The sequence below is a fragment of the Artemia franciscana genome, chromosome 10, assembly GCF_032884065.1.
Source record: "Artemia franciscana chromosome 10, ASM3288406v1, whole genome shotgun sequence".
Taxonomy (NCBI): domain Eukaryota; kingdom Metazoa; phylum Arthropoda; class Branchiopoda; order Anostraca; family Artemiidae; genus Artemia; species Artemia franciscana.
This window is the reverse complement of record NC_088872.1, coordinates 19,723,405-19,867,583: the sequence shown is the minus strand read 5'-3', so window position 1 is coordinate 19,867,583 and position 144,179 is coordinate 19,723,405. Positions and strand designations below refer to the sequence as shown.

The window sequence follows — 144,179 nt, the reverse complement described above, 5'->3', positions numbered from 1 at the left end:
GAAAAAGAATGAGATATGTAATCGGGCTTCATTAGAAACTGAGAACCAACACTTATTACTAATATTTAATTTTACAAATCACGGCAAGTAAATTAATTTACTTGCGTATTTTACTTAAGAATTTTTAACTTAAGAACGGGTGACCAGATCTTAATGAAATTTGATATATAGAAGGAACTCATGTCTCAGAGCTCTTATTTCAAATCCCGACCAGATTTGTTGACATTGGAGAAGGGTTGGAGGGGGAAACCGGAAATCTTGGAAAACGCTTATAAATGTCGTAGACACGTGATTGACATAACCGGACTGGATCCGCTCTCTTTGGAGGAGTTAGGGGGTAGGGTTCAGTTCTTTGGCGAGTTTGGTGCTTCTGGACGTACTATGACGATGAAAATTGGTAGGCGCATTAGGGAGCTGCACAAATTGACTTGATAAAGTCGTTTTCCCTGATTCGACCATCTAAGGGTCTGAAGAGAGAGGAAAAATTAGAAAAAATTGAGGTATTTTTAACTTACGAGTGGGTGATCGGATCTTAATGAATTTTGATATTTAGAAGGACATCTTAACTCAGAGCTCTTATTTTAAATCCCGAACGGCATTAAGCCTCTGATTTTCCTTTTAAAGCAATCTATTGATTCTTAGAATTTTGCTAGAGCTCATACCATATGAGCTCTTGGCTCTTGGCTCTTCCGACTTCGTCACAAGTGCCAAATGAGCTCTTAGCTCTTGTTTTATGTTTTTTGATGGTTTTTTTAATGTTTTTTTTTTCTTAATGTTTTCCGATTTCGCAGGAGGGAATCAAACTTTGATTATTTTTTAATGAGTTTTTGTTATGCTCCTTTTTTTTTAATGTTTTTCAATTTCGCGGGAGGGAATCAATCTTTGATTTTCTTATGAATTTCTTTTCTAATCTTTTCCTTCGGTATGTATAGCAAACTGTTCCCGTTTTTCTCGAGTCTACGGCAAGTGGCGTATCATTTGGTTCCGATACTTCGAGCCGTTTTGGTGGATCTGATGTTTTAGTGTTAGTAGATCTCAAAGATTTAGAAACTTAATATTTGAAAACTAAGATTACATTTGGTTAGATATATATGCCTTGGGCTGTTTTTGGGGTTCAATTGCAGTAATTTTTTTGGGGGAGGGAGAGGGGTCATTCCAAGATGCAAGTTGTGGGTCACTTAGCTAAATTACAAGGGATGGTTTGCGGGCCTTTTGACTATTGTGTGATTTATGTTGATAGGGGATACAAAAAAGTTTATTTATATATATTTTAACTTGAATGTCCGAAATCTGGTCAATGTCAACATTCACCAGTGAATGTCCGAATTTCATTTTTCGCTCCTTTGATTCAATTAGGTTTGTGAGTTGTCAGCAAAGAATAATTACAGATACATAAGCTGAACTCATGTTTAGCTTTCGCTTCATTAAAAAGTAAGCGATGATCGAACAATCAATAGTCGTAATGTTTTCTGCTTCAAAGTAGCTGGACAAATTAGTGACAAAATAAATTTAGCGGGCACATCCATCACAGACCCCGACAAAGCTGTTGAAGAACGCCATGCACATCCTCTAAATTATGGGATCTCTTGTAACCTAATGGATCTCTTGGAAGAAATATTGCTTGACACAAACAACTGTGCCAAAGGTTAGAGGAAATTGCGAGAAGTAGAGGATGATGTAAATCAACCTGCTGATTCACTGGGACAACAGCCTTGGTTAGAAGACAATGAGAATCATTATGTAAATGCCTGCCGTGTAGCCATGAAGGGGACCGTCAGCGAAGCTGCATATATATATATATATATATATATATATATATATATATATATATATATATATATATATATATATATATATATATATATATATATAGTTTCTTCCACGATTCGACCATCGGGGGGGGGGGGGGGGGAAGCGAGCGAACAAGATAGTCGAGAAGAATTTTATTTGCCGATAAAACAAATGATTGTTCTTCTCAAGTATGGCTTGTGGTCTAGGGGTATGATTTTAGCTTGCGAGGGGTCTCAGGCTCGAATCCCGGACCACCCCAATTTTTACATGAAGAAGATCTGAAACTAGATACGTGATCAGTATAGTGATCGCTGAAAGTTTGCAGGCGTATCAGGGACTCGACAGATTAAATTATTAATAGTCGTTTCCCCGATTCGACCATCTGGGGGGGGGGGGGTGGTAGGACGGTTATTTCGGAAAAATTAGAAAAAAAGAGGTACTTTTAAGTTACGAACGCGTTATCGGATCTTAATGAAATTTGATATTTAGAAGGACCTCGTGTTTTTTTCCCGACCGGATCCGGTTACATTGGGGGGGGGGGGGGGCTGGAGGGGAAAACCGGAAATCTTGGAAAACGCTTAGAATAGAGATTGTAATGAAACTTGGTGGGAAGAAGCTCTTGGCTCTTTCGACCAAGAGAAGAATAATATAGACAGCCAGTAGACAACATGTATAAGCCTTGTGTAGTTTGTAACGGCGAATAGACGAAGTTTTTTTCTTTTTCTTTTTTTTTTTTCTCTTAAAAATCTACATTTCAGCAATAAACCTCATGAATGTGGTTAGCAACAGCCAAAGAACTCTTTTTTTGTGGCTTTCATAAACCTGTATTACCCTCTTGTAGTTAGTAACAGCTTTTGCTTTCTTAATAATCCGCATTTCGGCACATTCAGATTTGGAAAAAAATCAGGTGGAAAACTATAAACTTTTTTAATGATTTACGAAAAAGTTTATAAAATATATTTTTTGTGTAAATGGAAGAGATGAAATATGCTAAAGTTGAGCGTTCGATTCGCTTGTTTGTTTTCTTAGAAGCAAATTCTGGTGAAACTTTGTTTATTTGTCTCACAAAAATATCTAATGATTTTTTCCTCAGATTGTAAGGTTTAATGGAGAATTTTAAATACCAAAGCTAGATACCCTATAGATAGAAGCACTTTTTGTTTCCATTTTTAAGCATATTGGTTTTTTAGGTTATTTTTTGTTTATCACTATTAGATTTTACTTTACATTTACACGCTTGCGTAAAAGCTTACAAAATGCGTATATTCAATTGTCTAAAAACAGAAGTTTTTTTTAATCTTCCAGAAGTTAATATAGGCGATTGGTAAGCAACGGGTAGTTAATAATAGCCAAAAACCCTAAAAACTTTTTATTTTTCGGTTTCCTAAAAATTTGTATCTTGCTACAGTCAAATTTGAAAAATATATCAGCCTGATAACTTAGAAAATTTGTGTTTTTTCTTTTCATTTTTCAAGCATATTAAAGGGCATATGGTTACGGTTGTTATGCTATTACATTTTATTTTGCGTAAGAACACTCGCTGAAAAGCTTATTCAATATATATTTTCATTTTTTAGCTGATGAGATGAAAGACAAGCGTTCCAATCGCTTGTTTGTTGTCTTGAAACAGATTCCGGTGGAACCTTTTTTTTTTTTACTTTTGTCTCTCAGAAATGTGTTTAAAGGATGTTTCTTTCTAGGTTCTTGTTTTATTTTAACTGCCTTTTAGTCAAAGATGTGGCTAATTTTTTGATGAAAGCTTGAATATATCTAAGCAAGATAATCTAAATTTTGTATCTATTTATCTTAATATATATATATATATATATCATGAAAAGAGAAATCACCAATGCTACAGCACAAACACAAAAAAAAAAAAAAAAAAAAAAAAAAAAAAAAGAGACAGAAGGCGGCTTGGTGCTGTTGTGACTTATAAGTAGTAGTAGTAGTTAGTTGCAATATCCAACTCAACATTTCAATTCAGAACAACAGATGCGCGCTCAGTAAAAATATTTTAACGCTGCCGTTGAACTGTTTTGACGCATAAACTTGCAGTAAAATGGAAAAAATTTGAAGGATCACTCAAAATACCGGTTTTGAGTGAATTCGCATCAGTGGGAACTCGGTGTTATTTTGGACATAAATATGCAGAGGGACGTCACCAATTTACTTAAGAAAGTACAAGCAATTTAAAACGAACAGTGTCTTGTCATATGTTGTTTGAAATCTTCGTGAAAACTGGTCATCAGACAAATGTGTCTTTTTCGAAACCCCAGCCAAAAAGTGCATGATAGAGAGTTTTAAGTACCCTATCTACGAATTGTTAAAAAAAGGTCGGGCATCTGGGTGCCTTTTGGCGATAAATAATGACCTTACTGGGTACTAAAAGCCTGAGAAACAAGCAGAAACACCAAATTGATTGGTACCAAGAGATTGTCTCAGTTGGACGCCTGTATTGCATACATTTCGTGTGTGGTCGAAACAAATGTCTGCATGAAAAGCTAGCTGCAATCTAACAACAGGATTGCCGTAATTTTACAGATGTCTCTATTGTTAGGAATAAGCAGAAATTTGAGATCAAAGATGAAAAGATTATTAATTTTATTGACAGGGTAGAAAACAACATTTTATGACTCACTTAATATCTGTTTCAATCTCCAGCAATTTATTTCAGTGTTTGTTTACCCAGGAATTAATATCATTAAGATTTATTCATGAAAATATCAAAGTTTTTTTTCACTTGTTTGCAGATGAATGCTAGTCAAGGTCTAGCCTATCCTTCTGTTTTGAACTGTTTATTATTTTGGGAACTTTAGCCTATGTGGTATCATTTAGTAGGCCTATTTTTTAGAAAGAACCATAAAATAGGCCCAATAGAGATTTTTAAGTGATTTAGGTCTAAGAAAATGAGCTTGCTGCTTGGCTCCTATTTATTCAATCTAGGGATAAAACCTCAATAGCCTATGGCTTAAAAATCTACTGAAGTTGGTATAAGTTAAGCTTTCCCACCCCCTAGGAAGGAAACATTACCTAATTTACAAAAACTAGTGTGCAAATTTAGTGTGTAGGTTGTATGAAATAGCCTATTGTGAATTGACAGAGATAAGGTCTACAATGGTTACTTTTGATTCGTTTTTGTATTCTCTTTTAAATTAGTTGTAAATTTATTTTCAAATGGACCCTCTTGACAGTCCAATTTATAGTCCTAGGAACAGACTTATTTAAAACTTAATTTGGACTTCCCATGGCTAGAAGGTCATATGGAATTGTTCAATAGCTTGTCCTTATCTGGGCATTCATTGCTATCAATCCAGCTAGATAAGTTGGAGTTGAACCTCCTGTAGAAATCTTGCTTATGGTTTTCTAGGTCATGATCTGATATCCCAGTTTAGCCTGGGATATAGTCTTGACCAACTTAGCCTGGGATAATCAGCATTGATAAAGTCTTGACCAACTCATTTCTTGAAGGCTTTTAGGGTTTAAGGTTAGACAATGGCCTTGCTGTATGGTCCTGCTGTATTTGTCCTGTAGCCATTTAACATCTCTTTATCTTAGTCCCTTTTTCTTTCAAGGGAATCATTAGCATGTCAAGCTTTTCAAATAGAAATTATTTTGCTGTATCTCAGATTCTTCAAAATGTTTCTTGTTACTGCATCATTGCAATAGTATTTTTTTAAACTTGTATTTTAAAATTATTTATAACTATAATATTTAGAAATATGCATGATTTTTGTTCATTAATGATTCTTTGATAAAAATTTGTCCATATTTTCTGAGCTTGAATGAAGTATTCTCTCTGTATTGTGTTACCAAGCTCCCTTTTGTACTACCATAGCTTAATTAAGTTATGATTTTTCTAGTTGCTCTATCTTTCCCTCTCCTTCTTGTATAACTATTGCTTTTTTTAATTGTTTGACAAACATCTAATGCAAACTTGCAAATTCCATTGATTCCCTGATGAATATGGATTCCTTGTAAAATTTGAGCATTTGCTTGTATATGAATTTGGTTGATTTCTAACTGGATTGTTTTTATTTGATAAGCAAAGTATAACTTACACTTGCTTGTGACTTGTAACAAGCAAAAAGCTATATTTTTTTTCAAATCTACCCCCAAGTTTTAAATTTGATATTGTTATTGGCATCTGTATTCAAAAGTTTTCAATTTTGTATGATTTTATATGGTTTATTGATGGATCAACAAATATTTGCTAGAATGCAAGTGTCATTTTATATGTGCACCAAATATCAATCAAACCACCTTGAAACCTACCAATTGTATACTAACAAGCAGTAGGCCAATATGTAGTGAATAACAAATAGTTGATATCAGACAAAACTGCAACAGAATAAGATTATCATTAATAACAACAATTTACATACAAGAGTAAAACAATCTCCATACAAGAGGATATTTTGTACAAAGGATTTAATCTGTTGTAAAACTTCCAAAATGGATTATTAAAAGAAAACAGTGCAATGGTATCAAGTACAAGAAAGCCAAGAAAGATACTATAGGCCAGCCTGTACCAATATGGTTCTTCACACTATTTTCTGCACTTTCTAGGCAGTTCATAATTCTTTTGAATTTTGTGCAAATTGTGAATATTGGTAAATGAGTTGCTCTATGGTTGTTAGGTAATTGGTTTTAATTCATATAATTTTTGGATTCTATTGAATTTTATTCATCTTTTAATTGTTTGTTTTTTTCACATTTACTTTACATGTTTGTTTTTGTTGGTTTTTTCTTCAGCACTTTCCTTGAATATATTATTTCGTTTTATGCTGGAGAAGAGAGGCAATTGACCTCCCAAAATATTTGCTTTGTTTGTTTATTCAGTATTCTTGTTTGGTCTTAAAAACTCCATTTTTGATCATTTCTATTCTTTTACATTCTGGTTGGCCAATGTGGTCTAAGAAATTATCTTCAAAGAAGGAATTATTCCCTAAAAGTTCAGATTCCAAAACATTTTGATATCATTATTTGCACATGTATTATACAATGATCTTATTACAACATGACTACCATTAGCCAAGTTATACCTATGACATCAATTTCATCCCTGTAAAAATGTAATGGTTGAGGGGAATGAGGGATTGAATCATGCACAAAGATGGCAACTTCTTCTCCCTTTCTATTGGTTGATCTATCTTGTTGCACTCTCAGCCAGGAATTTTGATTTTCTTCAACTCATGAAAATTGGTCTCTTGTAGACAAATAATCACAATTTTAATTGGATAAAATTGTTAAGTTTATTTGAGTTGAGAGATACACAATTCCACTGAATTATCTTTTAAAGGGACAGAAATATCACTAGTTATTTTTTTTTACTGTGAGTTAAAGGAGAGCCTCAAATTGGTTGAGGATACTAATATTATCACAGTTGAGGATAATAATAATATCAAATTCTCTTCCTTCAAAAACGATTTCAAGAAATAATGTATAGCTTTTTCTCTCAGAATGGTGGACTTCAGGTACTGAGGAATGCTTGTTTTGAAAATAAGCGTGACTGAGATCAAGTATTGTATCAGCTTGGAGGATGAAGTATGACCTTTGGCAGATATTGTAGCAGTGGGAATTAAATGTGGTGAAAGTACAAAGTTCATTTCTTGAGCCTTTGAATAAGATTTACTAGTTTTGTAGCTTACTTCTGAAGGGGGGAAATTTGAATCAACCTGAAGAGATTTAGAGGTAGTCAATGGGCATTATCTTAAATACAGCTTGGAGCAATCTAATGATTTTTTCCTTGTAGAAACTCCAGTGTTGATAATACATGACACATAGTTGAATATGTGTGCTTGACTAGTGATTTGATGTTGCTGATTTGAGTACTTCCCAGTTATACTTCCATTCTTTTGTTGACCATTTGTTGTCGAGATGGGTCTTAAAGTTGTTTGTGGTTTAGGCAGCTATTGTATATGGTAGTAATTTGTTCCAGAGGTTGGCAACACAGTCGGTCAGAAAATGGGCATGTTGTTGCTTTGAGGGGAAATGCCTGGATAACTGCAAGTTATGTCCCCTTGTATGAGAGTTCTGAGATGCCAGAGGAAGAAGATCAGGGAGTGCCTTTGAATTAATAAGTTTACAAATCAGAACGGCATCACCCTGTCTTCTTCTATAAACCAGAGATGGGAGTTTCAGCTTGCATAGCCTTGTAGGGTAAGAGAGTTCATGTAGTCCACTCATCATCTTAGTGGCTCTTCTCTTGGCATCTTCAAGAATTTTAACATCATTTTCTTTAAAAGAGGGATGCAAGGACCATGCCTGTCTCCAGCCTTGGCCAAACAAGCCCTTTACACAAAAGGCTCAGAATTTTAGGAGAACAGGAAGAAATTGTTATTCTATTAGCCCCAGTGATGAGCTAGCTGATGCTGATGCTATCTTTAAGATCCCCATCAACAATTACTCCTAGCTCATGTTCTTCCAACACTAGAGAAAGGGACTGACCATAAAGAGAGTAAGTTGTATTGATATTCTTGAGTCCAAAGTGTAAAACATGGCATTTTGACACATTGAAAGTGAGTAGCCAAGATTTTGCCCACATGCTAAGGAGATCAAGGTCTTTCTGAAGCTGGGAAGTATCCTCAAGAGTGCTAGCTGGACCAATTACCTTGGAATATTGGGTATATGTCGTCATCTTGCTTTTAAGCGCTAGAGGATCATCATTTATGGAAATATTGAACATGGTGGGGCCAAGCACACTACCCTGTGGAACCCCAATGATAAGAAGCTGAGAGGAGGAGAGGATAGGATTGCCATCTGCATCAAATAGTCTTACATGCTGAACACAATTCCTAAAGAAATCCAGAATTCATTTAAGAATTTTTTCCACCAAACCAATAGATTGTAGCTTAAGCTCAAGTCTCCTATGACAGACTTTGTTAAATGCTTTTGAAAAATCAAGAAGGATCATGTCAACAGGGATTCCCAACTCTAGTAGTTTTGTATTATAGTCACATGAAACGAGGAGATTAGTATCGACTGATCTGTTGCTTCAGAAACCATGTTGAGAAGATAATTCTGATCAAGATGCTCAATAACTGCTTTATTGGCAATACGTTCATTGTTGACAAAAGTATGGCAGGTATGCGATACTGTTTGTAGAGGATCTTTGTTTTAGTGTACTTATAGTACTATTGTTCCATATCCTTGATGGAGTTTTAGTGCTATTTCTTAAAGTGGGAATGCTTTGCTTGAGAATAGTGCTGTATGATTTTGTAACTATTCCAAGTGACAGGTTTTCTTTACAGGCAATTTTCAACACTTGTTGTCTATCCAGGTATTTTGGACATGCTTTATGTCAAATGAATTACGATCTCCTTTGCAATTGGCACATTTAGGCTCAGAACTGCAGGATGGGTGTGAGTGCTCTTGAAGACAGACATTACATGGGGCTTTTGTTGGCTTTCAGTTTTGAAGACTTGACCTAGCTTAATGCATTTTGTGTATTGGATAGGCTTCTTTTGGTACAATTTAAAAGGTTTTGGTTGGCCAAATAGGAATATTTTTTCTCTGATATTTAACCAGGGAAAATAAACAGGACACTTACTCAGTATAAGTCCAGCTTCATTTGGCTTACCAAGTCGATGAGCCTCTAGTATAGGGGTTTCTTCACCTCTAGATTTCATTAGGCCTTCTTTAAGGTCTACTATTGAATTTCAAAGGGGACATTAGAAATCATAATTTCTTGTTGTCTTCCTGCTGGTAATGATGATTTTAGACTAGCTATAGCGCATATGTTATTGATGCAGGCGATTTGTAGTGCTTTTAAGGCATCTTTAGCATCCAGTAACAAAACATCTTGGACTTCATCTGTTGTAATATTTGCAATAAAATTACATTTTAATAATTTGTAAAGATGCATCCTAGTCTTCAAAATTTCTTTAGTAGTGAACAGTTGTGAATTGTTAGTAGGTATGAAGTGCATAAAGGGTTTCAGAAGGGGGGATATTGTAGCTGGTTTCAGGTTTGATCTTAGCCCTTCTGGCTTAGACTTCAGGTGGGGTATTGGAAAGTTTCTTTCTTTTTCTACTTTCAACTAGTTTGTAACCATCTTTGGGATCAGATTGCCTACTGGTACAAGGTGAAATAACACCAACAGCAATCATTGTAACTATGATATCATAATGGCTGGCTTCTTCATGATTGGAGGGATGTGCTATGTGTTACAGCCTCCTTTGACTGACCCCCTTCCAGAAAGGGGCCAGATGCATCTAGTTTTGACATCCATTCAAGCAAAGGAAAAATTGGTGGAAAATATATAAATGAAATAGCTACATATTTTTCAAATTCTAAGGTAGCATTGGCAAGAAAAGTGATTCTCTGGATGAATAACTTTAAAAGCCAAAAAAACATGAACGCAAAATTTAACCACTTGCCAATACCTACAAATAATAATAAACAATGGTTCTAAATCAGTTCTAAATAAGTGACAAAATTGGTAAAAAATTCTTTCATATTCTTGGTAAGTCAATGCAATTATGTCACCTCATGAAAAAAATAACTTCTCACATTGTTCAGTGTTAATCATGGCTTCTTTTGCACTAGGTCTTTTGATTTCGAGATTTTTTTTTACATTGTTTGTAGGGGAGACCAGCCAAAAACCAGCAAAGTTCTTGTGTCAGTCATTTTGTCTCAGTTATCATATGACCCTCCATAACTGGGACATTTATTCAATTAGATAAATTCAAAATGGAATAATAAGTTGTTTAATACACCAGTATATATCTGTTTTTTAAATATAGGATCACAGTTACATATTGTTTTAAATAGTCAACCCTCTCATGCTAATTCACGGTGGGTTGGGTTCAACCTGTTGGAGGTTCTCTCTCAGGTTAATTCACGGTCGAGGAAGGGGGAAGCAGTATATTGACAAATTTGGCAATCTATTTACAACTGATTACCCCACCAAAGAAATGAATATGAATGGAAATAAGAGTCCAATTCAAGGCCTACAAGGGCCTCCTGCAATCTGCCTCGACTCTGATGCAAGTGAACATGCAATTATAAGCCAAGGGATTTGGGCCAGAAACAAAAATTTAAACTGTCTGTAATTGACTACAAAAAGTGGATTTGAATTTGAAATTTAAAAAAAAGGGAATAGTTGTGGGAAAAGTCAAAGTCATGGCCAATTGTAGAAAAAAGCCAAGACAGATTGTTCAATTAAGTGGGCAGCCCAGTCAAGGGTTAATTTTATCCCTTGGCCAATTGTCATGGCCAATTGTAGAAAAAAGCCAAGACAGATCTCTCTCTCTCTCTCTCTCTCTCTCTCTCTCTCTCTCTCTCTCTCTCTCTCTCTCTCTCTCTCTCTCTCTCTCTCTCTCTCTCTCTCTCTCTAATAGATGTCTCAAAATTTTCATTTAACGGTTTTTGAGAAAAAAGGGACGTGTGAGTGGGGCTGGTTGCCCTCCAATTGTTTTGGTTACATAAAAAAACACATCCGTGATCTTTCATCTGACAAAAATTAAAAATTTTACATTTTTGCAGATAAGAGATTGAAACCTCTATAGAACAGGAAGTTGTTCGTGCTTATTAGGTATTTCAAATGCAAACAAGAAAATTAATTGAGTATCAATTATATATTATAAGTAAAAAGTAAAACCATTAAAAAATTCCCAGAGGATATAGCCCACCCTCCTTACTCCCTACCAACTTCAATCTTAGAAGACTACCGTGAAGACAACATTGATGACTAATATCATCAATCTTTTATCGATTTAACCTATCTAGTTATATTACAAATCTTGTTATGAAAAGCACCAAGTCCAATTTTCTTTTTTAATAACTTCTTTGTTTCATTCAGAAAATTATATTTAATGTATATCTACCTTCTTTTTTCCAATAACTCCATTTTTGATGTATTTGCTGATGAACAGGGTCTATTCATATCCAGTCCAATTTCAAAGGTTTTAAGGGAAAAAAAAAATCTAATTTGAAAGTGATAGATTATTGAGAAGAAAAAAAACCTAAACATGAAGAAAAAAGTTGACCGGAGCAAATGTTGTGAAATAGGAAATATAGAACATATTTGCAATTTCCCAATTAACTAGGTTCGTTTATGAAAAAAAAAAACTAAGAAAAAGAACTAAAAACATGAAGAATATAATAATTGAATATGGGAACACTGATAACTGAAATCCGAGGTTTTCATTAGATCTTAATCATCAGTGTTGTAATTTTGTTAAAATCCTGGAAGAGGGGGTGGGGGCGAAGTTGGAGCCAATTTTTTTCAAATCCAGTGAAACTGTCTGTAATTGACTACAAAAAGTGGATTTGAATTTGAAATTTAAAAAAAAGGGAATAGTTGTGGGAAATGTTAAGTCATGGCCAATTGTAGAAAAAAGCCAAGACAGATTGTTCAATTAAGTGGGCAGCCCAGTCAAGGGTTAATTTTATCCCTTGGCCAATTGTAGTTGGAGCCAATTTTTTTCAAATCCAGTGAAACTGTCTGTAATTGACTACAAAAAGTGGATTTGAATTTGAAATTTAAAAAAGAAAAATGAAAAAATGAAAGAAAAAATGAAAAAAGAAAAATGAGCTATAAAGTAGCCTATCATAAAGGCAAGGATATACTAAAGAAAACTGGCTTGTTTGTCTGGATGCTTGAATTATACAGGCTTATCTTAGTAATTACAAGATTTTTAGCTGAAAATAAATTTCAGCTGGGAATGGGGGCAAACTAGGATCTGGAGGAGGCAGTTCGCCCCCCCCCGGCCAATAGCAGGTTATGCCTCTGTTAACCATGTAATATCTTTTGAAACATTATGTTGCATGATTGTTGAATCTAAACTCCAGTTAGTTTTACCATTAAAATATGGAATAAGTGTATTGGGACACGTAGCTAACGTGGTTAAGTCATCTGGTATTGGATACCCCTTGGGTAACGCATAACATTTTTTCAAGCTTTGGAATAACACCATAAAGGCAATGATATACTAAAGAAATTTGACCTGATTCTCTGGATGCATGAATTATAGGCTTATCTTAGTCATTATAAGCTTATTAGTAGAAAATAAATTTCAGCTGGGAGGGGGGGCAAACTAGGGGCTGGAGGAGGCAGTTGCCCCCCCCCGCCCCCTTGCCCATAGTAAATTACGCCCCTGTTAAACATGTAATATTTTTTGAAACATTATTCAGAAAATTTTCACTATCAGACGAAATTTTGACTTAATAAATTACTTACTTGGAATTGACTTTTCTTCCTCGATATTGACTCAAAAGAGAATCTTAAAAAGATAAATATCAAATTTTAGTCGCGAACTAGAGCACTAATGTTTGTTTCTTTAAATAATTTAAAAATGACTTACTTGGAATCAGATTTTCTTCTTTCGTGCTGACTTAAAAGAGAATCTGAAAAAGAGAAACAGCAAATATTAGTCATAAGCTAAAGCACAATTGTTTTTATCTTTAAGTAATTGTGAATTACTAACGTGAAATTGAAGTTTCTTCTTCCGTATTCACTAAAAAAAAAAAAAAAAAAAAAAAAAAAAAAAAAAAAAAAAAAAAAAAAAAAAAAAAAAAAAAAAAAATGAGAAAGGGAAATATTGAATATTAAACCTAAGCCAAACGAAAAGTTTTTTTTTAATCTCACCGCGTTTCTACCGCCTCATTTTGTTCTATTTAAAGTCTTAGCATTTTATTGAAAACAATAAGGTCTAAGAATGCTGGAGATGGGGGTTTAAGAAGACTTCTATATACATCGCTTTATTGATGATTATCCTGCATTATGGAACTATCCCAGCTCTGGTTATTATCAAAAGTAACTTCCTTAGAATCCCAGAATGAAAAGGTCTTTCTTATTTGGAAAACGCTTGTTAAGTTTTTTGTGAAATTTGTCTTATTTCAGTTCAAAGAAATGCACCAAGTTAAGGCTTGGGATTTAGCTTAAAATGACATTGTTTGCTATGATTCAGAATAATTATTTCATTCTGCTACATTTTTTAACAGTAAAGTTTTAAATAAGTGCAAAGAGGACCATGGGATGAAAATTTCCAAACTTGAAGATTTGAACCTGGATTCAAAAAAGGATATTACTATAGGCCAACGGTCTGACGTCCAGTCTAACGCATTTAAATCTTAAATTATTTCTCTCTTTTGAACTTCTTTCTTGATTTTCTAGAGAAGACCATTTTGTATGCCCTCAGTTTCACTGCACATTCTCCAAAATCCAGATTTATTTACCGAGTAAATTTTCTAGGGTTTGTATTTCTTTTGAATTTGGATTATGAGTACTTAAGTTTATGTCCAATTCAAAATTTGGCATTGTTCTATTTTTTTTGCATTAGAAAAAATAGTTAATTTCTTATGATTTATAAAAAAAAATTAATATTTTGCTGCCTAGCATCTTGTTCTGTTTTTTTTCTTGGTGGGGGGGGATAAGAAGATGTAAACCTAAGCATAAAATATATATTTACCAAGTAGAAATTGCTGAAAGGTAGTTGGTACGTGCCGGACTTGCCTATTGTATTTCTCTGTAGGAGGAGGGATAATATGTTAACAAACTAATGGGGATTGGGTTAAAATTTTAGGAATCGTTAAAGAAGTATAAAAAATGATGCTGTAAGTATGAAGAAAGCATGAACTACTTTAATTTTCGTAGATTAGATAGATTTTTTTTTATCCTTAAGTTATTTGTTATTAACTTGGATATCATTTGTGAAATAGATATTCAGATCCTATGCTCACGAAACAAAAATATGTACTCTCTTATTTTTCTAATATTTTTCATAAAGCACTTGTAACGAGGCCGGAAGAGCCAAGAGCTCATATGGTACGGGCTCTTGCAAAATTCTAAGAATCAATAGATTGATTTAAAAGGAAAATCAGAAGCTTAATGCCGGTCGGGATTTAAAATAAGAGCTCTGAGTCACGAGGTCCTTCTAAATATAAAAAATTTATTAAGATCAGATCACCCACTTGTAAGTTATAAATATCTCGTTTTTTCTAATTTTTCTCTCCCTTCAGCACCCTTAAATGGTTGAATCGTGGAAAACGACTTTATCATTCAATTTTTGCAGCTCCCTGACACGCCTACCAATTTTCATTGTCCTAGCATGTCCAGAAGCACCAAACTCGCCAAAGCACTGAACCCCACCCCCTAACTTCCCCAAAGAGAGCGGATCCAGTACGGTTACGTCAATCACGTATCTACGACATTTGCTTATTATACCCACCAAGTTTCATCCCAATTTCTCCATTCTTAAGCGTTTTCCAAGATTTCCGGTTTCCCCCTCCAACTCCCCTCTCCTCAACTCCTCCAGTCACCCGTTCTTAAGATAAAAATACCTCAATTTTTCTAATTTTTCCAAATTAACACCATCCCACCTCCAACCCCTTATGTCCCCGGATCCGATTCGACTTGAAAATGGAGCATCTGAGACATAAGATCCTTCTATATATCAAGTTTCATTAAGATCCGATCACCCATTCGTAAGATAGCGATACCTCAATTTTCACGTTTTCCAAGAATTCCAGTTTCCCCCTCCAACTCCCCCCAATGTCACATGATTTGGTTGGTATTTAAAATAAGAGCTCTAATACACAAGATTCTTCTAAATATCAAATTTTATTAAGGTCTGATCACTCGTTCGTATGTTACAAATACTTCATTTTTTCTAATTTTACGTGGTATGTAATTACTAAACAAATGGGGCTCGGAAAATGGAATTTGAAGTTGGCTGCTCTCCACCATCAGGATCTGAAATTACAAATTATTGACTTTCCCCTATATGCATATCATGTTCAAATTTACAAGTTTAAATTCTATCATGCAATTCAGTTTTTTTCCCAAAACAAAAAAAAATCTTGAAAAAAATTCGTTTTGACATTATTTGACATTATGTGTAAACTGTTAAATATTTGTTTCATATTAATCATCATTTTAGGTCAAATACTTGTCAATTGGCTGTTGAGTGAATTGGATGAAGTAAATTATCAGACATTCTCTTGTTCAACTGAAAGTTCGACAGCCCATTATTACTTTCTTCACTATGCTTTTGCAGGCTGGGGTTATAAGACCTGTTGAGGATGGTAACATCAACTGGGTCGATATGGACTTCGAGGTATGGAGCTTACTGGTTTCTCATGACCCCGAAATATCTAGTATCTAAAGGTAGCTTGGTTTAATTTTACGTTAATTGCAAAAATAACGAAATATTATAATTGCATTTAATGTGAGTGGGTGTAAACTAGGTCTGGAGGAGTCAGTTGCCCCCCCCCCTGGTCCATAGCAAATTATGCCATTGTTAAACATGTAATATCTCTTGAAACATTATGTTGCATAATTATTGATTCTAAACTCAATACGTAAAACATTAATGTTGCATACTTATTCATTCTAAACTCAAACGGGAAAAGTGTAGCGGGACAAGTAGCTAACGTGGTTAAGTCATCAGGATATCAGTGTCATCTTCTATTGGGTGACACTTGACATTTTTCCAAGCTTTGGAAAATCTCAATAAAGGCAAGGATATACTAAAGGAAACTGACTTGTTTCTGTGGATGCATGAATTATGCAGGCTTATTTTAGTTATTACTAGATTATAAGTAGAAAGTAAATTTCAGCTGGGAGGAGGGGGCAAACTAGGGATGGAAGAGGCAGTTGCCCTCCCCCTGGCCCGTAGTAAATTACGCCCCTGTTAAACATTTAATATCTTTTGAAACATTATTCAGATAATTTTCACTATCACACGAAATTTTGACTTAATAAATTTCTTACTTGGAATTGACTTTTCTTCCTCGATATTGACTCAAAAGAGAATCTGTAAAAGAGAAATGTCAAATTTTAGTCGCGAACTTAAGCACTATTGCTTTTTTTTAAATAATTAAAAAATTACTTTCTTGAAATCAGATTTTCTTCCTTCATGCTGACTTAAAAGAAAACCTGAAAAGAGAAATTGCAAATATTAGTCATAAGCTAAAGCACAATAGTTTTTTCTTTGCATAATTGTAAATTGCTAACGTTAAATTGAATTTTCTTCCTCCGTGTTCGCTCAAAAAAAAAGTGAAAAAGAGAAATATTGAATATTAAACCTAAGCTAAACGAAAAGTTTTTTTTCAAAATCTCACCGCGTTTCTACCGCCTCATTTTGTTCTATTTTAAGTCTTAGCATTTTATTGAAAACAATAAGGCTTAAGATAGCTGGAGATGGTGGTTTAAGAAGGCTTCTATATACAGCGCTTTACTGATGATTATCCAGCATTATGGAACTATCCCAGCTCTGGTTGTTATCAAAAGTAACTTCCTTAGAAACCCAGAATGCTAAAGTCTTTCCTATTTGGAAAACACTTTTTAGGTTTTTTGTGAAATATGTCTTATTTTAGTTCAAAGAAATGTTGCAAGTTAAGGCTTGAGATTTAGGCTTGAGTTAGCTAAGATTCAGACTAATTATTTCATTCTGCTAAAGATTTTAACAGTAAAGTTTTGAATAAGTGCAAAGAGGACCTTCGGATGCAAATTTTCAAACTTCAAGATTGGAACCTGGATTTAAAAAAAGGATAGGATAGGTCAACGGTCTGACGTCCAGTCCGACATATTTAAATCATAAATTATTTGCTCTCTTTTCTGGAATAAGAAGATTCAAACCTAAGCATAAAAAAATGTGTTTACTAAGTAGCAATTGCTAAAAGATAGTCTGACGTACCACGTTACACCCGGACTTGCCTATTATATTCCTCTGTAAGAGGAGGGATAATAGGTTAAAACACTAATGGGGATTGAGTTAAAATTTTAGGCATCTGGAAATGGGTATAAAACATAATGCTGTAAGTATAAAGAAAGCATGAACTACTTTAAATTTCATAAATTAGATAGATTTTTTTTTTCTTAAGTTGTTTGATATTCACAAAATGTCAAGTGTCACCCAATAGAAGATGACACTGATATGATGACAAAACCCTCAGAGCGTTATCATCAAGATCATAAGCGAACCTAGTTAACTGCAAAATTTCAAATCAGTTCTATATTTCCTATTTCACAAGCTTTTCTCAGATTAATTTTTTTCTTTATGTTTAAGTTTTTATTCTCAAAAATCTATCACTTCCAAATTAGATTTTTTTTTTTTTTTAAACCTTTGAAAGCGGCCTGGATATGAATAGACACTCTACATCAGCAAATGGATTAGAAATGGAGTTATTGAAAAAAATAAAATAGCTACACATTAAATATAATTTTCAGAATGAAAAACAGAAGTTATAAAAAGAAAATTGGATTTGGTACTTTTCATGATAAGATTTGTAATATAACTAGATAGGTTAAATCGATAAAAGATTGATGACTGAAGTCGGTAGGGAGTAAGGGGGGTGGGCTATATCCTCGGGGAATTGTTTCATAGTTTACTTTTTACTTCTAATATCGAACCGATACTCAATTAATTCACCAAATTCTCTTGTTTGCAATTGAAATACCTAATAAGCACAAATCAATTCCTAGTCTATAGAGGTTTCAAGCTCTTATCTGCAAAAATGTAAAATTTTTAATTTTTTTACCAGAATAAAGATCACGGATGTGGTTTTTCTCAGGGATGACCGTACCGGACCAATAGTCATAAAACATCAGGAGAGGGCTCACTTGAACAGAAATTAAAGTTTATAGTGTTCATTTTTATGTGACCAAAATAATTGGAGGGAAACCAGCCCCACTCAAACGTCCCTTTTTTTTCAAAACCGTTCAATCAAAATTTTGAGATATCCACTTGTTCAGCATAGCTGAAAGGTTGCACATATAAGCAGTATCCCCCTTTACTCTTTTTCTATGGTTTTCAGTTTTAAAAAGCAGTACTAGAAGACCAAACTACAATTTGTGAGAGGAATCTCAGACATAAAATGACATTCAGTGTACCCGATTTTTCACTATGTAAGATATAGACCTCAGAGTGTTATCATCAAGATCATAAGCGAACCTAGTTAACTGCAAAATTATAAGACTTCGTTATGCTCACGAAACAAAAACATGCATTCTCTTATTTTTCTCTTATATTCTCTTGTTTATTTATAAAAAAAAAATTGCAGATGTCAGACAAAACTGAAAAGGAATATGGGCGTAATTTTTTATAGCATTTTACTTAGAAGGCAAAACAGCCCCCACTGAAGAGGATATTTTGTACAAAGGATTTAAGCTGTAGCAAAATGTCCAAAACGGAACACTACAAGTAAATTCTATTGCAAGCGGAATGCAAAATGCTATCAATGGCAAGAAAGCCACCGCATTGTTATTCTATGCTTCAAACCTTGAAAAAAATTATCTTTGTTTTAAAATAGATGGCGCTCTGATATATTATTTTATGAATCGATGCGAATAGCGTTTCTTTGTATGAATCGTTGTATTTTTTTTTTTGTTAATTATTTGTTTCTATTTTCAGTTCTCAGTAAAAAACAATAAAAAAAAACGAAATAAGGGGGAAACACTCCCTAAAAGCCATAGAATGTCACACCATCGCATTCAGCATATCAGAGAACCCTACCGTAGAAGTTTCAAGCTCCTATCTACAAAAATGTGGAACTTCGTATTTTTTGCCAGAAGATCTATCACGGGTGCGTGTTTATTTGTTTTTCCTTTTTGCTTTTTCTCAGGGGTGTTCTATCGACCCAGTGGTCCTAGCTTGTCGTGGGAGGTTTCATTATAACGAAAATTAAAAGTTCTAGTGCCCTTTTTAATTGACCGAAGAATCTGTGGGCACCTAGGCCCCCTCCCACCTTCATTTTCCCAAAGTCAACAGATTAAAATTTATAGTTATCCATTTTGTTCAAAATAGTCGAAAAATATGATAACTATGTTTTTGGGGATGACTTACTCCCCCATAGTCCCAGGGGGAGGGGCAGAAAATTACAAACTTTGACCAGTGTTTAAATACAGTAATGGTAATTGGGAAGTGCACAGACGTTTTCAGGGGCATTATTTTAGTTTTGGGGGTTGAGGGGAATTGGCTACGTGGGAGGATTTTCATTGGCGAAGAGAAATCCATGAAGGGGGCGCAGGGTTTTCTAGCATTATTTAAAAAAAAACAAGAGCTAAAGGCTCATATGGCACTTGTAACGAGGCAAGAAGAGCTAAGAGCCAAGAGCTCATATGGTATGAGCGCTATATGGCTCCCAGCGAAGTGCCAATGATCGTGTCAGATTCAACTCTACTTTCATCAATAGTTCAAGTGGAAGACTCTAAAATCGACGACGATCATTTACCAATCACGTGCCAACTATCTTGCTCCATGGCGACCTCTGTGCAACGTAACTCTTCCAAGTGGTTCTCAAAGTTAAATTGGGAAAATACCAATGTTTCACTTTATGTATTGACATTGTCCCAGTTATTATCATCGATTAAAGTGCCATTCCACTTATTGCAAACATCTGTATTTACAACTTCAACTCGGATAGATATCAACTCGTATTATCAGCAAATAGTGTTCTGTCTAAAGTCTGCCGCTAAAACAGCTGTACCCTCCGAGTGCGTGCGAACGGGTACTCGCAATCCCTTTTGGAAAGTTGATCCTAAAGTGAAGATAGCTAAACAAAAAGCTAAGTTCTGGCTCCGTATGTGGATAGCCTGTTATCGTCCTTCTGGTTCAGTACATCAAATAAAACAGAAAACCAAACGAGAGTACAAATATTCCCTGCGTAGAGCGAGACTGAATGCCTGGGATGGTCCTTATGACAGGAAATCCTGGGATCGTGTTATAAACAGTGTTAAGTGTTCACCTCCAATTAATTCGTCTCTTCGGCTATGTGACTTCGTTTCTCATTATAAAAATATTTTGCTTTCATTTAATATTAATCTCCAAAATCATTTTACAAAGCTTGTCAACTCAATCCTCCCAATTCGTATCAACCAATCTCAAGTGTTGTCTGTGGAATCTGGTGTTATACTCCGAGCTCTTATGCAAGTGAATAAGTCTGAGTCTCTCGATAGTGATGGTCTTTGCTTCAAGTTTTTTCCTTATGATTGTCCTGAACTGCTGAAGCATTTGCAGTTATTGTTTCAGATGTGTTTGGCACAGTCCGTTGTGCCAGATAGTTTTTTGTCCGGTTGTATATCTCCCATAGTCAAGAGGGGTAAGGACCCCAGTGCTTGCTCTAATTATCGTCCTATCTCTGTGTCTTGTTAGTAAGCTATTTGAATATGTACTGCTTCCGGCCATTAACTCCAAGTGCTATTTTTTCGTTTTAATGCAAATTGGAACATTATGTAATGGTCCCAACAGTGGATGCATCAGCGCCATCTATTTCAAAACATGGGTAACTTCAAAGTTTGAAGCATCGAAACACAATATGGTGTCTTTCTTGAGATTGATAGCATTGTGTCCATTGTTTCCATTCTAGGGATTTTCCCCCTACAATAGGGATTTTTGAGGTCTGTTAGGAGAAGGTTTTTTCATTTAGGGATTTTTGGATTTTTAAGATATTTCTAGGTATTTTTTAAATCCGGTGATTTTTTACGTTATTGCCCATAGATTCATTGTTCGAGCAAACAAATCACAAAGGAAACTAACTAATAGAAAAAAGAAGAGAAAATAAGTGGTCCATTCCGCCTCCCAATATGTGTCAAATTAGTATTTATGCAAATATACCGCCTTCGAAACTTCCGATTTCGCACTATATAAGATATAAACCTCAAAGCGTTATCATCAAGATCATAAGCGAACCTAGTTAATTGCAAAATTGCAAATATGTTCTATATTTCCTATTTCACAAGCTTTTCTCAGGTCAATTTTTATCTTTATGTTTGTTTTTTTCTTCTCAATCATCTATCACTTCCAAATTAGATTTTTTTTTTCTTGAAACCTTTGAAAGCGGACTGGATATTAATAGACACTCTACATCAGCAAATGGATCAGAAATTGAGTTATTGAAAAAAAGAAAATAGCTAAATATAATTTTCAGAATGAAAAAAAAAGTTATTGAAAAAGAAAATTGGACTTGGTACTTTTCATAATAAGATTTGTAATATAACTAGATAGGTTAAATCGATAAAAGATTGATGACTGAAGTCGGTAGGGAGTAAGAATGTAGACTAATGTGAGAAGTCAGAGTCAGTATCCAAGTTATGCCAAAAGTGAAAATGTTTGCATTGGATTTACTAACGCTCAATACTTAATTACTAACGCTGAAATACTTAATAAGCACGAATAACTTCCTATTCTATAGAGGTTTCAAGCTCTTACCTGCAAAAATGTAAAATTTTTAATTGTTTACCAGAAGAAAGATCACGGATGTGTTTTTTCTCAGGGATGACCGTGCAGGACTAATAGTCCTAAAACATCAGGAGAGGGCTCACTTGAACAGAAATTAAAGTTTATAGTGTTCTTTTTAATGTGACCAAAATAATTGGAGGGTAACCAGCCCCACTCAAACGTCCCTTTTCTTTCAAAAACCGTTCGATCAAAAGTTTGAGACATCCACTTGTTCAGCATAGCTGAAAGGTTACAAAACTGCATGCACATATAAACGGTATAACCCTATATTCTTTTTCTATGGTTTTCAGTTTTAATAAGCAGTACTAGGAGACCAAACTTCAATTTGTGAGAGGAATTTCAGACATAAAATAACATTCAGTGTAACCTAGATGCCTAGATGCCTAGTTAAATATTCTTCTGTATTCCCTAAATACTATGATGATGCTCGATGACGAGTTTATATACCCTTCAATTGACAGTTTTTGTCAGTTCCAAGGTTCCATGATATCTATCAAGGCATTTGTCAGAATATATATATATATATATATATATATATATATATATATATATATATTTGATTTAAATGACGGTCCTTTCTTTGTCTCATGACATTCTTGAAATAAATGCTTTATTTTTTCATATTTTCTCAGTTTCTTGTACCTACAGTTGACAATTGATTTTATCCCCTATTGGACCATTTCTACTGACAAATTTTGATATTAAGATACAAATATGTCTTTTTTGGTTTTTATGGGGATCTGAAAAATTACACAAAAGTTTTCTTCTGTATATCAGGGTGTTCGGGGTAATATTTTCGGGGGAGGGGGGGGGGGGGGTTACACTGAATGTTATTTTATGTCTGAAATTCCTCTATAGTATCTATGTATTTTATAGTATCTATGTATTTTATTTATCTATGTATTTTATGCTTGAAACCTCTATAGAATAGGAAGTTATTCGTGCTTATTAAGTATTTCAGCGTTAGTAATTAAGTATTGAGCGTTAGTAAATCCAATGCAAACATTTTCACTTTTGGCATAACTTGGATACTGACTCTGACTTCTCACATTAGTCTACATTCTTACTCCCTACCGACTTCAGTCATCAATCTTTTATCGATTTAACCTATCTAGTTATATTACAAATCTTATTATGAAAAGTACCAAGTCCAATTTTCTTTTTCAATAACTTTTTTTTTCATTCTGAAAATTATATTTAGCTATTTTCTTTTTTTCAATAACTCAATTTCTGATCCATTTGCTGATGTAGAGTGTCTATTAATATCCAGTCCGCTTTCAAAGGTTTCAAGAAAAAAAAAAATCTAATTTGGAAGTGATAGATGATTGAGAAGAAAAAAACAAACATAAAGATAAAAATTGACCTGAGAAAAGCTTGTGAAATAGGAAATATAGAACATATTTGCAATTTTGCAATTAACTAGGTTCGCTTATGATCTTGATGATAACGCTTTGAGGTTTATATCTTATATAGTGCGAAATCGGAAGTTTCGAAGGCGGTATATTTGCATAAATACTAATTTGACACATATTGGGAGGCGGAATGGACCACTTATTTTCTCTTCTTTTTTCTATTAGTTAGTTTCCTTTGTGATTTGTTTGCTCGAACAATGAATCTATGGGCAATAACGTAAAAAATCACCGGATTTAAAAAATACCTAGAAATATCTTAAAAATCCAAAAATCCCTAAATGAAAAAACCTTCTCCTAACAGACCTCAAAAATCCCTATTGTAGGGGGAAAATCCCTAGAATGGAAACAATGGACACAATGCTATCAATCTCAAGAAAGACACCATATTGTGTTTCGATGCTTCAAACTTTGAAGTTACCCATGTTTTGAAATAGATGGCGCTGATGCATCCACTGTTGGGACCATTACATAATGTTCCAATTTGCATTAAAACGAAAAAATATAATTCACTATGTATGCTACAATATTTTTCACCACAACTAATGAGATTTCAATATATTATTCTTATTTATAATAGATATGTTACTCTACATAAGTTATAACTCTTGCTCTAATACTCCTCCCAACGGCTTATTCCTTCGGATACGCTATAAATTTATGGGAAACCCCAAAATAACTCGGGGTTTTACTAGTCAAGTAAACTTTTTCTGTGTATATTTTACTTAGTTTGTAATTACTAAATAAATGGGGCTCGGGAAATGGAATTTGAAGTTGGCTGCTCTTCAAATCAGGATCTGAAATTACAAATTATTGACTTTCCCCTCTATGCATAGCATGTTCAAATTTACAAGTTTAAATTCTATGATGCAATTCAGTTTTTTTCTGAAACAAAAAAAATTCGTTCTCTCTTTTGAGAGGGTAATTCTTTGACAATATGTGTAAACTATTAAAATTTTGTTTCATATTAATCATCATTTTAGGTCAAATGCTTGTCAATTGTCTGTTCAGTGAATTGGGTGAAGTAAATTATCAAAGACATTCTCTTGTGCAACTGGACGTTCGACAGCCCATTATTAATGTCTACACTATGCTTTTGCATGCTGGGGTATATAAGGTCTTATACCTCAACAGGTATAAGACCTGTTGAGGATGGTAACATCAACGGGGTGGATATGGACTTCGAGGTATGGAGCTTACTGGTTTATCACGACCCCGAAATATCTAGTATCTAAAGGTAGCTTGGTTTAATTTTACGTTAATCACAAAAATAACTAAATGTTGTACTTGCATTTAATGTGAAAACTTCTTTTTCTTTTTTTTTAATTCATTTTTTTTTTAATTGACAGTGGAACAAGAAATTGAAATAAACCCCAAAATAAATAGAAAATTGGGCATGGGATCAGCTATGACCTGTTTTCAACAGTTGAAAAAATACCGACAAAATGGCGCCCTTAATAAACTAGCAATTACAATGCAAAATAGGCTCTTCAAAACTGCACAATGTCGCTAGACTTTGGCCACAGAATATTAAAACCGATTGATTCGTAGACAAAAAATAAAGCAGTTCGGTACAATGTATATATTAACCCATTTTTCTATTTCTAGAAAAAGAACTAAAAACATGAAGAATAAAATAATTGAATATGAGAACGCTGATAACTGAGATCCAGGTTCTTCATTAGATCTTAATCATCAGTGTTGTAATTTTGTCAAAATCCTGGGGGAGGGTGAGGGCAAGGTTGGAACCAATTTTTTCAAATCCCGTGAAAATGACAGCGTAAAAAGAAAAATGAGCCATAAAGTACCATAAAGGCAAGGATATACTAAAGAAAACTGACTTATTTCCTGGATGCTTGAATTATACAGGCATATCTTAGTTATTACACAATTTTCATAGAAAATAAAATTTCAGCTGGGAGTGCGGGTAAACTGGGATCTGGAGGAGGCAGTTGCCCCCCCCCCTGGTCCATAGCAAATTACGCCCCTGTTAAACATGTAATATCTTTTGAAACATTATGTTGCATACTTATTGATTCTAAACTCAAAGGGGATAAGTGTAGTGGGACAAGTAGCTAACGTGGTTAAGTCATCAGGATATCAGTGTCATGTTAGGCTTTTTGTGAAATCCTTCTTATTTTAGTTCAAAGAAATGTTGCAAGTTAAGGCTTGGGATTTAGCTTAAAATGACATAGTTTGATAAGATTCAGAATAATTATTTCATATATGCTAAATTTTTCAACTGTAAAGTTTTGAATAAGTTCAAAGAGGACCTTCGGATGAAAATTTCCAAACTACAAGATTTGAACCTGGATTTAAAAAAGGATAGGATAGGTCAACGGTATGACGTCCAGTCCGACACATTTAAATCATAAATTATTTGCTCTCTTTTGTGTAATAAGAAGATTGAAACCTTAAGAGATTTAAGAAGATTAAGTAAAAAAAAAATGTGTTTACTAAGTAGGAACTGCTGAATGATAGTCTGACGTGCCACGTTACACCCGGACTTGCCTATTGTATTCCTCTGTAAGAGGAGGGATAATATGATAAAACACTAATGGGGATTGAGTTAAAATTTTAGGTATCTGGAAAGGGGTATAAAACATGATGCTGTAAGTATGAAGAAAGCACGAACTACTTTAAATTTCATAGATTAGATAGATTTTTTTTATTCTTAAGTTGATTTTTACTAATTTGGATATCATTTGTGAAATAGGATTTAAACCTAATATAAACCTAAAATAAGATTCAAACCTAAGCATAAAAAAATGTTTTTACTAAGTAGCAATTGCTGAAAGATAGTCTGTCGTGCCACATTACACCCGGACTTGCCTATTCTATTCCTCTGTAAGAGGAGGGATGATATGTTAAAACACTAATGGGGATTGAGTTAAAATTTTAGGCATCTGGAAAGGGGTATCATGATGCTGTAAGTATGAAGAAGGCATGAACTACTTTAAATTTCAAAGATTAGATAGATTTTTTATTTATTCTTAAGTTGTTTGTTATTGACTTAGATATCGTTTGTGAAATAGATATTCAGATCGTATGTTCACGAAACAAAAATATGTATTCTCTTATTTTTCTCTTATATTCTCTTATTTACTAAAAAAAAAAAAAAAAAAAAAAAAATGCAGATGTCAGACAAAACTGAAACGGAATTTGGGCGTAATTTTTAGCAGCATTTTACTTAGAAAGCAAAACAACTCCCATTGAAGAGGATATATTATACAAAGGATTTAAGCTGTCTAGCAAAATGTCCAAAACGGAACACTACAAGTAAATTCTATTGCACGCGGAATGCAAAATGCTATAAATGGCAAGAAAGACATCACATTGTTATTCTATGCTTCAAATCTTGAAAAAGTTATCTTTGTTTTGAAATAGATGGCGCTCTTGTATTTGCCATGGTCTAACTTGTGTTAAAAGGAAAACATGTAACATGTTGGCTTCAAAATAAAAACTAAGTGAAACAAATTTATTTTTCACCACAACTAATGATTTTGAATAGATATATTATTTTATGAATAGATGCGAATAGCGTTTCTTTGTATGAATCGTTGTACTTTTTTTATTGATTACTTGTTTCTAATTTTCAGTTCTCTGTAGGAAAACAATAAATAAAAAAAATTGTAAAAAGGGGGAAACACTCCCTAAAAGCCATAGAATATCACACCATCGCATTCAGCGTATCAGAGAACCCTACTGTAGAAGTTTCAAGCTCCTATCTACAAAAATGTGGAACTTCGTATTTTTGGCCAGAAGATCTATCACGGGTGCGTGTTTATTTGTTTGTTTTTTCTTTTTGCTTTTTTTTTCTCATGGTTGTTCTATCGACCCAGTGGTCCTAGAATGTCGTGAGAGGGTTCATTATAACGAAAATTAAAAGTTCTAGTGCCCTTTTTAATTGACAAAAAAATTGGGGGGCACCTAGGCCCCCTCTCACGCTCAGTTTCCCCAAAGTCAACAGATCAAAATTTTGAGTTACTCATTTTGTTCAAAATAGTCGAAAAATATGATAACTATGATTTTGGGGATGACTTACTCCCTTACAGTCCCCGGGGGAGGTGCAGAAAATTAAAAACTTTGACCAGTGTTTATATACAGTAATGGTGATTGGGAAGTTTACAGACGTTTTCAGGGGGATCATTTTGGTTTGGGGGGTTGAGGGGAGTTGGCTACGTGGGAGGATTTTCATTGGGGAAAAGAAATTCCATGAAGGGGGCGCAGGGTTCTCTAGAATTATTTAAAAAAAAAACAATGAAAAAATACACACGGATAAGTTTTTTAAAACTGAAAGTAAAGAGCAGCATTAAAGCTTAAAATGAACAGAAATTATTTGGTCTCCTCCTAAATACCTCGCTCTTTACCCTAAAGCATTTTTAGTAATTTCAACTATTTATTCTATGGCCTTTTTGACTCAGGGGTCATTCTTAAAGAATTGACTCAAAATTTAAGCTTTAGTATAAACAGCGAGGTATTAACAAGGGGGCAAGCCCCATCATATACATAATAAAATATAAGAATATAGTAGGTCGTTGCGTAATTTAATTCGTAAGTTACGTATATTTTTTACTAAAAAAGCGTTCGTAAAAGTTAAAAGTTCTACTTATTCATTTCCTTGTCAACTCCCTCACGGAAATAATTTTATTTCAGGTGACGTGTAGTGTTTCTTTGCAAGTTAACAACGATTCCCAATAGATTATGTAACAATAGATTATGTAACAATAGATTATGTAACAAAACCTTCTAATACTTTCCTTTTGAGGCATAGTAGTAAATGATAGTATTAAATATACTAATATATACTAGTGGCCCCAAATGACAAACATCTAACAGATTGGTTGAATTTTTGTTAGTGCTGGAGCACTAAAAAAAAATGGAAACTAAAAAAAAATGGAAATGGTGAATAAAATGGAAACTATGAGAGATTAACAATACAAATTTTCGACATTTCGTAGAAATCCCAAGTTTCAACATAGTGTATGAATTAATTTGTGCTCATTTTAAGGTTTAATATTGCTCTTTATTATATAGATTTTTTTCAACGTAATTAGAAAAAGAAGACACGTATATGCGCAGAACCCTTTGGGGAGGAACGAGGGACATTTTTGGAGCGGGGGCGAAACATTGAGAAGGTGGACGAGGGTTGAGTGAAAGATATTAGAAATAATAGGACAACTCACTTAAATCTTGAGAGTTTAGAGTAGTGCCGGCACAGACCCGTATCCCTAGATGTGAGCCTGAAAGAAGACAACCCTTTGGATTCAAAGGTCAGCTTTTTTAAGTGATTAATTAAAAATTTGTTTTGAAAACAAAACCAAAAAAAGTAAAGAGCCATGTTAAAACCTAAAACAAGCAGATATAGTCCTTTAAAAATTCAAAACTAAAACGAACAGTACCTTCCTGTTGGAAAACGATAATCAGAACCGATAATCGTCATGCCATTAAAGTCATGGAAATTGAGGTAAGTCATCACCGTGTATGATTTTGCTTTCCCTTATGTCTTAAAGGGATTCTTTTTTACATTTTCACAATCCGTGGCTGATATGATAGGGACTTGCAAGTTGAACCATCCTTATATGAACAACTATCCTTGTATTACAGCTAATGGTGCCAATTCAATCAATTTAAATGTTGGGCTGATGGGACAAAATGTATTAAATCTGGGAGGGGGCGGGGGTAATTTTTCTATTTTTCGTGTTTTTTTACGAAGTACAAAAAAGGTGCTTTTTTTATTTTATTTTACATGTTAACATTTTAACATGTTTTTTTTCCTTCCATTTTAGAAAGTTTGCCCAGTTGTATCAAAACCATCAGTAACGTATTTTATTTTATATTAAAGGTCTATTCCTAATCTGATGCTGCTTAAATGTAGTATTTTCTTCCAGTGTTTAAAGAGTATAGAAAAGGACGAACCGGTTTTTCACAGACTGGCAGCATTTTCTTGGGAAACATTTTAAATTTGTTAAAGCAGAAGCTTTAAGAACAAAGATTGCTTTACAGAAGCATCAATTTCTTTAGGTGCTACAAAATTGCATAGAAAACTGTACCCTAGATTTCCCCCTCCCTCTTTGGTCTTGGGTTTATTTTCATTGAAAGTTGCCTTTTTTTGGTATTCTCATTGACCCCCTCTCCCCCCTCCTCTAAATTTTCGAAATTGACAGGACAACTCATCTTGCCAACAAGATCCCTTCCTGAGATGCGGTAAAGAGGGTGAGTCATCAAGACTTATTGGCGTGAACTGCATTCATTAAGCAACACGTTTAAAAAGAAACGAATATGAAACTTGGTAACGCAATCCCTCGCTCTTTACACTAAAGTTTGTAATTGTTTTGAAAAATAGAATTGTGGCAAAGAGTCAAACTTTAGCGTAAAGAGCGAGGGATTGCGGAGGGAACAACCCATTTCATATACGGAGTAATTTCTGTTCGTTTTAAGTTTTAATGTCGCTCCTCACTTTCATTTAAAAAAACTTTTTTTTCTGTTTAATGTTCAAAATGGCTCGAAAGAATACTGAATTGAAAATTTTTTTGTTGAATGTAGTTCTAAAATATCTGTGAGTCGTAAAGTGATTAAGGAAAACTCTAAATTAAGCCGAAGAAGTTCAAAAACCTGTTGCGTAAAGTGCTAGTGACAAAATCCCACAAAAACACCTACAGGAAGCCATGGTACATGTCATTTAAATGACACAAAAACACCTGATAAAGGGCCAAAAAAAAAAAAAAAAAAAAAAAAACAAATTTCAAAAAGACAAAGGATAAACCTCACGAAAATAATCTAGATGGTGTTATTGGTGGTTCTATTTTGGTTGAAGAAATCCTGATAGAGAAATCTGGCAAAGTATTTGTTGATGGTGATAGAGTTGTGAAAATTGTAGAGAAGGAAGAATCTAGTGTAAAGAGTGTAAAAATATGATAATTGGATTAAACTGCCAACAGACTAAGGACATTGGAATTATGAAGCCAACAATCAAGCTAAGCAAACTATCGCTTGAGGTAATTTTTTTTTGGTTTTATGAGTAGTTTTGACTTTGTTCATTTATATTGAATTATTTTATCCCTCTTTTATGTAACATTTTATATTATTTTGTTATCATTCATATTATTTTATTTATTTATTTATTTTATTTATTCTATTCCATCTAAACAGTAAGGATGCACTACTTAATCATTGCTTAAGACTTATACAGTATAGTAAACTATAGGCCTATTCATAAACAAACAAGGTCAAAGTACCGTAATTAGGCTTGTCTAGTTTAAAGTATAATATGTTAACATATGCTTTTATCAGGACATGCTTAGACTTGTTGTCTTCCCCTCATTGGTTTTTGAATCTGGTTAATCTAAAGAACCTTCCTCCCAAAAACAACACTGAAATTTTGAGTCAAATATATTTATGGGATTCACTTACCAGAGGGGGGGGGAGTCTTGCAAACTTCCTCATGGATATATGCAGTAAAATGGAGAGAAACTCTATCCTAATATACTGTCTTACAAAATACCCTGTTCTAGCCTATTTAATCCTGCCTTCATGTTGGGAGCTAAAAACTTACAATATGAGTAAAAAATTGATTTTATTCTTTAACGAGATCTATCAGAGATCCAGTGATCATAACCAAGGATTTAGTTTTTTAATGCAATTGTTGACGCAATTCAACAAGAACTAGACCAACGTCGCCTGAGCAACGTGAAGTGGTGCGGTAACCTTTGTCCGGCTTCGCTGAATAAATTGTTGCGAGAGCAACACTTTGGTTTTGTTTCTTTGTTATCGGTTAAACGCTGAAGTTGTCAGCCTATCGAAGCTATTAAAACGTTATGTTCAAAGAAGAACGCGATCAGTAATCATATGATCAAAGGCTATTCCTCAGTGTTGAAAAAAACAACAATAACAAAAGAATATCGAAAGAAGGGACTAAATTGACTTTGCAGCCAGTTGAACTTTATCCTTTTCAATCGTACATATCGTGACGGATCAAGACTTGGAAAAATATCTTATATAATCTAGTTGGTATTATAAAGCTATCCGTAACTTTTCAGGATCAAAATACCATAGATGACACTCTATTAATTATTACGAAACTGCCTCGTTGTTTTACGTTATCTTTTGTACCCGTTGTGTAAACACTTAATTCTAGGTTACAGTGAGTATGGGTACCAACTAGCAAAAGCTACAAACCCCTCTTCACTACAGATGATTGTAGCCTAACAGACGATTATTACTTACAAGTCCCCTACATGTCTTACCACTGGATCTTACCATCGGTCTTCAAAATAAATTGCTTGTTTATGTTTTATTGACTCAAACTCTTAATCTTGAATAGTCAGGCATAAAACGGGTTTAAAATAAGCATTTGGAATTTTTCTTTGTTTGAAAGCTTTTAACTTCAGTTTTTATTGTAGAATAAACACGGCTGTTTGAAATGCGCCATATCCAGCTGATATATCAGCAAAAATATTTTGCACAGCCTCTCTTTTAATAGTGTTTTATATCTCCTTTTTTATATTCGTATGCATAGTATATGATTTTTTTCATTCCTATATTTGTGGTCCAAGGTATTGTCAGATATTTGTCACTAGTCCTTTATCAAGGTTTTAGTCTACTAATGAACCTTCTTCTGAAAGAGATAACGGAAAGACTTTTTGGGATAACTTCTCCAGGAAGATCATTCTAGATCAAAGCGCAACTTCCGATGAAGCTATTTATTATTTTTTTTAATTATTTATTCTTTTGTTTCTTTATTTTGTTTCGAATTATTTAACTTGAACTTTTAGATAATGGAGCAAATGAGCTCATGTGCCACTTTATCCTGCCTCTGTTACTTTGAGAGTAGGGACTTCACGGAAAAGTCCAATGTCACAAACTGCCATTCATTCATCTCTGACTCAACCCTCCCAGCACAAATACATGAGCCAAAAAGTCCCTGGCCAAAAAGTCGGTACCAAATGATTGGAGAACAGCAAATATTATACCAATTTTTAAGAAAGGTGACAAGGATAACCCAGGAAATTAACGACCAATAAACCTAACCTCAGCCATTTGCAAGATCATGGAAGGTATCATTAACCATGCTCTAATAAATTATTTAGAAGAAAATACACTTATTAGCGATAGACAACATGGATTTCGCAGGGGCAGGTCAATCGACACCAACTTTATTCAGTCATATGATCATGCAACTAAAATTTTGGATATGGGTAAACCGGTTGACATTATCTTACTCGACCAAGCCAAAGCCTTTGACAAAGTTGAACGCTCGTATCTGTTGGTGAAGCTTAAAGCTTACCAGGTGCATGAGGATGTGATTGATTGGATTGGAGCATTCCTAACTGGTAGATCTCAACGTGTCATGATCTACACTGATAATGGCGATCCAGTTTTCTCCTCCACCTCCCCGGTTATAAGCGGCGTCCCACAGGGAACCATCCTTGGGCCAACGTTGTTCAGCATATATATTAACGACTGTACAACTTATCTATGCAACCCTTTAACATTATATGCTGACGACTGTAAGCTCATTGGGCCTGCTGAAACTGAAGAAGAAAGAGCTTGCATTCAGCTGGACCTCGTCAGGCTATCCTCCTGGTCATCAACTTGGGCCCTACAATTCAATGCAACAAAATGCAAGGTAATGCACTTAGGGCACAATAACCCCCACCATCCCTACCATATAGGATGTGATCAGTTGGAAGCAGTTGCCGAGGAGAGAGACTTAGGCGTCATTGTGGACAAAGATTTAAAATTCCACAGCCACACTCAGGCTCAGGTTCCAAAAGTTAATAGAGCTCTCGGACTCATTAAGCGCTCTTTTGTAACCAGAAAGTCATGTGTGGTTATAAAACTTTTTAATCCCTTGTCCGTCCCCACCTTGAGTTTGGCTTGACTTCAGCCTTTCCCCAAAATAAAATGGACACAAGAGCCCTTGAAAGTGTCCAAAGGAGAGCAACCAAACTGGTCCGTGGCTTAAATAATGTCCCTTACCAGGATCGCCTAGGATCTCTGAGACTTCCAACCCTCACCTATCGAAGATATAGAGGAGATGTGATCATGGCACGCAAAATTTTCAAATCCGGTCACCTGAACCAGATCTTCACCCCCTCCCTGGCTAACAATTCAAGAGGTCACAGTCTTAAGCTTCACCTGCCTGGATGTCGGAAAAGGGAACGACGTGGTTTCTTTTCCATTCGGGTGGTCCCCCTCTGGAATAGCCTATCCGAGTCTGCCATTCAAGCTGAGACTCCCCACTCCTTCAAGGCTGGAGTCGACAGGGACTGGGAGAGGGCTGAGTGGAGGATGGACTGGGAAGCTAAGCCAACATAATAAAATCACTCACCACCAGCGAGAACTACAGGAGGATCTACCACCTTATCTCGCTGGCAAATGCGATTTAAGGTAATTTAAGGTTTAAGGTAATACTTCCATTCTAAAGGATATTCAAAGGCAGTACACACTACGAAGTGGTGTGTAGGCTAAATGTTTCTTCCATCCCATTTCTTTGGCTTACTATTTGTCTGATTAAATAAGCTAACAAATAAGGCAATGTAAAAAAGAGTCCCACACGGCAAACCACGATGACTTACTGCTGTTAGAAGTCTTTCAATATCTAGAGATATTGAACATCTAATTGGCCCCATATTTTCTAATTTTAAATATACTTGGTAATTTTTCTTCAACAAATTTTGTTGTTGAAGAGACTAAAGTAATATAACGCATCCCATACGCAAAGTCTTTTCGGCAAAGGATTTTCCACGGACAAATCAGATTTATATTCATAGAGCTTGTCCGAAATTTCAAGTATGCAGAATTAATTTCGCATCCATCTGGATTTCTTCGAAGAATTCTCAGTCCGGACTAGAATTTAATCGTAACTATCGCAGGGTTATGACGTCAAAAACCCCACGAAAAAGTTCTACGAAATTGCAGCATTTATCTGAGGTTTTTCAGAAGAAACTAAGGAAAGATAGTGGCGATCCATATCCAAAGCATAAGGAAGACCAGAACATAACGAAGAAAGATCTGTTTCCAGAGGGATTTCAAATTCCAAAAATGTGTGACAAAAAAAACTTCCAGTGTAAGTGGCTAAGAATGTCTCAGTTTAAAAAAAAAATTATTTGTGATCAGCAGCGTTTAGATGATTATTATTAAGGATGTAGATCTTCACCTTGCTCAGTGATCATAGAGCTTTAATTGTATGATAACTGCTAAATACAATGATCATTGACTTCTTGTTCTGTTATTCTTGAAGAAAAAAAATTAAGCTGTTTTAAACAAAGAGAAAACACAAAATTTCTCATGCCCTGCTAAAGGATTATCTCTAAGCAGAGTAATAGCTGATCAGCAGTTTTTTTTATAGTTGTTTAATAAAGTGATTGTTAATATTCTAGTTGAGTGACTTCTTGTTATCTCAGAAAGGGGTAAGGTTAGGAAAATGAAATTTTCAGGGGTGGGTCTACAGGCTAAAGTATATCCTGGGAAGGAATTCTAGACTACCCACCTCCACTCCTTCTCCCTCTAGAGAGCCCTGAAATTCGCCTATCTGACGGGTTTAACAAGTTTAACAGGTTTGTTAAAATTGAAATTTTGACAAACCAACATTTTATCTTAAGTTTTAGTTACCAGCTGCTTTTTCTCTGCCTTTAGTTCTGAAAATGCAATTCCTGTTATGAGTAGAATTCTGAGCCATATCAATGTTTTTTTTTTCAAAATTTAGGAAATGTTTTGGCATATCTTTGAACCCTTATAAATTTGGATTGAGCAAAGATGTGAAGCTGAAAATAATTTTGTTTTACTTCATCCAACAGAAGATCTATTTTGCAATATTTCACCTTTATAACACATATTTTGAAGGTTAGGGCCCTCTAGAGGGAGAAGGAGTAGAGGTAGGTAATTCAAAGTACCTTCCAAGGACATACTTTAGCCTGTAGATACATCCCTGAAAGTTTCATTTTTCTAACATAACCCCTTTCTGAGATAGCAATAAGTCAATCAACTTGAATTTTACCAAATGATTTTCTTTCAAATAAAACTGACCTACCCTACATAGGGTGATGATCATGTCTTCAAGCAATCATCACATTAAAGCTACAAACCCATTGTTAACATCACAACGCAAATAAGCTGAAATAGCAGTATAATTGACTAAGTATCAGTGCAATTTTAGCATGTTAACCATGGTCTAGTTCCTTTAGAATTATGTTTGAGTAACCTGATGTGAGCTACCTCTTCTAATCAGGACAGGGCTTTAAACTAATTTCCCAGGGATGAAAAATATGGTAGCTTTTCTTTTAACTACATATATTTAACTATATTGTGTATCAGACACAAATTTATTTTTAAGCTTTTTGATCTAAAGTTTTTTTTGAACTTGGTCAACTATCAGAGACAGCACCTTATCCATTCTTGAAATTATACTAAACAAATCTGACAAATTCTAGTTGGATCCAATTTGGTGATATTTTGCTATGTACATTTATTCCATTTTTCATTTAAATTTGATACTCCTTTCACTAACTTCAGCAAAGCAACAAAAACTTCTACTTTTTGTGTAAAGAACCCCCTCCTCTTTCCCTATTTGACCTAAGGTCAATAAAAAAAACTTAAAAAGCCTTAGCCTTTTTGACCTAGGGTCATACTCCCAGAATCTCAATCAAACAGATGGATGGACAAATAGATATTGCAATATCTGTGTTATCTATAGTTAACACATTTGATCCCAGAAAAGATTTAACAATTTTTATCATTATCACATCAAATTTGGCATGCTGATGAACCTGATATTTGCCTTGTAGTGTCCTTTTTCAAATAATATTTATCGAAAATAAAAAAAAGTCTTTTATTTTTGCTGTTTAAGATGTTTATGATTTTACAGAATGTTATATTTGAGTGTGGGTGTGTGCTAGGATTAACAATGCTTATGACAGCAAAGGTCCTTCCATTTGTGGCACCACAGAGTATTGAATCCCTGACCCTAAACTCCTGAGTCAACTGTCATAATTGACATATGTGAAAAAAAGTATTTAATTTTTTTTGGCTCCTAAAGGTGTAGTTGAAAATAGTCAGAGCTTTGGGGTGTAAATCCCCTTATTTGACCTGTTGGAAGGAGGCTAGTACTGTACTTGCAATTTTCATAGTTTCTTGTTAATCTTATAATCTTAATTTTTGCAATTTTCTTGTTTCTTTACCACTTCAATGGTATTCTTGCTTCTCTTTGATACTCTACAATAGCATCTTTATTTAGATCAGGTTGAATGGAGCTTTTTCTAAATGTTGTCAAGTCTCTTAAGTCACTTATACCTGATGCTTTCCCTACTATTTTTAGTTGGTTCCCATTGAAAAGAGCCCAAAAGTGAGATTGAATTTATCAAAGCTTGGAGGTTTGTCCCTTCAGTCTGTTGAAAGAAAACAGATTCATAATTGAAGCTTTGTTCATTTCAATCTTAGGGATAACCTACATTTGTGACAATTCATTAAATGATTGTAAAGGGATACTTTTATTTATTTATTTGTTTTGTTTGAATTCTAAATGATTGTTCTTAATTCTTTAAGTTGATATACATTCCTTACAAATTAATTAGTTGCACCAAAGTTCCATTTGCAAGTTTTGACCTACTTTGTAACCCTTGGTCTCAAAATTGTGTATAAATTTATTGAGGCTAGGGAACATAGATCTCCTGTCTGTTTGAAAAAAATGGATGGATGTAAGTTGGTTTAATTACACTAAAGTCCTAGGGCCATTACAATTAAAACAAAACAATAAAGATTAACTATAAAATACTTGACATTATATAAGTATAACAGTCACAAAGAAAAACCATTCACAAAATTTTACTTTTGTGCTCAGTTGCCAGCCTGAGCAATTGCTTAAATTGTTAAACCTTGTAAAACATTCAGCAGCCATCTCTCATGAACCACACTCTTGTCAACAATTCATTGAAAAGGAACAACTATCCTACTGACATTTCTTCATTTGTATTTATGTTTAATAAGTTTAAAAGAAAGCTTATATGGCTAAGTCAGAAGCCCAGTAAAGGACCAGGTGGTCCTTTAGCCAGGAAGTGCAATAAGAAGCTAGGGGCCAGCCATCCTGGCCTTTTGCATGCCCTTCCTGCTTACTGTCCCCACATTTCTTTAGGTAACCTTTTAAAGTTGGGCCAATTCTAGCTGAGCTAACAGTCACATCACTGATCCCTGTCCCAAACCAAATAAACTGGTAATGCCAGGAATTAAACCTTTGCCCTTTGGACAAAGGATTCTCAAGCTAGAGAGCCAGCCACTTAGGAAGGAACGCAAATATGACCACAGAACAACAATTGTTTGAAAAAAGAAAATATTTCAAAAAAACTCAAGTCATAGTTGCTGCCCATAAACAATATGCATTTTATTTAGACAAATTGAATTTAAGACAGGTATCAACAAAACTCCATCAGGAATTGTATTTACTTAAGATACAAAAGCAACATGAAAGCTTAGTTTTGTGATATTTTAGTCTTGAAATAATACAAAATAAGAAAAATTATATGTTCTATTTGTTTTCCACAAGCTCATTTGAGACTGCAATATTTCTATGGTGCACTTATAATCTCTCTAAAATGCTTTAAACAGAAGGAATTGTAAAGACAATTGTTTTGATCAGTAAAAAAAACATTAACATAATTCTCTAAACTTGGAACTTTTTAAGACAACTTTTTAGCAAAGCAAATGCAAAACAAAAGAATTCAGCTAAAAGGTGGTAAAATATAGGACAAATCTAATTGGTCTAAATAATCAAGGCCCATAGACACAACTGCCTTCTAATCTCAATTCTTTGTGTTTCTGATTCTTAGTAGCAGCTTTGTAATGGAAAATCTCAGTTCTATTAGCCTACTAGATATGGTCTAGATAGTTCTAGAGACATTTACATTTTATTTTCTCTAGAGATATATTTAGTGCATAAGTGGATATGCACTATGTTACAAATCTAATGATCACCCAATTTGCATGACCACTAGATTTCAAAGGCTAAAGAGAATTCGATCCTTGAATCTAGTGATGCCCTTTGATCTTGATTGCCATCCTAAAGAAGTCATGGGCCTTACTTATTGTTAGGCATAGGCCTACCAAAGACTATAGTAAATGCTAGATATACCCAGTGTCTGACCTAAGCTATCCAAAATCAAAGTCTTGACAATTGTGCATGCAGTATCTGTAGGAGAAAAAATTGCTCCTCCATCAGACAGAGCAAAAGAATGTCCAGTACTTTAATTTGCAGTAGTAGCAAAGTGATTAGTCTGGATATAGGCCTATGCCACTCCTCAAGCAATTAAGATAGCGAAACTGACGATTGGGATTGTGCATATATAATCTCTGCACAGTTTAATCTCTGCAATCTCTGCACAGTTTAGTCATATTTTGACGTGTAGGACCGCTTGCTCTCGTTTGAGTTGGAACGAAAGTTTTTTTTGTAAATGGTTTTTAATAGCAAAGGTTTTTCTAATTAACATTGTTTCTTTTTGCAAACAAGTTTGAAACAAGATTTAAGTCACTTTGTGCGGTCTCTGTTAGATTTTCCTGATTTCGCATACCGCCAAAATGTATTTAGTTAAATTTAGGTTAATCAATGTCCGCATTACCACAAAAGCCAACTGGGAGACGAAAATCTTCATTTCATAATAACAAGGAGGGGAAATTTAAAATCCTTATTTCTCTAGGCTGTGGAAATGATATTTCAGGATTTTGCTGTCATAACAGGGCTGAAAAGCATAATATTTACTTCTTTTTATTGTCAAAAGTTTATTCTCGAGTCTTGCTAGGGCAATGAGTGAACAAATTGATATCATTGCTTGTTTTGGCTGTCTGTTTTGATTTTTTGTGTTTTCTTTTTTGCAAAGTGGAATGGTTTTTACAACATTGTCGTTTTTTAGGAGATTTGTATTATAGAAAGTAAATGTATGAGATGTGCAAAAATGATTAATTTAAGTTTTGGATATTGGTGAGGAAATGATTGTCACTTTGCTGCTTATTTTCATCTAATTGAAGCTCTGCATTACATGTCATATATCCTTTTCTGCTCATCCTAAAGTAAAGGTCAAACTCTTTAAAACTTTAACCAAAGTTCGTATAAGTATATACTTAAAACTAAGTACATGAGTCGAATACTCATTTTAAGGTCGGAGTAATCATTTCAGAAAAAAAAATGAAAATTGTTTATAAAAGAAGGTAAATAACTATGTGTCTATTTTTATCTAGCTGATATAGATGGGTCTGAATTCTCATTTTGGATCAGTGGAATGGCATCGATTATTTTTTTTTTCAAAGATTTACTAATAAAATGTTGATAAAAAGTGGAAATGCATACACCTTGAGTTAACCACGGAAACGGAATGAAAGTTTTACCTTAATACCCTTAATACCCTAGTGGCATTAGCTACAGCAATCGCAGAAGTAGGAATAATAACATACAGTAATCACAGAAATATTGTTCATAAGATATACATAGTGTCTTCTGGCTAGTACAAAATCCACCACAACTTACCCTGAAAGGTCTAACTTAATAATGTAAGTCGTTCTTGAGATATTACTTTCTCGCTTTTTTGATAATGTACCTATCCATAGTTTGCTTCAATTTAGTTTGAATCCGCCCAAATATTCTTTGAAAACATCACCAGGTTGCTTTGTAGCAGTAACTGTAGTAGAGGTAATAGTATTAATGGCAGCATCCATATAGTACCTTTGGTTTTCTTCAAAATTTCCTTCAACAATGCAGAAATGAAAGTTTCAACTTAATATCATCAGCCGTTTCTAAAGCATTACTGATACGTCTTTTTGAAAATCTAGGAGGGCATAGTGTGCTTTGATTTACTTCATCACATCCTCAATATTTTCAAGTGTTTTGCTTTAATACCCCTAACTTTAGTAGCAGTAGTAATAGCACAAGTAGAAATAGTAGTACCAGTAGTAGTAACAGTAGTTGAATTAATAATTGTAACCTTAGCTTTAGTATCAGCATTAGTAGTAGTATCAATAATAAAAATAATATTGGCAGTAGTCTCACGTTCAGTGAAGCACAATTGAACGGTCCAGTAGCTATGTCTCTATCCCCCCACCTCGTTATACTGTTTGCTTATTATTCTTTAAAACCAAATGTTGCTTTAAAACTTAATTAAAAGGCGCTCTGTACATTTTGCTTGCCAATAAGACCTTTCAGCAGTATCCCAAGAGCGACTGATGGTATTAAGTTTAAATTTTCAGAACTACATCAGTTACAACTTCTGCTCTTTCAATGTAACTAAATCAATATAGTGTAAGTGTATTTAGGTTGTCATAGAGCATAGATAGTATTTTTGGGGAATGGTATTAAATTTAATTTCTCAGGTCAACTTGAGGAGGTATAAAACTAAACTAAAAAATACTATTTTTGTCAGGATTTTCAAAAGAATGCATGTTGTTAAAAGTTGTCGATGAAAGTTTCTCCAACATACAAATAGTAAGCCAAGCTATGGATTCTTATAGAAAAAAAAAACGAAAGCATATACAATTTTTTTCCCATATGAAATCCACGTTAAGAAAAAACAAACAGAAATGATTAAAAAAAGAGACTTTTTCCTCAAAGTAAGTTTTCCAAAGAAAAAGAAAGAGCTCCTTTAAATAAAAAATGAGCATACATTACGAAAGGCTGACAACCCCCGTGCCTCCTCAAGCCAGAGCACAATTTGTAATTTACTGAAGCAAAACACATTTAAATGTTTTACTTTGTTAACTGTAAGGAATCGAAAACAATTAGGACTTCAAAGAAAAAAACAGTATATGTATATTGAACTGACAATCAACGTTCATTTGCTTTAAATTTTTTTAAATGGAATTTTTTTTCATGGAAGTGCAAATTATGGTCTGATCTTGATTTCATTTTAGTTAATAAATGTAAATAAAAGTCTTTTCCTACTTGAGATAAGACAAAGACCAAAAATCCAGTAAGTAGTTATTTTATTATCCATGAGGTATTATTTTACTATTGACTAAGGGCCTGTCTCTACAATAAATATATAATATTGTTCCCGACGTTTAGTTTAAGTAATTTGACAATTGTGGAGTCAAAACTTATGATTAGCATTTTGAAAATGACATCTCTAACATTAAGTTTTCTTGAGTGTCAGTGTATAAAGGGTTAATCGTTAAAAATTAGGAGAAAGCTAATTTGATCACAGGTTCATATACTTTGATGCATTTTGAATATAGGGCTAATTACGTCAAATAACACCCAACCACCCATCAGTGCCATTTTAACCCTTACTTTCCGCTGAAATAAAAAGACTGCTTTAGTCTTTACAATTGGAGGGCTTACATCCTTGCCAACTATATAGATATAGTCGTGTTAATCTTCTTCTGATCAACCGTTGTTTGTATGTCATTTAAGAAGTATTTTAAAGTATTAAGTGTTTTATATTAACCAGTAGCTTTATTGATAAATTAAATGAATATGTGAGATAATAACGTTTAAACTAAAATTCGGCAATTTAGAAAGCAACTAACATGTAGGAATTAAAAAATAAAATAACCTCCAGAATTGTTTTGGTTATAATGTCAAGATTGTCAGTTTAATCAAAATGGTGTAAAATATTAACAATTTCTGCCACCAAGTTTAGAGGCAACATAACACTTAGTTGGAAGGTTACTACTACCATTTCTACTTCCACCGTAACTACTGCTATCCTAAAACCAGCACCATAGTTGTTAATTTCGCTAAATACTTATCCTTGTACTACTGCTACCGTAACTGCTACTAGCAAGACAAGTGCTGCAACTATTATTACCGCTTGTGTTCTGTTGTGATCATAACTTCTACCGTATGCCAAACTACTAACTATAATTGTACTAAGGCAGCTCATCGTCGTGTATATTTTTAGAAAAATAATTTTTTATTTTTTCCCAATTGAATTTTTTCTTAATACACAGCTCAATTTTTCAAGGTTTAGATTAATTTTGTTCTTGGATAGTAATTTGTCCCAATACAGAGTTTTCCAACATCAAAATAGCATGTCAAAACCTCTGTAACTTCAGCTATTCTGATAGTGCTGATGAAAAGAAACGGGTGGAATTCTCTGGCTAAAAAATTGAAAATTTTAGATACGCTATTTTTAACGTTACCATTTTTGAACGTTTAACTTCAACGTTTAACGTAATTCTTAGCATATTGTATTTTTATGTGAAAAAATCTCTATGCTACTACTGCTGTGACTATTAGCTGCTATATCCAAGTAAAACCCATGAAAACTTAGTTTTTATTTGGTTTTTTAGCATAGTATTAGCAATACTTGGATACTGATCAATAGTTAAAGGCCTTTTAAGTGGTTTTACATCTTTATCAATTAAATATTTCTACCTAAACTCTCACTGAATGCCTTTTTAGTCTAATAGGTGTTATTTGATGGCGCATTTGTGCTTAAGTTCCGGCTAGTCAAAAGAAAATTGACTAGCATGACAGTTTAGGCAAAATAAAATTTTAAGATAGCCGTTTGTTTTGGCATTTCATTATATATTTATAGAAAATTTGAAAACTTGTAGGTATAGGTTCTTTTTATTTTGCGTCTGATACTGGAAAAGACTATAAACTTTAAAATATATTGAAGTAATATGATCCAATGACTTGGTTTCCAAGGTGTCTTTCACAGAGAACCCATTGAATTTATTTTGTGTCTAGAAGTTGCATGCCATAAGAATGCTGCTTGCAAAACCTATGCTGATCTTGGTCCCAGATTTTTCTTCAAACTGGATTGTATTTTACTCACCAGTAGGCCTACTTTATCCATGATATGCCAGAAAATGCATAAATTGAAAATCGGACTATAATTCTGAAGGTGTGGCCTTGAACCATTTCTATGTAGTTGTCTAAGGCTTGCTTTGGTGAAATTCCAGTGTAGCTACTTTTTGCTACATTGTAAAGGGGTTAGATTAAGACAATTTTCAGGGATGGGTCTACAGACTAAAGTATGTCATGGGAAGGTAGGCTATTTTGAAGTTGGCTTGGCTACCCACATTTATTCCTTATCCCTCTAGAGGGCTCTGAATTTTGATGACTTTAAGAAAAATTTACATTATAAAAGTGAAACCCTGTAAAATAGATTTTATGCTTAAATGGAGTAAAAAATAAGTATTTACAGCTTCACTCTTTTGCTCAATTCCAATTTATGAGGTTTCACAGATCTGAAAATCCAGCTCCTAAATTTAGTTGCTTCATCAAATTCACATAGGCTAGATGCAGGCCTCCCAAGTAGAAAAATTTATAAGACTTCAGAACCAGAAGAGATTTAACAGAGAAGCTTGACAATAGTCTATCTTCCCTGAGTAGGTTATGTTTTTAGTCCTGGATTCACTGCTGAAACTTTCATTTTCCAAACCTAAGTCCTTTCCAAAATAGCAAAAAGTAGCTAAATTAGCCTAGAATTTTACCCTTGCCCTTTTCCAAGCTGAAGGACATATACCAGTCAAAAAACAAAGATAGATACATGAGGGGTTTAACAAGCCAGCACTGATGTAGGTTTGCATAACATCCCATTTGACTAGCAAATCATCTCTAGAGAAGCAAACTGAAGAAGTGAAGATCTGTTTCTGCATGTGTTTCTATGAAAACTAGGTAAGTCTTCTTTGAAAAGTTTTGATTTTTGTGGTTGTCATCTACACATATATGAAAGAGTTTCAGGATCTAGGAAAGAAATTGGTAATAGGCTAGGCAATCAGGCCAGGCTTTATTAATAGGTCCAATCCTAAGAGAACACAATGTCAAGGGCAAGGGGCACAATAAATTATTACTAAGTGATTTTTTCCTGACTAAACTAGACATATGACTAGACTAAATTAAACCAGACTGAAACTAGACTGATGTGATTTTTTATTAAAGTGCCTGATAGACTCTGCTGCCATGCTGCCTATTCACAGAAAAGTGATTTTAAAACAATACTGGAATTCTTTGGCCACTTATAAACTGTCAGATGTCTCTCAGGAATGACAGTTAAGAGTCTGGTATCACCTCTCTTGTTCATTACTTAGGGTCATCAGCTTCATTCTTTCCGTGTTTCCTCTATCTCCAAATTTTCAGGGATTTCCCAAAAATCTCACAAAAATGCTTGGACCTAGATGCATCCAAACTTTAAATCAAGCCCTTTAGGTTAGAGATTATGAGGTTTGGACCCTCTAACATGCTTACAAAATCTTTTCAGGTAAATTTTCATCTCATGTAGTAACATTCATTTCAAGCTTTTGACAGATTTAGAAGAAGGAAATTGGTTGCTTTATTTCTTACTCTTTTATATTTTGTTCAAGAATTAGCACTTATAATTGTATGTGCTAATGTGATGTAGGTCTATCACTTTTTTTTAGTAATAATTGAAAAAAATCAACAAAATGAGTTTCCCAAGAAAATGTAAAGAGCTCTATTAAACCAAAAATGTGCAGAAATAAAGTCAAGTAATCATCCAAGCATAAAACTACCACAAATCAACATTAATAACTAAATAAAACCCTAAACAAACAGAAATTACAATAAATAACCAAGCCAAACACAAAATGAGCAGAAATTAACACAAGTAGGGCTCACATCTCCCATGCCTTCTGAAGATCAGAACATGATTAAGACTTAACTGAAAACAAAATATGTTTTAAACTTTTTCTCTTTTTTAACTTTATTAAATAAAAAATTATTAAGACTTTGAGGGATGGAAATCAGTTATGTATATTAAACTTTCAGTCCTCATTCATTTTTTCAGAAAGTGCAAATCATGTTCTGGCCTTCTAGAAGACATATGAGGGTTGTCAGCCCATTTCATTTTAATTTCTGCTTGTTTTGAGTTTGACTTGGTTGTTTATAGAGATATCAGAGTAAAGGTCAAGCTTGCCAACCTTTCTCTATAAAAAAAAACATATGTAAACAATGAACAAATTGCCTTACTTACAGCCCTTGCCCTGAGGACTGCAGGGGGTTGACATCCAAAAATACATAATTCCTGAACCTTTCAACTATGCTGATCAAAACAGCTGCCTCAAAATTTTGATTGGGTCTGTTTAGGGAAATAGCAGGCATGAGGTGTGGGTGTGTGTGGCTGATTACCCTCCAGTCTTTTTTGACAAGAGCAATGAAACTTTCAGTTTCAACAAAAGCCTTATATACCCTTTGGGCCATATCTTACAACCTGGGTTCTGGGGGGGGGGAGTAGTGTCAACCCTGGAGGCATTGTTATGATTTTCGGACTGTATTGAACAAAATGGCTATTTAAAAAATTATCAGATGCATTTGGGTAAAAGAGGGCAGAGGGGTGGGGGGCTAGTTGTCTTCTGGTCATTTTTGACTCTCAAAAGGGTATTAGAGCTTCTGGTTTCCAATCAAGTGTACCCTTTCCAAAGTTTATACAACCACTCATTCCAGGGTGGAATGGGTGGTTGTATATTCCCCTGGGGAATATACCTTATATTCTCCTGGGGTATAACTTACAACCCTGGGCTCTGGAGGTTGTGTTGACCCTGGATGCATAGTTATATGATCTATGGGCTGTCATGGACAAAATGCTATTTCTCAGTTTTAGTCAGATGCATTTTGGGAAAACAGGGCATGGGGGTGGGCTAGACAAAATTTTGATCACATGCATTTGGGGAAAAGAGGATACAGGGGGGGGGGCTAGTAGCCCTCCAGTCACTTTTGACTTTTAGAAAGGGCACTAGACTTTCTGATTTACAATCAAATGAACCCCTTTAAATTTTATGCAATCCTTCCTTCCATAAAGACCTTGTTTATTAATAATGGGCAACTAATGTAACTTATTACTGTTTCCTTGAGGACTCTGGGGGACAGGGATTCACATTGCCAAAGACATAATTACTGGGCCTTTCAACTGTGCTCAACATAATGGCTGCTGGTTGCAATCCAATCACTTTTGACTCTTCAAGAAAGTACTAGAAATTTTAATTTCCAATTGAACAAGCTCCTTTCAAGGTTTCTGCTGCAACTCCTTCTATATGAAATGCTTTGGTCAGGAAAAACACAATAAATAATATATTGAGCCCACTTTAATCTTTACTTAGGCACTGCTATTGTTCTGCCTATGATTTGTGCATTATGCCAAAGGTCTTTTTTTTTGTAAATTCGTACTCTAGACTATTGGTTGATCACTTCTGAAGGAAATATGCTATTAAACAAAAGTTGTATGATTAAATTTATTATTTTGTGTTATTTTCATGTATCATAGTTGCTCTTCTGACAATGCATCCTTCCTACTCCACTCTTGATGGTCCCAGATATAGCACTGGGATATTTATAAAAGTAAAAAAAGCAACATTAAAACAATGAAATTTCTACATTATGAGAAAGACACTTCTATTATACACATCATCAATGTACAAAAGAACACCACCAGCCTCTTTAGAAAGTCAAAGACTTGTTAGTAGTGGCTGATAAACATTCAATGGACAACAATACTGACAACATTAACAAAACAAAAAAAAAAACAAGTGAAATGAAATGAGACAAAAAGTAGGAAAAGAAAACAAAAGGAAAATAAGGAAGAAGAGAGAGAAAGAAGAAAAAAATCCTACTTAATAAGATGATAAGCCATCCCATTTAAATTATTTACTTAATCTCTTCCCAGAAGGTGGTTCTTCAGTCTACTCTTAAACTGGCTAACATTTTCTGATAACCTTATACTCATTGGTAAAGAATTCCATACTGCTGATCCAGCAAACCTGGGACTAAAACTTGCCCTCTGAGAGCTATAACAGAGTATCCGACAGGACAAATTGGAAACAAAACAACAGTAAAAGAAAATAAACAAGATAATTCACAAAATAAGATCCAATAACAAAGACAATAAATGAATAAATACTACAATCGAGAAAATAAAGGAAGATACTAATCTAGAAGGTATCTTCAACCTTCCAAAGCCTCCTAGAAGTAGCTTCACCTGGTAGGCGAACACATATACAGGCTATGTCTGACCAAACGTTCTTTGCCCTATACGTATCTCTAGAACTATCCAGGATAATCTTGTGGTGCTTCATGAGATATTCATCCACAAAAAAAAACAGATTTTGCTAGCTTAGACTTCGCTTTAAAGACAGTATGCACAACATCTTTGTTGGAAAATTTGAGTATCACAGGGGCAACTCGACTTTCATCTGTATTCTGAGCTGTAGGGTTGGGTTAAATGAAATCAGTGTATAGAAAGAATTTAATTGGTCATAAAAGCACTCAAGCCCATCTTATCCTGTATAATACTGTGCATTGTTACTTTGAGGTCAACACCAGGTGCCTGTTCGACCCCAACAAATACAAGGGAATTGAGCCGAGCCTCTTGTTGATATTCATCAAGTCTATCTTCCATTTTCACAATACGGTTTTCAAGAGACTCTATTTGAGCTCTTAACCCCTTAAGCACTTTGCCAATATGACCAAATTTTACATGATATTCAACTGATATTCCATCATAAGCTTGGAAATTATCTGTTTAGGAGCACTGGGGTTTATGCTATTCTTTTTTGCTACCTTTACTGTGACCAATTTCCTGATGCCCATAAGCATATTTTGCTTTGTCTGTGCTAATTCTTGTTCTGTAGAAACTAACTTCTCAACTAGAACAGCTACCAATGATTTCATAAAAATTGTGTGAGTTTGCACAGAGGGAGCTTTTTTTTGAATACTGTATGTAGATATCCAGGAAAATCTCCAGCTCCTGAAATGCCTTGTTAATGCTCCATTCTGTTTTCTGTGATGCTTCTTCAGACTTTTCTGCATAGAGAACCAAATTCACTTCTAAGACTGTCTGAAGATCATGGGATTCATAACAAAAAACTATAAATTTTGGGGTTTCTTCTCATTGGGTATTAACGTCTACAATTCTTACTGGCCAAAGCGGGTAATTTCTGAATTTTGCCAATGCCAAATACCTTTTTTTGAACTTGCTCATTTCAAACTTCAGAATTGGCTAACTTAATGCAAAGAATAAAAAGTCAAGTAATAAACTTGCCTGTATCACTTATTTGATAAGTGGCCCAGTCAACAGCAGAGACCTGCTAGAAATTTCGGCTGTACTCTGACATCCGAAGCTGCTATCCATTAAACCACAAAATAGTCCACAAATAACAATGTGCTATTTCACTTGTTGTGAAAACTGATTGTTCCTATCAATCAGATTATCATGTTTCCTTCCATTTTTATCCCATTTAGATAATATTTTAATCCAATAATTATACTATAATCACTCAGGCAAACTGGATTTCACCAGGTCAAGAGTGCAGTAAACCAACTTACAAAGAAGACATGATGCATCATAAGATAATCGTATGATAAGATATGTTATTTAGGGCTATATCTGAGACCATCAGGGATGGGAGATGAGGTGCATGGCCTAGAAATAATCATAGTATTTGGAAACAGCATAAATGAAGGAATAAACTTTTGGCATGTTTCCTTTAAATGTGGTCAACTACTACAGATCTATGACCTTTTTTGTAGAACTGCCAGAGAGTAACTACTGATACACATTGGAGTATCAGTAAAGCCGAAAACAATTTAGTCATATTGATGTAAGGCTGTGTGATAGCCTTTTCCCTAATGGTGGTAAAGATTCAACATTAGTATCATTGGTAGACATGGTGATAATGAGGTGAAATGATTTGATTTTGTGAAATTCAGTCAAAAGACTGAAGGAATTCAAGCAGCCTATAATCAAGTTTGGCTCTGATTGTGCTGATCCAAGTAACAATACTGCAAACTATGTAAGAACTGATTTTTTAAATGAAATATCAGATAAGGCCATATCCAGGGGGGTTAGGGCGTCTGACCCCCTCCCAACATGTTTGTCTGACTTGAAAAAACATAACAAAAATGAATATAAAGACGTTTTTGATGCGTATTTTAAAGTTTTTTTTGTTTGTACCCCCCCCTCCAAAAAAAAAAATCCTTGATACAGCCCTGGCTACAACCCTAAGGGCATTTGTGGACCTGAGAAAATTTACATCAACAAAGAAACATTCACTTTTGCTTGATGTAATTGGGTCACAAACTTTCTTGTAATTCAGTGAGGCATAAACACAAATTAAAATTGCATGCTTATAGTTACTGTAGACATGAAATTGTAATCATCCACTGAATTTAAATACTATATGGCTGTGAACAGTTCTCAGGTAATGATTCCACTACAGCAATAGAATAGGGCTTACCTGCTGATACTAGGGATCGAAATTCATCAGTTTTCGAGGATGAATATTCTACACTGTTATAAAGAAAAAATATTACTATTGTCTCCCCTATGCAAAGGATTTACCATCACACATTCTAACCCTGGTTGTTAGATCCAATTTTTCAACTTGTTTCATCTACTGCTTCCTTTTTATTAAATTTTTCCTTCAGAACATTTTTTTTTAATATGCAATTTTTATAGTCCTGATAAGTCTGAAAGTATGGTTATTATGCTCAACAGAAAGATAGAAGCAGCATTTCTCCCCAATGGGCTAGTGTAACATTAATTTAAGTAGGGTAATTTTTTCAGGCTTTATTGTGCCAAGGCAAACCGTTTGAGTTGAATATTGACTTAAATTGTGTATTTTTATCCTAATTCTACTGCCAAAAAAATTTAGGAAACATGTATCACTATGCAGTTTAAAACCTTTGAGCCCTTTAGGACTCTTTTAGACTGAAAAGAATGTGTAACTGCAGCAATTAGTATATTTGAAAAGAGTGTTAAAAGGTACATTAAGTTCCTATGTACATCTTTAGCTAGCAAATTAATAAAAAACACCTGTAAATTGCTTTATTTTTTTAGATAACGTACATGATAAGAGCTGTGTTTTCCTTTGCCATTTTGTAGATAAAATTCTACAAAATGCCAAAAGGCTGCAATAATCCAATAAAAAAACTATGCTTGCCTGTGCTGTGCATAGTTGTATAATTCACAGTAGACTACAGACAGGATTCAAGACAACCATGTTGTGCTTTTTCTTCCATACCACCAGTAAAAGTTTCTTAAGGTTTTCAAAGCAGCAAAAGGTATTATTTGAGTCTGCTTCTCTATTACCATTGATTGTGTAATGGAATGTTTTTTTCAGTATTATCTGGCATCTATTTAGGTAATAAAACTGTGGTGCCATATTTATTTTGTCTGTTATACAAATTATAAGGTACACAGTTATCAAATTAGATAAATCTCAACATCGGTAATAAAACAATATTCAGTTTAGAGACCCTTGGTCAGTAATAAAGTGATGTTAAAATGGACATGACTGGGTTATCTAGTGAAATCGGGAGCTCTTGGGATGATTCATGTAGTAAAAAGATTGCTGGTTTTAAGTAAAATCAGCACAAGAGAACATTGAAAGGACAAATCTTTAAATCAAGCCTCTTATTATTCAAATTACAGCAATAGTTTCAAAGGCATTCTACAAAATTTTACTCTTTACCCACCATGTCATGCTATACTGCTTAATTCTGTTTTAGAGGGAATCTGAGGAGTAATGGATCTATCTGAGGAGTAATGGATCTAATTAAAGTAGAAAGAAAGTAGTTAAATAAAGTAGAAAGAAAGTAGTGAAGTATAAAGCCTTTTTCACTGACACACAAGATTCTTGAAACCAGATTTGGAATCATCAGCTGAACAAATGAGTTTACAAAAATGGATTCTTTTGAATAAGAAAAGGAAATGCAACAGTAATACTACCCTGGTAAAAATGTAATTTAGTACAATTTTCAAAACAGGGAACCTTAAACCTCCAGTTTAGGGTTTTTAGAGCATGGCAATTTGTATAACTGTCCTAGAATTTGCATTTTGGCTCTATAAGAAAGGTGATAAGAGTCAGTGAGGTAAATATAGAACCATTAACTTGATTTCTGTAGGAAGCAAATTACTTAGCACAATGATACTTTTTAGACTTAGAGATGCTGTGATAAGATTTGAAGAGAGGAACAATGTGGTTGTTTTAGGGAGGGGAGAAGATTCATCAACCAAATTACCGTTCTTAGATTAATAATTGAGGGGTTCCCATGTCAACTGACACCTTTAGTCCTCAATTTTATAGATTATGAGCAATTGTTGGCTTCAGCTCACAGATGAGCCCCAGATAAATCCATTAAAACAAAAATTAAATACATTAAAGCTCTGTACAAGAAAAACATTGCTGCAGTTAGGGTAGGGAACAAGGCTAGTAGCTGGTTTTGTATTAAATCAGTACTTAAGCAGGGTTACATCTTATCCCCATTTGTATCGATCATTGTGATGAACTTAGTCCCAAGGAGCACAGTAAAGGCAAGGGGGGAACATGGAATTAGTTGGGAAAGTAATACTCTCCTATTCTTAGGTTATGCTGATGATTTAAGCATCCTTGATGAAAATGGTAGCAAAATGAATGCATTTTTAGAGGGTATAAGAGATCAGGGCGCAAGAATAGGTTTGAAAATTGATGTTGAGGAGACTAAACTGCTAAGGCTAGGAATAATTAAAGGTGAAGAGGTGATGCTGGACAACAAGAAGATTGATTAAGTAGACAGCTTCACTTAGTTAGGTAGTATTATTAGTAAAGACAGTAGTAAAAGTAGAATAGTCAAGGCAAGTGGAAAATTTTTTTGTAAGAATAGGAGGATAAGTATGTACACTAATATTAGAATTTTGGAAGCTACAGGGATGACAGTGGCCAAGTATTGTTCTGAAACATTGGGGCTCCGTGATACAGAGGAGGGTTTGCTAGATTTTGTCCAGAGAAATTGCCTGTGGATTGTTTTTTGTACCTGACTGACTGACTATCTCAAACAGTAAGCTGTACAAAACTTTGGGTTAATCCTGCTTTCTAGGCTGTAATGAGAGACTGGTTGAGACGGCTAGGACGCATTCTGCCGATAAAGATGACAGATTACCAAAGATAGTCCTTGTTGGCTAACCTTCTAGGGCCAATCAAAAAGCAGGTTGTCCCCGGCTTGGGTATATGGATGTCATAAGAAATAATTTGAGTGAAGTTCCGTTCACCAAGCTTTTGTTTCACATTAGTAACATTATCCGTAGCAGTCAATACGTGTTTTTCAAACTTTGGCTGTTTGCATCTCGTAATCTATTCTCATCCATGTATGGATTAAATAATAATAAAAAATGTTTTCTCAATCCATGTATGGATTAAATAAAACAATTTTTTTTTAAACTGAAAGTAAGGAGCAACATTAAAGCTTAAAACAAACAGAAATTATTCCGTATATGAAAGGGTTTGTCCCATCCTCAACGCCCTGCTCTTTAACTAAAGTTTGGCTCCTTCTCACAGCTCTGTTTTATAAAACAATAAAAACCTTTAGCGTAATAACATAAACAAGTTATTGCTTATATCCGCCATTATTTAAAAAAATTGTACTTTAGCGTAAAGAGCGAGGTATTGACGAGGTGGTGAACTTCCTCATATGCTTAAGATGTGGATGTTCGCCCCCTCGTCAATACTTCGCTCTTTATGCTAAAATTCGAATTTTGTTCCAATTCTTTCAGAATAACTCCTGAATCAAAAGGCCGTTTAATTAGAATAAAAAGCATTTTTGAAATTACTAAAACTGCTTTAGCCTAAACAGCGAGGTATTGACGAGGGGACGAACCCTCTCATATACGTAATAATTTCTGTTCATTTTAAGTTTTAATGTTACTCCTTACTTTCAGTTAAAAGAACTTGTTATTTTTAAAATTTAATTTCTGAACGTTTTTTAAATAATCCTGGGATATCCAGCGCCCCCTTCATAGAAATTATCATATCCCATGAAAATTCCTCCATGGAAAGATCCTCCCATGTAACCCAATCCCCACGATCCCCCTCCCCCACCAGAAAAACACCTGAAAACGTCTATATTCTTACCAATGACCAATACTATATGTAAACAATGGGCAGTTCATTACTTGCATCCCTTCCCCCCGGGGACTGTGAAGGATTAAGTCGTCCTCAAAGAACGTCCTCAAAGAAGGATTAAGTTATTAGATATTTATGCTAAGCTGAACCAAATGGCTATCTCAAAATTTTGACCCAGTGACTTCGGAAAAAAATTAGCGTGGGAGGGGGCCTAGTTGCCCTCTAATTTTTTGTCGCTTAAAAATGGTACTAGAAATTTTGGTTTCCGTTTCAATGAGCCCTCTCGTGAAATTCTTGGACCAACGGGTCGATAAGATCACTCTGAAAAATAAAACAACAAATAAACACGCATCCGTGACTGTTCTTCTGGCTAAAAAACAAAATTCCACATTTGTGCAGATAGGAGCTTGAAACCTCTACTGTAGGGTTTTCTGATACGCTGAATCTCATGGTCTGATTTTCATTAAAATTCTATGACTTACAAGGGGTTTTTTCCCCCTTTTTATAAAATAAAACAAATGTTCTCAGGCTCGTAAATTTTGATGGGCATGACTAAAATTTATGAAACTTGTATATTTAAAATCTAAAGTTCCGTTTTTTAGAGTTTCAGCTGCTATTGAGTCGGGTCGCTCCTTACTTACAGTTTGTTACTGCGAACTGTTTGAAAAAACTCCAAAGCTGCCAGTCTCTGAATTCAACAGATTTCATAAGCTGCCAACACTTTAGCTGGACAAGGTGTGTTTTGACAGCTTTTCTTTGAGCAAAAAGTTTTTTTTTATATGTAAAAAGTGGTATTTTGGTAAAATCTGCCAACAGATTTCACTAGGCCTTGAAAACTGCCAAGTATTATTACTCCTATACTACCTCACCTTTTGCAAAGCGGTTCCTATCCTTAAAATTATGATTATCAGAATTCATTAAGAAACATTTTTAAATGAATTCTGGTTATACCTGTTTTTGATCTTTTTAAATCTTGCAAATCCGATTTGATGCCACGCATACTGAATAAAAATATACCTGAACATTTGATTGGTGTTTTTGAGTGTGACCAGTATGAATATGAAACAAAAAAACTGTTTATTAAATGTTTCTAAAACTGTCTAAAATAATGGTATAATTTTTAAGTTGGAGCATTATTTATCCGTTTATATAATCAAAGTACTCTATTTTTCTTTTGTTTATTCTAATCTATCTTATTGCACCTCTTTTTGGGCAGTTATTTTCGAAGGTTTCTGTAAACCTTTACGAAAACGGCAAAAATAAAGCCATTAATGTTATTTTTAATCCGGTTTCATCCTCATCAAACAGTACGTGGTAACGAACTGTAGTAAGGAGCGATCCGGCTCAATAGTAACCAAAACAGTAAAAAACGGAATTTTAATACCAATAGCTACAACAAAAGAATCGCATTTTAATGCTGATTTTAGATATATAAGTTTCAGCAAGTTTAGTTTCACCCATCAAAAGTTGCGACCCTGAGAAAATTTGCCTTATTTTAGAAAATAGGGGGAAACACCGCCCAGAGTCATAGAATCTTAACGAAAATCACACCATCAGATTCAGCGTATCAGAAAACCCTTTTACTAGAAGTTTCAAGCTCCTATCTACAAACTATCTACAAAAATGTGGAATTTTGTATTTTTTGCCAGAAGGCAGATCACGGATGCGTGTTTATTTGTTTCTTGTTTTTCCAGGGGTAATCGTATCGACCCAGTGGTCTTAGAATATTGCGAGAGGGCTCATTCTAACGGAAATTAAAAGTTCTAGTGCCCTTTTTAAGTGACCAAAAAAATTGCAGGGCTCCTAGGCCCCCTCCCACGCTAATTATTTTCCCAAAGTCACCGGATCAAAATTCTGAGATAGCCATTTAATTCAGCATAGTCGAAAAACCTTAAAACTATGTCTTTGGGGACGACTTACTCCCCCACAGTCCCCGTGGGAGGGCCTATAAGTTACAAACTTTGACCAGTGCTTACATATAGAAATGGTTATTAAGAAGTGTACAGACGTTTTCAGGGGGATTTTTTGGTTGGGGGAGGGGTTGAGAAGAGGGGGATATGTTGGAGAAATTGTCATGGGGGAAAAAAATTTTCATGAAGCGAGCGCAGGATTTTCAAGCATTATTAAAAAAAAACAATAAAAAAATAATTATGAAAAAGTTTTTTCAACTGAAAGTAAGGAGCAGCATTAAAACTTAAAACGAACAGAAATTATTACACATATGAGGGGTTACCCTCCTCTTAATTAACGCTAATATTTTTTTACTGTTTTAAAAAGTAGAGTTGAGAGAAAGAGTCAATCTTTAGCATAAAGAGCTGGGCGTTAATGATGGAGCAGCCCCTTTCATATACAAGTAATTTTTGTTCGTTTTATGTTTTGATGTCACTCCTTACTTGCAGTTAAAAAAAACTTGTTTTTTTTTATTTAATTTTTAATTGAAGCCTTTTTTGAAAATTATAAAAGTGTGAAATAGATAAGGGAATCTTTAATTACTAGGCTTGGTTTTCATTCATTGAACAGGGTGTTACCTAGTAATTTTAATAATCTCTTCGTTCAATAATTAGTCAACCATAGTCGTAAGTAACTCGAAACTATTCGCAGTCGCAATTATTCGTAGTCGTGAGTAATTGCAAATTGCAAGTAGCCTTAGTCGCGGTCACAAGTATTCGCCATTGCTAGTAGTCAAAGTCGAAAGCAGTCGCAAGTAGTCACAGTAGCCGTTGGGAATAGTCACAAGTAGTCAGAGTTGCAAGTAGTCAAAAGCACTAGTAGTCACAGTTGAGAGTAGTTGCAAGAAGTCATAGTTGTTGTAGTGGTAGTAGTAGAAGCCTTGAAAGTTTTAAGTTAATACTCTTCGCCATTCCTAGGTACTGCAGATGCGCCCTTTTGATAACCTGCATGCTCATGGTATCTTTTGATTTAGTTCAGCGTTTACTTCAGTATTCCCTGAAGTTTCATCTTAAGATCTTCAGCTTTTTTGGACACATCTAGGAACAAATATTCCCTCTTTTCCCAATTATAAGTCCCGTATATAATGAAAGAAAACCCGAATAATTTGCAACCCTGTCCTTGAGGGTATGGGGGGCATGGCATACGCGAAGGCATAGTTCTCAGGTCTTTTAAATATTTTGAAAAAAAGTGGTTCTTTCTGAATTATGATCAGTGTTGAAGGGGGGCGTCTAAAAAGGACGAGGAGGGGTCCTTTGCTCTCCAAAGTAGTGTCCAACATGCTCTTTAATATCCCCTTAAATTTCCACTTAATACCCTCTGTCGTTCCTTAGATATTGCTGAAGCCCCCTATTGACAACCATCATGCACATAGCATGTTCTCATTTTGCATAACATCCCCCTCAACATTTTCTGAAGTAGTCCCAAGTAGGAGTAGTCGTAAGAAGCAACAGTCACAGCCACAATTGGTTGTAGTTGAAGCTGCACATAGTAACAATTGCAAGAACTCCAAGTCGTGAGTAGTTGCAGTCGTAGTAAGGGTTATTAGTAGTGGCCCTGACAGTTTCAAGTTCATATCCTTAGCTGTTCCTAAGATATTGCAGATACGCGTTTTTGATTACCTGGATGTACATAGTGTCTTTTGATTTAGTTCAGCATCCTTCTATCATTCCCTTAGGTTTCACTTTAATACCATTTGTCTTTTCGGCATACCCGGGATCAAACATTCCTCCTTTCCCAATGATTAATCCTGTATGTCAACAATAGGCACATCATATAATTTACAACCCTTGATCCCAGTGGCTGTGGGGGATGAAGTATGCCAGGAGGATTTGTTATTAGATCTTTTGTCTGTTTTGAGTAAATATTACTATTTTGAGCCTTTTCAATATTTTGATCAGTGTTGAGAAGGGGGCATCTAAAATGGGCAACGGGGGCTGGTTGCCCAATCACTCTCCAACATGCCCTGAAAGTTTTAACTTAATACCCTCAATAGTCCCTGATATTGCTGATATGTCTTTTTGATAGCCTGCATGCATGTAGTTTGTTTTGAATTTCTTTGGCATCTCCCTCAACATTTCCAGAAAGTAGTTGCAAGTAAAATTAGTCTCAGTTACAAGTAGTTGCAGTCACAGTCGCGAATAGCCGTTGTCGTAAGTAGTCCCAGTCACAATCGAAGTCACGAGCAGTCACACTTACAAATGGTTGCAGTTGCAAGTAATGCTAGTCGCTGTCGTAAGTAGTTGCAGTCGCAGTGCTAGTAGCAGTAGGAGTGACCCTGAAAGTTATTGCCCTTAACCGTTCCAAAGGTATTAGTGATACCCCTCTTTGATAACCTAGTTGCTTTTAATTTCTTTTGATTTAGATCAGCATGCTCCTCAACATTCCCTGCTTAATACCCTAAGCCGTTCCTTAGATATTGCTAATTCGCCATTTTGACAACCAGTATGCAACTAGTGTCCTTTGGTTTTTTTTCACAATCCCCTCAACGTTCCCTGAAAGTTTCACCATAATACCCTCAGCCGTTCCTTAGATGATGCTGATGCGACTTTTTGACAACAAGCATGTGCATAGGGTGCTCTGATTTTGTTCGATATCCCCTCAGTATTTCCTGAAAGTTTCACCATGTTACCCTAAGTTTCATTGGAGACTCGGGATCAAGCATGCCTGTTTTCCCAATAGCAAACCTTGTGTATAACCAGTAGGTAAATTGTATTCACCATATTACCCTAAGTCTTGTTGGAGACTTAGGATCGAACATGCCTGTTTTTCCCAATAGAAAACCTTGTGTAGAAACAGTAGGCAAATTGTGTAACTTATAGCCCTTGCGCTAGGAGCTGCGGGGGGGCTATGTCGTCTTTGGATGCATAGTTATTTGACTTTTAGACTATTTTGAATAATATAGCTATTCCAAAATTTTGATAGGGTCTCTTAGGGGAGGGGCAGATAAAAAGGGTATGGGAGGGGCTGATTGCCGTCCGATAGATTTTGACTCTTAAAAAAGGGCACTAGAACTCTGAATTTGCAATCGGATCAGTCCCCTCCGAAGTTTCTACGACCACCCCTTCTATAAGAAGTGGCTCTGGAAAAAAAAACCCAACAACAATGTATTGAAATATTATGGCTCTATAGGCAATGATAGTGTTGATTCTGATTTTATCCCATATTTACTAGGGACAAATGTGCCACCGTGCGACAGTAAGATCTATGGAATGGGAATGCTATAAAATCAACTTCTAATACATACATACTTCTAACCCAAATGGTTTTCTCAGTTTTATGCTGAATTGAGCCAACATGATTGTTTTTTTTTCTTTTTTCTTTGCAAAATGACAGAAATTAACACTTTGCTTTGACATAATCTCAATTGCTTCTTAAAATGGGCTCCTGGAGATTAAATATTAATGAAATAAGCCCTCTTCCAATGTTCTCCAACCACTAATTTGATACAGTGACTTTGACTTGATACCCTGAAAAGAAGAATCCCAATCTGTGATCGTTCTTCTAGGGGGGAAATATAAAGTTTCACATTTGTTTAGAAGTTTCATATTTATATAGATGGGAGCTTGGAACATCCATTGTCAAGCGTGTTGAATTTCATTGTCTAATTTTCATCAAGATTGCATCCGCTTTTTGTTGAAGTTTTCCCCCTTTGTTTAAAAAGATGCGAATTTTCTTATGCTAATGACTTTCATATATTGTTTTAAAAATTTGTTTTTAGAGTTTGGTTTCTACTGGTAGTGATTACTATTTACTTACATTTTTTTTAGAAATGTTTGGAAAATGTCATTCAGTTAATAATTTGCGTTACCCTGTCCCTCTCTAGGCACACATGCAGGTTGCAGGTTGTGACTATTGATACCTCTGCCCTGTAAGTCATATATGCACATATTTTACCTATTTTTCTAATAGGATACATTTGTATTCTAAACTTAAAATCAATAAGTTCTAAAGATTAATATAAAACAAGCTAGCACAGGTTCTGTCTGACTAAGTATTATTGTTTAACAGATAGATCTCTATATAACTTCCCATCATGTAAATTCTAAAAGAGTATTTTTCTTTTACTGAGCTCTCCATAAAAATGGATTTATCATAGTCATAAAAAACACAAGTCACGTAGGTTACTTGTAATGCAACTTACAATATAGATAATGTCACTTCGTGGGATTGACTTATTTTAAACTCTTAAACTGTGTATTTTATGTATGCTTCGTGTAAATTTTCAGTATATCCTGTAAATAAGAATCTGATAGTTAATTTTATTCAGGTTCCGTTCCGTTCTTTTTGCAGATATTTCTAGTAGTGGAGTAATATTTCACTAATATACAATAATGGCTTGCCAATTGCCTGTATTTAAGTATGAAGAAATGCAACAAGTATGTGGTTCTCGGAAATTTTATGACCTTCAGCCAGCTTTTGACCCCACGGATGATAAATACTTCCTTGACCTAGCCATAAATGAGGAAAAACACCATAGTGAAACTGAACCACATAAAGATATTCTGGATTTCATTTACTCAGATGTCATTGGTGAAAAGCAGATATTTAAAGGACCATTTGGAAATCGAAAAGTAGTGTACTGTGACTATGTAGCATCTGGGAAGCCAATGAAATCCATTGAAAATTATTTGTACTCGCAAGTTTTGCCTTTCTACGGAAATACACATACAACCACTTCCATTTGTTCTTTGCAGACAACATTGTTTAGAGACGAAGCACGAGATATAATCAGAAATGCCGTTAATGCTTCAGAGCATGATTCTGTTATATTCACAGGTAGTGGCTGTACTGGTGCAGTTCACAAATTAATTAATGGTCTAAAGTTGAACGTATCCCCTATAGTTTTGCACGGACCTTATGAACACCATTCAAATTTGCTGCCATGGAGAGAAATATCTGCCATGACGATACGAATCAATGAGACTGATGATGGACTGCTAGATTTAAGGATGCTTAGAGATGAATTGGAAAAGCAAAAAGGTAAAGGTTTGCTGATTGGCTGCTTTTCTGCTGCATCAAATGTATCAGGAATCATAGCTGAGGATCTGAAAATTACTGCCTTGCTACATGATTATGGTGCCCTTGCTTTTTGGGACTATGCAGCATGTGCTCCTTATGTAAACATTGATATGAATCCCATTCATCCTGATTATATTCATAGAGATATTAGAAAAGATGCAATATTCTTCTCAATGCATAAATTTGTTGGTGGTGTTCAAACCCCTGGCGTTTTAGTCGTTAAAAAACAGATAATGAAAAATAGTGTCCCTAATGGATTGGGCGGTGGAACTGTATTTTTCGTCACACGGAATGATCATAGATACCTCAAAGACATAGAAATGAAAGAAGAAGGTGGAACTCCTGCTATTGTTGAGTCGATAAGAGCTGGAGTAGTGATGAACTTAAAAATGACTGTTACTGTTGATGTAATTACAAAGAGAGAAAAGGAGATTGTTTCAAAAGCATTGAACGCCTGGTCCGCCATACCTGAGTTGAAGATTCTTGGTAGCAAAACAGCAGAAAGGCTTTCAGTTTTCTCCTTTAAAGTCCAACATTCATCTGGTCGTTATTTGCATCATAATTTTGTCAGTGCTGTTTTAAATGATGTTTTTGGGATACAAGCAAGAGGTGGATGTGCATGTGCTGGACCTTATGCCCAAGACCTCCTTGGAATAGATGAATATCTTGCTAAAGAATATGAAAAGATCCTTTTAGAAGACAGGTAAGCTTGATATTACCTTCTTGTTATCTGTTAGATTACATGTTTACTTTGCATTCACTTAATTTCTGTATCTCCAACTGTTGCATATAAAACTATTCATTAAAAAAAACTGAGTTTATTCAGATGCAGAGGATATGCTGTTTACTTTAAGATATTGGGTTCTAGAGAAATATAAGAGTAGAACAAGTGTAAAAAACAGAACTTGTGTGTTTTTAAGTTTGAATGTTCCTTGAATTTTTTTGTGTCTTAAGGCAAGGTGTATAGCTTTTAACAATTTAACCTTAAATAATAGGAATTTTAGTTAATAATTTGTAGTTATGTTACCTGAAAAATGAACAATGTTCTAAAAAGGGGGGTAAAGAACGAGATTCAAACTTAAAACGCAGAAAAATAACTTATTTTCTCCTATTGTAATGGATTTGCGCATAACTGAAAACACTGAACATTGAATCACAGTCGAGGAACTAGCCTCTCCCTAAAAGTGGAGATTTTTATAATTCTTTCATAATTTCTTGTCTATTCTCTCATTATGCACCTTTTTTGTGTTGTCTTCCAAGTCGACCCTCTTCTCCAAATAACTCTATGTACATTTGCCTTAGCATAGCAAACGAAGTTATCAAAATTGTCCGATTAATAATAATTTTAAAAAGTTTTTTTTTTTAAGAAATGCAAAGAGGAACCAAAGAAAATGTTTCCTTATTAGGAGAAACGATCCAAAATAAAGCTATATCAGCAATAAAATTTGAAATAAACAGAAATTACTGGGAATGAACAAACGAAACCTAAAATCAACAGAAATTGAAATTAATGTTTACATCAAACTTAAAAATCCACGATACTACTACGGATGGGTAGCTGAAACTAAGAATCAGCGCAATTTAAAATAAATACCCATAGCAAACTTAAGACGAACTAAAACTACCACAAATAATAATGGGGTTACCTCCCTTTAAATCCTCTAATGGCCAGAGAATTTGCGCTTTACTGAAAAAAATGTATATTAAAAAGTTTGTCTTTAATCATTATGAGAAGGAAAAAAAAAATTCACTGGGACAAAAAATTTCGATGGGGTTTATAGTACAAAACAATTTTAGGCAGATTAATAATAGTTTATCTTTGCCCGCTATTTTACAAAAACTGAGTAATAAAAAGAAAGAAAAAAAAAATCAAAAGACCCAAAAAATCATCAAAGACAGAAGAAAACTTCAGTAAACATCAAAAGACACAAGAAAACTTCAGAGAACATCAAAAGACACAAAATGAATCTAAGTACGACAGATGGCGGATAAGACAGTGGAACGAACTAAGACTTGACAGTGCGTCACTCAGTAATTTACAACCTAATGTTCGAATTATATCTATTGCTGGATATAAAGTAATTAATTTACTATTTGAGAAAGATCAAGAGAAGTAAAGCAAAAATTTAAGCTACCGGTAACAGTTGGTCTTGGTTCGTACTAAATCGCTATTATGAGAAATACTACTAAGACCTGCATAAAAAAGCTTGAACTGGTCACGCGCTCGTCTTCTATAATGACCCCAGTATCCAACAGTTTTTGATTATTGAGGCAGATTAAACCTTCCACAAACACAAAATTAGTCTTGTTATGCGATTCTGCTGAAGATTTCAACTGAATCCCTCTAGTCATTCGCGAAATATTGCAGATACATTATTTTGATAAACTGGGTTTTTATAGCATCTTTCAATTTACCTAGCGACCCCGCTGTGCATATATTCTAACATACACAGGGGCTTATAGTGCGAAACGTTTAAAAGGATCAGAGACAGAAACCTTTATTGCGCCCTTCCCTATGCCCCCTTCTTCAAAGTCAAAATTTAATTGCCCCCTTCGATATTTCTTTAACGTTTAAACTTGATCCCCCAAATGGATTTTTGAAATATTGGAGACACGCCATTTTTATACTTTGAGTGTGCACAGTCTCTATCAATTTACATTGCTACTTAACTGTTAATAGAATTAAAGTCGGATAGGAACTTATAGTGAAAAGACTTTTAAGGTGTATCGGAGATAAAACAATTTTGATCCCTCCTCTGATACATCGACTAAGACAAATACGAGGGTAAATTGTCCCCCCTCACAAAACCTTAAAAGTATCACCTCAATCCATTAAGCTGATGCGGTATTTTGATAATCTGGGTACACATAGACTACTTCAATGTGAATTGATCCCAAGTTCCACAGGGGCTTATAGCGAAAAAACTTTTAGGCGAATTCAAAACAAAAAAAAATGTTTAGTCTCCTCCTCTTGTCCCCCGAACTTAAATACTCTTGCCTGCCCCTCCTATCGATTGCATGTAGAATAGTTTTAAAGAAGGTTTTATTGTATAGATAAAAAGGTAAGGGTATGAAATGTAATCTAACTGGTTATGTGATAATTTTTTACAAACAGAAGGAGAACGGAGTTTTGATGGGGAAAATTCGATTTACTTCATTAGTAATAGCTAATTCAAAATAAAAATGATATTGAGAAGAATATTCAGTTTTAAGTATTAGGCTGTTTTTTTTCATCCAGTCCAAAAAATCTTCATCAATATATTGTCAAGCCTATTACAGAACAGATAGAGCCTTAGAAACGACTTGTCACTTTGGAGAAAACAAAAGGTTTATTTCTATAACATTGTTTTTGTTTTCTAAAGTTCATTTGCTAGATTTTTCAATGACACTGTCTAAAATGTTTTTGTGTTCTTATCATCAACAAATCACTCTAATGGCTAAAGTGGGATTGAAACAAAGCTCAAACAGATTTGAAAAGTAAATTACATTGCTCACACTTCAATAGCCTGGAAGCTTAGGATTCTATGCTTTTATCAATATTACAAAATCGTCGTCGAGTTGAGCCACCTAACGCTGAAACACTGGTGAATGCTCATCATCCTCTACCTCACCCTCTTCAAAGCTTCTGTGCATAAAAACAATCTTTGATGTAAACTAGGTTCTTCTTTTTAGACTGTAGATAATCACAACTGCTTAAATAAGTTACCTTACTTTGTTTGCATAGAAATGGCTTTGTAATCTCCAATTTTTCAATTGAAACTGAATTTTTCTCTAATGTGTCGTTTTCAAGGTGAACTATACTTTTTCATTTGTTCTATGTCTATCTCTGACCTATTGACAAGTTCTTCAAGAGAAGAGCTAACTTCCTATGTAGTCCTTCATAGGCTTCCTAATGTCAGTTCTCTATAACCCTTCAGCTTGTTATTTTAAAGATTAGTACCTGTTTGAGCTAGCCTGCTTGTTCAGGTTTAAATATTGTATTTATTTTTTTTAGTCGTCTTGACAGAGATCATCTCAGAAGAAAGGAAGAACATTCAGGATATGAAATACTCCGGCCTGGTTTTTGTCGAGTTGGAATACCTTATTTTTTCCCGGATAAAATGGTGGATTTTGTAATAGAGGCTGTGTCACTCACTGCCAAATTTTGTTGGATGCTTCTGCCCTGCTATCGACTCAACCCAGAAACTGGTGAATGGCACCATTCATCACAGCTGGTATTTTCATATTTATTTATAGGTTTTTGTTTTCAATTTTTTTTTTTTGGGGGGGGGGGTCAGTCCTAATCAACCAACTTTTGAGCCTTTTGTGTTTGAGTAATAATCCATGACGCAGGATTAAAATTTACTGTTGTTAATAACCTGAAGAAAAAGTCTAGTTATTCTTATCCAGAAAACGCGTGAAATATATTATGTTTTGTTTTAACAAATCCTGCTGACCTAGGTAAGGAGGATATCTAGGGGAGGGAAGAATTAGAACCCATGGTCACTGAGAATTAAACTTTTAGAATGTGTTTATTTCTTTTGTAAGCATCGCTGTATTGTTCGTAGTCCATTTGAGTTTGGAAACGAAGGTTACCTTCATAGTCTGAGATGCTAGACAGATACCATAATAATTTTATTTTAAATAGTACCCTTCTGGGAAAAAATGAACCTGCAGCCCATTGGAAACTGAACTAGTAATATATAATAGAACAATTATTTACTGTGTCAGGTGTTTATCAGGTTTCAGATTGCCTCAGGTTTTACTGTGTCAGGCGTAGCCTGTATTAGTTTTTGCAAGGGGGTTAGATTCATAGTTTGAGGTGCCATCGAATGCAACATAGATTACGTTAAAATCAGGTTTAAAAGACTTCCTGGTCCAATTTGCATCATGATGCTAGCACCTTAGGTGCGATTTCTCACTAGTGTTTTTTAGCAAAACATCTAGCCCTCTCTTTGGAAGATCTCATAATATTGTGTTACATTTTTCTATTTGAAAAATACCGTAATGAATTTTAATTAAAAAAACTGTTGATTACAAAAATAGTACTTCCCCCTAGGTGCTCCTACTGCTTCTGATAAGTTACCACAACACCTAGCTACCTGAGGCCAACACAACCGTACACACTCTTCCTCTACTGCACTATGCTCTAAGCTTTACAATTTAATCCCCCCCCCACGAAGTTCCTACTTCCTCTCAGTCTGTTCATTCCCACTTCTGGGCATAATGAAAAATTGCTTAAGGTTGTAATTAAATTAAAAAAATAACAACAACAATTTTTTCAGCTGAAAGTAAGGAACAACATTGAGGCTTAAGATATATATTAGTGGGGCTGCCTCTTTCTCGGCACTTGCTCTTTACGCTAAAGTCCCTCAAAAATAATTCTCGTTCAAGTTCAGCGGCCCTTCTGTTTGAGCAGTCTTTTTTAAAGAATTGCGACAAAACGTCAAACTTCAGCATAAAAGGCGAGGGCCGAGGAAGGGCAGCCTCCCTCATATACGGAAAAAATTTGGTTCGTTTTAAGTTTTAATGCTGCTCCTTACTTTTGGTTGAATGAATTTTTTGTTTTATTTGATTTCTGATTGTTTTTCAATCATGTCCGGATATTCCCCTCCCTCTTGATAGAAAATTTCCCCCGGAAAATATTCCCCGTAGAAAAATTCCGCCCCGCCGAAAAATTTCTCTTTATTTCCCATTAACAAATACTAAACAATTAGAAAATTGAATAACTTACGGCCCTTCCCCCAGGGGCTCTGGTGGGTCATGTAATCCCCAGAGGCATAGTTGTTCGACCTTTCAACTATTCTGAACCGAACTGCTATCTAAAATTTTTATCGGATATCTTTGGTGGAAAAGGGACGTGGGAGGTTGGCTGGTTGCCCTCCAATATTTTTGGTCGCTTAAAAAGGCCACTAGAACTTTTAAATTTCCGTTCGAATGAGCTCACTCCTGATCTTCTAGGACAATTGGTTTTATAAGATGACCTCTAGGAAAAAACAAAAACAAAATAAAAACGAACAAATAAGCAAACACCCATGATATTTCTTCTTGCAGGAAAAAAAAAAAAACAAAACAAAATTCCACATTTTCGTAGATTATAGCTCGAAATCCCTACTTTAGGTTTCTTTGAAGTACTGAACCTGATGTTGTCATTTTTTTTAAGGTCGTCTGACTTTGGGGTGTGTATTCCCCCTTTTTTAAATCAGACAAATTTTCTCAGGCTCGTAGCTTTTGACCAGTAACATTGAATGTAATATTTTTTATATATTTGGAGTCATCATAAAAAAACCAATTCTTTTCATATATTAATTGTCATTAAAATTTTTGCTTTAAAAACCTTCGGTTACTATTGGTCCGAGTTGCTTCTTATTGATAATTTGTTAACACCGACAGTTTGATTTCATGTTTTACATGTGATAGATTATTGGTTTCCTAAATTTTTACTAATTAGCAACCCATCTTAGATGAAATAAATCGTAGGTTATCCGAATGTGGTTGGAAGAGGTCGTAAAAAAGCATTGAAAGGACATCGTAATCTTATGGGAGGAAGTAAATGGTAAAGCTCTCAACATATTGGGATCGAAGAGGAGAGTTTTCAGCAGGTTTTTCCTCTAGCCACATTGTTTCACGATGCCAATGTTAGTAGTTGTTTTAGTGCATAAAAGGATAGGATCTTAACTAAAGCTCGTCTATCACCTGGACTATTCGTCTGGGCATAATCTCCAGAATTCAGGACTGAAGGGTTCTGAAAGCTCAAACTGCTCAATTACCGATCTAAGATTGAAAATTATGAACTAGAGATCGAACTTTATTAACAGCATCTAGATCCCCGTGAAGCTGCGGCAGAACAGGAAACTAATGCTAGAAAAGGTGCCATTGAGCACCTTTATAATTTCCTGCCGTTGCACGTCATATATGAGATATGAATGTGTATAGTGAATGTAATCTAATCGTTTAATTTTTAAGCATTGTTTTTCGCCTTTTTTTTTCCTTTTTATTCCTTTTTCTTTGTACTCCGCCATGTTGTTGTTCTGATGTTGAGCTAAAATAAACTATCTATCTATCTATATTGATTCATCTTGGTTACAGTAGGGTTTTCAAATCACGGTGACGCATTCCTATAAACAAGAGTCGACCTCTCATATAGGCATGTCCCCTCTTATCTCTGACTCATATTCATACACGCATGCAGATATTAATCTATGATAGAGAGGCGACAGAAAATGAAACAGGGTTGCAAGGATGGGGTTAACCAGTCCACAAAATGAACGTAAACCAGAAGAGCTATTCAAAATCCAATTCAGTGACTTGCCGTTATTTGGGTATAATTTGCTCCTGGTAAACTCCTCGAGGTAAAATGGTGCTTACAAATAATTGCCCATATTGTGTGTTTACTTTATATAGACTGCATTTAGCTTCAGAGACAAATTTGCCACCGCGTGTAGGCCTAATTAGGGTCTCTGAAACTGGAAAGTTAAATATGTAGCATCAGTAATTTAAACCAGTTGGCTGTCTCATAGTTTTCTACCTATTGCATTTTGGTCCTCTGCTGGCCAAAACTGCTGGTTCGTCCCAAAAAATGGCAGAGAACACCACTCGCTGTGACATGATTTTTTGCTATTTAAAAAGGGTTCTATCCCAACCTCCCTTCATTTGAAGGGAATTTTTTTGAAATATTCATGCAATATATGCTGAAGAGGTGACAGCTCCCCTTTCATCATGGAGATATTTTCAGGTTGAAGATTTTCAGGTTTTCAGGAATTCTCATGATATTAAAAATGAAGATTTAATACAAAAAAAACTATTCATTTTCATACGAAAGTAAAGTGGCATTAAAACTTAAAAAAGACAAGAAATCACTCCGTACGTAAGGGGTACTGCCGCATCTCTATCCTCTCTCCCGCGCTTTTTTTGCTAAAATTCAGATATACTGTAGGTATTGATCATGCTTCTCTAAAATATTTGCTAAGGGGTTAAGTGAGGTAGTGGAAGTCCCCCCAATTGTAAAGGGAAATTTTTTCTTTGTTTTAAATCTTAACGTTGTGCTTTATTTTCATTTGAAAAACAGTGTCATTTTAAATTTGTTATCGTCAAAATGAAAACTTTTAAATGTATGCTCTCTTTCAGCGAAAGTAGCAATAGTGTTTTGGCAAAAAAGGGAATATATTGAGTCTTTTTTCTAAGACATTTATTTTCAAATTAAGAAATAGTGACAATTGGTTGTAGCATGAGGTCTCCGGAAATGCGAATTCCCAAATGGAAGAATAATTCGCTTAATCAAAAAATTATCGTTAGCCAAGTAAAAAAAAATAATAATAAAAAAATACCCAGAACTGTTTCAGTTTTTTCTTCTTTTTTTTGTCTATCAATTGAAAGTGAGAGAATGTGTTCGAGATGTCATCTATCTTGGTGTGCATCTTGGCCAAAAATGTTATCACACGCGATAGATGTTTCTTATTTTGTCCTAAATTTTAACGGATATCAAATTCAATATCATTTAATATTATGAAGATAAGATTTCTTCCTTTATCCTCCTAAGTCGATATTGACTTTGTCATGAATAGATTTTGTTTTTAGGAAGTTGATGATAAAAAAAAAGAAAAAGAAAATAATTTTTGACTAAAAGAACCACCTCCCTCAACTAAAAATTATTGTATATATATATATATATATATATATATATATATATATATATATATATATATATATATATATATATATATATATATATATATATATATATATATATATATATATATATATATATATATATTTATAAGGTGTGCACGCAAAGACATCTACAGCGTATTTTGCTTTGATTTTTGACATTGTTTCTTGATTTCCTTATATATCAGAAAACTTGAGAAATGTTTGACTTGATGGCTTCTATTGTAAGATTAAATAAAAAAAAAAGTTTTTTCAACTGAAAGTAAGGAGCGGCATTAAAACTTAAAACGAAAAGAAATTACTTCGTATATGGAAGGGGCTGCTTCCTCATCAACGCCCCGCTCTTTAAGCTAACGTTTTTTACTGTTTTAGAAAGAAGAGTTGAGAGAAAGAGTCAAACTTTGATTCTTTCTATTAGTAAAAAACATACGTAATTTATAAATTAGCTTACGCAAAGAACTTTTTATTCTCATGTTTTTATTACATATATGAGAGGGTTTGCCCCCGCGTCAGTACCTCTCTCTTTTTGTCTACATCTGAAATTTTGTCCCAATTCATTAAGAATGACCCCTGAATCACAAAAGTCGTAGAATAAATAGTTGACATTACTAAAAATACTTTAGCGTAAAGAGCGAGGTATTAGGAGGAGGTGAGCCCCTCATATGGGTAATAATTTCTGTTCGTTTTAAGTTTGTTAATGCTGCTCCTTACTATCAGCTGAAAAAAACCTTTTTCATATTTATTTTTTCATGTTTTTTTTTTTTAAATACTGCTAGTAAATCCTGCACTCTCTTCATGGAAATTTTCTTCCCCCATGACAAATTCCTCGATGGAAAGTTCCCTCAGCATATCTCCCTCTTCTCAACCCCTCCCCCAACCAAAAAATCCTCATGAAAACGCCTGTACACTTCCCAATAACCATTACTATATGTAAGCACTGGTCAAAGTTTGTAACTTGTAGCCCCTCCCACGGGGACTGTGTAATTTCTGAACGTTTTTGAATTAATGCATGTTTAGATTTTGGCTCTCTGCACTTGAACAATTAAAATGAAATTTGCATACTAATTTATTTTTTTAGCTAAATGGATTTCTCATAGTTTTGATCGGACGGTTTTGAGAAAAAAAGGAGCGGGAGAGGAGGCCTAGTTTCTCCTCCAATTTTTTAGTTGCTTAAAAAGGGCACTAGACGTCAAAATGCCAAACCGTCAAAATGAGCCCCCCCGCGATATTCTAGGACCACTGGGTCGATGCGATCACCTCTGGAAAAAAAAAACCAACAAACAAACAAATATACATGCATCCGTGATCTGTCTTGTGACAAAAAATACAAAATGCCACATTTTTGTAATAGGAGCTTGAAACCTTTACTGTAGTGTTCTCTGATACGCTGAATCTGATGGTGTGATTAAGATTGTTAAGAGTCTATCACTTTTAAGGGGTATTTCCTCCTATTTTCCAAAATAAGGCAAATTTTCTCAGGCTCGTAACTTTTGATGGGTGAAACTAAACTTGATGGAACTTATATATTTAAAATCAGCATTAACATGCGATTCTTTTTTATGTAATTATTGGTATCAAAATTCCGTTTTTTAGAGTTTCGGTTACTATTGAGCCGGGTCGCTCCTTACTACAGTTCGTTACCACAAACTGTTTGATATTCTAGTTCTTTGTTCTTTTCTCACAAGGTTGTTTTGAAATGGAGACGGAATTCGTTTTGAGACGAATATTTATGTGCTTTCGTGGTAGTAGTATATCTTAATTGTTCATGTTAACTAATTACATTTTCTTAGATATATTTATTTCACTTTCATGCTAGTTATTATTTTTAGACTTTCAAAAACAGACGATGGCTTGGGAATTTGCGCTTTTCTAAATATGGACTGGAGATAAACAAATCAAATGATTTAATAGAAGATGCCCTGTCTCCAGAAGATACAATTCATGATTTTTTATCTAATATTCTACCAAATACAAAAACTCATGTCAAGAGTGTGCCTGATGAGAAGTTACTCTTTGACAGTGAAAAGAAAATACGACTCCGATGGTTCATGATCCCCAGTGAAGCCGTGACGTATCTTAAAGGTGGCCATTGTGATGATTTCGTCCCTCCTTTCTCGGTTAAGGACTATAAAGAGGCCCCAACAGAATTTAAAGGTACTAGTCTGCATTCAACAACAACAACAAGTGTTCAACAAGCAGTGATAAATGCAAATGCAACAAAAGACACTGGAAAAAAATTAAATTCCTCTTTTATATTAACAAACTCTACTGCCCCTAACAACGAGACAAAAGAGTGCAATTACGCAAAACAACACGAGGTAATTGGTGATGTAGTTGAAAATTTGATGGAACAAGGATGTTTCATTAAGAAAGAACCTTCTAAATTGGTTAAAGTGGTCCACAGAAAAAGAGAAAGATGGGAATACTCTAATATGAGTAACATTGAGAAGCAAGTGAATTCCGCCGAACAAAGAAATAGTGACGAATCTTGGTATAAATCTGAGAACCAAGAAATAGTTGAGGATTCCCTTGGTGGACTGTTTACTCTGTCAAATGTCTCAAATACTGGCAGTAGCTGTTCGTCTAATGACAGTGCTATTGAGCCAGATGTGGAAAAACCTGACGAAACTGAAATGTCTGGCTGGGTGTTTGTACCCAAAAATATAATGAAGCCTATGATTGATGTAAGTAGGATATTAAATTAGCGTAATAGCAGTAAGCCTAATTACGAACTGCTTTAGTCACGAAATTGAGCTAAAAATTCAAATAAAACATGGAACTCCAGTTTTAGCACTCCCGGTATAGGGAAATTAAAGTGGGAGTTTCAAAATGTTTCTTGAAAAATGTGGATGGCATTTGCTAGATTTGTAATTTGGTTTATTGCTGAGCTTCCAAGGCACGTTTGTATTTTGTAACCTTAGCATATGTTTTTTTTTTAATTTGCTGTATATGCAAAAGCAATGTTAGGGGACTTGTAAGTAATATTGGCTGCTAGGCTACAATCATCTTCAGCGATGAGGAGTTTGCAACTTTTGCTAGTTGCAATGAGGGGTTTGCAACTTTTGCGAGTTGATGTACCTAGTATTTATTTTAATATCCTTACAGGATATACACTATACACTTCAAGCATTTGATTTTTCAAGTGAAAAGCTAATGTCTGTGCTGGAGACTAGATAAAATAAGCCTGGAATGGTATTTTTGTTTGCTTTTTTGTTTGACTTTCTTTGTCAAGGCCTGGGCTGTATTATATCTCCATTTAATTAATACTACATCTTCTCTAATCCAATGGTTTATATTGAGGGTTAGACCCAGAGTTATACTTCGTTGCTGTCTGGAAAACTTTCACCACCATTTCCAACTGGTGCATTATATCTTGGTAGATCATCACTTCGAAAAAGGAGGTATTAGGGGTTAAGCTTGAATCGGTTTTTGCGTGATACTATTCGTTAGTTTGCGAAAAAATAAGAAGGCTGAAGCAATTAGGCTTTCCCTAAATTTTCAGGGACGAAAGCTGAAGCAGGATTTAGATTAGAAATGGCTTTTTCTACTTTAAAATTTTGACCCCACAAGGGGTAAAAGTGGACGGGCATGGAGTAAATGGACTTGAAAATTTCGATATCAGTAATTTACTGAAATTTAAACAAAACACGATAATGTCAGAAATTCGTGTAGCCTAAGACTAAAATAGCTCTTCAGAGTCAGTAGAAATTTCCATTCCAAGCAATATTTTGACAGAGCTGCATTGTATAGTGTTATTTTTGAATTATAGAAAAGTTTTTATTGCTGAATATGTAAAGGGAAGCTTAGTTTAGACCTCTCCACTTGGCTAGATAGTCAGATAAGAATGAGCATTTCCATGATCATTGTTTTTTCTACACATACTATTCATACTTAGAGCTATTATTTTAGGCTGAACCATACTTGAAGCCTAATATATTGGCTACTTGTCACTTAACTTTTCTTACTTCTAATAGATTTAACCAAAGGAGCATATAATTTAACTAAAGCAGCACATAATTAAGAACGGTCCTTTCTGCTTTCTTGGAGACGGGATCCCACTACTCCTTGAAAGCAATGTTATTTGAGACTTTCAACATATGTTATAATTTATCAGTAACAAGTAACTACGTTGATGGGAGTAACTTAACTAACCAATAACTTTTACACACCTGTAGGTATCCACCCTGTTATAATGCTCTGATTGATAATTTTGGACAGCAAAATAGTGTTAGTTGGAGTTGTTTAGAAGGAACTTTAGCCTGTAACATATAATTATTTAAATGTAATGTCTCTATTGTCTTAATCAAGAATTGAAATTTCTCAGGAGATAATAAACTATAGAATGAGAACCAATGCTCTTGTTGAGACCCGATTTCTTTATTTGTGACACGAAGCGGTTTTTGTTGGTCAGCACAAATAAAATTCATAAAACTAGATCATTTCTTTAGTGTCAGTAAAAACGAAACTGAATCCAAAAAAATTTCATCCGATTGCCTCTCTGTAATTCTATGATCTTAGCTTGTAAAAAATGATCAAGGAAATCGCTTAAGATAACGTAATTCGGTGTTTAGTTATCCCCAATAAAAATTAAAACTTTTGATTAAGGTTTTTATCAGAATTCAAGATCTTTTCTGACTTCTGTCTAGAATTGCTGCTGATTCACACATCATATTCTTGAACATTAGTAAAAAGGAAGAAAAGGAAATCAGCTTTTTAATCTCTTATTGAGGCTTGTTCTTTTTGTCTCAGCTTTTAGCCTAATCAACTTCCGAATTTTTATTATAGTCCATCAAGACACACGAAATGATCAAAAGTGGCGAAAGAGTTCTTGTCTGTGTATCTGGAGGTAAAGATTCCCTGACTCTTTTACATGCATTGAATCAGTATAAAGAGCACATGAAGAGGAGGGGATTCTTTTTTGAAATTGGGGCGGTAACCGTTGATCCTGGCAGTTCATCATATGACCCATCTTCACTGATCCCGTACATGAGGCAGTTAGGGATCCCTTATTACTATGAGAAACAAGGCAAGTTGTTAGAAGTAGTTATTTCTTTTAAATTATTGTATTTTCAATTTGTATAGGTAGCTGCTAACTTTATTTTCATTTTTTTCACTACCTAACTGAAATAAGAAGCTAAATGTTCATTTGTTCATTTTTTAGTTTTCATTGTAGAAAGAATTGCTCCCTCGTCGATTCTTTAGTTACAGGAAATGGAAACAAAAGTTTTCTTTGGAAAAAAAAAAAAACTTTTGTAAATGAGATTCTTGACATTTTCTAGAAGTCTTTGCGTCATGTAACATAGGTAAAGTAAAAACTCTTCAGTAATTAAATTATAGCAAAAACTAAGAAGGCAAAAGTCATGTTGTGATGACTTTGGCAAAACAAAGGGAGAAGAGAAAAAGATCACATTTCAAGGCCATTTCAGAAAATCTCGAGAGAGACGAACATGGTAGAGCCAGATGTAACAATCCCCATTCACATAAAATAAACGTAGTGCCATATCCATCTCGAATAAAAAAAAAAGAAGAGAAACAAGCACAAAACTCAAGAAAATATTATTACTCCTAACTGGCTCAATCAATTCAGGTGCTGATTGACTTAAATTAGAATAAATAAAGTTGTATGTTTGTAACCCCGAAGCGAATGGGAATTTGTACTGACTCCTGAAGTTTCTTCAGAACAGTAAATTACCAACGATATCAAAATAAAAAAAAGATGTTCCCCCTGGGCCCATCTTAAGTCCATTCATACTGAAAACTACGATTTTACAAGATATTCTTTGGGTTTTCAGAATAGTAAAGTGTTTAGAGCCGTATCACATTTTTGCCAGTGTTGCCATAGTAAACAATGAAAATGAATTATCAAAACAAATTAGTTCTATTTGATAAAGCTTTTGAGACCGTAAATTGTCAAGAATTAACAATGTGTTGACTCCCATAGGCAACTACATCTTCAAAAGAAAGCTACAGCTTCTTAAGCTGTTTAGTCTCGTGTATTTTTAGCATGTTTTCGCTGATTTTTCTCCCAGTTTTTTTTTTTAATTTGGTGCCCGTTATTATAAATAACTGCATATGGGCAATCCTTTTCGTTGGAGATTGAATTCACGATTTTTTCCATTTTTAGTATACACATGGTTGTGCAAGTTTCTACCACCAGATGGCATTGTCACTATCCTTGGTACATTGAAGCAAGCACCTAGAGGTTAAAAACTGACACAAAGACCTTGGAATTTGAACGCTAGTTAGATCATGGGGGGTATACGATTGGGAATTTTAAGTTTAAAGGTTGGTGGGAAAGTCGACATCCTAGTAAATTGGCAGTTATAAGAGTAGTTTTAACAGAAATAAAGAATCCCGTTAGAGGATCTTGAAATAAGTAATGGTGAACAATGAAACAGAGCAAGCTTGAGGTCTACAAATAAGTCCTTTGAAGGGTCAAATTTCAGGTAATTGATGGCAACGTTAGCTATTCGGGAAAAAATGAGGATATTTGGCTTCGAAACGTCTGCTGCCAGATAAATTGTATCAGTTCTAGTATTAGTTGACACATTTGAAGTTATTTAATTAGGATAAACATTGCATTCATTTTTTCTTGTAGTTTCAATAATGTTTTCATCAGCAAAGTCAGCAAGACAATCACTAGAGCACGGGGCTTCACAATGATTACAAAATCAAGGATTATTTGGATGAAATTATATTTCTGGCTCAATATAAGATACCACCACCATCAACTATAAGTTGAGAAACTAGAAAGCAAGTTCAATATCGATCCCTTACTGGTAAAATTGGTTGCCTCCTTTTTAACAAATAGATCGCAGGTGGTTAAATACCAGAACCATTACTCAAATCCTCTCCCTATCTACAATGACATAACCCAAGGAACTCTCCTAGGCCCCCTCCTTTTTCAGTCATGATTAACAGCCTCGCGAAGGAAGTTCCTCACCGTTGGAAATTTGTTGGTGACCTAACGATTGTTGACCTAACGAAAGTTGCTTCAGAAATTTAATAAGCGACCCTATGAGTATCCTCAATGAAATTGGTAGCGAGGCTTTGGACCTAGATATGACAGTAAACCCCTCTAAGTCCATGATAATGCCGATTTGTTTCCTCAAATCCTCGCCCTGTTATCTTAATCCTATGCCTCCTGAAATTTATGCGTCCTCGATTAAATTACTTGGAGTCACAATTTTTTCAAATTTAAAGTGGGATTTCCACGTTAAAGATATTATCCATAAAGCTAATGCGTCTATCGCCCTCCTTAAGCTCATAAATAAATATAGCGTCGCCCCTTCTCACTCCTTAAGGTTGCACACGTCTTTTGTCCGCCCGCATCTTGAATATGCTTGTCCAATTTGGCACCATGGCATCTCCCGTGAAGAATCAGACAAAATTGAGTCAATCCAAAAAAGAGCCTTGCGAATAATTTTCAAAGAAGGCAAGGTGCCCTACTCTCTGCTCCTAAAAAAAGCTAGTTTGGAAACCCTTGAGCGAAGGAGGTCGTCGTTGTGCCTCCGTTTTTCAAAAAATGCAATAACGAACCCTCGGACGGCAAGTATCTTCCCCAAACGTCACTCACCATCCAGATTACGACAGCCTCGAGCTGTTTCTGAGCCTATCCCAGTTTTGTCCCCCATTCGCTGCGTTACTTCCAGATATGAAAAAACCTTTGTCCCCTTCATCACAGAAAAAATAAATAAAATAGCCAACTAGTTTCTCCCCCCTTTTTTTTCATGTGAGGTGCTTTAGGTCGTTGCACTAATTTGCTTGCCCCCCCCCGCTGTTTTGGTTTAGTTTCTCTTTTAATTCATATGTGTTTTTCGTGTGTTTTATGCTGCGTTCTTTTTTTGTGAGTTTTTGGACTTTTTTTTAGTGTCCCTTTTAATTTGTAGATATATATGGTTATTTCTTGTTCTTTTCTGTATTATTAGATTTTTTTTGTCCCCTTTCCTTTTTTCTGACTTGTATTTGTTCAAGTTTAGTTTGACTGATTTTTTTTTTGTTTGACTCATAATTTGATTATTATTATTAGTGTTTTTTGCTTTGTTAGTCGACTCCTAAGTCCGAATTCGGCCCTTTGAGGGCTTGTGATAGTGATCTTTTTGAAATTAATATCTTATCTTATCCACCACCACAATTTTACATAAATTATGAAAAGGGTGAAGCTAAGAATGAACCGTTGAGAAACACCATAATAAATAATTGTTTTTGTACTAAAAAGTTCATTTAGTTAAACTTTTGTCCTTCCAGGGATTCTGGTGCAAGCTCTGGCCTGTGAGGACGGGATATCCTCTATATGCAGCTTTTGCAGTAGAATGAAAAGGGGACGTATATATGCAGCAGCAAGACGGGCTGGGTACAATGTCATTGCGATGGGGCAGCATTTGGATGATTTGGCCGAATCTTTCTTTATGTCAGTCATGCATAATGGCAGGCTTCGAACTATGAAAGCCTCGTATATGAACAGGTAGGCAAATGGTCTCATTAAAACAATTTTATTGCTTCTCAAAATGTCTTTTCATTAATTTTCAACTTGCTTTAAAATTTCAGCATTGGAAATGACACAGTTTTGTGAGAATATGTAGCTAATATAAAAATAGGAAAGCCTCTTCAGTGATATATCGTATTTGATTTTATTTGATTCATCTTTACCAAAGTATCTTGTATGAACAGGTTAAACAAGAGCTAATAGCTCATATGGCACTTGCGACGAGGCCGGAAGAGCCAAGAGCTCATATGGCATGAGCTCTAGCAAAATTCTAAGAATCAATGGATTGATTTAAAAGGAAAATCAGAGGCTTAATGCCGGTCAGGATTTAAAATAAGATCTCTTAGACACGAGGTCCTTCTAAATATCGAAATTCATTAAAATCCGATCACCCCCTCGTAAGTTAAAAATACCTCATTTTTTCTAATTTTTCCTCTCCCTTCAGCCCCCCAGATGGTAGAAACGGGGAAAACGACTTTATCAAGTCAACTTGTGCTGGTTCCTGACACGCCTACCAATTTCCATCGTCCTAGCACACGCTGAAGCACCAAACTCGCCTAAGCACTGGACCCCCCTAACTCCCCCAAAGAGAGCGGATCCAGTCCAGTTATGTCAATCACGTATCTACGACATTTGCTTATTCTACCCACCAAGTTTCATCCTGATCTCTCCACTCTAAGCGTTTTCCAAGATTTCCGGTTTCCCCCTCCAACTCCCCCCAATGTCACTAGATCTGGTCGGGATTCAAAATAAGAGCTCTGAGACATGGATCCCTTCTAAATATCAAATTTCATTAAGATCCGGTCACTCATTCTTAAGTTAAAAATACCTCAATTTTCTGAATTAACGCCCCCGCTCCCAACTCCCCCAAAGAGAGCGGATCTATTCCAATTATGTCAGTCATGTATTTAGAACTTGTGTTTATTCTTCCCATCAAGTTTCATCCCGATCCCTCCACTCTAAGCGTTTTCCAAGATTTCTGTCTCCCCCCTCCAACCCCTTATGTCCCCGGATCCGATTCGAATTGAAAATGGAGCATCTGAGACATAAAATCTTTCTATATATCAAGTTTCATTAAGATCCGGTCGCCCAATCGTAAGATAAAGATACCTCAATTTTCACGTTTTCCAAGATTTCTGTTTTCCCCCTCCAACCCTCTATGTCCCCAGATTCAATTCGAATTGAAAATGGAGCATCTGAGACATTAAATCTTTCTATATATCAAGTTCCATTAAGATCCGATCACCCATTCGTAAGATAAAGATACCTCAATTTTCACTTATTTCATGATTTCCGGTTTCCTTCTCCAACTCTCCCCAATGTCACCGGATCTAGTCGGAATTTAGAATAAGAGCTCTGAAGAACAAGATCCTTCTAAATATTAAATTTGGTTAAGATCTGATCACCCGTTCGTGAGTTATAAATACCTCATTTTTTCTAATTTTTCCGAACTACCCCTCCCCCCAGCTTCCCCAAAGAGAGCGGATTCGGTAATGTCAGCAACGTATCTTGGACTTGTGCTTATTCTTCCCACCAAATTTCATCCTGATTTCTCCACTCTAAGCCTTTTCCGAGATTTCCTGTTCCCCCCGCCCCAACTCCCCCTAATGACAATGGATCCGGTCAGGATTTAAAATAAGAGATCTGATTTACGAGGTTCTTCTAAATGAAATTTCATTTAGATCCGATTGCCCCTTTGTGAGTTAAAAACACCTAATTTTTTCTAATTTTTCAGAATTAATCCTCCCCCCCAAACTCCCCCAAGGAGAGTGGATCCGTTCCTGTTGTTTCAATCACGTATCTAGGACTTAGGTTTATTTTTCCACCAAGTTTCATCCCGATCCCTCCACTCTAAGCATTTTCCAAGATTTTAGGTTTCCCCCCTCCAACTCCCCCCAATGTCACCGAATCTGGTCGGGATAACAGCTCTGAGACACGATATCCTTCTAAATATTAAATTTCATTAAGATCCGATCACCCGTTCGTAAGTTAAAAATACCTCATTTTTTCTAATTTTTCCGAATTAACCGTCCCCTCACTCCTCCCCCCCCAGATGGTCGAATCGGGGAAATGACTATTTCTAATTCAATCTGACCTGGTCCCTGATACGCCCGCCAAATTTCATCGTCCTAGCTTATCTAGAAGTGCCTAAACTAGCGAAACCAGGACAGACAGACTGACAGAATTTGCGATCGCTATATGTCACTTGGTTAATACTAAGTGCCATAAAAATTGTCAATGTAAAACAGCTTTTCTCCTTTTAAAGATTCCATTTTCATTAAATCTGAACTTCCTGTAATTATATGAAAATATTTAAGCCGTTGAAAAGCTTTTACGACTCATGCTTGTCAATACGAGATAGTGTAGGACAAGGGAAAAGACGAGATAATTCACAGTCATTGAAAATAGAGGGAAGCGCAAATATTTCAGCCAGAACTTGGGCTCAGCCGTCCTCAGTGTAAAAAGAATATATAGGTAGAATGCATCTCTCGAAACAAATTAAAATAATAAAGTAAAAGTAAAATAAAGTAAACATACAACAAAGTAAAAAAGCAAAGTAAAAGTAACAAAGACAATTCTCAAAACAAAATAAAAGAGAAGAGTCACCTTCTCAAGTCAACATTAATAAGGTGACACATCATAATATCAACATGAGTTATTGGTCATTGCATTTTGTAAAAAGCTGACGTAGACATAGAACAAAATCTAACATGTCTGTCTTAATACCTTTTCAACATATAAAATTGAGGTTTATCTTTCAGAGATATGGACATCAGGATTATTCGACCCTTGGTAAGCATTAGAGAGCGTGATATTCGTGAATTTGCTGAATCAAATCGTTTGCCTATTATTTCTGAGAATTGCCCAGCCTGCTTTGAAAATCCTAAGGTAAGATTTTTTTTTGTTTTCTGTTCGCATCTGGTAGCAAGTGGTAAACTGTTTTGCCGTAGATCAGATATTAAAAGAAAATACTAAAAACTTAATACTGAAAATTCGATATTGAACTTCGATTTTTATTTCTTTAAATAAGCTTCACTTAAATTGTAATTTGACTAGAGCACATTTAACAACTTCGAGATATCGTCTTACACATTGTCTTTAATTTTTAATTAATGTGCTGTTGTAGATTTATGGATATGAAAGAAGTAAAAAACGATTTTATTTTTATTTTCAAACATATTTTTTATTCAAACCTATCTAACTATGCGCTAATTCTTATTCAGCCTCCATAAATGAAAACTTGTTGCAGGTGAAATAGTGGTTTTAGTCACCACTAATTCACCTGCAATTAGTGGTAATATGAAGTTACCAGGCCATACAGAAGAATGGTACTAAGCACTGGGTTTTGAATTGGAACAAATGAAATAAAAAGTCCAATTATCATTAGACTAGACCGACAAATTGGTACACTGGGGTCGATAAAACGTATATTGCATCCAAGATAAAATTGTGAAAATTGTTGGTAGTCTTTTGTTTATGGACGGTCATATTGTATGACTAAAGTAAAACATTAAATACCCAGTAAAACTAGAGAACTGGCTTTTAGTATCCCTGATTTATGTGTGATTTTAACTTTTTCTTTTCAAGGAGAGACACCGAATTAAACAACTTTTAGCTGCTCAGGAGATCCTCCATCCGCAAATTTTTCATAGTATTCGATGTGCTCTAATGCCTCTAATGAGCATCAGCTTACCTGGAGTAGAGCGTCGTCTTTTCGGCAAGAAATCTAAAGAAAACGAAATTAGTATGGAAGAAGAAGACATTCTTTAAAAATGTTTTGTAACCAGACTGGGATTCTTTGGTTATTTATTTGTACATTCTTTTTAATCCATTACAGTCTCAATTGTGCTTTCAAGTTACCTTTCTAAATAGAAAATGCGTATCATATTTTAGTGAGTGAGTTTGAAATGCCGCATCCTCGTGACAAGACATAGTCTGTTCTTTTGATGCCTGTTTTTATGCAGTCTTCCGTTTTCTGCCCTTTTTTTTTTTACCTGTGGTTCAGTTTTTACTCTTGGTTTTTATGGCTCTTCTGGCTAAACTTAATCTGTTCTTTTCTTTCGTTATCAATAATACATAAATCTGTTTTTTGAAACAGCTTATATTAAAGGCCTGCTATGGAAAATCTTACGGAACTGCAAAATTTTCAAGTCGAAGGGAATTCCAGGATTGTTCAAGTGACCAAGGCTATGTTTGCACTAGAAATTTTCGTTGTGTGCTAATCTGTTTTAGATATAGCTTTTAATATAAATTAGAAGCTATATATTGCAAGATATACGTTCACGATAAAAAGAAAAACGTAAATTGACAAATAAAGCAATAAGTAAAAATATATATAGCTTGTAATTAATAAGGGGTCTGCATACTCTATGGTTGGCGCTAAATGACCGTACTCACACATAAGATTGGGACGGATGGCCCCCCTGAGACTGGTCCAACGCATCTCCATGACTGAAAGGTTTTCTATGAATTGGTTAAGGATGCTTCTGGACTAATAACATCCTCGCGACAGCTTAGTCGAACCCTGAACCACGCCAGAAGCAAAACTAATCTAATGGTCCACTACAGGACTATGGCAAAGGCAGATTTTTTGGGATTTTATTTTCTATTGTGTCCTATTTTGATACTTAAGAACTTGCTGAGATGACCAAATTACGAAATCACGAGCTGCAGTAGAAAACATTTGATAGGTCACTATGGATTTTCCACACTAGGGGTTAATAATCAAGCACTAATGAATTTATTAGGAGGAAAGGCGTAGAAATTAACGAATTGCTGAAAGATAATAAGAAAAGAAAAGAAAATAATGTTGTAGAAATTTATATTTTAATTAATTCCTTTATATTTTTCATATTATTTTATGTCGATTTTCGTTCGTCTTTTATTGCTTCTATCGTTTGTTCTTTTTTGTGTGTATTTTATATGTCACGTTCTACATTAATGAACATAAACTTCCTGGTCTAAAACAGTTGACAACGAAATATCTCTCTCTTAAGTCCCTCATGTCTCTCAAGAGGACTGTTCCAACCTTAACTGTGTCCCTGAATAAGACTCTTTCGATACTTCCATCTAATATTTAAACTATGAGTCAAATAAAGATAAAAAGTGATTGTTACTTCTATTCAAGCTTAATGCTACATTAATTTCACATTTATTGCCAATTTTCCTTGTACAGAGTTAAAAAACCGTACTGACTTGTGTCAGGGAGAGTTTAGGAAAAAATCAGACATCCTCTCTTGACTAAAACATTTTTTTCGAGTCTCTTGTTCGTTTCTTTGGGCTGACAAGAGAGGCGCGACAGCTGACCATGAGATCCTTGGATTAACAGTGTAAAGAAAAGAGGTAACCAACAAAAGGTGCGTACCTGTGATCATGCAGTTTCTGGTTGACAAAGGACTCTCCCTGACGTAAATGTTTTATCACGATATGCTTTAAATATGAGGGGTTTTCGAAATAACTAAAATAAACTATTTACTAGAAAAAAACACACGTTGAAAAAAAAATGTAATTTACCACGCTTTCGAAATCACCTAAATAACGACTTAAAGTTGCAAAAATCATCTATTTTAATGATAGAGTGGTGGCGACCCTTTATATAATAGTTCCCAAATAACTAACGTAAATGCGTAAATCCAAGGTTTGGGATATATTTCCTTTCCAGTAACTATAAAATAAAGTTTACATTTTTTTTCTCGCAATTTTAGGGTTCATTGTGTCTGATTAGAGAAGATGTAAGATTGTTCACTTTGAAACATTTCGTTAATGATATTACACAAAAAAGGCGAAAGAAGACTCAGATCTGGTTTGGATTAATAGCTTCAAATTTAAAAAAGACAAAATTTGGGAAAAAATTTAAATTTATTTAGTCAAATCAAATAAATTAACAAACTTGGGTTAAGGACATAGGATAAAAAACCTAAAATACAAGTCAAAACATCTAAATACAAAATGAAATCATTAAAAAAAATTTAAGGCACTAGAGACAAGTGTGGTCACATTGTTCGAAGCATTAATGAAGTTTGAAGTTTATGTCCTGTTCAGTTGTAAAAGCAGATGTTAAAATCAAAAAAAGAAGCAAAAGTGCTTTATTTTATTACAACATGAAACAATAAGAGAAAACAAAGATGCTTACTTGATTCCCTCGGCCAAAGCCACAAAAATGACGCTTATTATTAATTTTCGCCGCTAGAAAAAACCATACAAGTTAATATATTCTGCCTCTATTTTGTAAAAAAAAAACTGTTGATTCTAGCGCTTCAAATAACATGAAAGTAAATCTTCAGACACACAGACAAACAGCATTTCCAATCAATCTTAAAATTCATAATTGCAACTAGTATATACAAATGACTAGATCGTTGAGAACTAGATTCATAAGTTCAGTATTTATAAATCACTCTACGTCATTATGTTCATCTCGTTCAATTAGCTTCATTTCTTCTGCGATTTTTATTGACTTCTCTGCCAAATCTTTAATCTTTGCTGTCACAGGATCATCAGTAATATCTACAAAAAAGTTTTTATTACAAGCCTTGTAGGAAGAGGAAAAGAGAGTTGCTATCCTATACTCACATGTTTCATAATATGCTTTGATTCTATAGCTATCGCTATACTTCTTTTAGCCAATCACATTATTCCTAGGCATATACCAAAAGGAGAAGCCAAATAACCCTGCCTCTTTAATCTTTAATATATTTACCTGCTGTTGCTCTATATATGTCAAATCTTGAGCCAGAAAAGATTCAAACCCAATTGGTTCTTACTCTTATATGAAATTTTAAGCAAGTAAAAAATCGAGAAATTTCGAAGACAGTTTTTTTTTCTGAGAAGTTTTTTTTCTAATGAACTCGGCGCTATAAAGCTTAAAAGGAACCAACGCACTAGAAGATAGAAAGAGAAGGGAGATAATATTAACTAAGCTTGAAAATACATCAAGAAAGGTTTAAAAGTTAATTTTTAACAGAAAGCTTAATTTTTTAAACAAAAAGTCCACTTTGGGTGATTATTTTTATGTTTTTCGGGGGTGAGAGGGAAATTTTAGAATAACTCTTAATTACGTATGCCGTTGGAACAATATTTGATTTGAGAGAAAGAAAATAACAAAAAATACCGACAAACTATATGTCTGGATTTGAGAAACTCCTGTTTAAAGATACTGACGTTTTTGGACAATGTTAACATTGGATCAAATAAATTTAAGAGAATCGGACATAGGTGCCGGATTGGTGCCAGGTGCATAGGAAAAATATTGCCAGGAAAAATTCCCCTGGCACCTAGGTGCCAGGAGAATTGGTGCCTGGTTTTGAAGTAGGGTGGATACCAGCTATACAATAAAAAACAATTCGAGCTATAAATGAGGTATTCATCAGAAGAAGAAGACAATCGAAAAAATATATAACACAAATCAGGTAATTCATTCTTTAAAGACGGTAACCTTGACTTGTGAAAAACTTTAAGAACAAATGAATTTAAATGTTCTTTAAAAGAAAGATTATCGTCCAGCATGACCGAGGGACACTAGAAAGAATTCTTGTAAAAAATTTGATGCGAGCACAAAACTAGGCCACTATGAGGCTCATGCATGGTCACATTTATCAAAAACAGATAAAAAGATTAAGTAGAATTAACAAAAAGGAAGAAAAACATAGATTACCTAACTGGCGAACAATATTCATAACTTCCATTACTTCTGTTAGCTTTTCAGCAAGTTCCTTTCCAGAACCGAGCATGTTGTATACTATTGTCACACCACGGTGTCTTAGCGCCAAATTTTGATGTGTTAAAAGATAGCGAAGAATGTCTAACCAGTCCTTTGGCTGTAAAAGATAAAATCTGTTATATTGTCGTCTAAATCCATGTCCATTAAGCGGAATTCCCTAAATATTTTCTGATCCACAAGACCTTCCGTGGACTGACAATTTATAAATAAAGCTGTTTTCATCAATCCACAGTCGTGGGAAATTTAAAGAACGCTGGACCAAGTAGTAGTGAAAAATAAAAGTTTCGTCCCATAATGAGTGTCAATCAATCGATAAACAGATTTAACCATTTCGTGTATGCTTCCGCTAAATAACAATTTGAGCTGCAACTCAAGCAAGAAATATAATTTCAAACATGTGAGCAGTCAAACATGAGCAGTAGTGAAAAAAGTTTCGTCCCATTAGTATTATTTTTCAATGAGTGTCAATCAATCGATAAACGCGTTTAACCATTTCGTGTATACTTCCTCTAAATGACTGTTTGAGCTGCAGCTCAAGTGAGAAATATAATTTCAAACATGTGAGCTTTATTGTATTTTCGAACGACTTAACAGAATCCAGCTAAACTTCCCCCTTTTCTCCTTTTATATACAAAGCTGGATGCACGCCTTTTGCATGCAATCGTTGTTTTATAAGTCATTCGACTTTCACCAAATAATCAATTTACCAAAAATGAGGAATGTAATTTTAGACATGTTTGTGAAAGCTTTAGCAGTTTGGAAAACACAACGTAACTTCCTCTATGTCTCCATATTTCTATATGCACAGGATTTAAATGCAATCATTGTTTAATAAGTCATTTGATCTTTCGCTACATAAACATTTCGCCTAAAGCTCGAAGTGAGGAATATTATTTTAAGACATTTGCGTTAAAGCTTCAGCGGCCTAATAAAACACAACTAGACCTTTTCTTTATTTCTATATTAGTATTTGCAAAGATGTGTTCACAGATTTCGAATGCAGTCGTTATTTTAATAAGTCGCTTCATCATTCGCTAAATAATCAATTCGGCTAAAGATCAAGACGAGAAGTAACATTTTAAGTAAGCAAACTAAATCTTCATTCTGTTTACGAAAGACTTAAAAAACCCAAATAAATTCGTATTTGTGTTTTTACCAGATGAGTTTTATGCATACCTTTTGAATGCAACGGTCATTGCATTCAAAAGATTGTTGGGTGTGAAAAGAAAACCACCGATATTACATATATATATATATATATATATATATATATATATATATATATATATATATATATATATATATATATATATATATATATATATATATATATATATATATATATATATATATATATATATATATATATATATATATATATATATATATATATATATATATATATATATATATATATATATATATATATATATATATATATATATATATATATATATATATATATATATATATATATATATATATATATATATATCATGAAAAGAGAAATCACCAATGCAACAGCACAAAAACACAAAAAAAAAAAAAAAAAAAAAAAAAAAAAAAAAAAAAAAAAAAAAAAAAAAAAAAAAAAAAAAGAGACAGAAGGAGAAAAGGAAGACTGTTTTCCTAAATTAGTGATTAATATAGACCAGCACTTGAATGAGGCCTTAACCCTACTCATCCATACAATCACATAGGTCAAACAGCATAGCCACACACAATCAACCATAAAGAATAATCCATGGACAGGCAGTCATGTCGTCAATAAGTATAAGTCGTCATTTACCAAACAATAGAAAAAATAATATAGACAAATAATTCAGAGGCAACACCCAACATAAGGGCTCATCAGGAGAATACACTGGCCTATATAGGGTTTCGCCACTCTAAATTCTCTACCCAGCACAGTGTTGTGGCTACCACAGAATATCCATGGCATCCCCACGTCAGGTATCACCCCCAAAATACATGTCTATGAAAAAAAACAGCAAATGTAAAACAACCAAGTAAAACCAAAACAAGCTTATCCTGTTAATATATCCCTCCCTCCCTCCAACAATAGGTAAACTAAATATTATAAATTTTACCAAATCACAAATATTAACACAGTGTAAAAAACCTGAATGGACTAAACAATTATAGAATTCATTTTTACCATGTGGCTAATTTTTAAGAAAATCCGCTCAATTAGAAACACAATTCAAAATAAATGGCGCTGTGACAACATTTCTCGAACCTCCGAAATTAGTTAAAAATTTCTTTAAGTATTTCTAGATAATTCTTTTGATATTTATTTAAAAGTTCGCTATAATGAAAACTAAATTTTTTAAATTGCCAAGTTAATTTATTTGCAGAAAAACCTCTTGATATCAATTTTTGGCTTAAGATTTTACATCTATTTTTAAAATCAATATAATTACTACAAATCCTTGCATAACGAAGTAACTGTGAGAAAAACGCTGAATATGTGATATTTGAGTGTATATTACTTTCAGGGAATGGGAAACTAATCACTTCAAAATCAAAATCATCCGTTTTATTATACATTTTAAAACTTAATTTATTATTATCACAAATATTAATATTTAAATCTAAGAAATGATCTTCATGACCAGCGCCATGACTACGCTCAAGAATAAGCTCTGATGGATATATATTTTTAGAAATATCAATGAAATCCTTACAATTTAAGACCAAAATATCATCTAAATATCTTTTATTATTTGACAAAGCATGTTTTAAATTAATTGGATTATTTTTATCCATCATATATTTATATTCTAGTTGACTTAAAAACAAGTCAGCTATAAATGGGCTGGCATTCCCCCCCCATGGGAATTCCCATAATTTGCTTGTACAAATCACCCCCAAATCTTATATAAGTATTGTATAAAACAAATTCCAATAACTCAAAAATCATATCCAAGCTGTAACATCTCAAGTTAACTGTAGTAGTAAAGCAGTTTGTCCATATAGCTTTTTTATTATAAATGTCTATTTTTAAGAACCTTTTACTAGATAAGAGGAAAGATTTCTTGATAACAGTTTTTAAATTATCAAACACTACATTAAGTGATAAATTAGTATACATTGTCGCAAAATCGAAAGACTCAATTCTTTTAGCTGAAACCATTGTTAAAGAATCTATCACCTGCAGTGAATTATTAACACTCCAATATGGATTAAAATTCGAAAATTTTTTAATACCAGAACAATAGGTTTTAAGTTTATTTACAAACACTAGTTTCATTTTACACGGCGACTGAAACAAAATGAAACATAAATTATTTTGCGAAAGAGATAAAAAAAAACAAAAGTTTTTTTTTCACCAAGCGAAGCTCAGTCCCTTAGTACTTATTAATTAGACCGTATAACCTGTCACCTCAAAAGAACCTTGCATATAAATGATGCCAAGAGTAACTCGATCATTTGAAATAATATGACCAGTGAGCATATTCAACCGATACTTTATCTTTGAAAAAGGTTACATTTAATTAATTTCAGTTCTACTAGTATTTCCATAAATTGGTGTCTTGGCAGTTGGACTATCTCCAATCACGACCTTTCTGATTTTTGTGCGTTGAAGTATAATCAAGCATTAACTTCATACTTGAATAATATTCAAGTGATTAACTGCATTATAGCATTAGACTACGGCATATCACATATCATTTGACGTCTTTCGGGGACATTTCAGTGACTAGTTAAACTGTCACGAAAAATAGTTAGTTTCCCAGGGACAAGTCATGCAGCTATAGTAGTCGGCCCCAACCTGTTGGCCATATTGTAGGCTCTTGCTTCAGGTGGCGGCAGACAATTCTTAGATGGGTACATAAAACAAAACTTCAGGAAGAACCGTACTTAAGCTTTTGTTTTATGCCCAGTTCTGACTTGAGATGGCCTTTGTTCGTTTCGATCCGAAACCCCTGCACCCTTGCTTACACAAAAAAAACACGCTTAGTGTCGCATGGCGTCGAATGACTACTAAAAGGAAAAAAAGACAGTCCAACTCTTTATACGGAAAAAGCCATGTTTACCTCGAATACTTTCCTACAACATCTTTTGCTCATGGACGTAAGAATGGCCAACGCTCCAGAAGCTGCAACAGCGGTATCTATATCTTCATCTGCACAGAGCAAGACGAGAAGTTTTACTCGATCATTGTTACCTTCGTGCATTTTCATCACTTCTTCTGACTGAACCAAGTTAGTCCAGCATTGAACAGCAGCTTTTTTAAGCATTTCATGCGAGTCGACCATGTAAGACTCTATTGTTGAGACTCCTCTGTCTTTGATAATACTAAAAATTAAATTACGTATTAGAAGATACAAAGAAGCAACCACAGGCCTTCCCTAAGATTTTGACGAGGGTGCTTGGCACGATATAAAATGCCATAGTTATGCTTTACAAAAATTAAAAAAGAAGACGATTAAATCTATTATTGAACCAATTGTTATTCAAAAAAAAAGAAAAAAAAAGGGGGGGGGGGTCAAAAGTAAAACATGGAACTAAAAAAAAAAGAAAAAAGAAAGAAACAGATATTAGGATCCTAAGTGTCTAGAAAGGGATCATGCATGTCATAATTTGTTGAGAGCGTAGAAAACACAATGTACGCGGTTACCAAACTACTGAGAATACTGCGTTTGGACATAACCCTGAAACTTTATCACCTGGTACACTGCCAGAAACAAGAATGAATATCATCTCAGCTCTGGCCCTCCCCCTTTCTAATAAAGTCACTGAGAAATCAAAGAATTCAAAAAATTAAAGCAGTCACGGTAATATCTGATCACATTCCCAAGCTTATCTATAATACCCTAATCATGAAAATAAAAGAAGAAAAGATAGTCTTTTGTGTATCATTAGATTAAATTGTTGACTTAATCCATAAGAATCCGAATAATAATAAATAAGATACTGATCAAAAACCTTAAACATTAAACAAACCTTTTTCTCGGTAGTTCGAATCCTGCCAAATTACAAAGCGCCATCAATCCTTCGAATGTTTCTAGAGCACTACATTCAGGATGAAGTAAAGCGAGAAGTGGCCGAACGACCTCACATTGTCTCTGACCAGGAAATGCCACTTCAGGATTGATGGTTATACCAATTCTTGCTAATGCTTGAGCACTTCTTAGCTTGCCCTTTGCAGTGCCTTCTGAAGCAAGATGCAGTAGAGCTTTACAGCCCCCTTGTTGCACAACGTAGCCTCGCAACTGATGCTGCTCACAGATAGCATTAAAAATCCTGAGGGAAAAAGGCTGAGATTAGAGGATTTCTTGTTCTGATACATATCAGGCGAACTTATCTTTACAAAGATAAAAATAGACAAGAAGATAAATGAAAATAACTTCAAAAGAATAATAAAACACGAGAATGTGCAGCTAACACCACAGATACAATGAAAATGATGCTCCAGTATTTTGATCCAAAACTTAAGATATTGAAAATTAAGTATCTGAGAGTAAGAACATTCTCTTAGTAATAAAATTAACAAAATTGACTTCTAATTTCAGTGATCCAACGGAAGCTTACTACAGTGCCTTTTTTCGCAGTAGCTGTTTTGTAATCGTCTCATCTTAACCATAAGCAGTTTTAAAATTCCTGTATTATGCAGCCATGCAAAAGGCAGAGCACTATACCTAAGAAAAGGCTTACTAATTCAAAACACAAAAGTATTCTGGAATGCTGAGAGACTTATTGAAAGGATATATTAGCGGAACTATTTTTGGAAATAATTTTAAAAGGGTACTCGTCGCAGAAAAATTGACCTCCAAAACCTGTCTAAACAGTAAGAACAAAAAAACACTAAAAGACAAAATGTAGATAATTTTATTTAATATTTAAAACATAGACACAGGAAAGTAGCTTATACAGTGGAAAATCTAGATTTTAACCTCTAGAGGGATTTCTCAACAATTCCATTAGGAATTGTAATTAACCAAAACAGTCACATAAACCACTACCCCTCAATATGACACGGCACGATATGGGGGAGGGGAGGGCAAATATTTCCAGAATAAAAATAGAAAATTCCTTTCACCTCAGAATGGGGCTTTAAAAAAACCTAACACTATACAACCCGCTATTAGCATCAACATACTTAACACTCAACCTCTTTCACTAAAAACCGTAGAACTAATAATAATAAAAAATCATAATTTAAATACTGATTCACCAACAAAGCAAAAAATCAATAACAACAACAATGTATGTAAATGTCTAAAAGTAAAGTAATAATAAGATAACAATTTATATTAAAGACTAAAATTAAATAAAATAAAGCCATGCATCTTAAATACAGTACTGCACGTAAAATTATTCTTTGAAACAATGGATGAAACCCAGAATGAGCTCTGTGAAGGGGGTTTAGGTCGTTGCTATAACTATGACAAAGTATTTGTAACTAGTCTGAAATATGTGAAGTAGCAAGAATGAAACACTATGATAAAAATACAAAATTTTGAAAGCATAGGAGTAAGATCTAACACTCTGGGCGGATTGCCCTTTAGGGAATCCAAGTTTTGTTGATGACCGTCGCGATTTATTTTCCATACAATTCATCAATCTTTTAGGGTTTTTTTTCGAGGTTTGAGCAAACTCCCCTTCCCATGTCAAATATAATTCTTTGGATATGGCTGATCTAAGATACAGATTTTATATAGATTATAATATTTCTTTGCGCTTTCTGAAAATACTCCTGGGTGATTCAGTGGTGTAGAGACAAAGAAAAGGAAATGAATGAAAAGAATTAGAAAAAAAGGTAGAAAACTACTGTGTTACCTCGCAATGAGCTCCTTGCTATTATGACTCTCAACCTTTGACAGGGCAACAAGAGCGCTAGTCACTCCCTCTTTTCCAAGAACTTCAACACGCTTGTAAACAAAATCTGGGTCATCAAGCTCATGCTCTTCAGGTATATGATGCTTAGCAAATTTAGCAAGCTCCAACATTTCTGGCATAATTTCCTACAAAGCCAAGATAAAAGCAAAGTCATCGACAAAAAGATGAGTAAAATCATTAAAAAATAACAACAAAAACACCAGAATAATCATAGGAAAGTACACTAAACTATGGGAACAACCGTAAATATTGTGAATTTAGGAGGATTTTGTCAGGAGCAACACCCTATCAAGGATTCCTTACACTTTTAGAGGATCTCAGGATAATTGAGCATTGAATTGATACTTGGATGATCGAATTTAGTACTGTAAGACAAAGGAGTTGCTTAGGTCCTGGCTGAAAGTACCACGCCTTCATCCAAGCATCATCTTTAAAAAGGAAGGTAATAAAAGAGTTGATTAGCTCAGTCTTCTTGGAATCGATGAGACAGTAATTCTTTACTATAAAATCTTTATTTCATTCAGCTCGATCATCCTCCTACATTACACTTGCATAAGACCTATTGCTGAATATGACTGCTTGCTTCAAAACAATGCTTACAAAACTTGCATTGTAAAACCAGAGAGGAAACTGAATGGGTCTAGTGGGGCAGGTTGCAGCATTCCCACAGCCTAAATGCCTCCAATTCTTTCATCTTTTAATTCTATGACTATCTACCTTAGTTCTGCCCTTGGAATAACGCATGGAGGGATGTCATTTTCATACAATCTTAATAAGGGCTTGTGCTAGATTTGCCTCTCACTCACTCGGACTATCTGTCTTGGATTTTCTACAATTAGCCATGGCTTAATGCCCACAACTACTTGATTTTAATACAACCCCCTCTAAAGGCAAGGTATCTTCTTAAGAATTTTCTCTCTTCGTGGCAGAAATTTTCCAAGACGATTAAAAAAATTTAGCATACAGCTCCCTCTGACTACTTTAGGAGGTAGAGCCTGGCAAAAGTATTTGAAAAATAGCTTAATTGGTGCTTCCAAAGGCACATTATCAGAGAACTGAAATGCATAAGAATTAATTCGTTTGTCCTTGATGTTCATTTCAGTCAAGTTTAGAAAATAACATTACTAGATAATACAAATCAAGTGAAAACTCCATCCGACTTGATTATATAAGACCTTACCTTAGACCTTAGTTCCTCCAGAGCCGTCGGTGGCGCATAGGGCGTCGACAAAGCCTCTCCATTCGTCCCGCATTGATGCTGCAGCGATGATGTCTTCCCATTAGTAGTGAGTAAGTGAGGAAGCAGCCGTGAGGTAGTAGTGAGGTAGTAGTGAGGTAACAGCCGTCCTCAGATCTCGGTCATATGTTCGTCTCAATGTATTTTTGGGGTAGCCTCGCTTTCTTCTACCGTCTGGCTTCCAATCACAGGTTGTTCGAGGAAGGCGGCTCTTTTCGACACGAAGAATCGGTATTTCCAGGTATGTACACCGCCTTCTTTTCAGCAACTTAATGACTGGAGGTTGACCTGTTTTTCTGCATATTTTTGCATTTGTAATTTTTTGTTGCCAGCTTGTATTCAAGATTCTTCTGAGGCTTATATTTTCAAATGCGAGGATCATTTTTTCAATATATAAACCACATTTATATTTGGAAAATGCAGTTACCCACCCCCTAACCCAACGCTTCTGAACAATAAAATCTTAAAATGTCAACATTTCAAAACAGTGTTACTTATGTATTATGCAGCCATGCAAAAGGCTGAGCACTATACCTAAGAAAAATCTTTCAAATCCCTACCCCTTTTTAAGATTTGGATCGTGTCTCTAATACAGTATTTATTAATGAAACGAACCTTTTTATCGTATGAGTTGGTCAAATTGACAAGGGTGGTAACAACTCCGTAGACGACTGAATGATCACCAGTTTTGGCGAGTTCAATGAGTGCTTGAACGGCTGCACTGTCCTCAATAAGCTTCTCTTTGACTTCAGCGTCCAGCGTTAAATAGGAAAGCCCTTCAGCTGCCCATTTGCGCATATCTTTGTCTTTCGCTGGATTTACGAGAAACCTTAAAAATCGAAGCAATTTTGAAATTGAAAAAAAAAAGAATAGAAAGTCAAAATGGTAAAGGGAGATATAGAGATTTTCCTCTTGGGAGCTGAAAGATTCCTCAAAAGCATTTATAAAACTTCCCTAAGGATTTGATGATGCCGTTATAGTAGAAAGAACATGCTTGATAGAATGGTACACAACAGAAAGACTTAGCCCGGTTATTAACGAAGTCTGATGCCACCATTTTCAAAGCACAGATGCCAGTATGGCAACATAATTCTGATAGCATTCAAGAACTGATTTATGATTGAGGACCTTGGTAAACAATATTGCAGCAGTGGCCCTAGTGGTAAAAAAGTATCAAAATCTCCTTCGATATTTCCCAAAAATGTATTAAGTAAACGTCTGATATATATATATATATATATATATATATATATATATATATATATATATATATATATATATATATATATATATATATATATATATATATATATATATATATATATATATATATATATATATTTATATAAGCCTTTTCAGAGCGACAGTCAACCCAACGATTTGGATTTATTATCATGCATAGTTTTTAATAGTTTTAATGAAACCTTTTTTAAGCTTTAGTCTGTTTTTATTTTTCAAATTCTTTTCTTTTGTGTCTTTATTTTTTTTCTAATCTTCTTTTCTCAAGTTTATATTATATTTCATAACATATTCTACACATTTCAGAGAACAAAAACATATAGCTAGCACTTTCAGCGACCCTGCACACTACAATCAATCAACCCAAAACCTAGCTTGCCCAGTTTATTTAACCCAAAGACCCCCAAATTACTGCAATCTCAACAAAATTAGTGGGGACAAAGTAAATCGTTGTAGCCATGAATCTTAAAAGTCAGCCCAAAAACATAATTTTAGTCTTCAATTATGTGTCTATTATGTTTTCTAATAAAAGCTGAAAATCTAAAACTTATCAAGAACATTCTGAAGCTCCCTAATGGCAAAACAGAATGTCAATTTTTCTTAGATGTTTCTTGAGTACCAAGGAATTTTCTTTCGTATTCCCTTTGAGGCTCAACTTATATTTAATAAGCTTTTAAATAGGCGGCTATTTGATTTGTTTTCTTTTCAACTGCTTCGAATGAAAAACATTCAAATTTATCATGGTCATAACCTATATAAAACTAAAACCTATTGCGTTATAAGAGGTTCAGGAAATATCCCGAACGAGATATTGAAAAATACTGGTCAAATTGACGCGACTTCAAAGCCAGCTGGCTTTAAATATATAAGATGTGTGACAAACAGAAGAATAATTATTAATTATTTGTCCTTTAACAGGATTCCATCATCTTGTTTTTTTTGTAGGGGGGGGGGGGGGGTTGTCCTCTGCAACCTTTTCCCTTCAACCCTGACAAGATGAAAAAGTGTTTTCGTTGTATTTTTTATTGAAAAAGGCTTTTTTTTTATAGAGAGTCTCAGAGAGGAGAAAAGCAACCTTACATTAAAGTAGCAATGACAGAAATATTTGCACAAATAGTCAGCTACTGAATAAACTACATTTTAGACATAGTTTTTGTCATTTGTAAATAAAATAATAATTTTAGTTGCAATAGGCCTGAAGTGAGTGAAATTACGCTAAACGCGGTGAGCTTACTCCACCACAATCAGTTTCATGAATAATGATAGAATGTCTCAACATTTGCGGTAACCATGTTGGCAAGCATTCTTCCTTTAAATGCGGAGACTTAAACAATTACGAAAAGCTCTTTCTAGACTCTTAGTCAACATCGCTTAGCAAAGCGTCAGAGCTTCAGTCTCAGCAAAGATTTAAGTCAAAGTTAATACATAAAATAAAACCCTGGCTTTGACACCCAACTTTACTGGTTATTAGCATCAATACACATCTTGATTGAGATATAGCGATTCATTGTACAGAAAAAAAAAAAAATCAGTGAAATACAACTCATGGAATTAAGGTTATGAACCTTGACAAATGTCAGTTAACTAGTCTAACTAGTTGAAAATAGACATCTCACCTTCGACAGGCTTCCGCTAATTTTAAAGTAGAGCCATCAGCAAAAGGACGAATTGACGCATCGGTTCCTCCACTTGCTCCTAGCTTACACAACCCAACAAGAGCCCGAACTTTTATGCCATCATCTTTAGAAACGTAGAGTTTCTTTAAAATATTCGTCCCTTGTGCAATTAGCGCTTTTACTTTGTCCTTTTTGGATGCGGCAGCAATCATGGCTTCACAAGCAACACGCTATAAACGTAAAATTAATATAAGAAGGGAATTCGTATCGTCGTGATGGACACCAAACGGCGTATTTGACTTAATATTTTGCAAACGTATTTCTATTCAAAGAAAAAAATAGAAAAGAAGAGACCAGAAACAAAAAAGTTAGCCTGGTTTAAAAACAATGATTTAACTTCTTTTCTCAGCTCTTTTCATTCTGTTAGAACTAATTTTTTCAATTCTTCTTTTCTTGTAGTGATTCTAGTACTAGCACTTTTCTTTTTCGTTAGAAGATTTTGTTTCAACTACCATTTCAATTATCTTTAACCTGTCTTTTCTCGAACTTTTCCTCCCCTACCATTATTTTATTGATCTTTTCTCTTTACCTTTCAGTGAAGGCGATTAGTGTTCTTTATTGATTTATCCCAGGAAAGCTTGATTGATTATTTTTCAGAAATTCCACAGGAAAGACTTCACTTAGAAAGATAAATTGATCATCTAAAATATATAATTTAGTTATTTAGAGTTGTTCAGACAAGAAGATAAATTTTTCAACATTTGGATCCATATTTAAGGCAAATTAATATTGTCGTATCTTGAAAAAAACAAAACAAAATCAAACTTAACCATTGTTCATTATTTAACAAAAATCTAAATTTTCAAAAAAAATTGCCCTTCCCGTTTGAATTAAAATCAAGTAGCTGTGGGCATCAAGCCATGGTTGACTGTAGAAAAAGCCACGACAGATAGTCCGATTCAGTGAGAGGCAAATCTGGCATAGGCCCTTATGAAGATTGCATAAAAATGATGTCAGTTTAGTTGTTAATAGATAAGTCTATCTATCATCCGTCTATGTGTCGTTCCTAGGGCGGAACTAAGATAGATAGTCATAGAACTAACATAGAACCTATAGTTTTCCAAGTGTTTGGTTAAATGGCACGGGTAAACGGCGGGAGTAAGTATGACTATCTTATTGGACCAATACTTGTTTGTTAGCTTTTAGAAAGGCGCGTCCGCCCAGAGTCTCATTCAGGTTGACAAAGAAGTTAAAATAGACATAGTTAGATTGCCTGGAATGAGAGGTAAACAAGGCACGCTTACCTATGGTCTTAGGCAGGTTGACCAAGAGTTTAGAATTGACATAGGACTGTTAATTTGCGTGGAACGACAGGCAAACAAGTGTCCAAAGCCACCTTGGGCCCATCCGCAATAAGTGTCAGGCAATGCGAATGATTCAATTCTTAACCTTAGACATTTCACTAATAAAAACTTAACTCAATGTTAGTTGACCAACAAGTTGCGTGGAATTGCAAGGGGAATAAGCGTCAAAATCCTAAAAGATCAACAGTCTGCCTAGACTGTTAGGCGAGTGAACCCATTTATAAGCTAAGACAGTTGGGCTAACAAAAAAATGCATTAAATATTGGTTGACCAATATTTAGTTGACTGTTTGTGTTTGTGTCTTGGGTTTGACTGTCTAGGCTTGTTACAAGCCCAGGACGTTTTACCAACAAAAATGCCCGGAAAGTCAGGAAAATGGTATTACCCCAGACTAGGGATGCCCATTCCCGAAGGTGCAGTAAAAGCTGAATTCCTTATGATATCAAACTACTGAACAAATCACGATGTTTGCCATTTTCCAACTAGCTTTTTTTTTGGAATAGCCTTTTTAAGTTCTCTTGTTTCATCAGTTCTCTCATAATAATCCTTGCCAAAAAATTCTAATTTGCATCTACCATAAAAAGAAGAAAAATAGTCTAAAGACTATGTTTATTATTTCTAGAAACCGACTAATCTTAAGAAGAATAAATAATCATCCGTTCATTTTTGATAGGTTCCAATAGATTAGGCAGGTATGTGGAAGGGGGGGTGTGGCTTCCAGGCCCTGATCCGAAATCCTAAGTTTTTTTATGTTTCTCATTGAAGTTATAAAGAAAATTTCATTATAATCGCCCCCCCCCTTTGCAATTTTCTTTGTATGTGCCTATCTACAACCTTTGATTTATTTTCTAAGCGTTCCTGGGTCTATCTGAAAACACCAACTAAAATGACATTTTGTGAAATATTATTCTTGCTCCTGACTGGTGATCAAAGCATCTGTCTTTTAATCCTGGTTGACGCAATAGCTGCAACCTGGAAAAGAGCAAACCACTCTTCACCGAAAACTGGGCACTGGAACACATAGAAAGCTGCTTAAGGGCTAACGGTCCCCGAAATTGAAATTTGGGTGCCATTACCAGATTTCATAAATTCAACTAGATAACGTCATCATATAATGCCATATGACATCCAAAGGTGCAATCTGTCAGGCATTTCTGGAATGGAAAAGCTGACCAGGACATAGGAACATCCTAGAGAGCTGTTTAAGCGCTCGTTAAAAGCTAATTTTTATATCTAATCGCTTCTAATAAATTGAAATTGATAACGCCATCATAAAGTGCCATACGGCACCCAAAAAGTGAAATTTGGGTGTCGTTTCTGGAATGGAAAGGCTGACCGGGTGCTGAAACATCTAAGAGAGCTGTTTAAGGGCTTATTGAAAAGCTAATTTTAATATCTAGTTGCTTTTATGAAGTTGACTTTATAAAACCATCACAAAATACCATATGGCATCCAAAAAGTAAAATGTGGGTTGATAACAGCAAAAAAAGAGCCTTTTTGGATGAAAGGATTCCAAGAAAGGTATTTTTACAAAATCTAGGCAAGAACAAGATATTGGGAGGGGGCAAGCACACCCCCTCAATTGCCAATAATAGAACTAGCATACATGCAACATTGTACAGATATGTTTAAAGGCCTAATTTAAATCAAATGATCATTTCAACGTGCTTTTTGTAGATTTATAGTTGAAAAGAGTATTAAAAAGCCACATCAAGAGGTGATAAAACTTTGAGGTCTAGGTTACATAGCCTCTAATAGACGCGTGATTTGAAATAGCAACTAGCATAAAGCAGACGGTTATGAACAAAATGTTTAAGTATAATGTCAACAACTATGCCTTGTGGCCATGTGGCCTTAAGGTTCGGATCTTGAATATAGAATATTTTTTGATGAGCGTATTCTCTTTCAAGTACAGAGTTTTATAAGGTTTATTGTCAATATTTTTAAAACATAAAAAGGCGCAAAAATTAATTTTAAAAAAACGAAGCTATTCCAATGAAAGTAAAGAGCCAATTTTAAAATATTACTACTCCTCGGTTTATGAAAAACTGTTGCAAACAAACCAGCTCGTAATATTTCCTGAACCCACTGGAACTAAACCTGAGTTTTGCTGAGAACCAAGCTTTCTTGAGTTTTTTTTAGGGAGTTAAAATCGTGTAGCGAAATTATTGATTTCATGGCCGGTAAATATTGTTGAAAGCTGTATGAATTATTTTTTTATTTTCTACAAGTCACTCAAGAATTTTCCTGTGTCTATTACTGTTTTGTTGCGCCGGTTTTGTATTTTCAATAAAGCGCTACTTTTTCAGAATGCTACACATAAAGAGAAGTATGACGAGCTAGTTTGTTTGAAACAGTACTTCAATAATCTGTTGCATAAACCAAGAAGCAGTAATTTTTGTCCATTTTTAGGTTTCATTATTTACTTTCATTAGAAAACTACGGTTTGATTCTAACACAAAATTGCAGCATACCTGTTGTAAAAAGTCGTCTGTATTAGCCATAACTAAAATCATCTCCAAAATACCATCCTTTGCCAAAAACGAGCTACCAACATCTAAAGGACCAAGGAGTAGAGTTGTTAATGCTACTGTAACTCTTACACGGCACTCGATTTCTGGTCCTACTAACGAATTCTTAATAAAATCTTCAATTTTGTTAACAAAACGTCCACGAGCATTTTCGTAGTACATGTTATCGTATACTTTAGCAAGACATACACTAACAGTGGTTCGAGTGTTGTCAGTTACTTCCATAGATGACTCATATTTGAATTCTGGTAGCTCTGAAGCAACCTCCATTAGCCTTTGAAGACCTAGTAATAAAAAAGTAAAAAAAACAATAAATAAAAAGTTCAAGAAAAAAGCAATTTTTACCATTACAATAGCATGTGTAGAAATCGAGGTATATAGTCCACTCAAAAGACAAAACTTGATCTTAAAAATAATAATTATAAAAAAAATTGACATTCATAAAATTGGTAGTTTAGAAATCAGTAAAACAGGTTTATATATACGGTTTTCTCATAAATCAAATTTACAACTTTATTGCCGTTGACATTGAAATATTAAAAGATTAGAGAATGGGGGCAGAAGTCTTAAATAGTCGCGGATTCCTGATTAAGCTCTGGCTTAAATGAGACGATTAAGAGCATCGTCTTTAAGATAAAAAAAGGAAAGATAAAGAAAATAGGAATATAATGTTCATTTTCTTTCAGTGGTTTGTTTTCTTGCAACAATTGCAAAAATTGAATTTATAATTTTTATTTTTTTGGTAAAAAATTATTCTTGACCAAATACAGGCCAGCACCCATACACGGGCTAGGAATCTGGGACATATTAAACAAAGATTAAAACTCCTCCTATAGTTTTGTGTAAACTAAATTTTCTTTCACGCCATTTTTCTAACTCTGATTTTAGAAAAAGATTTTCAGAAAAAATTGCTAGTTCTAAGCTGAAAACTGCTTACATTGTTTTTTTTTTATCTTACAAACACAGTTTCTTTTGCATCAAAGACTGTCTTCTACAGAAACACCCAAAGAGATCGATATTCCTTAATAGCAATCTAATAACACTTTAAAATGACCACTCAACAGATGCATAAAGCATTTAATGCTGTAGAAGATGGAAGAGGTGAAAATGTAAGATATGCAATAGTATCACATTAGTGATATTAAAAATAGGTTTTTTTTTTCATAAAGCTTATGTCAAAGCCAGACTTTGTTGAAATTAGTATTTTATTGATTCTGACGCACCGGGCAGCAACAAAAATGTTATATATTTCAATTAGTTTATGGTTTGTCGGAAAATTCAATTAGTGGAATTTTCCGGTTTTTCCGGTTTCCAGAAAATTCCGTCAAACCGGTATTTTCCGGTTTGTCGGAAAATTCCTTGGATCATCGGGTACAATGAAAGTGTATATGAAGAATGTACTATAAAACCTAACAGTATTCCCCAAAAAGTACAATTACAACAGAGAAGTGTCAGTAGAGTTGAGAATATCCATCCCTATTCGCTTTTACTTATGTCAGGTCAAGACACAAAAGCACGTGTAGGGAATTTTCGGACCCTTGCCCTCGTAATTTCAAGATTTTAACAATTTTGTCAGCAATTTCTTATATTTCCCATATAATTTAGCTATTCTTCTCGTTTTTCCTTAGTAAACCACTTGGGCTAAATAAACTCCGACGTTCGTGCCCTCAGATAGGGCAATCAGAGTTAGGAAAGGCCATTTCCACAATGGATGGCTATTAAATAAAATAAAATGTAACGTACCATTAATATCGATAATACGTTCAGCCCAGTCTAAAGCACGATAGTCACAATTTCTAAGAATCAGTTCAATCATGGCATCTCTTCCAACTCCAGTCATCGTCCGGCTAGTCAACGCATAAATCAAACATGTAATCAGGGTATCAATTTCCTTGCGATTCCCTGAAATTTACGCTTAAGAATTAGTAGGATATTCAGGAATTAGTATTACATATTAAAATATAACTGCTGCTACTAATTGAAGCTCTTTATCCCCAAAAGACAGAATATACGAACAAAATATAACACTTACAGTAAATATGAAGTATCAAAACATTACTGACGTTAGAATATCGAGCTTCTTATGTCATAGAGGTTATATGTATTTTTAAAAAAGAATCCTTAAAACTCTTGTCTTTCCTTATTGATCATGACTCAATTAATTTAGTTAACATTGAAAAAGCTTGATTGCGAGCTTAAAAATACTACTGTGACCATTCTAAGGGGTCTAAGTATTATTCAATAGAGCAAACTGTTAGATTAGGACTTTAAGAGACTCTGCAACAGGATCTGTCCCAAGGATTTTATGGGAAATGGATACAATTGGACCTGAATCTGCAAGGGAGTTTTGTAACCCCCTTAGAAAAGTACTTTGATACAAGCCCTCTCCTCCAGTGCTTACACCATCCTCGAATCTCCCTAAAATTACCGTTTTTAAGTGCACAAGCATTAACACAAAAAATCGTTCATTCTCAAGAAAATTTCGAAGGATCAAATCCCTTTTTCGGGGAAATTTTGGGAAACCAAAAAAACTGCGAGATAGTAAAAGTAATAACCTCCCTCCCCCCTACTAAATGCTATGACGTGCTGGGAAAGTTTAGAAAAACAAGTAAAATGTGAGAAACAGAAGACAAATTAGAAAATCATTCTTTCATTGAGAAAAACTTTTGCTATAATTCATTTTATGATAGAACTCTTTTTATCTACATTCATTTATTTTATCTGTTTTCATCTAATAAAACACACGGACATTTCAGAACATGGGTTACAAAGCTTTTAATAACAATCAAACCCAAAACGAATTTTGTTAATTAGGAATGATGGCCTTTCATTCTTTTTATTTCATTTTCACTTAACATCTCTGAAGAGCATTGCACCAACTAAAGAAATGGATGCAAATTACTAAGCTGAATATTTCCTTCGTTAAATAATATCTGAAATTTTACATTACGAAAGCTTCAACGGACTAAAGCTTCAGGGTTAGCTTAGTTATAACAGTTCAATATTGAAATGAGTGAATTAACAAGAATGCTCAAATTAAAAAACATTAGTCCTACAATTGTAATGTTTCAGCGGAAAACGATAATTTTAACCTCCTTCCACAGCTGAGACTAGGCCCACCCATGAAATTACATTTTTAATATTTACTTTGCATTTTTATTCAGAGTGAAAAAATGCTGGAGGCATGAAGAACATAAGAAAAATGACAATAATTCCTTTTTCTTTTTCTTTTTTTTTTTACAAGCTTAGATCATTTTCTAAGAAAAAGTCCAAGTATTATCATGATTCTGGGTCATTGAATAGATAGATCTAAGACTAACGTATCAGATAATATAGATATCTTTCCATTTCAATATAAATTATGGCTGCATGCTTGTCACAAAATCGCAGGTTTTGGAGGGAGCATGAAACAAAGTCAAAACCCTAACCTTAAGTTCTAACTTCGAAAACCATTTAGTGCAACTGTAATTAAAACACCACATATTTTTTTTTCATATCCCAAATTTGTGAATTTGAAAAATCCATAGTGAAAAAGTATGGAGTCAGTTGTACTTTATGTAGATAGTTTTGCCAAAAAGAATAATGAAAATTTGTCAATATGAAACAAAATATGCCTCAAGAAGGATCCTTCGATGTAAATTTCATTCCTAGAGGATCTTTCGCTTCCAACACTAAAGAGGTCATCGTGGAGAGGCACCGTTGCTGCCTTATACACTAGCCAGCTAGGGAAAAGTTTAGTTTAAGTTATTTTAGAAATTCTGAAGTAGTTTTTAGGTTTAAGTTACCAATTACCAATGAAACCAGGAAATAGACTTGAAATTACGACATAATTATTACCCAGAGCCAAAGAAAAACTATCCATTCTTAAGCTAGATTGTGACAGGATCCAAAAAAATGTTTTGTTGACATTTTATTTTAAAAAGATATTAAAAGATTCTCTATTTTCCAGGAAACATTCTAGGAACCATTTCCTTTCAACTAGACACACTATCCAGAATCCAAATGGCAACATAACTTGGTTATTTTTCCTTCAAAATATTTTTCACCTTTTATCAGCACTTACCTATAGTTTTAACTATCTGATCAGACAACAATATTCCGAAATTTTTCCTTTTACTTTTCAAAATTTTAATTCTAGTGGATTAAAACTGCTTCGTTATTGTTAATCAAGCGGGCTAAAGTAAAAAAAGAAGTAAAGAAATAAATATGTGATTGGAGAAGGTACAAAACAAACGAGCTAACATAGAAAAACAATCAAAAGAGAGCACCGAAAAGCATGCAATAATATACATACTGGAGCAAAGCTCTACATCAGGTGTTTTCTCATCCTTCAAGGTCATTCCACTCAGAGCATCTAATAAAGTTTGAAGACAATACTGCGCAGCAGATATTTGTTCTTCATATCGAGTATTTAACAATTCAATTATCCAAGGCAATCCAATTATCTCTATTATACCTCGGGCCTACAATTCAAAAAAAGTCTGATTATTGTTCTGTTTGAAAAATTTCAAATAATGAACGTAAAAAAATTATAGAATACAAACTTATGACTCCATTGTCTAATATCTAACTTTGCATTATAGGCAAGTGTTAGTAACTTCAAGCCAATCACTAATCTTCAGTTCTGAAAACAATTATGTGATGTTATACAACGGGCACCTGGAACCCGAAGACAAGTGAGTATTCCCCATTATACAGATTACATACGATCAGTAGGTTTGTTAAAAAAATAGCGATTTTACACAAAAGTTTTTGTAAGCATACCTTATTTTGAGTCACTGCAGGGTTTGAGTTTAAACTTCTAGGATGTCTTTCACAGCAGGGGGGGGGGGGGTGGAGGGGGATCGGTAAGGGAGATTGAATTTTTTCAGGAGCGAAGGATTTTTGACCAGTCCCCATAAAAGAGCATGTGCTATGGTTTTTCTTTTTTTTTTATGCCAGCCGTACGATAGGCTCTTTGACTAGTTGAAATAATAATGAATAAGTACAGTCTTTCAAGGATCTTAAATTTCGCCTTTGAGATACAAGATGATCGGAGTTCAAAATCTCACTAGATATACACTTACAAAAGATGTGAGAAAAAGTATGAGAAAAACGGTAGAAAGATACAACTAAAAGTGACAGCCACAATTGAGACATCCATTATATTAGAAGCAACTGTTCCCAGGAAATAATCTTCGAAAGTGAATCTCCTTGCTAGGAATACAAAATGAAAAAAGGTTAGTTTTGCTATTGCATTGAATATCACAAATAATATTGATATTAGAGGAGAACTATCACAAATCGTCCCACACAAAACGAGAGAATTGGTATAAACAGTTACAGTCGCATTAAACATAGATATTGGTATCAACTGATCGTATTTTCAGAGCTGTATTAACTTCAAAAAAGGTAGGGATCTCCGGGCACGATTGGGATTAAGTTAGAAGGAAAAAAGTTGCAGTAAAAGTACTTAAAACATTCCTTAAAGTTCTTAATAAATAGGTCTTTGTCGGACAACCTGCTTAGTTTTTTGCTTATTCACCGGTTGAAAATTATTTTCGTTTGGTTTTGTCTCTGTTTTGTTCATTTTTTTTTTCTTTGTTTCCTTCCCATAAGCTTAAAACCGTCTTTTCACTCTCTAGTAAAATTCCAAAACCATGATGATGTCCTTTTCAATATTAGTAAAACAGTATGAAATGAAAAGACAGAGAGACCAAGCTTACTTTCGAGCAAGGACCAAACGAAATTTTTGATCATGGAAATTTTCGTGCAGCCACGATTAACAGAAACTACGGCAAAACTGTAGAATCCTCAAAATGTTCAGTAACAGAAAAATAAATATCCCATCCGATGCGCCTTTCAACACCCTTTACAAATATAACATTCGTCATCAACGGAAACTCCATTTGGATCCCTTAGAGCAACATGTGATTGAAAACATACCATTCAATTCAAGATTCAATGCTAAGTTAAAATTTCGTAGTTACCTTTTCAAAATGAACGGATAGATGACTATCAACTGCCATAAATCCATAGCTTAACTTTTATATTCGCGGTTTTTCAGCATTGCCAATAGTTCATGATTAGGATTCAAGCGTCAATAATGAATTGGGAATGTTCAAGTCTAGCCCAAAGAAGAAGAAAAAGCAACATCGAATTTTCGAAGCAAAAAAAAAGTTAATCGAATTTAATCGAAAAAAAAAGCATTCAAATGGAATAGACAAGAGTCAAATATTAAAAGACAATTAATTCTTGAATCCAGTGCCATGTATTTTCCTTAGTTTTATCACATTAGTAATCATCAGTCACTCTACAATGTCGATAAAAAATATCCATCCTTTTAGCTAGCGAATCTGAACATCCAACAAGTTTACCAAATTTTACGGAAATTTTTGAAGAGAGCTTAAGTTCAGGAAGTGATTTGATGAAACAAAAAAAGAAGTACTTTTAGGATATGGCTACGAAAGTCTTGCCTTCAAGCTGCCGTTAAGCCTGAAAAATGTCTGCAATATTCTAACTAATAAATGAAGTTGCAATTGTAAGCTAGAGAAATACAATAAATGATAAAATACTAAAGTAAAAAGAATAATTATGCAATACCTTGTCTGCATTATTTTTGGCGATTACACTGATGCTGCGAATAAGGTTGACAATTATGTTTTGGTTCTTCTCTATTTTAAAAAGAGAAACAATTCTATTTAAAATACCTTCTTTGTATAGCAGCTCCGCACCTGTAAAGTAAAAGAATCGGCTTTAGTCACTTTTTCGTACAAATAGGGGACAATCTTCCCTTGTGAAGAGTCCAAAGACTTCGAATCAAACCTACATCTGAAAGTCAAACACACATGAACCTATGGTCAGAAGAGACATCAGTAGTATGTCAAATATTTCTCTCGTTTGAGTCAAAATTGTAGGGTACCACTGCCCAATCCGAGTTCTAGCTTTGACTGCTGTTATCTTTAGTTCCCAATATCTTGTTCCTTCAGACATAAATCTAGCTGATTGTCCTATCGACACCTGCTTATCAGCAAAGCATTTAAGAGGATATTTTCATATTTTGCTAACTAAGTATAGCCGCACTGTTTACAAAAATAATTTTGCAGTTCAATAATGAACTGGAAACCCTGCTTTGAAATAATCCATGATAAAACTGCTCATTGATGCATATTGGCTATATGAAGAATATTGCCCATCGTGACAGCTCTTCTCATTAAAACATATAGTAAGGAAACTAAAGCCACCAGTAGAAGTAAGCACAGGCCTGACCTATTATCCGATGAACCTTCCAACCAGATTCAGGGAATACTGTTCCAAGGGGAGGAAATCTCATGTACCGAATTTTTAGGCAAAATATTTTACAACTTTCTCTTGGGTGAGATTCCATTTTAAAATAACGTCAGGGGAGAAATGGAATCCTCCTCCCGTTGCTATGTACAGGTATTCTATTAGTAAACAATATGACGGAGGAAAAGCCTACACTGATTACTGGTCAGGAAAAGACAAAGACAAAAAAAAGACATTGTTCTATAAATGCTGAACGAAAATAAAGAAATAGAAGAAGAAGAAAGAAACACAAAGAGGACGGGTTCACAGAGCAAATCAGAAATAAAAAAGTAAATAAGGCATCAAGGACTGATTATGAAGATTTAAAACAAAAAAGAAAATGTTAGAGCGGAAAAAGAAAAATACTGAGCAAAAAACATAAAAAAAGGGCTTTTCATAGACAACAATAAATAAAGCAACAGAGAAGAAATTGAGTCCACTTAGGTAAAGCTATAAAAAAAAAGAGGAAAAAACTATTGGGTAAACATTTGAGCGAAAATTAAAACACATAAAAGATTTTTCCTCAAAGCCTAAAATCAGAGCCTCGGAGACTAAGCAGCAAAGAAGAACTAATGAAATGATCAGTTACAAATAGATAGAGCTATAAAAGAAAAGAAAAAACATTTGAGGCAGAATTACAAAAAAAAGATGAAGAGAAGAAACATATAGAGGAGGGCTCTTGAGAACAAATACTAAATAAAGGAGTAAAGAAGGCATCAAGAATATTGATGACGAATAGATAATAAAATACATAAGTAAATAAAATACATAAGAAAAAAAAAACAAAGAAAATGTTACGAAACCTGAAAAAACATACGAAGGAGGGCTAGTCAAAGCTAACAACAAACAAAGCAGCCAAGAAAACATCGAACATACAAGATTCATAGAATGTAATATTTTTTAAAAATTCAATTTTAAACTATAATTTAATTTTTATCCCTCTTTTTTCCTAATAGGTAACAAAAAAAAAAGAGGAAGTAAAATTGCTACGAAAAATTACCTGCTTTCTCCTTTGCCAAGACAAGTATATTATTTGCAGCTGTTTCTCTTTTATCTATTGGGGTCGATATATCAAACGCTAAATTTAACATCAGGCTCACTTTACTTGAAAGTTTAGAATGCTCAGCCACTTTGTTGGCTACAATTTCGTGAAGCCTGGCTAGGATGGGTTGAATTGCAGTATTTCCAGGATCCACGTTGTGCACTGTTCTAGCATCTTTATATGCTTCTTCAAATTTTCCTAGAGCATCATATGCCTGACATCGACGAAAAAGCGCTTTAGTATCACTTGGGCTTATCTCCAAGGCTATAATGAATATAAGTTTTAATACTCCTATTTATTACATAGATTTGCAAAAAAAGAAGAAAAAAAGTGATAGCTGAGCTTCATGTGGTTCCTAGTGCTGATTTAAAAAACAGCATTCATTTTTATGAGTCACGTTAAAAGTTGAAACTTCTTTTTTATTTGGATTTTTATGAGCATACACCATAGTCTCTTTTTGGGGTTGAATTTCTCCCCTCCCTGCATGGCCATCATTCCACCGTGGTGAAATCTGCTGACTATCGTCTGACACCTACCAGCACCAGTCATAATATCTCTTTAACTTGATGAACTCTTTAATTTGATATTAACAATGGGATAGAAAAAAAAGATCAAGGCATGACGAGGATGAAGGTGGGAATTAAAAGAAATTATGTGACGTATCAGGTACTAGTTCAGCCTCGTTGGCAACTTTAGCTGATAGCATCCAAGCTGTGATTGGGCTTGTAAGTGACAACGGAAAAAAAAAACTTAGACTCACTTGAAAATAAACTTAAGTCTCTGGATAATCGAGTGGCTAAGTTAGAGAATATTTAAAGTGATTTTCAGCAATCGTTGTCAAATAATGATCCCGCTGGGTTCTCTCTCTCTAAAAAAAAAAGATGCATTAAAAAACCAACTAAAAGGTCTCACTGATGAATTTGTGAATCAGGGGACTGAATCTAACGTCACTGGCAACAGATTAGCTGAGCTTGAATTTCAAAAACTTGACGAAAATCTCATATCGTGGAATGTCCCATGTGAAAAAATATCTGATGCAAAAGAGCAGCCGACTATTGAATATTTCCATATCATTTGGATTACTTCCCTTGATTAAAATACCTACGAGGGTCAGGGATACACACGAGACATGTATTGATAATACATGCACTAATGTTAACCCTGATTCCCCCCGTGTCGTTCTTTGTGACACTTCTGACCATTTTGGTGTGTTTTCTAGACATGCAATTCCTCTAGGAAATACTTGTAGGTTAAAGAATGACTTTTCTTGGCCCTATGTAAATAAAACAATTCTGTTATCTTATAAAAATGTTTACAAAGAAAGGTCAATCATAAATGCGATTTAAATGATAGAATATATAATAATTACCGCAATGCTCTGAATCGATAATTAAGAAAAGCGAAAAGAGAATTTTACTTGAGGAAGTTTAAGCAAGCATCGGGATGTTCGACAAAACATGGCGCATGATTTAAAGAAGTACTTCAGGAGCCAACGAAAACAATCCCGCTTGAAATAGTTAACCAAGAAGGTGAGAAACCAAAAAGTGCTGATGATGTCTCGGAGGTATTCGGAAATTACTTCTCAGCGGTAGGAAAGCGTGTTGCTGAAGGAATCTGTCCGATGTTACATGATCCAAGTATTTTTGACTAGCTTAGTCATTTTGGATCTGAGGTTTCAATGTATTTAGCACCTGTATCATTAAGTGAGATGAAACAGGCCATCTAAAACATGAAAAGTAATGCATCTGGTAGTGATGTCATATCGAAAAGAATGGTTAAATTTATTCTGCCACTAATCCAGAAGCCACATTTGTCCCTAGGTAACTCTGCATTAAAAGAGGGTTTCATACCGTCTTGTTTAAAAGTAGCTCGTGTGACTCCTCTTTATAAGGGTGGTGACACAAATAATTTAGGAAATCATGGGTCGATTTCTGTTCTTCCTGTGCTATCACGTGTTTTAGAGAAGTTCTTTGCTGCCCATCTTTATGCATATTTAGAGCGTCGTAATGTGTTAAATCCTACCCAATTCAGATTTTGGCATGGTTACACAACAGAACAAGCGGTTGCTTATCTAAGCAGCGTAGTCAATCAAGCGCTGGATGAAGGTTACAGGGTTTTAGCAATATTTTTAGATACAATTAAAGCTTTTGACAGAATAGATCATGATCTCCTACTTCTAAAGTGTGATTTTTACGGCATAGGAGGTCCTGGGCTTAAGTTTCTACGTGCATTCTTAGCAGGGCGGCTACAGTATGTTCAGATTGACTCAAAGCGTTCATCAAGCTTTCCTATTATACGTGGAGTTCCATAGGGCTCTGTTCTTGGACCGCTATTATTCTTAATTTTTGTAAATGACTTAATTCAGACCATGTCTAATATCAAAAACAATTTCAGTGAAATATGTCATGATCCACAAGAAGTGACAGTACCGATGTTTGCTGATGACTCGTCCCTTGTTTGTCTTGCAAGAACTGAGAAGGGGTTACTTGAATTAAGTAAACAATCGTTAGACAAATCTTCAACATGGATGCGTGTAAACAAACTACAAGTTCACCCGGCTAAGAGTAGTTTCATTATATTCTCGAGAACAGTTACATATTATCCATGGATTTCTCGACTAAAATACAGTTATGGCGAGACTGAAAGGAAGTCTTGTGTGAAGTATTTAGTTATTACACTTGATGAAACTTTGTCGTTTAGGAAACATGTTGGGAACACGTCAGCGATTTTATCACGGAACATCGGAATCCTTAGAAAACTCGCACATTCTGTCCCACATCCCATTTTAAGGCTGTTGTATTTCTCTATAACATATCCGTATATTTTATATTGTTCTTCGGTATGGTTAGGGATATTTCCGTCGCTAGTGAATCCAATTCGAGTTTTCCAAAATAATACGTTCCGTTTAATCTGCAATAAATCTTAGTGATTCTGTGAGATTGGAGTATGGAAGACAAAAAATTTTACCAGCTGCTGGCTTATGGGATTTTTATCACCAGTTATTTGTGTTCAAGTATAATAATAATAATTTACCTTTATGCTTCTCAGGCATGTTTCAGATTAGGTCTGATTGCCACAATTATAATACTCGAACAAGCAAGGCGCTGTCTGCTCCAATTGCCATCACTACAAGGTCTAAGTTCTCCTTTATTTATCGAGAAATAGAATTATGCAATAGTAATGATAAGACAATTAATGACATAACAAGGTTTGAAGAATTTAGAAATAGAATTAAGGAAAAATGTATTCTAATTAACAGTTTTAAGTTATTATTTGTCATTTTTATTTATATTTTATTTATAAATTTATGGACTAGTAATAATATGATAATAAATGATCTAAAATGGTTTGAAAAATTTAGAAATAAAGTCAAGCAAAAACGTGTATCCTATTAATGAGCCCTGAGCTATTATTCGTCATTTTTTTCTTCTTCTTTTCTTGTTTGAGGTGTGTGAAGGAGTATAGTGGATTATTTGGATAGTTTTTTCTTCTTTTTTGCTCGTTATGGTGACCCCAGTAGCAACTCAGCAAGGAATTATGTATTTTTATTCATACACATATATATTTCTTTATGTTATCAGTATTTCTGTTATATTTGATTTGTGCCTATAACTTTCTTTATTTTTTTTTGTCTATTGCTGGCCCGCCCCAAGGACAACTTACCTTTGCAAGTTCATCGCCAGGCTAGAATATTTAGCTGAATGACTTGGTTTTCAAGTATTATATTGTTATGAATTGACTATATAATGATACGTGTAGTTAACCCTTTTCCACGTACACGAGGATAGGGATCCCCTCCCCAATATTTTTGATGAATTGGCAAGAAAAAATAGATACCATGGTGGCACGAAGTTTCTTTGTTCAACTGAACAAATTTCTTAAATTAAATAAACGGGGATAAATAAGTAAATGAAATAACATTATCAATGAAAGACGACGAAGAAATGTCGTTGCCAAAGCTAAAACCGAAGCACTTTCTTACTGTTTATAGACATTCAATTTTTATCAGTCAGTTCTCAGACATGGAAACAGATGAACTACCGAAAAGAACTAATCAGAGAATATGTAGACAAAGCACAAGTTAACCTAAGATGTTTTTAATATTTTCGTTAACTTGAGAAAAAGAACAAACTTAGTATTTTCTTGATGTGATTTGTTTTTTTGCCTTACTGAAAATTCCGAGGGACTGAAACGTTTTTGAGTGCTCTGTATGCTTGTTATCAAACAATTGGGTAGGTAATAAAGTGGTAATAAACTGTAAGTAAGGAGCGACCACGGCTAAAAGTAACAAAACTAAAAAAGGAGCTTTGATAACAAAATGTACATCAAAAGAATATACTTGTTATAGTGATTCCAAATATACACGATTCACTAAGCTCAAAGTTACGCATCAAAAGCTAAGACTGAGAATATTTATCTCAATTTCAAACGCCCCGAGAGGGCAAGTGGTCTTAAACAGAACTACACCATTAAAGGTAGTTAAGAGAAGTTAATCAGTTTTATACCATTAAGGAAATTAAGAGTTCTAATGCCCTTTTTCATTAGCCAAAAAGATTGTGTCATAGAAAAATGGCGTTTTCTGCGATTTTTCGGCACCGAACTACAATTTTTACCCGAAGAGGGTAAGTTACTATCAATAAAGAATTTTGAAACACCTAGTCTATCTAACATTATTGGAAAACTATATACTAGACTTCAAAGTTTCAGAGGCAATAATGCCGCACGGTTGAACATTCCCTCCTAAAGAGTCAAATAGTCAATATAAAACAAAAGGTTAAAATAAACACCTATTATGAAGCTTTGCTTAATCAAGTTGATTCAATGGACATATGCTAAATTTATGTACAGTCATACATGATCCCGTATCAGCTATTATGGAAGGGGCCGGAGGGGTGTTATAGATTTTATTACGTAGGAGAGAGGGTCTGATGCTTCACAAACTGCATATTTACACCCAGTTTTTTTTCGTGGGCATTCAGGTAAATATAGAAGAAGGATCAAAGAGGAATAAATTAATCTCTAATCTCCCTTTATTTCGCTTAAACCTGAATATGCATGCTTCTGGGTGGTAGCTCACTTTTTATTGCAGAAAAGCGCTTCTTTTAAACATAAAAGATTACATTCATATCCTTACCGGCACAAAAGATGAAGTGGCATCATGAGCGTCATCAGGGAATTTCTCATGAGAGGGGAGGCATGAGCTACTAAAAAATTCTTTTTATTGACTTTAAATGGAAATATTTGTTTTTATGTTTATTTTTCATATATTTGAAAGTTATGTGGCAACTAAATGTAAGTTAGGAGCAATTCGTGCTCACAGTAACCAGAACTTCATACACGAAGTAATTTCTTTTCATTTTAACGTCGCTCGTTACTCTCATTCCAATATTTGCTTTTTTTGTTTCGTTTTAATTGACATAAAAGAGCAATACATTTGAAGAAACAAAAATTTTGCTTCACATATTTGGTAAAAGTATTCGAGCTCCAGAGAAAACTCGCTTATTCGTCTATATTATCAGTGGCACGTGGCTGCGATTTCAGAAGTAAAGAAATTCAAAGAAAATTCTCCCCCACGTATAAATAGCAATGTATTTTTAAATTAAAAGTATTTAAAAATCCCGCATTGGACAATTTTCTTCGAATAAACACTAAATCTCGGGGTCATGGGTTCAAGCCCAGCGTCAGACTTTTTACTGTAGCTAAAAAGTAAATATTAAGAAAATATTCCATTTTTGGTCAAAATTGTAATCGCTAATTTGGGAGTCTACCCTGTTTGTCGCATGGCAGGGGGATCAAGTTGAGGCTTTCAAAGACAGTTTTTTGGAGGAGGGAGAAAACGACTTGTGAGATTTGCGTTGGGGGGGGGGGGGGCTAAACAATTTCTCTCAGATTAAAAAAAAATACTATATGCTACGGTGTTTTCTTTTTTGTGCCTGTCAGTAGTCCACATGCTCGAACTATTTGGATGATGAACTAAAAAAAACTTGTCCTGAAAAAACTCGCAAAGGCTGTAGAAGAACAATGTATCAAATGGTAAGGATTTCACAAACTTAGATTGTGTAGATGATTTAAGTGTCGTAGATAGAAATGTAAGCAAAAAGAGTGAATATTTGTAGATTTTAATAGTTCAGAACGCAAGAAGAGATTTGGAAATTAATGTTGACAAATTCGCTTAGACTAGGAATCAATCAGGGAGAACAGGTGATGTTAGACTACGCCAAATCGATCAAATGGACAGCTTTACTTAACTAGGTAGCATTACTACTACAGATGGTGAATACAGTGAGGATTTTTCACAATTAAACAAATTTTGAAAAACAAGAGGAAGAAGATAGGTGTAAGAACCAAGACTAGAATATTGGAAGCAACGGTAGTGACAGGGTTCAAGTATGGCTCTTGAACTAGGGCGCTTAGAAAGGGAAAAGAAGATACGTCGAACTTTTTAATTTTTTTCAAAGAAATTGGCTATGAATAGTCTTAGGTATACTCTTGATTGACTGTATATCAAACAATAAGCTTAAAAAAACGGGTGGTTGGATCCCACTTTCTAGGGTTGTAATGAAAGAAAGGTTAAGATGACTAGGCCGCGTTTAACGAATGATGGATGATAGATTGCTACAGATTGTGCTTCGCGGTAATTCATCAGGGACCAAACAATAAGCAGGTCGTCCCCCAAAGAAGGACCGAAAAGTTCATAAGAAAAAAGTAAAGGGGGATTGAAACTTCGCGGGGAAAGGAGGGATAAAGGGTCAAGTTCTGGGTAGATTGGAAGGTGGAAGAGCTTGAGCAGCTGTGTTGACCTGAGGTGACTAGGTACTCCAATGAGTTACTAATACTATTAAAAGTAGTCCGCCAGGCTTTACTGCTAGTATTTTTCTTCAAGAAAGAAGTACAGAAAAAGCTAATAGCAAGTTCCCAAATATTTCAATGGCACAAACAACATTCACCGAAGAAAAAACCAAGGTAATTAAGAAGCAAAAAACAAAATAGTCGCACAAACTCCGTCCTATACTTATAGGCATACAAAAACATAAGTCTGGCTTCAACAAGTTCGAAATTGGAATATTTCAAAAATTTCCTTTGATTTTTTCATTCTACTCTCTTAGAAACTGATTCTCATTTCATTATATTAATTTCTCCATCAGCATAATGGAAATTCAGCGTGTTTTTTAATGACAAACATAAACAAACATGAACGAGGAAAGGAGGGTTCAGTTAAGCCCCTATCCTCAAATTCTAGACATTTTGGCTATTGTTTTTGTAACCAATGTTTTTAATAAACTTCGCCTGGATAGAGTACTTTAAGGCAATAATGTACCTTTTGTGCAATCTTCCATTGCTTTCTCAAATTCTTGCTGCTTCAAGTGTGCTGCTGCTCTGTTTTTATAATATACAGCTTTCTCCAATGTATCATCTTTGGTTACTGATATAGCCTGTAGAACACATTTTTTATAACACATTTCTACTTATTAATCATAAAACGGCACAGCACTAATATACGATAGGAATCCATGTAAATTTTCAATTCTCCTAAAAATAATTATGTAGCCCCTTAGAGTCTTATAAGGCTCAAAACGGTAGTTCAACCAGCGACTCTCAGTTCTGTCAAAATGTTTTTTATGCTACTAAATTGATTCGATTGAAGCAAGACTCAGACAAGAGCAATAATAAAGCTTCAACTGTCACCTAAAAAAGGAGAGAAATATCCAGTTTGGACGGAACATCTTAAGCAAACATTTGACCAATGAAGGAAAAAGAAGAAAAAAATTCGATTGAGTTTTTGAAGTTAAAAATTGATAAGATAAACAAATTCCTACTTTAAAGTAGGCTATAGAGAGCTAATGGTTTACCATTACCCACTTCGTTATTTTTATTTTGGGAATTGAAGCATATTAGTTACGAAAAAATGAAATAAACGAATGAAAATGAAATAAATCAGATCTAGCTTGTGACTGTGAGAGTTTAATAACCGCATCTGGATTTTTCACAATTTTTGCGCTGTTTGTTACGGGGCCCCTTAGATTTTTATGCAGAAAGGGGCCCATGCCTGTAAGTCCCTTTGAAATGTCATTTTGCTAATTTCATTTACGGAGGCGAATTTTTACTGCATAATTAACGATGTCGGTCACAAAAAAGCATTTCGACGAGCGTATGGATGACTTAAAGCAAATGATCGAAAATCTTCGTATAGAGAATTCAGCTCTGAAACAAGAGAATTCTGATTTGAAAAATGCAATTATAGCGGTTAAAGAACAGTGTTTGAGTACGGAATTGTACGTAAAACGCAAAAATCTGCTGATTCACGGAATTCCTAATAAGGATAGTGAGAATATTGAAGAGACAGTCCACGACTTTTTATCAGGAATGCCAGTACAAAACTCGAAGGATATAAAATTCACGGCAATGTACAGAATTAGAAACAAGGCCAAGCGCCCTTCCCGCTCGAACTCTTGCCCCGTTTCGGACCCTATTTTTGTCTCTGTTCTGAATCTTAGGCACAAAGATAGGATCATGGCTTGTGTTGGTAGCCTAAAAGGCACAGGAAAGAGCATCAGTAATGACCTACCATCTGAACTTGCAAAGCGTCGGAAAGAACTTTTGAGTACGGCTTACAAGCTTCGAAATTCCAAAGTAACCGCTGAGAAAGTATCTCAAACTAAAGTCATGCAACAGGGTACTAAACTATGGCTAGAAACAAAAAAAACTTCTAGCTCAAACTGGGTTAAGTTCAGTGATGCATGCCATGACCCCCTCGTCTTGGTTTTATCCGCAGTTATTAGTGATGGTGCTTCTGACGCGTGACGTAAACTATCGAGTATTTTCGCCTCAGTAAAGTGAGGGGATGCAATTTTGCTGCTCTTTTTGATACGTCCGTATCTGTGTGTGTTTTTTTTAGTTATTGTCCTATTTTTCCTTTTCTCTATTTACTATATTATTTACTCTTTTTTTGCTTTCTTTTGCAATGTGCGTATCTATGTTTTTTATATATATTTATTTGCTTATATTTCTCTCTTTCCATGTTATTTACTCTTTTCTTTACTTTTTTACTTGTAAATATTTTTCCGTTCCAGAGCGAAAATTCAAGTTCGTGCCTTCGCCTTATGAATTTGCTGTCATTAGGATGTCTACGTCACCCGTGTTCACTCGACTACAGCGTGGTCTCTATTCATCACCTATATTGGGTAAGTAGTAATGTATGAAATTGAGTTTTCATCGAGGACTGACGCTAATCTCACGAAAAGGAAATTAGATGAATATGAAAGTCGTAGAGTAAATTTTAATGAAATTTTGAATAACCCGATAGGAAGAACACCGAATATGAATTTTGATGAAAATTTAGATAATATGATTGATAGTAATTTTGTGGAGGAGTTTGGGCTATGGGATGTTGGGGCTCGGTGGGAGGATGTCCTCCGGGTTGTGCATTTGAAAGCTCAAGGGCTGAATTCTTCCCTGGATGATATACAGCTTATATGTAAGAATTCTCGCCCTGGAATTATTGGTTTATGTGAAACTTTTTTAAATGAAAAGAACCAGCTACTTATGGATATACCCGGATATAATTCAATATTTCTAAATAGAAAGATAGCAAAAAAAGGGGGGGGGGGCTAGGATTTTATGTATTGAGTAATCTGGCAGTTGTAAGAAGAGATGATCTATCTATAAACATTGAACGGGTATTTGAATCTCTGTTCATAGAATTGGCTACTAGCTCCAATGAAAAGATAATAATTGGCGAAATATACAGATCTCCAAGCGGATCAATGAAACAATTTATGGAAATATTAGAGATTGTTCTTGGGAAAGTATTGTCTGAAAAGGCAGAAATAATTTTAATGGGTGATTTTAACGCTGACATGATGGATATGTCGTCGAGTCAGGCTTGTGATATGCTGGCACTAGTAATCTCGTCTGGGTTAACTCCCTGTATAAATATCCCTACACGAATTTCAAACCAATCTGCAACCTTAATTGACAATGTGTTCTCATCTATACATTCTGTAAAAAATGAAGTGCTACTATCAGATACATCGGATCATTTTCCAGTAGGAGTTTTACTTCTACTCCCCCGGTCTGCCCGCCGAACAGTCCCTGATAATAAACCAAGATTCCGATATACACCAGCAAACATCGAAAAGCTCAAAGATGATTTATTCACTACGTCATGGGCGTTTACAATACCTGAGAGGGTGAGCTTAGAAAATTATAATAAGGCTTTTGATTTTTTTTATGAAACAGTAAAGAAGAAATTTATCCACCATTGCCGAACACCCCAACCAAGTCTTTCTAAGAGATCAACACCCATAGCCCCATGGACTACAGCTGGAATACTAAAGTCAATAAAGAGAAAACAGAACTTTTGGAAAGAGTATAGGAACAGACCAAGTGATGCTAAATTAGAGACTTTTAAACTATACCGGAAGATGCTTAAAACTCTGATTCGAAAAGCTAAAATTACATATTTTCCCGAAGGTTTGCGGATTGCGGCAAAAATATTAAGAAAACTTGGGATGTAATTAAGGAAGTTACGCAACCATCGGCAAGACCTAGAAAGCTCCCTAAATCACTTAGTGTTCAGAATCAGCTTTTCTTGGATGAAGACCAAGTACGACATCAGATGACTAAATTTTTTGCTGAGGTTGGGAAAACAACGGCGTTAGGTGTGGTTCCTTCTTCAAGTTCTAGAACTTGGAAGCAGTTCCTCGATCCTTCCTGTGTAAAGTCAATGGTTCTTGAGTCAGTTACGGAGCAGGAACTGATAACAATAATTTCGTCATTGAAAAATTCTTCATCTGGATTCGACCAAATTCCGGCCAAACTAATCAAACAGATTCTTCCCTCAATTATTACACCACTGTGCCACTTAGTTAACCAGTCATTCAAGCTCGGAATATTCCCTCAGCGTCTCAAGTTGGCACGAGTGATAGCACTATTTAAAGGAGGTGACCGGGAGGACCCGGAGAACTATAGGCCTATATCTCTTCTGTCTGTCTTTTCTAAAATATTTGAAAAGGCTATGCTAAAGCGTTTGCTGAGTTTCCTAGACGCGAAGAAGTTTTTTCATCGGCACCAATTTGGTTTTCGGGAGAAGTGCTCAACAGAACACGCATGTAATATGCTTCTTCATTTTGTACGACAGTCTTTAGATTTTGGCCTTATCCCTGCGGCAATATTCCTTGATGTGAAGAAAGCTTTTGACAGCCTCACACGCGATATACTTATTGGTAAGTTGTCGCATCAAGGCGTCCGTGGAGAAGCTCTGTCCTGGTTTTCTTCATTCCTAACTGGCCGATCCATTGCAGTTGAAGCTTCTGATGAGCATATTCCAGTCGAATATGGAGTGCCACAAGGCTCAGTTCTTGGGCCATCCCTTTTCCTCATATATGTCAACAATCTCTATCGACTATTTAGCAACCCACGATCTGATTTCTGTTGTCATTTGTGCCAGAAAGGACATGCTGTGGTTGAAGCCTTGGATACGCCTGGTCAACATGAAGAACTCTTTGCATTCGCCGACGACACCACCCTGGGGGCTGCAGCACCTGATGAATCATCTCTTATCCTCAAGCTACAATTGATGGCAGAAAATATATATCGTTGGTTTGATGCAAATTTGTTAGCTTTGAATGTAAAAAAATCGTTTCTTCTTATATTCTCCCGCATAGGCAAAAGCTGCCCTACAGTGACAGAGCTTAAAACATCTAAGGGATCCATATCCCGCCCAGCTGACCGGTTTATTCGATTCCTTGGGATACTTCTGGATGAAAATCTATCTTTCAAACGCCATACTGAGTCAATGAGATTAAAGGTTTCTCGAGGCCTTGGAATTATTCGAAAGCTGAAGCGAGTCTTTCCTTTCTCTATCCTTCGTCTATTATATTTCTCTCTTATTTACCCTTATTTATGCTACTGCTCGTCAGTGTGGATGTCAACATTTCCATCTGTACTTACACCTTTACATAATCTCCAACTGAAAGCAGCAAAAGTTCTTCAGTCTACCACCCATATTTCTGTTGAACTTCTGAAGATTAAAGATATTCATACATTACACCTCTCTTTCATTGCGTTTCAATATTTCCGTGGAGACCTTCCATCAAGTTTTTCCGGGCTTTTTGAAATTGTTCGAAATGTCAGTCCTTATGAAACTAGAAACAAGGATGATGTGCTAGTGCCATCCACCCCTACAGTGCGCTCGGACTTTGGTCTGATAGTTGCTGTCGGACGTGCCTGGAATTCCATTCCAGTTGGGATTCGACGGTCCTGTACCATAGGATCCTTCAAGAAACGGTTGAAGAATTAAAAAAAAAAAAATTAAATTATAATATTGATCAGTTATTTATATTGTTTAGTTATCAAGATTTAATTTATTTATTTAATTATTTAGATTGAATTTATTTATTTAGATTTGGGTGGGTTGAGTGTTGGATCCTCGATGTATATATATTTTTTTTTTTTTATTTATTTTTTGTAAGTAGGTGGTGCGGAGACCGGTTGTACTCGGGTGAGGATTGGTGAGTAGACTCTAAATATATTTTAAGTGTGAATGTAATTAATAGTTATTTATGTTTTGTTTTGTTATTTTTTTTTTCCCAAATAACGGGCCATTGAGCCCTTTGGGATATTTTTTGTTTATAAATGGATGGATATTGGTAATAAAAGGAACTTGAACTTGAACTGAACTTGAAACAAACTTGCCTTTTCGAATCTTATGACAACAACAGTTTATATACGGTTGATGTTACCAATCGAAATGCAATTATGGTCTTAATGACAATACGACTAAAGCTCTAATTTAATTTATGGTTGGGTACAACGGTAGTGAATCATCTTACTTTTACGTACCCCCTAATTTTTCATCAAATCAATTTAACTTCGTATATTTTATTTTTAGTTTTTTCTTGCCTTTGTTTGTTGGTTTAATTGTTATGCTTATTTCGTTGACGATATGTTTAATAACTTCTCTTGCTATATTTTTTCGGATTTTCTTCTTTGAGTAGGTTTTTTGTTTTTTAGATAGATTTGGATTTTTCGTACTTTGCTTTCCTATTGTGTTTTGTTACATTATGAGTAGTTTTTTTTTCTGTAGAACTAGATTTTCAAATATATAGTACACAACAAGACGCTCGCAAGTTACACAAAAAGAAATTATTTCAGAAACCTTTCACAAAATACAACTCAACATATAATCGATTTTTACCCAACTCCAGTACGTTCCAATGGTTGATAACTGATTCAAATGTTCTTTAAGCTTAAAAATTTCCATATATGCAAAAGCTGTTGCAAATTTTCTGCAGCAAGAGCTATTTTATTTTTGAAGAGAATCCTACTTTCCTGCCGATAATTATTTTTTCTTAAAGAAAGAGCAATTTTACATGCTTTAAAAGTAAAATTCGTTGATGGTCACTTTGGAGAAAAACACGTATAAATCTTGGTCAGCTCCCAATTCCAAGGTCTGTGGGAGCAATGGCTCCAAAAATTCGCAAGCAAGGATTCTAAACACAGATAAACTTCCTCTAAAAGTAAAGACTTTCTAGCACCCACAGTTGAATACTATACACAAATATTGAAATTCAAGGTATAATATGTATTTTGTCAATGTTTCCTTGGCTTGCTTAATCAGATAGAAATTCACATGTAAATTTGATCTCTTCAATTAAAATAATTTGAGGTTTGGAAACATTCTTCATCTATATAGCCAGCGTAAACTGAAAATTGAACATTTAGTCAAAATGTTCAATCAGCTGTAGTAGTCTTTTGCAATTTTCCTCTCAAAGTTTTGTGTTCTTATCCAGGTTCAGTCTACATATGCAAGTTCCAAGCTGACAAAAAAAGTTAAACCTTTAGCCCATTTTAGAGTGTCGAAAATGGATACACCCTAATTTTTTTTTAAATATTTTGTCCTCATAGGACAGTGTTGGCAGTCTACATACCAAGCAGGCTGCAAGTTGAGCAGCACCCAAAAGCTTGACATATTTTAGACATCACGCATTGATACAAACAACACTCTTCTTTTCATTTTTTCGTCGTCTTCTGCCAGACTAGAAATCCAGTAAGTTTCAGGCCAATAAGAAAAGAAATATTTTCTGCCACAAATTTAAACCAATTTTTTTTTTGTCTTCGAAATAAGACCAAGGGAACCTTCCCTGGCCCAGACTAAACGCCTTGTAATTTCAAGGCAATTATAGAAAAAAAAAATCAGCCTGTTTTCAGCGTCAAAAATTGCTACAATGTTTTTTTGTTTTTTTTTTCAAACATTCTGTCTTCATTAAAACCAATCTGACCCTGTAAGTTTAAAGCCGATCAGAGACAATAACAATTTTAGGCTTGTTTTAGCCCTTTAAGTACTGAATTATGAAATCAACAGGAAAAAAAATATTTGAAGGATGTTTCTAGATGAAAAAAAATCACTGAACTTGAATATGAAGTCACATTTTCGGTATCTGGTTCAGGGTTCGAGATCCGTCATGTCCTTTTAAAAGGATATCCGTCCTTAGTGGAGTATTTTTTTCAAAGAATGCCATGTATTTCTGTATCAGACAAAACTAGTAACAACTACAAAAGTAAAAAAGAGTTCACCTCCTGTGGTAGGAGAGAAAACAGTTCCTCTTGGGAACAAGGCACAGTGCCATTCAAAAGTACTTGCTACACAGGATTTTTGTATTCCTCTGACAAATTCAGCAGCGTTTTTTTGTCTTTTTTGAACTCAGGAAAATGGTTGTACCCGTCATGATGCCCGTCTGTAGGGGGGGGGTAGGCTGTGTAGGTATTTTTCGTGGAGGAGTACCTTCGGTTTCCAGAGATAATGGTCTGCCAGAGCTCCGTCGGGGTGTGTTGGAGTATCCGAGAGCATGCAATGATGGTTTTGAACTTCAGTAGAGGAACATTGGACTGCCAGCAGTGGAGGAAGCATTGGACTGCCAGCAGTGACAACGATAAATTGGCCAGGCATTGACTACTGCACTGTCAAGATCGTAGTAGAATATGCGCATTTACCACTGTCTTGCCTTCAGGTTTGAGCAACAGAGCTCAGTAAGCATATCAACTCAATCCACACCACCCATGTACTTGTTGTACTCTTTGATTGCGGGCCTTTCGATTTCCACGTATTTCTTCTCGGAGAAATCCCAACGTCTACAGGTATCCTTGGGCTCAACTGCAACGTAGTTTGACACAAGCGTGACCGCTTTGTTATCATACCAGCGCACCAAGCAAACTTCTGTCGATTTTTCAACTCTCCAGTCGACATTTCCCATACGAAACCGTTTCATTTCCTTTTCTTCCATCAGTTTGCATCCTAAAAGACGGTTCTGACGAATAGTCACAATACAATCATATCCAATCTCCTTCAGATGAACAACAAGGTCTACACTTGAAAACAAATTGTCGAAAAATATCTTGGGCCCCGCTTTGGGTTCCAGGGATCTCAAGAGCTCATAACAACATCTCCACCAAGACCAAAGGGCCCAGCTTCCACAGTTCCTCAGCCTTGGTAAATTTCAATGTTATACATGCTCCCACTACTTCCAGCTCGAGTAAATACTTTGAACCCCCACTTGTGCAGCTTGTTTTGGAGATACAACCACATAAAAGATCTTCCCTTGAATGGGATAATATAATGTGTCTTTCTTCAGGTTCAGTTATCATCAAATTTTCTTGCAGCATGTCAACTATGGGCCTCACTTTGAACAAATGATCATGTCCAGGATCCGTTTTTGGCTTGCACTTACTGTTGTCATTGAAGTGCAAGTACCTTTGGATCAATGCGAAACTGTCTAGGGACATCTTTCCAGAGACGAGAGTGTAGTTCAGCTCTTTCTCCCAGTAGAGCTTGTAGCTAGGCAATCTTATTATTCCCATGTAGAGAGTTATTGAAAGGTAAGAGCAAATCTCTTGTTTTGTGACATCGATGAATTTGTCGTCCTTTGTCATTGCATAGCGATTCGTCTCTAACAATATCTTATCAGTCATTTCATCAGAGAAAAACATAGAAACATATTCGGCTGGGGACATAGACTCTGTTTGTGAGGGAGTATATGCACATATAATTTGCTGATATTCAATGTAAGGTTCAAAGTCCATGTAACACCATTTATATTCGCCCCTATTTCGTTGGTTTACCTTCTTGGCTGAAGGTTGCTGATCTTCAGTTGCCCTGTCAGAGCTATTAGAGGGCCAAGAGCTAGTAGAGAGCCCAGGTTCTTCAAGATAATGGGACTCAAGAAAGTTATTGGGAAGGGGGCTGACTCATATCGGTCCCAGAAGCGTTAGGCCATAGAAGTCGGTTAGATCGGGGTTAAGCAGTAAATACTGGTTATCACTCTTGTCAACACCGTAATCTCAAAGATCCAACATCTTGGAAACATCTCCATCTTGTAGTTCCATAAACATTTCTAGGGCTTGTTCTGGTTCAAAATTTCGCCAAGCGCACAAGTTTCATGACTTCTTCACTGCCTTCTCAAACTTGTCACCCATCTTGAAATATACTTTGGATATAAATTCGTTAAAACATATTCAAATATATTAAATACACTTATTATTTTCCTTTGATGTTCTTTCATGAAATAGCCGTCAAATTGTTGACCCTTATAGACGGGTGTCCTTTCAAAAGGACACCTTGTCAGAAACTACTTCATACACCAGCATTGTTACCGTTGGATCCTAGCCTCTTATCAAATTCTAATTTAACACTATCTAACTACACTCTGATTTTTTTCTAGAATTTTTGAAAGTCAATTAATAATTCTTATAATATTTAAATCAATACCCACCTTTCACCCCTTTTTGGACCTCTCTAACCAATCTTGGCCTAGCAACTGAACCGAGTGTCACACCACCTTGTGCAACATATTGTTTGATGCGTCTTGAACTGCTGAATCATATAAGAGATGGTATATGGCGATTCAAACCATACACAAGTAATTGCTACCAATCAAAAGTGCTCGTCCTTTTAAAAGGACATCCGGACTTAAAGGGTTAGCGCATCACGAATTAGTTTAAATTTTTCTTTTTGAATAAACATATATTGCATATATAATCAGCAATTTTGAGCATATTTTGAATTAGTCTCTATTTTAGATTGCACAGTCTCATTCTTAATTGTTAATAATATCTAATTGAAATACTTGCTTTTTTGACAGCAAGACTAGTAGTAGGGGAAAGACACGGAAAAAAAATGGTCGAACCAGGAAAAAATTGGTACAGAAATTATTTTTGCACCACTGTGTTCAGAAAAGAGAGCTCTACAACATATCAAAAATCTAAATCTCCATCCCGCTGCGAAATTCCCTTTTTTCACGTTTTTTGCGCCTATTTTTTAGATATTTCCAGAATCCGAGAATGAGGAACCGTGAAAAGAAAAGTAGTTTATTAATGGTTTCCCTTTTAAGAAACGGTTGTTTTTGTGCTCTTTTATTAGACAGAAACATCACGTTTAATCATTTAATTCTCCTTTATGTTTTGTTTTTGTATGAAGTAATAATAATAAAAAAAAAAAATAAAAAAAAAAAAAAAAAAAATCAAGCGACAAACAATCACGGGTTATTTTTCGAAGAGGAGCACGAATTTTTCGGTTCAGAATGAGGGTTTTCGTTGTAACATTCACCGACAGCTCACTTATTCCCAGGTCTCTTTTTTAGATGGCTGAGACCGCAGTTTTATGTCCCCTTTGTGAACGTTCAATAGACACCTCAGAATCGTCGGTACTGGCAGAAAAAGGAGCTACGGCGATCAATGAAGCTAGCAAAACGAGAGGTACCAGCATCTCTGTCGAGGCAGGGATCCAAGTCTATGTTGCTTGCAGAAAGACTTTCACAAACAAAATATACCTGTCGAAAATTGAGAATGAGAGACGACGAACCTTGCAAGAAAAGACGGAAGCAGAAACAGTGGTACTCCGATCACGGACTCCAAGTTTCAACTTCCAAGAGTGTTGCTTTTTCTGCACTACTGGGATAAATCTCCACACTACCCACAGAAAAGGACACGAGTGGTACAAGGTTCGGACTAAAGACTTTGAAGAGAGTATAAAGGCAGTGTGCAAAAGCCGTGATGATGATTGGTCAAATAACGTTTTCCGCCGTATATGTGCAGTGTCAGACCTGCACGCAGTTGACGCCATTTATCACGCAGCCTGTTCTTCTATGTTTCGATTAAACATTCCAGCCAGATTTGCGACGCAAGAACTTTTTGGAATACTCGAAGATACTGAGCCAGATAAAAAACGTCCAAAAAGGGGGAGGCCAGGTCACGATGAAAGATATCAGGCGTTTTAGAAGCTGGCTACTTTTTTCGAAGAAAATGACGAAGAACAGTATACAGTCAGTGAACTCAGTCAAGTCAAGAGCAGTGTTAAAATGGGAGAGCTTTTGAATGGGACAGACCTTGAACCGTACTGTAACAAGTACTTGAAGAGCAAGCTTCTGGAATATTTCAGTGACTAGCTAGTATTTGCAACTATTGACGGTAAGGCTGACGTGGTGACATTCAAAGAAAAAGCATCAGCGATACTCCAAAATTTTTATTACTCGGACAAAACCGATAACGAAGTGAGTGAGAAAATCAAGCTTATTAGAGCAGCAGCAAAGATTATCAAAAGTGATATCAAAGGACTGCCAGCACAGAAGGAATCATATATGACCGCAAAGCAGATTTCTTCTGGAGAACAGCTGGAAGGCTCTCTACCTGATAGCCTAATGGTGTTCTTAGATAAAATATTCGTTGGAACCGATATTTCCTTCAACGTGCTTGCCATTGGCAATTCCATCGTTCAAGCAGCTCGCCCACGTGCCCTCATTTGTCCACTGCAACTAGGCTTAGCAGTGCAACTGGATCACCATTTCAAGTCCAGATTTCTTATTGACACTTCACACAGCCATGGATTCTGCTCCTCCTATGCTGAAGTCCAGAAATTTAAACGCTGTGCATCAGTCATGATGAATCTAGCCTTGCAGGAGTTACCTCCGCGCATACTGTGCAGCATGTAGCTGATAATGCAGATCACGATGTTTGCACGATGAACGGAAGAAACACTTTCCATGGGATGGCTCTGCTAGCAACAGTCACACCTCCTCTCATTAACAGCCGATCGCCCATTCCGAGAGTTGAAGTTTCATTAGATGAAGTAGCCCAAAAAGGAAAAATTCCCATCTACCCTTACCGCTTAAGTGAGACAGTGCTTTCAAAGGTGCAATATGAGAAGATCCCTGGCAAAAATGTCAACGACCCGTATGCCTCACTCGATCAGCTCTGGTTAGCTACCGGTTTCCTGAATGTCCCAAGGCCGAGCTGGAATGGATTCATGCAGTCAGTTTTCTCTAACCAAATACATCATGAAACAGGAAACCTTCGCAGCAAGGCAAGCGTCTTGTTTTTGCCCATGATTAACCTCCCGGCTAGCAACGAATCCTGCCTTTACTCAACCTTGCGCTTTGTAGCTTCGCAAGGCAGAACCTACGGATTCTCACCCGTTCTCACATTTGACCAGCCGCTCTGGTGGAAGTCTATGAAGATCCTCAAGTTCGACACGACGAATGAGCTGAGTAGTATTGTTCTCAAGTTAGGCGGTTTTCATTTGATGATGAGTTTCGTCGGATGCATGGGACACCTCATGGAAGGTTCTGGTTTGAAAGAGGTTCTGGAATTGGTATACGCGACTGGTGCAGTGCCGCACATTCTTTCTGGAAAAGCGATTTCTAGAGCTGTTCGAGCTCACATTCTCGTGAGCTCGGCCATATATACTCATCTCCTAGAAGAAGAGCAAGCGACGTTGACATCTCTAGACATGTCTACTGTCTTCGCTAACGTACTGGATGGATACCTCCCACCCGAAGATCTCAGTCATGATCCCCAGCTCAAGCAACTTGAAAACTTTCTCAAGCAGAGACGCCAAGACCTGCTGACTCAGAGAACTGCGAAGCTCTGGTTTCAGTATCTTCACATGGTTGGGATACTGCTTAAGTTCATACGTGCCGAGAGACTAGGCCAGTGGGATTTGCACCTACAATCTGCAGTAGAGATGCTTCCGTTTCTAGCAGCATCTGGACATAGCCTCTATGTCAAGTCGGTCTGGATATACCAGCAAGAGATGGCTAAGCTTCAAACTAGTCACCCACCAATCTTCGAAGCATTTGAACAGGGAGGTCACACCATTAGAAGATCAGAGCGACGCTGGGCTGGGCTCTCGGCAGATCTTGTCATCGAGCAGGAGTATATGAGAAGTCTGAAAACATCGGGCGGTCTTACAACTGGAGGTGGGATGACAGAACAGCAGAGAGCCATTTGGGTTTTGTCAAGACCAGCATGCCTGGAGATCAACCTCTTGATCCAAAATTTGACAAAAATTGGTTACTCGACAAGTAAGCAGCACCGCGATATGAGTTCCAGTAGAAAGGAGCGTGACTTCGACGATACCCAGAATATCGTCGCATACTTCGGAGAATCTTCTATGTTCAGAGGTGACAATCAGCTTAGAAACATTGCCAACAGCATAACTTCTTCCCAAGATGTTAATGTTGACAAGGCCGATGTGGCTGGAAAGTTGATTCTAAGTAAGATGACAGGAAAAACCTTGAAGGAGCAAGTCTTCAAGAAAAAAGATCAAGTGACCCTAATGAATGCCAAAAAGGCGGGGTCCTCTGTGGTAGCGCACATAGATCCGACGCTCCTTTTCCAGCTGTTTATAAAAGTAGCCCAACGAACTGACCTCCGAGAAGAATACTCCAAGTACGAACTTTGTACGATTCCTCTTTCTCTTTTCGAAAGCGATGGCCTTATGAGAAAAGCAAATAAGCCAGGGCTTGCAAAAGCGATCTTTCTGGCTTGCGGGATTGAGACTCAGTCACCCTCAAGACCTGCTTCTGCGTGTAACATCGTCTCTTGGATGGTGGTTCTCTTCTACATAGAGTTCCATGGAAGGTTGGGTCAACCTTCAAGGTCATCTTTGCTTCATACGTCCATTACGTACAAGCAAGGTACCCTAGTGCGATCGTTGTGTTTGACGGATATGAAGGTGGTCCAGCAATCAAAGATGCTACCCATTTACGTCGAGCAAGGATGGTTGGCCGCCAAGTCTTTTTCACCGAAGAGATGATCCTCTGCATGAAGAAAGAAGAATTTCTTTCATGTAAGACGAACAAAGGACGTTTCCTGAAGCTGCTCGGCAACCATTTGGAAGCCGTTGGTTTCCGAATTTTCCACTCGGAAGGAGACGCCGACGTTCTGATTGTAGAAAAAGCCGTAGAAGCTGCTAGTCTTACAGACACAATCGTGGTTGCTGATGATACTGACATTTTGGATCTTCTGATCAGTCGATCAGATTCGCGTTCCGGGCGTTTATATTTCTCACCTGAAGCTAAGTTTGGCGGTACTAGTTCAGCTTGGGATATTAGTGAGATGAAGCAGAAGCTAGGAACAGATGTCAGCAATCTGATACCGCTCTGTCATGCCGTGCTGGGTTGTGACACAACCTCTCACCTTTACGGAATAGGAAAGGGCAAAGCCGTTCAGCTGCTACTTTCCAACAAGAGTTTCAAGGACAGCGCTGCTATATTTGGCGACAAGCTCGCATCGCTTGACGATATTGTGGCAGCAGGAGAGCAAGCATTGTTGATACTGTACGGTTGCCCTGATGTTTCGAACCTGGACACTGCCAGAAAGCTAATCTTTCACAGAAAAGTGAGCACTACCACCACTTTCGTGCATCCACAAGAACTGCCACCGACTCAGGCACCAGCAAAGTACCACTCGCTACGTGTCTACTGCCAAGTTCAAATCTGGCTCGGGAACCCAGTAGACCCTTTACGCCTGGGATGGAAACTGCAGGATAACGAAGTTTTTGCGCCAATAAAAACAGATCTCCCTGCCGCTCCGTCTCAGCTGCTGAAAATTATCAAATGCTCGTGTCGTATTGACGGCTGTGATAGTGAAGTGTGCCTGTAAGAAAAACGGACTTGAGTGTACTATAGCCTGCCGTACCTGTAAGGGAAGCTCGTGCAACAATTCGAAGTTTCAAGAAGAAGAACTTAGTGAAGAAGAATAACAGTTAACTGTGATGATGAAAAATCTAGTTCCTATATTTTGATGATGTGCAATTTTTATATATTTGAAAAATAAGATAAAAGCTTTTCTTTGAACACATTAAGTTAGAATCTACCTTGTCTCATGCTGTTTGGCGCTGAGGTGTTTCGTCATTCCTGTTTATTGTTGTTTAGTCTTTTTTTTTCTAAGCCTTTCGTTTACATAGCCAAATAGACTACAACGCTGGTAAGACTTTTTTCTCCAAAGACACAGTTTTTTTCCCCATTTTTTTTTTGCTGATAAATATTTTTCTTTTGGTCAGGTAACGAAATGAGTATCAGAAATGAATTCAGAGCCAAAAGCTGATCTAAGAAGATGTGTAAAACATTATAGTTTACGTTTTTAATTTTTTTTCCCGGTTTTTGAGAAAACAAATAAAAAACATTAAAAAAAAAAAAAACAATTTCGCATCGAGCTAGAGATTTAGATTTTTGATATGTTGTTAAGCATTTTTTTCCCGGTCCGGATGGTGAAGAAACCATTTCTGTACCAATTTTTTCATGGTCAAAACTTATTTTTCTCCTACTATAGGGTATTTTTTTTATACAGGTGATTACACTATGAGTAAGAGTAGTTGTAAAACACTTTGGGATTTCTCTTTTGCAATATTACTCTCAAATTTGTAGGGCGCTGCAAAATCAATCAAGATCAAATAATATAGGGGTAATTGGTACATGCAGGGACGGGGTATAAGGTGGGACACGGTACTTATCTGCAGCCTAGCGCTCTTTAAAAAATCCAATAAAGCCACCTTTTATAGTTCATTCAATGGCGGACATGATAGTTATATCATTTTGGCAATTTGCTATTTTCGTTTTTGAGAAAACTGACTTCAAAGTTTCGAATATACCTCCCAAAAAATATTTGGGGAATAATTTTTTGTGCTTTGTTTTGTAACTGTTTGCAGAAATTGTGTGTGTAAGATAGCAAATGAAAGCTAAAACATCAGGCCACGTCGTGTGGCCTTTTGGTGGAAAAATATTCAACATTAAAAAAAAAACGGACACAATTTGCAAGTAGAGGTTGCATTGCATATATTGGGACAAGGACAAGTGGTATGTAGTGGGACTCGGATGCTGTCTAACCCAGGGAAGACCGTGACGATATACAAGATTGCATCTCTTGTTGTTTTGCAGTTGTGCAGTTTGCGAAAGAGTCTGGTATCACTTTATTGACAATACCACCTCACTGCAGCCATTGGACATTTGCGTGTATTTTCCCTTCAAATGCCAATACAAGGCTATAGACAACTGGATACTGTCCAACCCAGGGAAGACCGTGACGATATACGAGATTGCATCTCTTGTCGGCGAAAGCCTACCCATATCTTTCACGCCAAACAACATAATGAGGGGCTTCGAGAAGACAGGGATATGGCTACAAGCCAGACATCTTTACAAAAAAGGATTTTCTAACCTTTGCTGTAACTGACAGACCTGCACCTGATGCTTTGGATCCGGTTGAACCTGGAAACAACCTGCCCAAAACCCCAAATACATGTGGGCCTGAACAATCCTCTAAACCCGTTTCAGTTCCTGTGATGCCAGAACAAGTTTGGCCATATCCTAAAGCCGAGCCACATGTACTGAGTGGCAGAGGCAGGAAGAACGGCTATACAAAGATTCTTACTGACACTCCAGTGAAAAGACAGATTGAAGAACAAGAAGCCAAAAGAAAAGATAAGAAAGCATTGGGTGGCAGGGCTAGAGGAAGAGCTGGGACTGTTTGGAAGAGCTGGAAAAGCAAAAAAGACCAGACAACAAAAAAGCTATTTGTGGATTCAGAAGGAAGTGATGATGAAAAAATGAATCTTGATGATGATAGTGATGACTCGATGAAACTAGGTGAATCAGAAAATGAAAGTGAGAAAGAGGAAGAGATCTTTGACAGTGTCTCTACAAGAGATTTTGTTAAAGTTGTTTACCAAGAAGAGTATTTTCCTGGGTCTGTCCAAGGGAAAAACAAGAACAGTGTCAGTGAGTGTCATGTGCATGGCAGGTCTAAGAAACTGGAGGTGGCTGGTCCAAGAAGACTCAATATTTTATCCAAAGGAAGGCACCTTGAAAAAGTTGCCGCCTCCTACCCCAGCACCCGATACAGCTTCCAGAGCAATATCATACTTCTTGTTTGCTGACTGGTAGTCTAGTCTTGTGCCAAGATAATTTCTACTTTTAAGGTCGAATTTTTAATGTGGTTTTTATATGATGAATAGTCGAAGTTATCTATGAATACATGAATCTTTTTACTATGTCCTAGAGTATGCCACCTTGTGTCCCAAGATATACCACCCCCTGTACTTAGTGGGACAAATGGTATAAGCAGGAACACTCCCCTTTTTTTCTCTAGCTATACAAGACAAATCCGGAAAAATCACAGTTTATGCAACATTTCCGGGGCTTTCATTTGAGCCACAAACCATTTTTCTACTCCAATGTTAACCATGCATTTTGAAGTTTTCCAAAATCCGTCCCTGCATATACCACTTCCCCTACAATCAAAATACAAAACACAAGCATAAACTAAATCAAGTGGTAAAGATAAAACAAGCGGGGTAAAAAACAAGCAATTACAAACCAGAAATCTTAGGTCAGAAATATAAAACTCAAAATATGAAACACAGCACTCGAGCTTAAAGGACATCAAAAAGGAATCCCAATAAAATAAACAGACTGCAATAAAGGAAAATAGACAACAAAAAGGGAATTAAAAAAACATGCGGGATATTAAATTCAGAATTAATTATATTAATATTCATTTAACTATTTTTATTTTTTAAGATGTCCTACTAGAAAGGGGAAGAAACTTATTTGACACTTCTCTGCAAGGGTCAGGATCAGCAAGTGAGTGTGGGAAGTTAACGAGGCTGAGTGTATAAGGTAAGGTCTAGTTGGGTTCTTTGGGAAAATGTCCTTGATGTAAGTGTTAATGATAGTGGATTTTGCAAAGAGCAATCAAGTGTTGAACCTTCATCTCTGAGTGGTAAGACACGAGGCTTTAAGAAGGAATGTGTTTAACCCTCTTTGTATGTTATTCTGAGATGCATATCGCGTATATTTTATCTATTAACTCTTTGGATTAATTGGGTTGCCAGACAAGCAAAGTATATTCCAATAATTTCCTGAAAAACAATAGAAAAGACACGGGGAATGTGTCCTGGGGTACTCAAACTTATTTAAAGGTTTGAACAAGGAGTTTAATTTATTATTAATTCAAGATGAAAAAGATTGCTTAAACTGATAGTTTCATCCAGCCAATAATTTTTTTTTTCAATTTGAAGAAATTTAAAAAGAAGAAAAGATTACAAAATTAGCAGCAATATATACACTAGCTGGGTCCTGACGGTGTCGCCGCCGGGCCCCAGCATGGCACGCGGCAGGCTTCTATATATATATGGATTCTCATTGTTCCTTGTGTTTTAACCGCAGACGACGGCGGCTTTGCCACCGGGTCCCTCGGGCCCCAGTATGGGACGCGGCTGGCTTCTATATATGGATTCTCATTGTCCCATGTGTTTTGGGTCCCGGCAACGCTTTGTCATTTTTGGATCGAATTGATGACGTAAATTGGTCTGGTTTTCTGTTTTAAGGTCTTCGAATTGCTTTAATTCATTGTCAAAATATATAGAAATATTTGTGCAATCACCAGTTTTTTACATTTTAAGCAATTTAATAATAATTTCTTTTTGACGTTAATTGACACTTTGACAAATTTTCTTTGAGCAGCAAGCATACTAAACTTCAACAATTTCTACTAAACTTCAAACTTTTGGTTTTCTGTTTTAAGGTTTTCGAATTGCTTTAATCAATTGTCCCACCTGTGAATATATGTATATGTATATATATATATATATATATATATATATATATATATATATATATATATATATATATATATATATATATATATATATATATATTTATATTTAACTATGTAAAACTTGCCAATATACAACATTCTTTGCTGTCCCATTGTCTGTGCATATAAATAGATTGTCAGATTTACCGACTCTTGAACATGCAACATATAATTTTCCATGGGAAAAACAATCTGTATTCAGATCTATACCTCATTATTCTAATGATTGCCCTTGAGCTTTGTTGATGGTGATTGCTAATCGAACATTCCATGTGTCCCTGTCGTCATTTATATATCCCCCTGTGCCCCCCGGCGTCCCCGTTGTTGTTGTTTCCCTGTATCCCAGTCTGTAATTTCTCTTTGAGTGTCATGTTCGTCATTTATATTCCCTGTGTCCCGGTCGTCATTTTTGTTCCGGTGTCCTGGTCTGTAATTTCTCTTTGAGTGTCCTGGTCGTCATTTATATTCCCCATGTCCCGGTGCTTTGTTGATGGTGATTGCTAATCGAAAATTCCTTGTGTCCTGGTCGCTTTCTCTTTGAGTGTCCTGGTCGTCAATTAAATTCCCTATGTCCCAGTGTCCTGGTCGTCATTTGTGTCCCAATGTCCCGGTCTGTAATTTCGTCAGTCAACAAACATGATGTCAGTCAACACACAAACATGACGTCACTCGACAGACACACAGACAACTTATTTATATATATATATATATATATATATATATATATATATATATATATAGATAGATATAGATAGATTCTTGGCTGTCCCATTGTCTGTGAATTTAAAAAGATTGTCCGGTTTACCAACTCTTGAACATGCAACATATAATTGTTCATGGGAAAAACAATCTGTATTCAGATCTATACCTCATTATTCTAATGATTGCCCTTGAGCTTTGTTGATGGTGATTGCTAATCAAACATTCCCTGTGTCCCCGTCGTCATTTATATATCCCCCTGTGCCCCCCGACGTCCCCGTTGTTGTTGTTTCCCTGTGTCCCGGTCGTTATTTGTGTCCCGGTGTCCCAGTCTGTAATTTCTCTTTGAGTGTCACAGTCGTCATTTATATTCCCTGTGTCCCGGTCATCATTTGTGTTCCGGTGTCCCAGTCTCATTTATATTCCCTATGTCCTGGTGTCCTGGTCGTCATTTGTGTCCCAATGTCCCGGTCTGTAATTTCGTCAGTTGACAAACATGACGTCAGTGGACACACAAACATGACATCACTCCACACACAGACAACTTATTTATATATATATATATATATATATATATATATATATATATATATATATATATATATATATAGCCCAATGATATTAAAAAAAAAAATTCAAGGGAACTTAAGCAGCATTAAAATTTCCATACTGGAATAAAAAGAAACACTGGTCTGACTTAGGCAACTGGTCTGAAGGTTTGTGTTTTAATAATAAAAATTTGATGCACAGGCCAGCTTTTTGTGGTTTAGGAAACCCTACACCTACCACTAAAAAAAGTGTTCCCTACTTGTGCCCATGGATGCAATTGCCCTAAAAGCCCAACGAAAAACAAGTAAGGGTAAAAACCATTACCTTAGAGTATTCTTCAATTGCTGAATCCCAGTTTCCTTCTTTGAAGTGCTTGTTGCCTTCTTCCTTATACAAGTGACCAGAGTCAGCAACAGGCATTTTTCAACAATTATGTACCACTCCTCTCAATTCTTGAAATAAAAAATAGATCATAACCAGTGAGAGTTTGCTGTAAACAAGGTAGAACGCCCTTTCTCTTTTGCCAATTTATAGCCACTTCTCATTCTTTGAGTTATAGTTCTTTGTTAGAATTTTATTTTCCATTGAATTTTAATGGTGCTAATTTTCAAAAAGAATTGCTGCTTAAGCCTTAAAAGTTTTTGTGCCACTTTTTAGCTACTAAGCAGTACTTCATGATAGTAGCTTTGCACACAAATCAATTTTCAATCAGGCTAAATATATTATTACATCTGAGACTGCATCAGGAATATTTGGAATATATCATCCCAAACCTCTAGAATATGGATGTGATGACTTAATTTTTATAGGTTAAGGATTACAATGAACACAGACTCTTGGGCTTATTTGTATAACCTCTTTTCCTAAATACTAGGCCTATAGATAAGGTGAAAAATAAATTATTATTTTTTATATCAAATATAAAAAAATAGGGTAGGGCCCCACCCTATTTCTCATTTACATAAATGATATGAAAAATGAAGCCACAAAAAACATCATGCTTTATGCTGATGACTTCATGGTCTTCGGAGCAGCCATTGCACAAAGCTTGCAATCAGACCTCCAAAAAATTCACAAGAGGACCAGTGAATGGCTGCTGGAGCTCAACATCAATAAATGCAGTCCCCTTCCATTTCCACAATAACAATCCTTGCCACCAGTATACCACGCATGATGAAAATTATCAGTCTGATATTCAGCTACAAACCAGTCATGAAGAACAAGACTTGGGAGTACCTGTTGATGAGCAACTGAAGTCCCAAGGGCATTGGCAACAAGCAGTTCAAAAGCTAACTCAGGTCTAGGCCTGTTGAAAGGCACTATTGCTAACCACTCCTGTACAGTCTTCCTGAGACTTTACAAGGCTACAGTTAGGCTGTTTGTTGGATTTTGGAACATGCTTGACCTCCCCCTCCTATAAGCATGACACCAGAATAACTGAACAAGGTAACTGAACAAGGTCCAGGGTTGAACCCCCTCCCAGCCCAATAGACTTTATACTCTTACTGTTAAGGAAGGGGGTAGTAGCCAAACTCTTGTATGTACTAATCTTTTTTCAGTTTAAGCTTAATTTTCATATTCAATTCAGATCTATTCCTTTATTTATTTGGTACCTGTTGTATGTTTTTTTTTTTTAATTTCAGTTTGAGTTTCATTCAGCTAACTCAATTCAAATTTAAAGTCCAATCTTGCAGATGATAGCAAGAGAAACCCCAAAAGGTTCCAGAACTACATATCTAGCAAGGATCATAGTAGATATTCAATAAAGAAGCTGAAGAAATCTGATGGCAGAGAAGTTGCTGACCTGCAAGAAATTGCTGAGTTAGTCAACAAGCAATTTGCATCAGTGTTTACCAATGAACCTGACAGTCCTCTCCCTAACAGTCCAGCATAAAATATACCAAACCCCATGCCCCACATATAGAGACTTGAAGTGCTAGATATTAACAAGTCAGCAGAGCCAGATAACATCCACCCAAGGCTCCTAAAAGAACTGCTTGATGAGATCTCAACTCCACTGCTTCAGAATATTTCATAAGTCTCTTGGCTTAAAGACTGTGCCTTTGAATTGGAAGAGGTCTTGCATTACACCAATATTCAAGAAAGGTGACAAGACCAATGCAGAGAATTATGGGCCAATCAGCTTACCCATAGCTGTAGCTGTCTTCTGTCCAACAGTATACTGTCACCAGACCAGAAAGGCTTCCTTGCAGGAAAGTCAGGGGAGACCAACCTACTTGAAACTTACAATACCATCACTAACCTTCTGGAGAAGGGAGCACTTGTTGACCTTACCAAAGTGTTACCAAAAAGGTAAAGGTAGAGTACCAAAAAGGTACTCTATAGATGCCTTATGGCAAAATTATCAGCAGTTGGCATCCAAACTGATATAGTAGAATGGGTGATGAATTTCCTAACCTACTGAAAGCAGCAGGTCCAACTTTTCACCAATAATGGCAATAAAGTATTCACCAAAGCATGTGATGTTGTCAGTGGAGTACCTCAAGGTAGCATCCTAGGCCCCTACCCTTAGCCTAATTTACATAACTGATATGACAAAGAAAGCCACAAATAACATCATCCTTTGTGCTGATGACTCCAAGCATTTTGGACTAGTCATTCAACAAAGCCTGCAATCAGACCTCCAGAGAATCCAGAAATGGACCAGTGAATGGCTGCATGAGTTCAAAATCAATAAATGCAGTGTCCTCTGTTTTAGCAATAATAATCCTCACTACTAGCACAATATGCTTGACCAGAAGTTGTATCTTATATTCAGCTACAAATCAGTCATGAAGAGCAAGACTTGAGAGTAGTTGTTGATGTGCAACTGAAGTTCCACAGGCATTGACAACAAGCAGTGTTGAAAGCTAACTCAATTCTATGTCTGCTGAAATGCACTATCACCAGCCAGTCCCATATAGTCTTCTTGAGACTTTACAAGGCTATTGTTAGGTTGTTCTTGGATTTTGGAACATGTCTGACCTCCTACTCTTACAAGCATTACACCAGAATAACTGAAGGCGTTCAAAGACATGACATAGTGCAAATTAAGGCAATGATCTGTCAACATACTAAAGTATATCCCAGGAAGGTATTTTGAAGTTCTTGCTTCTACTCCTTTCCCTTCTAGAGGGCATTGACTTTTGATGACCTTTAAAATAAAACTGAAACCTAACAAAACAGATCTTCTGCTTAAATGAAGGGAAAATTGTTTAATTAACCCCACTTAACCCCAATTTATTAAGTTTCAAAGATCTGCAAAAACAATTTCTAAATTTACAAAAATCTTATTGATATGGCTCAAATTTCAACTTAAATAACATGAATTGCATTATCAGAACTAGGCCTACAGCCAGAGAAAAGAATACTGATAACTGAAAATTAAGGGAAAATGTTTTTATCAAAATTTGAATAGGCATAGTCCTGTCAAGTAGGTAAATTTCAGAGATTTAGAAATCAAAAGAGGATTGACATGGAAGCTTGGCAATATCTTCACAGAGTAAGTTTTTGGCCCTAGATTCATACCCCAAAGTTTCACTTTCCTAACCTAACCCCTTTTAAAGATTGCAAAAATCCGCTAAAGAAGATTTTTACCTGTTTTCTTACAAGACAGTTTTTTAGAAATAGGCTACATTCTTAAATATTTGGTTAGGCCTACTATGAGTTGTTTTTAGCCCCTTTGGGGACTTTAAATGGAATTTGCCCTAGAAATTATTATTCAACTCGGAAGGAGAACAAAAAAAAATCAAGTGATACATTCAGTTTATTCCTAACTATATTATATGAATAACCTAGCCTATTTACCAAATAGCCTAACAAGCCAAGGCAAGATTTCTATGCTGCTTCCTAGAATATGGGGCACTGATTATGACTAAATCCAACTGAAATAACCTTAAGCACAAAGAAATTCACAAAACATACCAAAAACCAGGAATATTCTCCAAGATTCTAGAAAGTTTTGTCCCTTTTCTAGCAGTTAAAAATAGACTTGGGTAAGGAGGTCAAAAGTTCCGCTATTTGAAGCAAAAACTGAATACTTAAAAACAAATTACGGCATGTTCTCTAATAAAATTATATTCTCTAATAAAATAAAATTATAATCAGGAGATTAGAAGCTCTATTTTGTTTTTTAATTTGTATATTTACTTAGTTATTAGATTTATCTAATATATTTTTTCACCGATTAAAGGTTCTTCAGGGAATTACATTTTATATTTATCTAATAACCAAGGCAGCTATTTTGAAAATAATTAAACGTGAAGGAAATTCAATATAAAAAATGTTCAAAAAGTAAGTTAAATAGCTGTATAGCTTGTTGGCTTTTGTAATTTTATGTTTTTGAATATTCGATTTCTTGCTTATGAATTAGAGTTAAGAAATATATCAGAGATGCAGCCATAATGTATAAAGATGCAGCCTCACAACATGGTTTCAGATCTGTGGACACTAACCTTATCCAAACATATGAATTAGTGACAACACTGCTTGATGAGTGTTTTCCTGTCAACATGATTCTTCTTGATCTGTCCAAAGCATTCAACAAAGTTTGTCATGAATTCCTCATAATCAAATTAAGGGCTGCAGGTGTCAACAAAGGTGTTGTACAGTGGATTATGGGCTTCCTTTCTGAAAGATCACAGAGTGTCAGAGTTTTGATTTGCAAGGAATCCTCATTTCTCTTCTCCCACAACTGTATTAAGTGGCGTGCCCCAGGGCACTATTCTTGGACCAACATTTTTCAACTTCTATGTTAACAAATTACCCACCCTTCTTTCAAATCTCATTACCCTTTACGCTGATGACTCAAACTAGTTGGAAAAGTGGCTACTCCCTCTGACCGGCAATCAATTCAAACAGATCTTGATAGTCTAGAAAGATGTGCTAACATGTGGCTTCTGACTTTCAATGTTGACAAATGCCATGTAATTCATTTTGGCAAAAATAACAAGCATCATAAGTATTTCCTTCAAGACAACTTCCTTTCTGCTGTTTCTGATGAAAGAGATCTTGGGGTTATTGTAGATCACCAGTTAAAGTTTAGCAGCCATGCTAAGTCTGTTTCATCTTCTGCAAATAAAACCCTCGGTATCATAAAAAGAACCATCTCCAGCCGACACCCTAGAGTTCTTATGAAGTTATATAAGGTGCTTGTACATCCACGCCTGGAGGTTGGAATGTCATTGGCAGCCCCTTTCTTCAAAAAAGATAGGAAGTTGCTTGAGGATGTCCAGTGTTGTGCCACTAAGATGGTTACCAACATGAATAAATTTCCATACAAAGAAAGACTACATTGTTTGAAGCTGCCAATGCTGACATACCGACAGAAAAGGGGTGAAATTATTTTAACCAAAAAAATCTTCTAAAAATACCCTTCCTGGTTTCTTTGCACAGCCCTTGCATTCTGGTACTAGAGGACATTCTTTGAAGCTTTCCATGCAGTGTTCCATGAGTAGACATAGAAGCCACTTCTTCAGCCAAAGAATCATCAATATGTGGAACCAGCTCTCTGAAGAAACAGTTTCTGCTACTTCAATTGACATGTTCAAGTCCTACCTTGATAGGGAATGGCTCTGCCAGGAGTTCCTTTACAATTGGGAAGCTGCAGAGTCCTCCACAAGAGTCTAATCTAACAGCCAAAATCTACACCAAACAAATTCTTTTTTTTTCTCATGGAGCATCACAAGGATAGATAATCCTTATATTGCTCCAAGCTGCAATTTAAGGTAATAAACCACAGTGGTGGATGTATCTAAAATTGTTGAAAATAAGCTATCATGACAAAACTCTAGCCTCTACCAGGGCTTGAACTTTATGTCCCAGGACTTGAGAAAAAAAATAGATAACGCCAAGCAGCAAGTCACCAACATTGATCTATAATCCTATCAAACTAGCCTATAGGCTTCCCCAAACTAAATAGCCTAAGCTAACTTATTTCTGAAGTGTTAAAGGATCAGGCAAAGAGTCAGGTTAGAAAAGTCATTAGAGCAAAAGTTCAGGATACTTTGCACATCAAATTAGACAAAGAAAAGATGAAAAATGATATAATTGCCCATTTAGGCTAGTGCCCCATAGTTGTAAAAATTCAGTATTTTTGAGGTCTCATCTTAGATCTGAATTCAAACTACCCTCAATAACAATAACACAGGTCAAATGACCTCCTGTTATATCTCTAACTACTCTCTAACTCCAGCTCACCAGCCTATGTTATTTAAAGTTGAGCCCATTTCTTGCTAAGTAGCCTACAATATACTTAAAAAGTCATTTGAAAAAAAGAATAAATTCAATTTTTCAAAGATATGTCAAGTAAGAGAGGCTCAGGCCCAAAGACATTGTCACAGAAATGAAAGCAAAGTCACTTGTGGCAAGCCTAACATGTAGGCTACATTAGAAATGGCTCTATTATGCCAAAAAATTACAGAAATTGACACCCTAGAAGCAGCAAAGCTGTCACTTTTCTGAGAGACAAGATAAAGAGTAGTATATATTTAATGTCCATAATAATTTAAATTTAATGTTTGATAAAGTGTTTAGCCTACTTATGAATATACACTGAGGATATCATCATTAGGCTACTCTAGCAAGCCTAAAGAAGTTTCTTACTCCTCTTCAGCTTCTTGTTTTGCTAGTATTCCTGAACTGTTTAATCTTGTAAGTTCTGAATTTGACTTAATTGATTGGTCAAATGATATAAGTTTTTGTAGTGTCAGTTCTGTATTGGCAATATGTAGTACACCCAAATCTTTTATAGAGCCTGGTAGGTGTCTTTCTGTTATGTTCACAAATAGCAATTCCTAATGAAATGACAGAACTAGGTACATACTTTTGCAACTGAAACAGTTGATATTGCTGTAATTTGGGAAGTCAAACCTAAAAACCCATCCATAAATTTGACTAGCAATTAGATTGTGTTAAATAGGTACAAGGCTTTCAGCAACCTTAATAAAGATGTTATAATATATGTGAAAGACTATTTGTAAGTGAACCAAATTAAAGTGCAATTTTGAACCCTTGGTTGAACAAGTATTGACAAAGATTTATATAATATTAGAAGACAGCTTCTTAAGATCAAGGAAAATGAAGTTTATTTTCAACATGTTCCTAGTCATAAAGGTATAAAATATAATGATATGGCTGATTCTCTAGCAGCAAAAGCTTCCATGTTATCTCCTAGTCCTTCCTCTGACCTCAATTCACGAGATATTATCAGGCAAAGATCCAAAGTTAATCACAGTACATTAATGTTATTTCCATTTCATACAAGATTAAATACAGTGCTATATTACTGGCTGAAATCAGGTGCCCTACTTCTAAATAGCTTATTATTTAATTGGAAGCTACATCATTCCCCTTTATGCCGAATCTGCTTTTCTACAGAGGAAACAATCCAGCATATTTTATTTGATTGCCAGGCTCAGAGTGAGGAGACTGTTGCTCTTAAGTGTTTCTGCTCCTTGGCTAAGATTCCAAATACTTATACAGCTATCCTGGATTCTAATCTGCCATGGGAAATTGATTGTAAGATATTTAAGGCAGCAATTGATACGTTAAAGAAGAGAAATATTGTTTAATAAAGATTAAAGCTTGAAGAAGTCAATTTTTAAAGGGACGCGATTTATCCATAGTTTTTGATTGTGCAGAAGAGAGCGGGAATGAGTAGGAAGAGCCGTATTGGTACTGGCCGGCCTAGTGCCTTAAACTGCTGGGGACAGGTAGCTCAGATACTCGCACTTCCCACAATCAATAACAGAGTATTATTGTTTCATAATTGTATATATCCATTGTTTGCAGACTGGAGGAGAATAGCGCTTCCAGTAGCTAGTTTTTCTGAAGAAGAAGTCAAAGAGGTGAAAGGACTTGTTGTTAGTCCATATACCTCCCTACAATTTTTGGAACTGGAACTGGTTAAAAATTTGCATCCCAGGTGACTCCTCAATTACCAGATATCTTCAATTTACCAGATATCTTGTGGCTGAATGTTTGATGTTTCCCTAAATCTGAGACTGAATATTTTAGAGATATTTCTCTCCTGAGGTGTTTACATGAAAACAATTTTTGTCAGGTGGTTAACCTCAGTGCAAGGTACCAAGTAAACCAGGGAAAATCCCTCCTAGATTTGCTTATGATAGATAATATAGATGATGTTTTATCAGTAAAACATTTGCCACCCCCTGGGCATAGTGATTTTTTTGTATTCTTAGTATACATCATTTGTTTCCACCTAGAAAACATAAATTTGTAAGACATTATGTTTATAGACTACTTTATAGTATCAAAAGAAGTAACAAACTCTGTTTGGTCTTTCATTGAAAAGCAAGATGTTGTAAGTGCATTGAGTGAAATGAGAACTTTATTGCTAGAAACAGTTGAAAAATAGTGAAATTTGTGGAAAAAAAAACAGAACACTTCCATTTATCTCCCAAGATGCACAAAAAGCTATCAACAACAAAAAAGAGAAGATGGACAATTTACACAACTCTTTATCTCCAGATAAATGAGAAAAGTTCAAACAAGCTAGAAATCATCTCAGAAATTTAACAAGAAAATTGTCTGCAGAATATGAAGACTTTTTTGCAAAAGAGACAAAAGATAATCCCAAAAATTTTGGAAATGGATGACACAGAAAAAACCAGGTAGACCCTCATTGACCCATTAGCATCCCAATGTCAGTTGATTACTAACCCTAAGAAAATTTACAAATTTACATGCTATTGGTATTAACTTAGTTGCCACCAGCTGGATAATGGCCTTCTTGACAAGCAGGAAAAAAGTGGTCAAGGTAACTGTGATGAAAGCCCATCT

At 35.2% G+C, this 144,179-nt stretch overlaps 3 protein-coding genes across 25 annotated transcripts in view; 2 read left to right on the top strand and 1 right to left on the bottom strand.

Annotated features, from left to right (window-relative positions):
- Positions 1-20,888, top strand: part of LOC136031888 (ATP-dependent RNA helicase vasa-like) — a 152,467-nt gene extending 131,579 nt beyond the window's left edge. For 16 of the 20 annotated variants that reach the window (XM_065711842.1, XM_065711845.1, XM_065711844.1 and 13 more), the window contains 2 exons: positions 15,675-15,901; positions 19,149-20,888. In XM_065711842.1, coding sequence (XP_065567914.1) covers positions 19,872-20,888 — 1,017 coding nt within the window. In that variant the 5' untranslated portion in view covers positions 15,675-15,901; positions 19,149-19,871. Of the gene's footprint in view, positions 1,722-3,770; positions 4,404-15,674; positions 15,902-19,148 lie in introns of those variants that run through there. The other 4 variants (XM_065711859.1, XM_065711858.1, XM_065711855.1 and 1 more) reach the window with 3 other exon arrangements.
- Positions 20,889-42,893: 22,005 nt separating this feature from the next.
- On the top strand, positions 42,894-81,149 carry LOC136031882 (uncharacterized). 3 transcript variants are annotated; one of them, XM_065711827.1, is made up of 8 exons: positions 42,894-42,915; positions 59,441-60,872; positions 64,164-64,383; positions 70,645-71,499; positions 73,601-73,841; positions 77,063-77,279; positions 80,063-80,189; positions 80,889-81,149. In XM_065711827.1, exons 2-8 carry the CDS (start codon positions 59,482-59,484, stop codon positions 81,069-81,071), a joined length of 3,234 nt encoding a protein of 1,077 aa, XP_065567899.1. In that variant the 5' UTR covers positions 42,894-42,915; positions 59,441-59,481; the 3' UTR covers positions 81,072-81,149. The 3 variants fall into 3 exon arrangements, with proteins under 3 accessions (XP_065567899.1, XP_065567898.1, XP_065567897.1); XM_065711826.1 differs by having other exon boundaries at positions 42,900-42,919; XM_065711825.1 differs by lacking the exon at positions 42,894-42,915 and adding an exon at positions 43,822-43,988.
- Positions 81,150-83,140: 1,991 nt separating this feature from the next.
- LOC136031883 (protein unc-45 homolog B-like) lies at positions 83,141-139,403 on the bottom strand. Of its 2 annotated transcripts, none has more exons than XM_065711828.1 (15): positions 139,302-139,403; positions 135,702-135,829; positions 115,519-115,633; positions 108,159-108,464; positions 106,436-106,566; positions 104,148-104,316; positions 101,597-101,755; positions 99,797-100,137; positions 95,959-96,188; positions 93,719-93,932; positions 91,807-91,991; positions 89,971-90,270; positions 89,061-89,322; positions 84,955-85,117; positions 83,141-83,807 (listed from the first exon to the last, which is right to left on the bottom strand). In XM_065711828.1, the coding sequence occupies exons 2-15, from the start codon at positions 135,795-135,797 to the stop codon at positions 83,695-83,697; spliced, it is 2,784 nt and encodes a 927-aa protein (XP_065567900.1). In that variant the 5' UTR covers positions 135,798-135,829; positions 139,302-139,403; the 3' UTR covers positions 83,141-83,694. The 2 variants fall into 2 exon arrangements, with proteins under 2 accessions (XP_065567900.1, XP_065567901.1); XM_065711829.1 differs by having other exon boundaries at positions 139,185-139,309.
- Positions 139,404-144,179: the final 4,776 nt, after the last annotated feature.

Coding starts and splice junctions, on each gene's coding strand:
- LOC136031883 (XM_065711828.1), bottom strand. CDS start 135,797: ATGCCTGTTGCTGACTCTGGTCACTTGTATAAGGAAGAAGGCAACAAG. Junction 108,465..115,518: donor AATGGAAGATTGCACAAAAG/GTACATTATTGC, acceptor TATTCATTATAG/CCTTGGAGATAAGCCCAAGT. Junction 83,808..84,954: donor GAATATTGTTCGCCAGTTAG/GTAATCTATGTT, acceptor ACTTTTTTGTAG/ATATTACTGATGATCCTGTG.
- LOC136031882 (XM_065711827.1), top strand. CDS start 59,482: ATGGCTTGCCAATTGCCTGTATTTAAGTATGAAGAAATGCAACAAGTA. Junction 64,384..70,644: donor GGCACCATTCATCACAGCTG/GTATTTTCATAT, acceptor TATTATTTTTAG/ACTTTCAAAAACAGACGATG. Junction 71,500..73,600: donor TAATGAAGCCTATGATTGAT/GTAAGTAGGATA, acceptor TTTTTATTATAG/TCCATCAAGACACACGAAAT.